Consider the following 144,179-nt stretch of genomic DNA (forward strand, 5'->3'; position numbering starts at 1 on the left):
AGCGTGTGGGTATGGGTTCACTCACTCACAAAATTTAGGTGCCCCTTAGGGCCCAAACCCAATATCATGATTTGGGCTATTTATACCTACTTAGAATCTACTCATCAAGCAATGTGGGACAACAAACATTCCCACACACTTAGCACATACACTCACACACAACAAATTTTTCATTGTAATCCTCTTTTAATTTGTTATTCTTAGCCTGAAAGAGCATAACCTGTGCGTTCAATTCTATTACTTTAGGCTAGCCTGGATTTCTCTTTGGTAGACTCTATGAGTCTCAGCTTGAGAGTTTGCAAGTTGAATACTCAATTCTGTCATCCATATTTCATTTTCTTCATTTTGTTAGAGGTTAGAATGAATTATATGTCAAATGGGGTTGGGTAGAATTCACTCATAGCTTAGAGGATGTGGGTATCCAAACCATATATAAACAACATTATAGCCTTGTAAGTTAGCAATATGAAACAAATGCAACTTTCAACACCCTTTCTCATGTGTAGCATGCAAATATATATGGGCAAGATTCAAACCCAACATTGCAAATATAAACCTGCTCTAATACCATGCCAAATAGCTAGGGTTGGGTAGAATTCACTCTTAGCTCAAAGGAGATGGGTGTCCAAACCATATATAAATAACATAACAACTTAGTAACTTGGCGATATGGAACAAATGCAACTTTCAACACTCTCATGCTAGCATGCAAATACATATGGGCAAGATCCAAACCCAACACCGCAAACAAAAGCCACATCTGATACCATGTCAAATGGGGTTGGGTAGAACTGACTCTTGAAAGCTAGCTTAGAAGAGACGGGTGTTCAAACCACATATAAACAATATAACAGCCCAATAACTTAGCGATGTGAGACAAATGCAACTTTTAAAACTGTAAGTGTTGGAGCTCAACTTTGGTTTCCAATAGTTCTTTGGTCATCTCCCCAAATTCTAATTGTTGTAGAAATATTCTTAAGTTGTCCAATTCCAATGTAGACTACGGTTTTTAGCATAGATTCCTCAACTTATTATTTTCTTCTTCGAGGCTGTTTATTTTTGCTATTAGGGAGGCTTTTTCAGATTTTCTTTCTTCTTTAATCTCATTTAATTTCTTCTAGAGATTAGCTTCTCAACCTTGAATCTCTTGTAACAATTGGTTTTGTGCCCTTTGATGTTTTGAAACTAGGTTCCCTTCATTCCTTAGAATAGTAGACAAATGGTCTCTAGTTGGTTCTCTCAGTGAGATTTTCACTGGAGTCTGAGTTAAAAGTTCTTCGAAGGCGATTTCTTTGTCCTTCAAGCATGACTATAGCTTATTTATTGTTTCTTTTGTGTCTTCCAACTGCGATTTTAGTAAGCATCTCTCTTTTTGACTTCTGCTCGAGGGGTTGGATTTTCTTGGTTTGTGATTCCATAGATCGGAGTAATTCCTTGTTATGGGAGGATAGTTGGTTCACTTATAAGTTTACTCTCTCTAAATTGTTATTAGTCTGGAAAAGTGACTTCTTTAGCTCTCCTAACTGTTTGCTATGTTCTGAGACTTGTTGACTTAGGGAATTTGATATGGATCGAGCAGCATTAGCCTATCTGGACAAGCACAATGGAAAGAAGTCGAAGATATGATCGTAATGGTTGGTGTTTGGTATTATGGACAGAAGATCCGAATACGATGTCTGTTTTCAGCCCATAATATATGTTTTTGGGGTAGCTCGATGAGCCGAATTGAACTAGCTATGTTGCTGCTACTGATGTCGTGTTTTAGCAATTTGAAATTGCCTTTTATGATTATTTGCGATTTCTTTATTTTTGTTTGGGTTATGTTTTATTTTTGAACCTATTTTGTATGGCCTAGTCTAGTTGGAGTCGGTAGCCCATTGGGGCATCATATTTAAAACACTTTTCAGTCATTGTAGGGTTTTTGGGTTACTTGTGAAATAAGAATTGTGAAATAAGAATTGAATTAATCCTGATTAATTGAGAAGGCAGGGAATGTTGTTTTGGATTTTTTTTAAATAATATTATTTTTAGCTGTTAAAAATGTATTAAAATGGGATCCAAAAGAAGATAATTACCAAACTAATTGACATTCATTTAGCCACCTCACCCTCGTGCTGGCGGGGCCACAAATAGAAAAGTTGGCTTAACAAGCATTTACGTCTACTCCTTGGAAGCGTACGTTAGTTAAATCAGCGGGCTCTTAACTAAAGTAAATGTCGCCATCTTTCAAGTTTGTGTTTTTAAACCCAAAATTCTTTTTTTACTCCCCGCCAATCTCTCTCTCCTTCCCTTTCAACGACTCTAGAGGCAGAACTCTTTTCTTACCACTCTTCCTAAACCACTCTCTTTGTTACATAACCAAAGTATTATATATATTTTGAAACATCTCCCACGTATTATTGTGCAACTTGTGTGGGGCAGTCGGTGGTCGATGGGGTTCCAAAGGCCAAAGGCCTTACTCAGCTTCTGTCTCACATGACATGACCTATCTAGTAGTGACGTACGTATCATCATCAAGCAACTTATCTCCTCTCCAGCGGCTGGCCGGATTTGGTACTCTAGCCCCCGAGTGGCGCCATGCTTTGATATGGATGGTTCTTTGTTTATTTATCTTTCTGACTGTTTGTTTCATATATCTTGTCGTTTGCTATATTGTTGTTTCATATTATCTAGAACCGTACGTAACATGCATATGCGTTCTTCATTTTTTACGTACACGCATGCTATTCGAGATTGTTGGGCCAATTTAATTATGGCCGATGCGCATGCTATTCGGGATTGTTAATAGCTGGCCCAAGGACTCATGAGTTGCTCTTGCTAGTGTTGTCCCCACTACACACGAGTTGCTGGGCATGATCCAGATCGTTAATTTGCCTTGCTAACAATACCAGCCATCCAGCACCTGCAACAAGTGTCTTCGCACATGCACGAGCACGACGAACGACGAGCAACCAGCTAGCCCAGGCTGATGTAGATTAGATGATTGGGATCGCGACAAGACATCGTTGATGACTTCGGGTGTGGCTTCCCTCTCTACATACAACACACAATCCAGCCCAAACAGACACAGTGGCTTCCCTCTCATCAGGTGTGGTAATAGCAGTGACGCAAATAAAACGGAAGGCCAACTAAGCACGAGCCGATTAGTCATCAGGTTCGGATGCGATTAATTAAAGACTAAAGAGCGCCCCACCCCTACCTCCTACTGGTGTCTCGGGTCCCAGTTGGCCACATATACTGTACACATTATTGCCGTATATTCCTGTATAATATGATCTCTTTTGTCTCATGCTCTTCTTGATGGTATCTTGTAGTTGCCCCTCTTTTTTTTATCTTGTCACTTGTAAATGCTATTGTTTATTCTTCTGATTTGAGCTAAAACCGTTGGTTGTTCTGATTTTAACTTTCATCCAACATTTTCTGAGAAGTTGGTTAAAAACGTAGTTCTATGACACCACGCTAACAATTCATTCACATGACAGTTGAAGTGCCCAAACCAATAATAATTTAGTATATAGTTTCTTTTGGATGTTATTTAGGAAAAAAAAAAAGGAAAATGCACACAAATCTCATATTGTTTAGGGTCAAAAGTTGAGATATTCCTTTCATTTAAAAATGTTTTCACACGCTCATGTAGACCAAGACACTTTATTCATCACTAACTATTAAAAAATTAAAAAAAAAAATTGTTGAGTTGAAACCCCTAGTGATTAGTTTCAAGAGCATTGTCGATGGGTGTTGTTGACTATAAGCCCATCGTCTATGGGCAATTTGTAGACAACAACCATGGAAGACGAAGAAGCAAAAGTCAAAAATCAATGGTCTTCGTCTCCCACTGATCTTAGGTGTCTGTCTTCATCTTCCTCTCGTTCCAATTGACAATGAGCCCACCATCGATGGGCTCATTGCTAAAACCCATTATTGATATTGCTAGCCATCAACAATGAGTTTTTTTTATCAGAAAGAGTCCCTAAGCAAAAAATGCATAAGCTACAAAGACTTAGAAGTATTTCCAAATAAAAAAGTGTTTCAAACAAATGAATTCACAATGATCTATCTCATCCATGCATAATATCATGAAAAATGTGTCCAAATTTAAATGACCCAAACTATAACAGATCTGGTGCAATTTACCCAAAAATAATTGTTTTAGCAAGAATTTTGTACTAAATTTTCAAGACTTTAATATGGCTTAATTAAGAAATAAGGAGAAAGCATTTTTTTTTTTTCATAAAATGGATATGCATTCAACTCCATCAGGCTTAATTTTTTTTTTTCAAAATTTTTTTTTCTTCATATTCTAATCTAATTACTACACAATATAATAAAGAAAGAACTACTGCTAATGACATCTAATCATAGAAAAATTACACATGCGTGTCAATCAAATAATCCACCATTCCTCATAAACAAATATACCAGAGCTGAATAAATTCAAATTCAAATAATTAAATATTTCATAAAAAATATAATAAAATATATACACAAATGGTCGAGTCTCACTTTTATTCAAATTAATAAGTATGTCACTATCCCAAGACCCGGACCAACTTAATCAGGTTGCTTAATCGAGATTCATAGCCATAGCTAAACAGTACGTTATGGAGACTCAATTTCCTGTTCTATTTCTGAAGCTATATCCACAGGCTACAGCCAAGGAGAAAACATGTTCTTGTGGTTGATGTATAGCAACATTCGTATATATAACAAAGACATCTTACATGTGGCAGATTTTCTTTTGCTACAACTGCTTATTCCAACTGTATATATTCTCTGTTGATTTACATTTAGTATTCAAAGTTGAAAACTCACTCGTCTTGTGGATAAGCTTCAAGAGACTGTCTTATTTGGAGCCGTTCGTGTGTTGTAAGATCCGGATCATCACTCGTCAACTTCTTCCGCAGGCCTGCTGTAATGCTATTTGGATCATCATCAGTGACCTGCACATTAAGCAAGAGACCACAAAACACAATGGCGTAAATTTTTTTCACATTATTCTTCAATATAGATTTTTCTACTGACATTATGACTTTTAAAAGTCAATTGATATTATAAAATCTCATGCCACCAACCCTAACTTGGTTTGGGATAATGTGATGATGATGATGATTGGTAAGTGACAGGAAGTAAAATTCATTGCAAGGAAAGATAAGACTAAGAGAGCCTAAAATTGAGTCGATATCAACTCACACTGTTACCCTTATGCGAGAAGCTGAATGATACCTGGACATAGTTGTTGACGTGGCCATCTTTGTTAGCGAGAGTTAGAAGCTCGTTACTGTTGTAGGTCCATTTACCGTCGACAATATACTTGTACTCGTAGTGTCCTTCCTGCAAAAATGAGGCAGTTATTCAAATCTGTTCTTTGTTTGGCGAGAGGACCGCAACTTCAAAATTATCTCAAAATGGTGACTTGTACAAGTTACAATGAAATGTCCAAATGAAGAAGAATAATGGTGGAGGGCTATTTTCATTTTTGAGTGAAGACTCTTGCAAGTCTTCCCCAAGAATCAGCATTTATCCATTTATAGGGGTCTCAGGGGGTTGTGTACATAATTAACTCTTGAATGAAGCAGATATTAATTGCACTTTCTTTGATACTAATAAGGAGTTTACTTCAAAATAGAGAACTTTTATTTCTAATAGACACGAGCAGCATTGAAACTTGCAGAAAGTTCATAATCATAATAGCCAGCATAGCAACAAGCCTCCAGTGAAATGAGAGCAGGGTCACGTGACCACCCACACCCAAATGTTCAATTATAAAAATGAGTTGCACAAATACATCTCTTTTGAGAGAAATATATTCATTAATGACAACATTAAAATAATATGATGCATTACTTGCCCATTTGCTTCAAAAACTCAGAAGCAATAGGATGATCTCTCTCTCTCTCTCTCTCTCTCTCTCTCTCTCTCAGAGTAGGTAGCAAGCTAATTAATTGAAGTACATATTGCAGTGCTCCAAATATTAGACCTCATGAAGTAACACAAATTAGGAACAGAAACTCTAGATATTTCGAATATTAAATGGTTTTAGAACCAAACAATATTTGGATGCTCTCTCAGGTAAACTTTAAAAAATTTAATCATGCACGTGTATGTCAAAGAAAAAAGAAAAAAAAAAAAAGTAAAGAAAAATGTGATTGTCATAGCCCTCAAAGAGGGTTGCAGAGTGTTGGCAAACTGATTAGCAATAAAATTGCTGAGATTGGAAGTTGAGGGAAAGTCTTCAGGCATTAAATGATGAGGAATAAAGTACATTCAACTTCTCAGGACCATAAATTTTGTAGCAGCAACAAGAAGTTCAGATACAATGAGACACACTTACTGGCAATTCCCTCTGAAGAATCCATAAACCCTGTTCCTCATCAAATTTCATAGGTATTCTCTGACAAGTGTTAGAAGAGAAATTGTTAGATAAGTTAAAGACTTGCAGAATCAAGTTAATTTTGAAGCAAGAAACCATGTGACAGATGTATGAAAATATTGGAAACTAAGTAAAATTTTGCTAAAATTTTTCATTAAAACTGACAATCAAAACTGTAAGTTCAATACAGGAATTGGTCATACAGTTGTCCCCCTTTTTTGAAATCTCTTATGCTACATTTGGAATTAGGATTTTTATGGAAGGAAAGAAAATGATGTTCTTATTTGCATTTAAAAATCATATTAATACTGTAGGAAAACTGAATAATGATCCCACAAATTATGGGATCATTTGTCAGTCAATTGAGCTGCAATTTCCTTTTCTATTTTTTCTGATTCCTTTTCTCTTGACTTTCCTTATTCTGTGAAGATTTAGTTTCCAAAGATAGGAGAATAAGTGATGGTAATTTGTGTATAAGAGATTGTAAGTTGATTAGGTGGTATAGTGAAAGAAATTATTTTTCCTTCCTCTAGTTTTATGGTATCAGAGCTGGTCTGTCCACTGGTGTGAATACCAGCAGCCACCATTACCGATCAAATGGCCAACTCCACTTCGTCCACAGTAGAATCATCCATGACTCCTTGGTCATTCTAAAAACTCCTCAATCCAAATCACCTCTAATAAATTGAATGGGAGTAATTTTAGAAAGTGATTAGGAAGAGATCTCAAGAAGTTCGTTTCTGTATGTTAATTCCTTTCCTTGATGGAGTAGAGTGCTTTCATTTGTCAGTAGCTTTTAGAACTATGGATCCAAAGTCCATTTGAATAGTATCTTAAAAATGATCTATATACCTAGGGAAGAAATAACGTATATATGTTACCATCATGTTTTTAAATAATATTAATTTATTTTTTTATAAAATTTTATCATTATAAACATATATTTAAATAAATTAAATAATATTTTTAATTATCTCTAAAATTTTACAATTTTACAATCCAATTTTATAGACTCTCATTCAATCCGACTTAAAATCTCGATTTTAACAACTTTGACGACAGCACCTCCATCAGATTCAACCATCTATAGTGTATGGGAAGCAGAGGACTCGATTGTGATGGCATGGTTGATAAACTCGATGGAGCAAAGGATTGGGTGCCTGTTCTTGTTCTACTAAACAACAAAAGAAGTGTGGGATGCAGTGAAAGAGATGTACTTGAATCTTGAGTATCATATCACAAAGTTTTGAAGTTTGCTCCAAAATTCATACATTATTTGTCACCAAGTATTTTAATATGCTCTCATAACTGTGACAGAAAATCAATTTGTTTTATAATGTTAATTGTAAGTGTCCAGATGGAGTCCTATACAACAAGATGTTAGAAAGAGATCGAATATTTGATTTTTTACAAGGCTTGAATCAATAACTTGATGACGTACGAGGATGTATACTTGGCACAAAGCCTCTACCTAAACTGAATGAGGTGTTTGCTGAAGTCTAACGTGAAGAAACGAGGAGAAAGGTGATGTCCTCTCCAATACAAAGCTCAACCACCGAGATAGCAATCCACGGATCTACTTTAGCAGCAAATCGAAATGAAAGATATAATCCAAAGGGAACTTTTGGAAAGGACAAATAGTTGTGGTGTGAGCATTATAAGAAGCCCGACCATACCAAAGGCACGTGTTGGGATATTCATGGCAAGCCCATAGATTAGAAACCACGAACTCAGAGGAGAAAGAATGCCTATGTGGTTGAGACATCAACTGGTGCTGCTTCTTCAAAAATTGATGACTTTCTCATTAGTTACAAATGCGCCAAAATCTGTTCCATCAGTCTCTACTGGCTCCGCAACCCTTACAACACATAAAGGTATTTTTTCCTTATTGCCATGTAAGAACCCACATGATATTTGGATAGTAGAGATAGGTGCTTATGACCATATGATAAGTTCCAATACAGGATCAATAACTATAAACCATGTAAGGCAAATATTGATATTACTATAGCAGATGGGTCTATGTGCACAACAACAGGGAGAGGAGATGAGGAGATATGGAACTCAATGGGTTGAAGTTGAATTCTATTCTTCATATTCCAAATCTGCAATGCAATTTACTTTCAGTGAGTAAATTAACCAGAGATTTGAATTGTTCAATAACTTTTTTCTCTTCTTACTACAAATTTTAGGATTTGTCATCAGAGAGGACGATTGAGAATGCTGAGTGAAATCTTGAATCAAATAGTCCAATTCAACTTCTTTCTAAAGCTTTTCCAGATTTCATGACTTCTAATGGTCTTTGCCCTAGAATGTTCGGTTGTGTGAGTTTTGTTTACAATCATTCACCTACTAGAGGAAAATTAGATCCTAGAGCCCTTAAATGCATTTTTGTTGGATACTCCTCTACTCAAAAGGGCTATAAATGTTTCCATCCTCCATCTAAACATTTTCTTATCTCAGCAGATGTAAGTTTTATGGAAGAAAAATCCTATTTTGGTGATTCTTATCCTCAGGGGGAGATTGCTTTCTTAGAAGAAGAAAATAGGGATTTGTCTCTTCCTATCCTTCCTTCTTCCTCAAATCATTCTCTAGCCTCTCCTTAGGATATTCCACAAATGTCACTAGAAATGATACATAGGGAAAAACAACGGTCTTCTTCGTGTCCATTAAAGGTTTATTCAAGGAGAAAGACTTCAAATCCTCAACCTACACATGCTGAATCTTTGGAACCGAGTTCAAAACCCTAGAGTTCCAATGACGAACCGGCTCAACAGGTGCAGTCCACTAACCCAGCCATGATAGAGCCTAACTCAGGTATCAAATCTCAACCTGAAACTGAGTTTAATGACTTGGACATTCCTATTGCCTATAAAAAAGGAACCTGGACATGTACCAAGCACCCTCTCCATTTGTTTATAACCTACTCCCATTTGTCTCCTAACCATAAAGCCTTCTTAACCACCATGAATGCCATACCTATTCCTTAAAATTTGTCTGAAGCTTTAAGTGATGAGAATTGGAAGGATGTCATGAAAATGGAGATGGCAACTCTTAAGAAGAATCAAACTTGGGAGTTGGTTGATTTGCCAAAAGGAAAACGGTCGGTAGGGTGTAAATGGGTATTCACGGTCAAGTACAAATCTAATGGGTCTCTAGAAAAGTATAAGGCTAGGTTGGTGACTAAGGGTTATACACAAACCTATGGGGTGGACTACTTAGAAACCTTTGCCTCTGTAGCAAAAATGAATATTGTCAGGGTACTGCTATCCTTGGCAGCTCACTATGACTGGTCATTACATCAATTTGATATAAAGAATGCTTTCTTACATGGGGAGTTAGAATAAGAAATTTATATGGAGGTCCCCCCTGGATTTGGGCTGCAAAATGAAGGAAAAATTGTTGTGTGCAGGTTGAAAAGGCCCTTTATGGGATGAAGTAGTCACTGAGGGCTTGGTTTAGGAGGTTTACCAAGGTCATGCTTGGGTTAGGCTTTGAACAAAGCCAAGGTGAACACACCTTGTTTATTCATCACTCAGTTATAGGTATGGTAACAGTTCTGCTAGTGTATGTTGACGACATTATTGTAACCAGAGATGACAAAGAAGGCATGGATCAGTTAAGAGCATGTTTGGCAAAGGAGTTTGAGATCAAGGAGCAAGATCTAAGGAGGGGATTTGTATTTCTCAGCACAAATATGCACTTGATCTATTGAAAGAAACTAGCTTGCTTGGAGGAAGGGCTGCCGATACTCCTATTGAACAAAATCATAGGATTGGTGCTGATCTTGACACATAAACAGTAGACAAGGGATCTTATCAAAGGCTGGTAGGGAGGCTTATTTACTTGACTCATACTAGGCCGGACATTGTCTATGACATGAGTGTGGCTAGCCAATTCATGCACAATCCTAGAAAATGTCATCTAAAGGCAGTGTACAGGATTCTCCACTATCTAAAAGGCACACCAGGTAAAGGAATTTTGTTTAAGAGGCAGGAAACATTATCCTTGGAAGCCTACACTGATGTAAACTATATCAGGTCTCTTGTGGATAGAAGATCCACTTCTAGTTATTGCACATTCTTAGGGGTGAATCTCATCACTTGGAGAAGTAAAAAGCAAAATGTGGTTGTAAGATCTAGTGCTGAGGCTGAGTTTAGAGCTATGGCTCTCGGTATTTGTGAATAATTGTGGTTAAAAATTGTGTTGAATGATTTGAAAGTTAGGTGGACGGCTCCTATGTAGCTTTATTGTGACAATAAGTCCGTAATAAGCATTGCCTACAACCCAATTCAACATGACTGGACCAAACATGTCGAAGTAGATCGACATTTTATCAAAGAAAAGCTTGAGAGTGGCTTAATATGTACTCCATTTGTTCCTACAGGAGAGCAGTTGGCGGATATTTTGACTAAGGAATTATCGAGTCAAGTGTATCACAAACTCTTGAGCAAGCTAGGAATGTATGACATACACTCACCAGCTTGAGGGAGAGGGAGAGTGTTAGAAATTCAAAAAGATGCCTGCATCCTACTTACTTTCCTAATTTGGTCCTTTCCTAGATTGATCTAATTGAATCGTGCATATGCCCACAAATTTGTTTGATTGATTTATTTCTGATTGTTTACTTTGTAATTGCGTAGTTGTACAATATTTTCCTTTTGTATATATTTCCTAAGGTAGTCTAGGAATCATCTAATTAGGAAAACTCCTAATTAGACTTAGGAAATTGCCTATTGTGATGGGCGTGTCTATGGCGTGTATGTAATGGCTGTTTGAGCCTTTGAATCATTGAGATTGGATTTATTTTTCTCTTCCTTTAACAACTATGAAGAGACATTTGCTCCTGTGACTAAATTAAATTCTATCAGAGTATTACTTAAGTAAGCTTTCCAAGATTTCAGGTTGTTTCAGCATCCATCAAGCAACTGGTTGAACAAATAATCACAGGCATGCCTTAAATCCCTAGCACTTTCAACTGTTATAGAGGGGAGAAACCCAATCTTATCACAATGATATCCTGACACACTGGATAAGTATTAAGATTAGAATTCAAAAATATCCACTGAGCTAATTTGTCAGAAAATTTCTTCTGAAATGTTTTAGCCTGCATATAATGTATTTCAAATACATAGAAGTAATGTCTGCAGTAACGTACACATTCTCCAGTATTTAACAGAAAAAATTAAAATAAACTGGATAACTTTCATGTTCTATTAAAGAGCTCAGGAAAAATGAGACTATTACCTGACCCCATCCGATATCAAGTCCAGAGACTTCCACAGTGGAACAATTGCCATCTTCCCATGTCAAGGTCACTTGCTTCTTTCTGAAACCTGTAAGCTTTAAACAAGAAGATTCTTAAATCAGGCTTGATGAACAATATTCTTAAACCTATTCCAGAGGTTCTCTTCCTTCTTATGGCAAAGAGAAAAATGAGATCAGAAATATGTTTAATCACCGATGCAGTGTTTCAGAAATAGCAGAATATATGACGTAAAATATCAGATGAGATGGTCAGTTTAGAAAGGAATGGATAGAATCACAACACAGAAGAAAATAGAAAAGGAATTTGATCAAAAGTCTAGTTTAAAAAAATTGGTACTTTATATTAAGGCAGAGAGTATTCATTCTCAATTTTCTTATTACACTTTAGCACCGACTTTACTCACTTCTTAACAAAAGCTAATAAAAATTTTCAGGTTGCATGTAATAACCTTGACCTGATTTCTCTACAAACTAGCCATTATAATTTGATCTCCATTTAGTTTTACGTTCAAATCCAGCAGCTTAAACAATCCATAGAAAAATGACAATGGTAGACAATGTAACACAAATTAAAGGTTATGAAGTTACCTCAATGTGGAATACAATTCATAAATCAATTTCTCATCAGTGGATCAAGATGCAGCATAAAATTCTAAAAGTTTGTTATTTATGATTTTTCATTTTGTTAATATCTTCAAAAAGATTGTCATTTTTATTTATTTATTTATTTATATCTCTAATACTGACGAAAAGAACATATGTCAATAGGATTAAATTCCAAGCTTATTGTTTTGGAAGTGGTCCACAGGCCTGCAAGGCCCCTCAAAGTTTAAAAAATTAAAATAAACAATTTTACCAAGCATCAACGACATGCAAAGCTCATTCATTAAAGGATCAAATTTTTGTTTCAATGTGCTATTCCAATTAGCTAGAAAATGACAATATTTTGTAAATGTTTAGAAAGCATGAAGCAAGCAATAAGCTAGTGTATAAATGTTAGAAAATAGAAAATATAGTTCACAAAAATGCTTAGAAAAATTCAACAAATAGATAATTGAATATATTTTGAGGTCAAGATATCTTTTAATATAAAACCTACAAGTAAACAATCCAAAAATAAATTTAGCTTCTATTAAATTAGTGCCACATAATGAATATGGGACCAGGGATTGTTGGAACAGCTGAGCTTGGATGCCAATAGTAGGCTAGATTACTCATTTAACAATTGAGTGAGAAGGTATAAGGGCAGGCTGATGATAAGAGAAAGTGGGGCGTTGAACAATAGGATACTACAAACATTACATGAGTCTCCTATAAGAGGTCATTCGGGTGTTCAAGACACTTACCATAAGGTGCAACAGGTATTCTTTTGGCCTTAGCTTAAAAAATATGTGTGGGACTATGTGTTGAGATGTGATGTGTGTAGGAGATGCAAACATGAAACAATGGCTCATCCAAGTCTTCTACAACCCTTAGCCATTCTAGACCAGGCATGGACAAACATAACTATGGATTTTATAGGACTTCTAAGGTCAGAAGGGAAGGATTGCATAATGATAGTGGTTGGCCGTTTCTCAAAGTTTAGTCATTTTATAGGCCTATCCCACCCATTCATAGCATGAGAAGTGGCGAGAATATTCATGGATAATGTGGTGAAGATGCATGGGATTCCTTAGTCTATAGTTTCAGATAGAGACAAGATATTTACCAGTTTGTTCTGGAAGGAATTGATGAAATTTCTAGGCACTAAGCTACTAATGTCTATTGTATAGTATCTGAAGATGGATGGACAATCAGAAAAGGTGAACCGGTGTCTAGAATCCTACTTAAGGTGCTTTAGTTTTTTACAGCCAAGAGGGCAGTATAAGTGGCTGGCCGTTGCTCAGCGGTGATATAATTCGAGCTTCCATAGCTCAATCAAAAGGACTCCTTTTAAGGCTCTATATGGCTATAAGCCAAAGTTGTTATTGGCCATTAGGGGACATTCTACAGTAGGGGCAGTTGAAGCATATTTTCAGCAAAGACAAGATACAATTAGGGTGGTTAAGTTGGAGTTGGCTAGAGCACAAAATAGGATGAAACAATTGGCTAACAGGAAGAGAAGTGAAAGAATATTTTCAGTAGGGGAGGATATCCATTTGAAGCTTAGCCAACAACACCTCAAGTTGTTGAGCCACCAGCCCATATCCAAATTGAGTCCCAAATACTATAGGCGATTCACTATATTGGAGAAGATAGGTGCAGTAGCCTACAGGTTGCAATTACCCGAAGGAACACATATTCATCCTGCGTTCCATGTTTCCCTCCTCAAGAAGGCCATCTGAGCGTAGAGATCATCCCCTACACAACCACCTATGGAGAGAATAGAAGAAGAAGCAATCCCTACTACTATCTTGGATAAGAAGGTGATCCACAGACATGGAGTTCCTCTCACCCAAGTCTAGTCAAGTGGTCCACACTACACAAAGATAATAATACATGGGAGTACTTGCCAGATCTTCTCCAGTAATTTCCCAACTCACATTTCTTGAGGACAAGAAATGCCTTAAGGGGAGGGGATTGTCACGTTACCAAGTTGTTGTTATGCTTGTTGTGCCTTAGTTAGGCTACTCGTTATGCACATGGGTGCGTGTGGGAGGTTACTAGCTAGAGGAATGTTCTAGCACACCTTAGTTAGGCTTGTTGTTATGCACATGGGTGTATGTGGGAGGCTGCTAACTGAAGGTATGTTCTAGCACACCTTAGTTAAGCTTGTTGTTATGCACATGGGTGCATGTGGGAGGTTGTTAGGCTATATAAGCCATAGCTGGGGTTGATAAGGATATGTTTTTGAATTGTTGAATGAATTCTCGCATTTCTCTTTTGCTCCCTCTGTTTTCCCTCTCCTTATTGTTCTATCTATAATTCTTCACCCTATTCTTGTTGCAATACTCTTCCCCTCAGTCTGATTCCTCCTCTGATTTCCCTCAATTTCCTATCTTAAACCTAGGTAAAGCCTAGGTACACGACAACAACTTCCAAGCCTAAGAAACATCACAATTCTCCCAACTCTTTTACATAAAATGCCTCAATTAATGCTTCAACTTTTCAATCTCGAGTGTTATCTCCTATGATAATTATATCATCTACATAGACTATTAGGATAATCTTTTTTCCATCAAATTCTATCTTTGTAAAGAGAGTGTGATATGTCTGCCCTTACTTGTATCCAAGCTGGTTTAGAGTGTCACTGAACCTCTTAAACCATGTGCTAGGTGATTGCTTAAGGCCATACAAAAACTTTTTCAGCCTGCATACTTTTCCTCTTGTGTCTTCTCTTTCAAAACCAAGGGGTATCCTCATGTAAATTTCTTCCTCCAGCTCACCATTCAAGAAGGCATTCGTTATGTTTAACTGATGTAATCTACAGTCCAACTTTAGTGCCAATGATAACAACACAAGTTTAGTTACTTGTGCAAATGTTTCCCCATAGTTAAGGCCTTGAGTTTGAGTAAAACATTGAGCTACAAGTCTTGCCTTGTAACTATTAATTCTTCCATCTAATTCGTACTTCACTGTGAACACCCATTTGCTACCTATTGTATTCTTTCCATATGGCAATCTCACTATCTCCCAAGTATCATTTTTCTCCGGGGCTTGCATCTCTTCCATGATTGCTGCCCTCCACTTCTCCTATAGTGCATGATAGATATCTTTAGGAATAACCACATCATCAATACTAATTGTGAATGATCTGAATTGAGGAGAAAGTTTTGAGTATCCCAGAAAATTGGAAATGGGGTGCTTAATGAAGGATCTGGCCCCTTTTCTTAGAGCAATGGGAATATCCAGATCATACGCTTCCTTCCTTCCTTTGTCTTCTTCCCTATTAGAAACCTCAACATCTCTTGTAGTTGTTCTTTCTGGACTTAACCTTGGTTCAGAAAATATGGTTAGTTAAGGGTCACAAGGTCTTCTTGAAAGGGACGGGCCCAAAAAACCAACACTTGGTGGATCAATGCAAGGGACACCGATTTTAAAACTTTTCAAAACCAAGACAAAACAGTGGAAGCAGAAAGGGCCCTTGTAAGACCTAGTATAAGTCATCCACATGAAAAACAAAAACCAACCATAGGGGAATATCAGAAATACCTCTAAGCGATATCCTTCCCCTGCCGATTGTCCCCAAAACGAGCTCCAAGCTACTCCCACAAACCTACAAGTTGGGTGACTAGCCTGCCTCCTCAAATGTGGAGGTCTTAGTCCGTCCACGCCCAAGCTGCAACCGAACCCTTCCCCGGAGCACGGCCAACACCCTCTCGAAGAAGGTGATGCAAAGCTGGAGTGGTTCCAAGAGTTGCTTCTTATCGTCCGACAACAACAAGATCCAATGGGAGAGAAAAGCTTACCAATACATGGAGCAAGAACATGCAAAGGATAACTTAGCCATGGAGAATGAAGAAGAAGCAAGAAGGAAGAAGAGAAGATGGTTAAGAGCTCTCTGGAAATTGCTCTCCTTCTTCTCCAAGCTTCAAATTGCGCAAGTGCTCACTCCACTCAACCAAACGCTACGATATAAAGCACTTCGTAAGGGGTTATGCCCGGCACTAACAGTCAACAGCTAGAATAGAACCAATCGATCAGCCCAACAGCCACGATGAAATATTGCACTTTGGCCTCTATTAACACTTAATAGCCTTTCTACTAACACTTAGTGGAACCAAGGCCCCGTTAGCTCTTAAAGGTTTGCCTCGCTAACACTTAGTGGTCTCCCATACAATTGGATATAACTAGTTAACACTTAACAACAATCGACATCATTAACTCTTTAATGAAAATGAAGACACTTACAGTAATGGATCACTAATCGGACACATCACTCTGTTTGCGTGTGACTTTCTAAGTAGCAATCAAGACATGTCAACTCCTTGACGCCGATTGAACAATTCGACCTACTAAGTGAATCTTTGCAAATCCGCATAACATCTTGAAAGATCCTGAGTATCCCCTAGTCAAGAATCAGGACGATCTTAATGACAATGAAATCTAAACTTCATATGAACCTATTAAGGTTCTTCGATTTTTGTGCATTTTAATCCTTCCACTGACTAACATCCCAACCGAGTGAGAGCTATGGGTTGATTAAACTCACAAGACTCAGTATCTATGTTGGATCCAGTACGGTGTGATCTAGGTAACATCTCAGAACTACTTCCAACATCAAAAGCACCTTTTTGATCATGCTCCCGCCCTGGTTTACTAACAACAACCGAGACCACATAAGATATTTGCCTCCATCTAATGGAGGACAATGGATCCCATCAGCAAGTATCTGCCTCCATACACCACTGCACGAAGACCACACAAAGAGCATTTCCATCTCTCACTCCGGATGATTTCGCTCAATGGTAAATCTCTAACACCAGTGCACAAGACAACTCTGTCGCCTCTGGTCAAAGGACCATATACACAATCGAGAACCAACAACAGATCATTCATCCTCAAAACCATGTGATCTATTGCAGGCGTTACATTCAGTAGATATTCATCTAATACCTACTTACATGTCTACTATCTGCATTTCATGCAAGGTTATATGTGACTCACCACCCATACTCATTAGCATCTCATGCTAAATAATGGTAGTAGCACATGTGCTGGTTCATAATGGATAAACCATATTCTCTTTCTGATAAATCTCGAGACCAGGAATATCTTTAAGAAATCCTGAACTAGATATTTGTGTCACATCATTCTTAACACCTAAGAATCATATCTCTACCAGAAAATCTAGGGACTCATTCATAAAGAACAAATAGAGAATGAATGAAGACATGACCTTATATATATATATATATATATATATGAAGAAGATTACATTATTAGTGCCATACACGTACATCACATGTAGTGTAAATCTAGCATTTAGGGCACTAACACTAACACTTCTTGAGTAAACCATCAATGGTGGTTTACTTTGAACCATAGTTACCTAGTTCGTGGAATGCGATACGGGGACGTGGTACTTTTCTTGGGACGTGGTATGTGGGGGGTAGGCTTCATCGATTAGCCACTTCTGATCATGGTATGTTTTGGTGCACTAAAGTGGAATGCCTATCAAATATATAAATTTTTGAAAAAATATTTTAGATTTTTTGACAATATAAATTAGGTAAGAAAAATATATTAAATATATTAATAATTGTTAAAAGTTGTCTTGAGTATAGGATAAGATCAGTGAAAGCAATATATTTTGAGGGCCAATGAAGCTTTAAATATAAGTTTATAACCCATGTTTTAATTAGTGATAGTTGGGGGGTTAAACTGTAAATATTTAATATTCTTCATTGGGATATCTGCCCACTATTATAAATAGAAGGCAATGAGTAGCAGAGAGAGAGAGAGAGATTTCTCATTTTCTGTTTATAACGAGTATTATTCGCTAGAGAGAAAGGCTAGAGAGATAGCTTTGTAATCTTGGGGGGGAGGGGGGGGGGGGCGAAGACCTGTTGTACTCAGGAAATGGATGGAAGGGATCTCTGTTGTGTAAACTGATCATTCTCTAAATAAAGAAGGCTGCTCGAGGGGGTGTTTGACTGCTGGATGTAGAATTGGTGTAAACTAGTTTGAACTAGGATAAAATTGGCATCTCGTGGTTTGTGTTTATCTCTTCTTATTTCTTATTTTTGTTCTAATTTGGTTGCATTTATTTTCTATTGTCTTCTGGATTGATTTCAGGTGAGGAGTTGAGAGAATTGGCATTAGGAAACATTGTTTGAGCTGTTAAAAGAGCTCCTAATCCTAACAGATTGGTATCAAAGCTAAGAACTCATTCAAGATTTGCAAAGAAATCAATAGGATTTAGAACCTAGGCTTCCGTAGCCTCTACTGCCTGGTATGACATAGAGAAGTTTGATGGAACTAATGACTTTGGGCTTTGGAGAATTAAAATAAAAGCTTTGTTGGATAATCTAGGGTTAGATGAAGCCTTAGAAACTGAAAAGAAATTGCCTGAAAACATCACTAATGACCAGGAAAAAACAAATCAGTGATCGTAGGAAAGAAATAAACAAGAAAGCTTTTAATACCCTAATCTTGAGTTTAGGAGACAAAGTCCTAAGGGAAGTGTCTAAAATGGAATCAGCAGAGGCATTATGGTTAAAGTTAGAAAGTCTTTATATGACAAAATCACTTTCAAGTAGGTTGTACTTGAAAGCTAAGTTTTTTACATTCAAAATGCAGGAAGGGAAGAAACTTCAGAGTCATATTGATGATTTTAATAAACTATGTCTTGATTTGGAAAACGTAGATATAAAATATGACGAAGAAGATAAGGCTCTTGTATTATTGCATTCCTTGCCCAAGTCATATGAAACTTTTGTGGATATCCTTAAACATGGTAGGGATACATTGTCCTTAGAGGATGTAATAGGAGCATTGAACTCAAAGGAGTTGCAGCATAAATTAGAAGGAACAGGTTCGGTCGGGGTTGTCCTAACCGCTAGGAGTAGGACTAAAAATAGAGAATTTAAATCTAAAGGGAAGTCTAGGTCCAAGTCTAGGAATGATAGGAAACCAATGAAGTGTTTTCATTGTCATGAGGAGGGCCACTTCAAGAGAAATTGCCCAAACAAGAAGAAAGAATCCCAAGAGAGAACCAGCCCCGAATGTTAAAACACCATGTGTGGTTTTGGCTATGAGAGTGCAGATATCCCATAGTTTTTCTAGGTATGCAGAAAAAGTAGCAAAGGTCCTAGGGTTAGGATGTACTTCTCATAGGAAATGGGTATTTACCCATAGAGACATGGTGAAGGGGGAAATGGTTTGTCTAGGCAACAAATTAAGGTCAAGGAAATTGGAGATGGGAGAAATTAGGATGCATGGTGGAGCTGTTCCAAAATTTTAGACGCTATAAATTTATCCCTGTTTAATCAGAAAGCCTAATTTCCCTAAGAGAATTAGATAGAAAGGGCTTCTCCTATAGAGGAGAATTGAAGTCCTAAGAAGTTGCACAAGGATCTCTTATAGAGATGGAAGCAACCCTCAAGAATGGAGGTTATGTTGTGCATGCTTGCATTTATATGTGGATAAGCTGCAGCCACTAAAGGATAGCCTATGATAAGGTTAGGCTGTGTCATTTGTTGAGGATGGCTCACAATGGTGAGCAAGGACTAAGAAAAGGTATCTGAGGCTAGAGATATTGGGGGGGGGGGGGGGGGGGGGAGTTTACAGGTATAAGGGAATAGGAACCATGTAGTTTGGTAAGGTTATCAAATGTAAAAGTCTCCAAAATCAGACCTTTTATATGTCAAAATCCCATTAGAGATCAGTTTCTAGGATCTAGGGAGACCAATCTAGGCCTTGTCTCATGGTGGATCTAGGTGAAGTGAACCTAGTGGAAATGGTGTGTCCCCAAGGAATTCCCAAGCATATATGAGCTTGCTGGAATTAAATATAATCTTGCTGGAGTTGCTTCTGGTGTGAAGGGTTAGGTGTTGTGGAGTTGTAGAATAGGTATGCCTAGGACTTCAAAAGCTAGGGTTCTTACCTATGTGGGAAAACTCTACCAATAGGACATAAAATTAGCTGATGCTAAGGGCAAGGGATGGAATCTGGAATGCTGTGTAAAGAAAAACAACAAGGAGAATCCTTTGGGAATGTCTGAAACTAGCCTATGAACCAGGGTATAGCAATAAGAAAATTTGGAAAAAAATTTGGTCATATTCATTGTGTAAACTTGGGCTGGATAGTGAGAGGGAGGAAGCCAGTGTTTAAGATAGGTTTGGCTCTTACAGTGAGGGTCCTTGTGAATAGTGAGGGGAAATGGTGTGTGCAAGTGTTATCTTGCATGGGGTAGCCATTGTTGATCAAAGTCTAGACTAAGCAGGGAAAGGGAAATAGAATCATCAACCTGATAATGAGCAAGGGCATAGAAGGTTTTAGAGTCTTGCCTAGGATGAGGAATAGATAGAACCACAAGAAAGTACCAATGAGATATGGAAAGAGTTGGGTTTAAGATACTTATGCACTAGTTTTGAGTGCTATCGAAAATAGAACCTCTTGCATAAGAAGAGGGATGCACTCTTGTCCAAATAAATGGCATGAAGCCATGTAAATTTGGGGAGAAATGAAACTTGGACTTAAATGGAAGATCCCTTAGGTTAAAGGGGTGGAGTGCTATGAAGTGTTTATTTGAGAATTAAGGAAGGTGCTGGAAATGAGGAAAAGTCTAGGAAAAGGGTAGACAAATGGCCATTGGTTAAAGCAGCACATGAAGGCTTAATTTGGGTCGAATAGGTATCTCTAATAGCCATGATCCATGTGAAAATTAAGGGGAAATTGATCTTATAGAGAAGCCCAAGGGAATAGAGGCTAGAGGGAAAGGTAAGCAAGGTTGATTGCTTAGAAGGTCTCTCTAGGAATAATAGTAATTCCCAAGGTGAAGATATAAGGAATCAGATCCTTTTAGGATAAGCCCAAGGGTTAAAATTGAGTGTATGAGGAAGCTGAGTATTCCAATAGTATGCCTAGTGAAATGTAAGGAAACTTCTCTGGAAATTTGTCCATGAGGACTCTCAAGGTGTAGCTAAGAACTTAGTTCAGTATTTGAAAGTGTAGGATAAAGGAGAAGCTGGAAATTCTAAGGCATAGAGGTTGGAATAGAAATTGACAGCTTATGATAGCCTAGGTTATCCAAACCCAAGCATATCTTGATAGGATGGCAGATAGAAGAGGCACAAGAAATTCAAGCAGTCTTGTTTTGTTTGAAGTAAACATTAGAGGGAAGTCAGTGGTAAAGCCTAAAGGCTGGTTTTAGGAGCTAGGAGTAAGTCTAGCAGTGTTAAGACAAATCCAGGTAAGGTGCACTGTTGTTGTGATGCTGTGTAAAAGTTTGGACACCTTGGGATGGAGAAATAACATTAAGTATGGATTTAGTTTATGGTGGAGTGTACTTAGATAGAAAGCTATAGGTTGCAGGTTGTATAGCTGGAACACTAAAAGAATGTCTAAGTAGAGAAAGTTGAAATAGCCAATGGGCAGTACACTTGGCTTAGATTTAGTCCCAACATGGAAAGGACCAATCATATTGATGTTAGGAAAGTTATTTATTAGCGAAATCCTTGAGAAGGAAGAATCAATCCTAATAAAAGTTGCAGGCATAGAATGCAACTGAAATGTTATCCAAGGGTGTTCCATTGTCAAAAGTTATAGCATCATTTGAAATTTTTTTCTTAAAGTTTTGCTGTGTTTTGAATGATCAAGTATGTCAAACATTCCCAGAGGTGAGCAGGTCAAGTTCATCTATTGGAAGGCCAAGGCTTGAATGAATGAAGGTTGAAGTATACTCAAGACAACGGTGGAAAATTGTTAAAAGCTGTCTCAAGTATATGATAAGATCAGTGAAAACAGTATATTTTGAGGGCCAATGAAGCTTTAAATAGAAGTTTATAACCCATGTTGTAATTAGTGATAGTTGTGGGGCTAAACTGTAAATATTTAATGTTCTTCATTGAGATATCAGCCCACTGTTATAAATAAAGGACAAGGGGTAGCAGAGGGAGAGAGAGTTCTCATTTTCTGTTTATAACGAGTATTGTTCGCTAGAGAGATAGCTTTGTAATCTTGAGGGGGCAAAGTCCTGTTGTACTCGAGAAATGGAAGGAAAGGATCTCTGTTGTGTAAACTGATCATTCTCTGAATAAAAAAGGCTGCTCGAGGGGGTGTTTGACTGCTGGATGTAGAATTGGTGTAAACTAGTTCGAATCAGGATAAAATTGGTATCTTATGGTTTGTGTTTTTCTCTTTTTGTTTCTTATTTCTGTTCTAATTTGATTGCATTTATTTTCTATTTTCTTCTCGATTGATTTCGGGTGAGGAGTTGAGAGAAATAGCATTAGGAAACATTGTTCGAGTTGTCAAAAGAGCTCATAATCCTAACAATATTGATAAAATTACCCAATAAATAGATATTAATATAATAATTATAAAATCACAAGATTCAAAAAAGTACAATGGCAACGTGGACTCCCAATAAAATGTTTCACCTGTTTAATGTTCAGTTGCCATAATTATTAGTTTTATATTTAATTGTTATACAATATTTTAAAATTATAAAATTAATTAAAAATATTTCTATATATATACACACTCCATAGAATACAAATTCTTCCCAAATAAAATGTTAATAGTTGTATATTATAAACCCAAAAGGTGAAGGCACAACTCACGAGAGGCTAGGCTATGCCTCTATGCAAACCCAATTGTTGTCTCCACCTGCTGCTGCAACTTGAAGCCTCCAAATGTGGAAGAAGGAAACAATTCAAAGTTTAAATACTTCTGCAACTTTAAGTACTCCATCAAAATTCAACCTCACGAGAAAATAGCTCATCGTTGAAGAAGCTTCTTTTCTTTATTGCTCATCCATACTCACCTCTGTTTGGAGATGAGAAGATCCAATGTTGGGGAACTTGTTATAACCTCATCTTCATCAACTTATATCAGTTATGATCCTCGTCACTACCTCACCTTCTTGACAAAGACCATAAATTGTTGCAGAGAGGAAGAAGATAGCATCAGAGATCTGGGTCTTCATTACAGGGGAGCTGGGACGCGTCCCCAGGCGTTCCAAGACACAAACACATCGCGTTCTAGTGCGCATGTACTGGAACGTGGTTCCCAGGGGGGAGGGGGGTATTAGGTAACTATGCTTTGAACTTGATCATCCTCATGATTTTGATTTTCCTTATTCTCTCCCCCTCGATGGTTTTGGACAGGAGAAATAAGTGCTTGACAACATTCAGGTATAGGTTGGGATGATTCAACATCAAGGATAGATGTAGGTAAGGAAGTGGAACAATCTGAAATAGGCATCATTGAGTCTCAATGGTGTTCTGTTTCACTGATGTTCTCTTGCTAAGAATGATCCTAAAAGAAGGGTCGATTCTCAATAAAAGAGACATCATAAGAAATAATGAACTTTCGGGTAACAGGATTGTAGCATTTATACCCTTACTAAGTAGGAGAGTAGCCCACAAAAATTGTAATACCCAGGAATGATTTGAGGTCATAAGTAATATTTGATGAAGGGTATAAGTGGAATTATCAAAAGAATAAGGCTTAAGGACACACTATTGCAGTCTTAAAAGACCGAAGTGGCTCGAGGGAGTACCCCGGACCCTAGACGAATAAGGAAAATTGTATAATATCGACGAGTGATTTAAATTATGATTTTTAGTGGTGAAAGAGATTGGATCGGGAACAGTTTTCGGTACAGCTGTCAACCAGACTGAGAAAACCGAATCAACGTAGGAGACGTCCAGAAGGTTAACGAAGTGCGTCAAGGACTAGTATTTAACGTGTAGAACAACCCTTAAGCAATTTCAGGTTGAATTAAATGGATTTAAGGTCAATTTGACCAGCCGGGGCTAAGCGCAGTTTTCTAATTTTACCCGAGGGAGGTTAAAACGGTAATTTTTCAGGAGTTTTGAGGGTCAAATGAGATGTACTAAACTTGTGGAACTTAGAGGTATATTTGGATTTATCAGGGGTGTTGTAAAAAGGGCAGAATTGTCATTTGAAGAAAACAGGGGTCAAAATGCAAAAAATGGAAAATGCATAGTGTGAACGCACAAGGCAAAAACGGTCGCCGCCTTCCGCCGCACGTGGAGGTCATTTCAGGCGATGGGACGGCCGAGGGAGGTTCGGGGAAGGTAGTATCCGGCGCTAGGAAGCTTGTAAGCCAAGCCTCGGCCGCTGATTGGCCGGAAATTGGCCGGAATTCGACTATAAATACCTAGGGTTTCGGCCGAAACTTTGCACAAAAAATAGGCCGTGATTTGGTATGAATCGAGGAGAGTGAATAGGGGGCTTTTCATCCTTGCATCAAGGCGAGCGATTCTGGAGAGTTTCGTGAGCTTTGGTGTGCATTTGGAGGCTGTTCAAAGAAGCGAGACGGTCCGCCTCGCCGGACCTGCAACTGCCAATTTGGCAGCTTTTCCGGCGTCCTTTCGGCCGGAAAATGGCACCAATGGGATCGACTCATCGAAGGCTTGAAGGGGGTATGCTCAGATCGGTCATCGGAGGGGTCGTCGTCGGCCGGTCTTGAGGAAGAAGACGACGCGCGTGGCTGCACACGCCAGCTTCCACGCGCAAACACGCGCCAGGGGCGTGAGGGCGCGTGTGATAGGGGCATTCTGGTATTTTTCTTCCAGCATTTTTATTAATTTATTTTAGGATTTATTGTATGGAAATATTTTGGAAAATAGTTGAAGAAATAATTATTTTGGAATTATCGGGGAGAAAATTGGGAGAAAATAGAGAAAATTATGAGAAATTGAGGAAAAATGGATTTTAATGCTTCCTTAATTAAATATGGTGTTTAGGAAGTATTGTGGCTCGAAGTTGAGTATAAGTTCAAGTATTTGGGATTTGGCACGCAAATCGAGGCGTTGCACAAGGATCAAGGCGATCTGAATACGTTCGAGGTGAGTGGTTTGATTCTAGCTTTACCTTGTCTTGGAAGTGTTTTTAAATGCTTGCGGTGAGTTCTAGCGAGCGGTTTCGCCCTCCTAGACTTAGGTTGTTTTACCAGGCTTTTACTTATGAACACTGTGTCGACATTTGCTACATTGCATTAACTGATTTACTTTAAAATGTTGGTGCATGGCGTGTGAATTCTCATATCGTTTGGGGTCAAGTTTCATTGCATTGTTGGGTTCATACGGGGCGGGACGGGGTCTTCTTAGGAATGGGACACGGTTAGTCCTGGTGATCGGGTGACACGGTAGGGCATCCGGGGCCAGTACTGGTGACCGGGTGACACGGTAGGGCATCCGGGACTGGTAACCGAGTGACACGGTAGGGCACCCGAGGATTAAGTATGTCAGGGAAATTTCTCAAGTTTGACGTGTCATGCATGTTGTCGTTTAGTATGCCATGCTCATGTGTCTTTCATGCATTATATAAATTGTTTCATGCCTTCACTTAGATGTTTCATCATCTAACCTGGGTTATACCCCTGGAACATTCAACGTTCCAGTTAGGGACAGCTGCGAGGTCAAGGACGAGGCCGGAGAGCCAATGGTGTTTATGTGATAGTCGTTATAACGTTTGGAGGCTTTAGTATGTATTTCAGGTTGTAAATGAACAGTTGTATATTAACAATGTTATCTTTTGATCTGTATTACGTACTTTGCTATGGAATCAATGTAAGACTATGGTGTTTTGATATTAATGTATCCGCTGCGTTGTATTAAGTCTCGTTTAGTTTAAGATTATTGATCTTAATAGTTAAACGTGCAAGGCTGGGGTTCTCGGGGTTTGTATCTGCATGTGAAGATTGTTCTTGACACACCGCGCGTAATGAGCTTGGAGGAAAAAAAAAAAAAGAAATCTCGGGGATACCCTTATAGTGACACGCCTGTATAGGGCGGGGTGTTACAAAAATGCACTTAAGAGCTTTAGGATCAAGTTTGGATTGAGTGGGTCGATTCTTGTGAACAAAAACAGTGCACCCAAACACTCTAGGGGTAAGGGAGTTTAACACTTAAGCATGATGAGGGAAAGCTTCAAGAAGAACATCTAGAAGAGCCCTCAACTTTAGAATTTTTTAGGGAAGTATATTGATGAGATAAGCAGATGTCAAAATAGCTTGTCCCCCAATAAGAATTTGGGACTAAATGAGTGAACGTTAGGGCCCTTACTGTCTCAAGTAGATGGCAATTTTTCCTTTCAGCTATCCCATTTTGTTGGGGGTTGTAAGGGCATGAGCTTTGGTGAATGATAACATGCTCAATTAAATACTTATTGAACTCATTAGAAAAATAGTGTCAACCATTGTCAGTCCTCAACATATGAATTGATATTTGAAAGACATTTTTCACCATTTGATGAAACCTTTTGAAGACAAGATAGGCTTTAGATTTGTCTTTCATTAGGAAAACCCAACTTATCCTTGTATGGTCATCTATGAAAGTGATGAACCATCGAGTATTAGTGAGATTTGGAGTTCTAGATGGCCCCCAAATATCACTATGGACCAAATGAAAATATTTTGAAGGAGTACAAATACGGTTAGGATGAGGACTCTTAGTTTGTCTTGCAAGAATACAATGTTCACAATAGAAATCTTGAATTTTATTGCTAGAAAAAGAAGAATACAAAATTCTAAGATAACCAAAACTAGGATATCCTAATCGTTGATGCCATAGCATTATTTTTTATTCTGAAACAATAGATAAAGAAGATTGATTAAGTGACCTAAATGCAGTAGAATGATCAAGTCTTGAAGTTTGATAGAGTCCTCCTTTCTCCTCAGCACTGCCAATCATCTTTCCCGATGATAGGTCCTGAAAAACACAATAGGATTGCAAGAATGTCACCAAACAACCCTTTTCCTTAGTTAGTTTGCTAACTAATAGCAGATTACACTTTAAATCAGGGACATATAGTACTAATTTAAGAGTTAATCCTGCTACACCAGTTGTTCCTTTTCCTTTTGCATAAGATATTGTACCATCAACCATAAAAACAATAATGTTTTGACCACAATGTTCATAATTGGGAAGCATATTAAGAGAACTTGTCATATGATCTGATGCTCCAATGTCTATGATCCAACAGCTTGTAGGAAATTTTTGAGACATAAGGGAGTATGTAACCTTTCTTTGCTAGGGAGACACCATCGGATTAGGGTTGCTTGGATTTTCAGATTTAATCACCTTGGTTTGGCTTAACAGTTGTTGTAAAGCCTCCAATTGATCTGTTGTTAAGGTGAAGTTTGTTGAATTCCCTTTTTCAACCTCTACCATGTACGTTGATTGTCCTCCCTTTGATTCCTTAGCTTCCAATTTGTTGGGTTTCCCTGAATTTTCCAACAAGTTTCTCTAGTGTGGTAAGGCTTATTGCAGTGGTCACACCATTGTTTCTCTTTAGGAGTCTCTCCTTTAGCTGTAATAGGTGTTTTCCCTCAGGAAATATTCAGAGTTGAGGTTGGAGTATAGGCCCCATTGTTGGAATGCCTAGAATCAGATAACATCACCATCTTCCTGCTTTCTTCTCATCTTACTTCTGCAAACACCTCTCTTATGGATGGAAAGTGTTTTGTCCCGAGTAGCCTGCCTCTTACCTCCTCTAGGTCTGAGTTTAGACCATGTAGGAAGTCAAAAACTCTCTCCTTGTCCACCATCTTGTCATATTTTCTTCCATCAGCAAAACATTCCCATGTAATCTCATAAAACAAATCCATCTCTTGCCACAATTCTATTAAGGTATTAAAGTATTCAGTGACAAAATTTGTACCTTGTCTTGTGGTTCGAATGAGTGATCGAATCTAGAAACATTGGGCTGTATTCTCTAGGTCAGAATAAATTTCTTGGATTGTCTTCCAAATCTCACAAGCTGTCTTGTAAAATAGGTAGGTCCTTCCAATCTTCGATTCCATGGAATTAACCAACTAAGCCATAACAATGGCGTTCTCGGCCTCCCATATGCCATAGGTTGTTGACTCAAGGCTTGGCTTAGAAACAACACCTGTTAAGTATCCTTCCTTCCCTTTTCCTCCTAGCAAGACTGATTGGGACCATTCTCTGAAAATTGGTTCCATTCAGCTTGTGTTGTGTGATCTGGAGAGAATGAATTTCAATGGTTGTTGGAACAATTGGAACTTGAGTATCCCTCATCGGAGGAGGATTAGTGGTAGAAGTCTCACTGGTCGATCGTTTTTCAGCCATCCCATAGACTTAAGACTCCTTCAAGTAGTAGGAAATGAGAAATTAGGTGTCACAAGAACGTGGCTCTGATACCATGAAAGAATTAGTTAGGGAAAGTTAAACTCTCTCACCCAAAGGCTACTTCATTAACTTAGGAAGACTTATATACAAGAAAACTCCTAAAAAAATTTCCCACAATCTCTCCTGTTTTATAGAAATAGATAACAACTATTAACTTATCTAATTTACAGATTTGGATTGATATGACTTGGATATCCTTAGCTGATTCCAAGATTACTTTCATCATTTTCCTTCTTTATCTAGTAGTTCAACTTGCTGTGATCCTTTCACACATCTGAGACCTTTATTCATCCGGTCTCTTCCTTATCTCTTTTATCTTCCAACAGTATGTTGACTATGTGCTCCTGCATTGTGTAATGTTGTATGTATGAAAGACATTGTGTTGTGGTTGACCTTGAGGCTGATAATACTAATAGTAATGAGGAGGAGAGGAAGCAAAAACTCCAATAGAATCTTTTATGTTGACTACTAGAAATTAAGAAAAACATAAAACTGTTTCTCCAAACGAAACTTACATCTCTGAGATGCATTTATTCATTTCCTTTTCCTTTATATTTACACAACTGATCTTAGATAAATATGTTTAGCATTTAAATAAGGCCCCCAGAAATTGAGACAGTCTGGCTCCTTTTCCTGAATTGTTTCACCTTTCTTTTTTCCTTTTCTCCCCACATTCCCCCAAACAGAAACTAGTATATTCCCAACAGAAATGCATAGGTACAGATGAAAATGGACAGAAACACATACAGCATGGGATGTGGCGATCTGGAAGCTAATGTGATATAAAAAATGGCAAAGATATGGAAAAATATAGCACCAATTCAACACCAGATATAAACAAATTCATAAATAAAAACATTATAATCTATCATTAAATTACAACTCAAAAACAGTAATCAACATCCTACATCTATATACACTGGCAAAAGTAAAAATAGTCCAGACTTTGAAGTAAACTCAATTTCAACCAAGCATTTATTATTGGACGTGTTGTGTGGTGTGTCTAGCATGTATTTGAATTTCTGATGAATCATCACTAGGGGACATATGACGTGGCGTGTTCAATATGTATATGGCATGCCTGGTGAGTAAGTGTTTCCAACATTTTCTGAATAAGGATACGGCATCTAATTTGGAGTGTCCATGCTTTAGAGAAGTAAAGTATTGTAAAATTTAAACCTAAAATCAATTATCCCGGTGAACATTGTATCATTTCCAAAAACTATGGCCAGCAAAGTCATATATGCTATAGATATATAGGATTATAGAAAGCTCCAAGGGACATCAGTTCTTGAGAATGAATTTAGAACCAACTATTATGCAGATTGTATTCGATCCTTTCTTTACAAGACAAACAATTTGAGATTAATTCTGACTGAAAACACATGAATGAAAGATCTCTATGATAATATGTTGCCAAATGTACTTGAAATTGTCCAATTGGGAACAGATGGGAAGATCTGGGCACAGGTTATATATATGCTTATATTTAAAGAAATACTCCCCCAACCCTCATGGCGTGAGACTTGTGTACTAGGAATGAGCTTTATATTTAAAGCAATACTGATTATGGATCTCTTTTTTGTTTTAAACAAAAAGGGAAAACTAATTTTGAGCTTCCAAGAGTATTGAGCACTAAGCATTGAGTTTAACACATCATAGACAGGTTTTTTGCAGGAACATTATTCAGACACTAGTAGCATGTATAGAGAGTACTATGAAGTATCATTCACCTTGTGAAATTTAGATAACAAGGGTATATAAGTTGTTTAAGTAATAACATATTAACATGCAAATGCGAAAACGAGGACTATAATGGTTGATCTTATCAATTAAATACCATTATTATATGCTATCATGAGAGAAAAGATGACTCACAATATTAGCAGTGGCACTTCTTATAGCATCCAGCTTTGGGAAGCATGAGCGCTTGCTCTGCAAGGATGAGAAGCCATCTGAGTTTTTTGATAGATATTTTAAAACTTTACTCTTTATTATAACCTCGAGTAGCAATGAACCTGTCTAGAAACAACTTCCCTAAAAAAAGGTGATATCAAAAGATCTCTGAAACGGCCAGGAAAATCTCTTGCAAAATAATTGAACAGTAAATGTCAATTCTAAGACAATAAAAGTCTAGATAATGTTTATGTAAACCCATAAGAGTATAAAAATACATAAGAACATGCATGAAGGTCCTCTTGACCTCTTGAAAGAAGTGAGATGGGGTAAGGCTTAGCTTTTTGAACTGAAAGTTTGTATACAGGCACATGCCTGCATGCTCAGATGCAGCTATATATGTAGTTGCATTACATGGTTATGTTGGCTACATCCATCCCATGCCCATGTCCATTGTTTGGAAATTCACCTGGTTAATCATCAATGTATACATGTAATGCTTTTGCACACCATGTCTGTCTGTGTAAGCATGGATGCTCCAGGTTATAGCTATCATCATCATCATCACAAGCTTTAATCCAACTAGATGAAGTTGGATATCTTAAATGTTAAAAGATCCAACAATTTTGATGTTGGTTGTATGGATGTGCAGCCATACAAGAAAATACATATCTAGAAATGAGGTTATTCATAATAGGCTAAGAGTGGCTCATATAGAAGATAAGATGCATGAGAAAATTAAAATGGTTCAACCATCTGAGAAGAAGACCAATAGAGATTCCTGTGAGTAGAGTGAAAGGAACGGAACAACTCTTTAGCAAAAAAAGGCAGAGGAAGACTAAGAAAAACATGATGGTAGATAGATGTAGAGCCAGAACTAGGAACGAAAGAACTCTTTAGCAAAAAAAGGCCAAGGAAGACTAAGAAAAACATGATGGTAGATAGATGTAGAGCCAGAACTTTGCATCTTGGTGGGAGGGGAGGGGGGGGGGGGGGGGGGGGGGGGGAAGGCAAGCTATATGCTATGTAAATATCACAATTCACAAGTTTGTTAATAAAACAACTTCATAAGAATTTCTAACTATATTATATGAAACCAAAAATTTTAAGCAAAGTCAACAATATTGAACAGAAAATATTATAAATATCCTTAAAAGAAATTAAGATAGTTAGCTCAATTGTCCTCAACAAGTCTTTATATTCTAGAATCGTTGCATAATTACCTGGTTGACAACATTGTCTAACAGATCTTTCTCAACATATGCGACCAACTTATCATTCATCCATTGAGCATTGACTCCTACAATATTTTTTTTTTAAGTTATATTTTTTTATACGTATATTAATTTTTTGATGAAATTTCAGGAGGGGTAATATCAAATAATTTTACCATTTCTATGTAATTATTAATTAAGTGTCAAAAACCTTTTTATTTATTTATTTATTTTTTTTTTTTTTTTGGGGGGGGGGGGGGGGGGGGGGGAGAGTGGGTGTTGTGGTGCAGAGGCATGTATTACTTATAAAAGTCGTACAGAAGATAAAGCCATACACAAAAAGGATTGCCAACCTAGAATCCATGTAGTCAATGCCACATAGTAGGATTAAGGCTTGATATGTTGTTTGTCAAAAACCTAACAAAACACTCCTTTATTTGGCTAGGGACTAGATGTGATAAGGAAGAATACCTTTTAACACTAGGAGAGGATTACTTAACCCACAGTAAGAGTTGTTCTAGGTCATAATTATGTCTTTCTTTTTCTCTTGAACCCTAACTGGTAAGCAAGCCTTTCTACCAAACTAAGGTTGCTCCTTTGTAACTGGTAGGTAACAAATTTGAGTTATGGAAACAATCTCTTTGCAACCAAGAATAAGGCTACGTTCCAAAACAAGCCTCAGAAAGTAGAGAGCTTCATGCAGTAGAGATACCCTTTCTTGGGTCCCAACTTATTGTGTTACTTTAAGGTCTTGTTCTCTTATTACTATGACAGGTCAACTGTCCAAGATATGTAACTTCTCAAATACAAACTCAAATAGAACAAATTCAAATTCAAGAGTTCATTTATTGGACATAGAAACATAAGTTTCAACAACTTTTTCACATTCATTCACATTTGATATTAAAATGAGCAGGTGACCAAATGATAAGTTCAAAATAAATAGCCCTGCTATACAGGTCCAAATCTTTATCCAAAATAATGAGACCCTGAATTACCAGCAGCAAATTGTGGGCTTCTCTTAGCCTGTACCCTTGAATCCAGAACATGTATGCCATCTGCGATGCATGAGAAACTTTAAGAAAATTCTTTGATAGGAGAGAAATCAATCAAACAAAACAAAAATGTATTAGGAGACTACGAAGGCAGCATATCATGTTAGCCGACTTATTCACAGAATTTGCAGGCCCTAATGATCAGTTAGCTAACTTATTCACTAAGTCACTTAGACATCCTCGTGTGAGTTACATCTGTACCAAGCTGCATATATTCAATATATATGCTCCAACTTAAGGAGGAGTATTGAGGTATATAAGTGAGGCTATTGTGATAATTCTTGTATATACCATACCACTTGTATATATGTGTTTGTGAGTGTGTGTGTTTGTGTATTATTTGTCAGTATAATAGTACAGCATCTTTTATAAAAGTCTCTCTTACAACATAGACAATTTCTGACACATTCATGGTTGAAATTGCCCAGGACTTTTACATTGCTTTTAATGAAGTTTCCATGTTTCCTAGGGTGGAATGGCGGATTGAAATAATTAACATATAGTTTCTTTTCATAGTATATGTTGAATTGCTAACCGCCATCTCATCTAAAAGCTTAAATTAATAGATAGATGGTTAACTTTATCTTTTATGTTATTATTTTACTCAATGCACCCCTCAGGTATGGCATGTGGCTAGTCTTCAATGCATAACTAATCCAAACATATGTGATAAGTGTTTTTTTATACACTTAGATTAGGCCAATGAATTTAGCATTTATTCTATTAATGAGCACGGTTTCTATTTTAGTTTGTTCAATATTTGGCCATGTAGGTATGAAGCATGTGTTGAAGATATTTGGAGCAAAAAGTGATGATGTTGTCGCATTTTTTGGAGCTAAACTAGGCATTAAAGGCAAGGTCAAAGGTCCACTCAGGGTCGAGGTTGATGAGGTTGCAAAGCATTGGAAGGAGGACGTCATTGGTGAAGTGTTGGAAATCAATGAGAAACGGCTCACGGTGCTGTCGCGCAAAGCATTGTGTTAAAGATTGTCTAGAGTTAGTGATAGGTTAAATAAGCAGTTTTGTATGCGATTTTCAATAGTTGATAGGCGGGTGGCTTTCTTGTAATAATTAGTTATTAATGGAGGGAAAAACCAGTAATATCATAACCAGCCCTAGGAAATATCACTCTATTCTCTATAAATAGGGCAAGGGGGGTGAGGGATAGAGAACCGCATGTTCTCTTCTATTTTTGCGAGAGCCTAGAGAGTGAGAAAGCTGTGAATTAGAATAGGCTTAATTCATTCTTGGAAGGCTTGTATCGTGAGAGAGAAAAGAGTGAAGTTTTGTACCGTTTTTATCAAATAAAGAAGGCTTCTTGGTGGTGGTTTCAAGGTTGGATGTAGTGCCAATTCAATTGGCATGAACCAGGATAAAAGGTTGTCTTCTTATATGGTTTAAATGTTTCTTTCTTGTTTTGTTCTTACTTAAATTCTGTTTTTTATTGACTGTTTGAGTTGTGGTGTGTTGGACAGTGAGTTGTGAGTGTTTGGAAGGGTGTTTGATCGGTTTCTTGGAGGGTTTAAAGGTTGCAAGTGCTCCCAATTTATAACACATTGCGCGGTAGGGTCGTGGTAAGAATTCCTTTATGTGGCTCGTAGTGTTATCACATAAAGCATTGCGTGGTAGGGTCGTGGGAAAAATTCATTTATGTGGCTCACAACCTTATCGCGGAAAGCATTCTGCAGTAAAGCCGTGGTTGGAAAAGTATTCTATGGCTCACAGTCCTACCGCGGAAAGCATTCTGTGGTAAGCCGCAGTAAGGTGCAAAACATCGCGAAGAGGCCATTTTAAGCCCATTTCCTTTCAAATCAAGGGGAGATGGGCTCTCTCAAGGGGCAGACTTTGAAGACCTAGAAACCATTATAAAAAGACTAGTTTGGCGAGGATTAAGGGGTTTTGACAAAGAGGAAGGCAAGTCGAGGAAGGAAGCAGGGGATTTTCCTGAAGAACTTCAGTTTTGGTTGTATTTTTTCAGTTCTTTCTTCTCTCCCACATCATGAGCTTCGTTTTTATTATTTTTTCATTGGTTGAAACTATGTTACGCTAAGTACCTTGTGGCTAGGGTAATTGATGAAACCTAGTTCAATGATGGTTTAATTAAAAGAATTCGGGTTTTATCATATTCTTGCCTTTCAGGTTGATTGTTTGTTATGCACTAATTCCGTTTTGATGCTTGGCCACCATTAGAACGTGTTTGAGATTTATATTGCTTTCGAGAGATTCAATATAGATTAACACTTGGTAATAAACGACATAAAGTTCGATAATAGGTAGAGATATCGTTATGCCTTGTGATATCTTATTTAGATGATCATTGTGGATAAATGCATGTTTGTATATTTGTAGATTAATTAGAGATGATTAATCTCATATGCAAACATAGATTCAATTGACCATCAAGAGAGGCTTTTGATTAACTTAGGATCATCGATTTTCAGCTCAAAGCAAGAATTATAAAACCTGATCACTGAAAGATTAAACGAAATTAAAGAACTACGGTGGATTCATGAACTCTAGTGCATTAGATTTCTGCATTTAAAAATCCAAGGAGTTGTTTTGCGTTTTTAGTTAGTCATTCAATTTTAATTAATATAATACCTACAGTGAGTAATTGTTTTATTGTGTGTGGTTTGTTAAAGTTAATAGCGGTTAAAGTAGGGATCAAAAGTTAATTCTCGTGGGAACGATACTTTATTCATCATTATATTACTTGTTACGATTTCATTCACTTGCGGTAAAGAATACGCGTACAATATGCAACTATTTAAATATTAGGTTAACAGTTAAGTTTAAGCCTAGGACCTTTGCTTGTTCTAATACTATGTTAAATTATTAATTGCCATCTCATTTAAAAGCTTAAATTGGTGGGTAAGGGGTAAAATATATCTTTCATATTATTATTTTTAGGCCAAATTACTAAAAAATTCTTGAACTTTGGCTCGTGTATCAATTATATAATGAACTTTAACTTTTATCAAATACATACTTTTAACTTTCATAACTGTAACAATTACATAACACTACAACAACAACATATCCAGCCTTTATCCCACTATGTGAGGTCAGCTACATAAATTCTAGACTTCCATGTATTTCTCTCTTTTGTCATATCTTCATTTAGACCCATACACTTCATATCAAACTTTAATGTCTCTGACAAAGTCTTCTAGGGTCTGCCTCTACCTCTTTTCTTGACTAGTTATGCCATTTCATCAACTCTTCTCACAGGAGAATCTCTTGATCTCCTTCTCACATGACCAAACCATCTTAGTCTAATTTCTCTCATCTTCTCCTCAATTGGCACTACTCCTACCTTATTACGAATAACCTCATTTCCAATTTTATTTTTTCTTGTATGGCCGCACATCCATCTTAGCATCCTCATCTCCGCTACGCTCGTCTTTTCCTCATACTGGTATTTGACTGCTGAACATTCTGAGCCATACAACAAGACTAGTCTTACAGCTATCCTATAGAATTTTTCTTTCAATTTTAATGGAATTTTACCATCACATAACACCCCTGATGCATTTCTCCATTTTAGCCAACTTGCCTTAATTCTATGCGTGACATCCTCGTGAATTTCTCCATCTTTTTGAATCACTGATCCCAAATATCGAATATGGTCTTTTCTTTGTAAGATTTGGTCTTCCAATTTTATTATAACATTATCCACTCTTGCATTCTTACTAAATTTACATTCCATATATTCTGTTTTTCTTCTATTTAATTTAAATCCCTTGATTCTAAGTTGTTTCTCCACAACTCAAGCTTAGTGTTCACTCCCTCTTTTGTTTCATCCATCAACACTATGTCATCTGCAAATAGCATACACCATGGCACCTCTGTCTGAATGTGTTTAGTGAGTTCATCCATTACTAAAGCAAATAAGTATAGACTTAGTACAAAACCTTGATGTAGTCCCATTGTAATTTTAAACAGTTCAGTATCCCCTCTGCATGTTCTGACCCCTGTCTCTACATCGTGATACATGTCCTTAAGAGCCTATATATAGGCTATTCGGACTCCTTTCTTTTCTAAAACCCTCCATAATACTTCTCTAAGGACTCTATCATAAGCCTTTTCCAAATCTATAAACACTATATGCAAGTCCTTCAAATGATCCCGATACCTTTCCATTAGGCACCTCGGTAGGTATATAGCTTCCATTGTTGACCTACCAAGCTTAAAACCAAATTGATTTTCCGAGACATCTGTTTTTTTTCTGAGCCTTTGCTCTATTACTCTCTCCCATAGTTTTATGGTATAGTTCATTAACTTAATTCATCTGTAATTTTCACAGTTTAAAACATCTCCTTTGTTCTTGTATATAGGAACCAAAGTACTCTTCCTCCACTCATTTGGCATCTTTTTTTATTTAAGGATCGCGTTAAATAATTTCGTTAGCAGGGAGATGCCCTCTTCTCCCATGCCTTTCAATGCTTCTATTGGTATATTATCCAGTCCCACCGCCTTATGATTTTTTATCTTTTTTAATACTTGTCTTATTTCATTTGGACTTATGCGTCGATAAAATGTATAGCTCACGTTCCCTTCAGAGTTACTAAGATGTCCCAACCTAATTCTTGTGTCCCCACCATCACTGAATAATTTTGTAAAATACTCCTTCCATCTCTCCCTAATCGCTTCCTCATTCACTAATACATTTTGGTTTTCATCTTTTATGCATTTCACTTGGTTTAGATCCCTTGTTTTTCTTTCTCTTGTTTTAACTAATTTATATATATATATCCCTTTCTCCATCTTTTGCATCAAGTCATTTACATAGATTTTCGTATGCTTTTGAGCTTACTTCACTAATAGCTCTTTTTGCTGTCTTTTTCGTTTTTTTATAATTTTTTAGATTTTCTTCATTATTGCACTGATATACAGACTTATAGCAAGTTTTCTTATTTCTAATTTTCAATTATACCTCTTCATTCCACCATCAAGACTTCTTAAGGTTTGGCGCTCTACCATTTGTCTCTCCAAGAACTACCTTTGTCGTGCTTCTCAGGGTAGTAGCCATTTCCCTCCACATTTGGTTTGCCTGTCCTTCTCCATTCCATTCCCTTCTACCCCTTAATTTTTCTTTGAAGATTAGTTGTTTCTGCCCTTTTAAATCTCACCACCTAATTTTTGTATTTTGTTTTATGTGATTTTTTCTCTTCCAATTTCTTACTTGGACGTCAAGTATCAAAAGTCTATATTAATTAGTCAAACACTCCCCCAGTATCACCTTACAATCCTTATAACATAACCGATCATCTTGTCTCATAAGGAAGTAATCTATTTGAGCACTTGATGCGACATTTTTATATGTAATTAAGTGTTCGTCCTGTTTTTTTAACCTAATATTAGTTATGATGAGCTCATATGCCATAGCAAAAATCTAGAATAGACTTACCCTCATTATTAATTTCCTCGAATCCATACCCTCCATGTACCTCTCTATAGCCGTTTCCGTCTCTACCCACGTGACCATTTAAGTCATCTCCTATAATCACTTTCTCTCCTCTTGGTATCATTTGTATGAGTCCCCTCTAAGTCCTCCCAAAATTTTGCTTTTATCTCCTCACCTAACCCCACTTATGGTGCATATGTACTAAAGATATTCATAGTAATCTTATCCCCTATTCTCTTTACATCAAGTATCTCATCTACTAAACTTTTATCCATAATAATCCTCACTCCATTTTTCGCTCGATCATTTCCTGTGTACCATATTTTATATCCAGTTTCTGATAAAGGTTTTGCTTTTTTCCCTACACATCTCGTCTCTTGAAGGCACATAATATTAACCTTTCTCCTAATCATCACATCTAATATTAATATTAAGCTTTGCCAGTTAATGTTCCTATGTTCCATGACCCAATCCTTAATCTATAATTTTGGTTTTGATTTTGAACTAGCTTCTTTACCCACATTTGTCCAAGCAAATACGAGAACCCTTGCTTATTTGACACTATATCCGGGAGCCGATACAGCGGCCCTAGTTCACTTGACACTATACCCGAGCAATGTAGTGCGTCGCTATGAAAGATTACGCCCCAACGGTTTTTCATAGTTTGTGTAAAGTTCATGTTTTGGATCCAACTAGGTTTTACGTTGGTAGTCGCCTACCTAACACAACCTTCCTCTTTTCCATCCAAAAATTAAATTTTTTATTTCACAAAAATTCATCAAAAAATCAGAAAATGAAAAAATTCAAAAATAAAAGGCAAAAGATTAAGTATTTTTTTTTTTTTTGACAAAAAAAAAAAATTGGGAAAATCATGCATAAGATGTGAAATGTGTTTTGTGAATTTGTAATGAAATGGAAATTATACAAGATGGGGAAGAGGAAATTAATCTTCCAAAAATTCATCAAAAATCAAAGAATTGAGAAAATTAAAAAAAAAAAAAGAAAAGCAAAAAGATTCAGCATCTTTTGAGAAAAATAAAAAATCAGGAAAATTAATTTCTTCTTCCCCATCTAGTATAAATTCCATTTTGTTACAAATTCACAAAACACATTTCACATCTTATGCATGATTTTTCCAATTTTTATTTTGTCAAAAAAAAAATACTGAACCTTTTCCTTTTATTTTTTAATTTTCTCATTTTTCTAATGTTTGGATGATTTTTTGTAAATATAAAAAATTTAATTTTTGGATGGACGTCTTGCGTAATTTTCATTTTATTACAAGTTTACAAAATCCATTTCACCACTTATGCATGATTTTCCAGATTTTTTATTTTTTTAAGAAAATACTGAATCTTTTGCTTTTTTTAAATTTTCTTCTTTTTCTATTTTTTGATATTTTTGTAAAAAAAAGTAATTTTTGGATAGAAAGTTGCTCTATTAATTTGAAATTAACAGTGTTATACAATTGTTACAGTTATGAAAGTTTAAATATATATTTAATAAAAGTTAAAGTTCATTATATAATTCATTTACGGGGCAAAGTCCAGGATTTTTTGGGTAATTTGGCCTTATTTTTACTCTCAATAGTATGAAAAATAAATGCAAACAAAAGGGTAATCTATGTCAATGATCTTATTCTATGTTGCTTTCATATCCTGCTAGGTTCAAATAATATTTTTTAAGTTGTTATTACAGATTTTGTTCAGATGAGGCCATAATTCTGACAAAAATTGTTCTAGACTTCCCGACTCTTAACATTCCATGAGTGTAAAGCATACCAAGATCCTGTATTTCAGTTCAAGGCTAAAAAGAGGTTGATAACAACACTTAGAAGAAAGGAAAAGGTGCTCCTAATGGTGATCCCAAGTCAATGTTGGAGAGATTACTTGAGCTTGTTCTATTAGAATACTTGAGATTGTTTTCTATTATGTATTTACTTAGTGTATCTTGTTAATATGGGGTGATGTGGTTTCTGTTATAGTGGTTAGGCACAGTTGTATATAAGCTCGATGAGCTTTCATTGTATTTGTTGTGAAAACATTTTATTCATTTTTCTGAGAAGTTAAGTTCTAAGATTGTTCTCTTCTCTCTTGTGCCCTAAATTTCTATGACCCTAATCTACTTTACATGGTATTAGAGCCTGCTACTTGTGTCAATGGCCTCGAACCTTGATCAGAATTCTTCTTCTTCAATTCCGATACCTTCTTCCACCTCACTATCCCCAGCCTCATAATCTGATTTCTCAACTGTGGCGAAGGTGTTTAGCTTTATACCGATCAAGTTAGACTCGAGTAACTACATCTTTTGGAAAGCACAGATTCTCGCTACAATTCGTGCCATCAACTTGTTGCCTTTTCTAAACAAGTCACCTCCTCCTCCTAAATATGTGTTGGATTTGACTGGTGATGGAGAAACTCTAGTGGTTAACATGGAGTATATGAATTGGATGCGATCGGACCAATTGTTGCTTGTCTTTCTACCATTAACAAGGAGGTGCTTGCGCAGGTGATTCAATGCGAATAATTTGCTGAGGTATGATCTACCCTTGAGAGCTTGTATTCTCGTCAAACCATAGCAAAATCTTTTCAATTAAAACAAGAACTAAGGTCTGTTAAAAAGGATTCAATGTCTATTAATGATTACATTCTGAAAATTAAGATAATTGGTTATTCTCTAGCTGCTATTGGTGAATCTTTGAGTGATAAAGATCTATTACTTGCAATTCTAAATGGATTAGATCATGAATATGAAACTGTTGTAAGCTTGATCACCTATCAAATGGACGAGATCAATTTAGAAAAGGTGTAGTACCTATTGTTGATGCATGAGCAGCGATTGAACTCTAGAAATACTGCACAGTCTATGGTGAATTTTGAATCTGTTATGCATGCTCTTGTTAATGTGAATATGACTTTTGTTGCATCACATAATGGTAGCAATACTAGAGGAGGTTTTGTACAAAGAGGAAGAGGATATAGAGGTGGAAGAGGTAGGGCATCAAATAGGCAAGTCTATTGTCAATTATGTGGAAAACCAGGGCACCTTGTTGATAAATGCTACCATAGGTTTGACAGAAATTTCCAAAGGAATACTAGTGGCCAGACTTTTTAAAATTCTCAGAATTTTCAGCAATTTCCCTCTACTGATTCTAGGGCATATGTAGCTACATTCACTGATTCTAATGAGCCCTACATGACTGATATAGGTTCGTCACAAGGAGTCACCTCGTATGGCCATTTTTCTCAGCCTTCAGAAAATTTATCTCCCACAACTTTGCCTGACCACTCGTGGTTTGTTAATTCTGGGGCAACAAACCATGTCACTTCAAATCTCAACAACTTGTCATTGCATGCACCATACAACGGATGTGACAAAGTCTCCGTTGGTAATGGTAAGCAATTGTTTATATCTAATGTTGGTCTTGGACAGCTATATACTCACGCTAAACCACCTTCTATTATTACCTTGTCTAGAGTTCTTCATGTTCCTCATATGAAGAAAAATTTAATCAGTGCATCACAACTTACTAATGACCATAACGTAATTGCTGAATTTCATTCAAATGTGTGTTTGATTAAGGACAAGAATATAGGGTTAGTGCTGCTTCGAGGACATCTTAGGGATGGTCTTTATCAGCTAGTTCCTACTTTTGATCAAGCTACCAACATCCCTGAGCACTCTGTCAAGTCTACTCATCCAATGTCCTTTGCTGCTACTTCATCCTCTTTGAATAAATGTACTGATTTTTCTTTTGAATGTTGTAAAAGACAGCTTCCATTTAGTCATGGAATGTCTCATAGTGTTTTTTAGCCCAGTACAATAAGACATGTCAGCAATGGCATGCTCGGTTGGGTCATCCTATATACAACGTATTGAAATTGATTCTTAATAAAATTAGAATTCCATGTTCTCCTTCAGCTCTTTCATTCTGTGATTCTTGTAAACTTGGAAAACATCATCAACTTCCATTTGTCTCTCATGATATTACAACAAAGAGACCTTTAGAGTTGATATACTCTGATGTATGGGGTTCTTCTCCTACTATTTCTGTTAAAGGATTCAGATATTATATTATCTTTGTTGATGCCTATTCAAGATTCACATGGCTATATCTATTGAAATTAAAATCAGATGCCTTACCTACCTTTATTAGTTTTTATAAACTTGCTGAAAATCAATACCAAACCAAGATTAAAGCTATCCAAATTGATAATGGGGGAGAATTTCGTGCCTTTTTACCTTATCTACAAAGTCATGGAATACAAGCCTAAGTTTTCAAGTCCTTACACTCACCAACAAAATGGTGTAGCTGAAAGAAAACATAGACATGTAGTTAAGATGGGTCTTACATCGCTTGCTCATGTTCACATGCCTTTAAGATTCTGGGAAAAGGCATTTCAAACTGCAGTTTTTGTTATTAACATGCTGCCATCCTCTTCATTACAGTTCCGTACCCCCTTTGAGCTTCTCTATGATAAAGCACCTAATTACCTATTGTTACAACTTTTTGGATGTGCTTGTTTTCCTTACTTGAGACCTTATAACAAGCACAAGTTTGACTTTCATACCCACAAGTGCATATTTCTTGGATATAGCCATACTCAAAGAGGTTACATCTGTTTGCACCCTTCTAGAAAAATTTATGTCTCCAGACATGTGAGTTTCAATCCGGATGAGTTTCCATTTCCAATTCTCCTCTTCTTTATCCTCTACTTCGTCTATGTCTATTCCAAACAGTTCTTCTACTTTGGCTTTTTAGTCTCTTCCTTCTTCTTCTTTCACCTCTTTTAGTCCTCGAGCAGTACAATCTTTTATTCCTCCTGAGTCTACACACACCGCTGCAAGTTCTGATCATTCCTCATCTCAAGCAGTCTCTTCTGCCTCATCTCTTCCGCATGTGCAGTCTTTTACTCCAAGAATGTCAGTTTCTGTTCCTAAATACAAAATTGTTCCAGATCCCTCAATTCATCCTATGATCACTACGTCCAAGACCAAAAATCATTTGACTGCCTCTTCTCAAGCCTTGGTGAGTTCCTTAGAGCCTAACACAGTTCATGAGGCCTTATTAGACTTCATTAGAAAATGGAACAAGCTCCCATGTATTATTTTTCTGCAAAGCTGAAAACTCCTCTTCCAAATTAAGTATAACTCTGATGGGACTGTTATAAAATATAAGGCTCACCTAGTTGCAAAAGGTTTTCTCCAAAATTCGAGCATTGATTATGTTGAAACATTTAACCTTGTTGTTAAAGCACCTGCTATTAGAGTGTTGTTTTCTTTAGCAGTGATTTGGATGGGATATACAACAGGTTGATGTAAATAATGCATTCCTAAATGGAGATCTTGAAGAGAAACTATTCATGGCTCAGCCTGAAGGGTTTATTAGTTCTACGCATCCTTCACATGTATGCAGGCTAAAAAAGTCCCTTTATGGACTGAAACAAGCTCCTAGAGCTTGGTACACAAAGTTAAGGAATGCTCTTCAATCTTAGGTTTCTTAAGGGCTGTCTCAGATGCTTCGTTGTTTATCAAATGCACATCTACCTTTGTCATTTTTATTTTGGTGTATGTTGATGATATATTTGTGAAAGCATGTTGTATTTGTATCAGCACTTATTTCTATTTAGTTTATTTCTCTGTTATTCTGCTGTGTTGTTTGTATTAAGTCATTAACATGTGTGTAAGTGTTATAGGTGCAAGAGGCACTTGCTGCTATATATATGCAGCAGTGCACTCTATTGTTAAGTTGATTCTCAATTTTATGAATTACGAAGTTAGTTCAATTTCCAGAATTTTCTCTCTCTGCTTCATTTGTGTTTTGCCCTAGGGTTTTCATTATACCTTTACATAGTATCAGAGCCATAGACGAAAGTCATGGCATCGAATCCTTCACATAGTACTTCTTATTCTCTTCCTCCTCCTCGATCATCCTCCTCGCTTTCTACTGCCTCGCAATCTGACTTTGGTGCAATTGCGAAGTCTTTGAACTTTGCTCCGATTAAGCTCGATTCAGGAAATTATATTTTCTAGAAAGCTCAAGTGTTAGCTACCATTCGAGCATTCAATCTACTTCCGTTCCTATAAAGACTGACTCCTCCACCTAAATATGTCGCTGATCCAGAAAGTATCAATGCTGAGGCTACGAGATTGAATGAGGAATACATGAATTGGCTAAGGTCATATCAACTTCTTCTTGGCTAGCTATTTTCAACTATTGAACGCAAGGTGTTAGCTTAGGTAATTCAATGCGAATCAACTGCTGAGGTATGGTCTACACTAGAGAATTTATATTCTAGACAAACAATTGCCAAGTCATTTCAGTTGAAACAACAGTTGCGTTCCATTAAGAAGTCTGATCTTTCTATTAATGACTATATACTGAAGATCAAGACAATAGGCCATTCTTTAGCAGCTATAGGTGAACCTTTGCAAGATAAAGAACTATTGTTAGCGATCTTAAATGGCTTAGGTCATGACTATGAAACAGTTGTCAGCCTTATAACCTATCAAATTGATGAAATAGATTTAGAGAAGGTTCAATATCTTCTCCTAATGCATGAGTAGAGATTAGCCTCGCAAAATTTGCCACTGTCATATGCCGGTTTTGATTCCTCTATGTCATCCATGTCTGTAAATGTGGTTTCATATTCTTCTCAATCTGGGAGTGGATCTGTCAACAACTCTAGAGGAGGTTACAATGCTAGAGGAGGAAATTATGGTAAGAGAGGAGGTCGAGGTAGAGGTTGATCGGGTGGAAAACGTATCTACTGTCAACTTTGTGGAAAACTAAGGCATTTTGTTGATAAATGTTATCACAGATTTGATAAAAACTTTCAGAGAAATTCTGGTCAGTCTTTTGAACGTGGTGGTTCAACTGGTTCTCATGCTTATTTAGCCTCTCATCGTGACTCTAACGAAGCCTACATGGCTGAAATAGGCTCTAATAATGGCTTTCCTTATGAACCTAATTCTCAGCCACCAGAAACCTATCAGTCTTCCCATTTACATTCACCTGTTCCTTCTGATTCTTCCTGGTTTGTGGATTCAGGTGCCACTAATCACATTACTTCAAATTTAAACAATTTCTCTCTTCATTCTCCGTATTATGGTGGTGATAAAGTGAGTATTGGTAACGGTAAGTCTTTACCTATCACCAGTGTTGGTACTACTCAATTTTCTTCACAAGTTTCATTACCTAATGTTCTTCATGTTCCTCAAATAAAGGAGAACTAATTAGTGCGTCTCAGTTAACTCATGATAACAATGTTATAACTGAGTTTGACTCAAATTCTTGTGTGGTTAAGGATAAGGACTCCAGACTGGTGCTACTTCACGGTCACCTTAAGGATAGACTATACCAGCTGGATTCCGCATTTGTTCCTGTGGCAACTAGCAATTCTATCCATCCTGTTGCGTCTACTGATTCTGTTCATCTTACTCCTTCTTTGAATGCTTGTAACAAACAGTTGAGATATACTTGTAATAAACGACACTCATTTTGTCATGAGTTGTCTAATCCTTCTGTCAATTTAGTTCTTACAGATTCTTCAGTTTGTAAACAATGGCATGCACGTTTGGGACATCCATTCTCTCATGTATTGCAACATATTATGAATAAGCTTCAAGTTCCTTGTTCATCTTCTATTATGTTTTGTGACTCTTGTAAAGTTGGAAAGTTACATCAACTTCTATTTAATGATTGTGCTATTACAGCTACAAAACCATTGGAACTTGTTTACTCAGACTTATGGGGACCTTCTCCAAGTTTGTCTATAGAGGGCTATAGATATTATATCATCTTTGTAGATGCTTATACTCGGTATACTTAGCTTTACCCCTTAAAACTTAAGTCTGATGCTCTATCTACTTTTATTACTTTCCACAAGTTTGTTGAACTTCAATACCATTCAAAACTCACAGCTTTACAAACCGATAATGGGGGAGAGTTCAAAGCCATTTTACCATATCTTAGAAGCCATGGAATTTGACCACAGTTTTCATGTCCATATACCCACCAGCAAAATGGAGTGGCTGAAAGAAAGCATCGACATATTGCTGAAATGGGCTCAACTCTTTTAGCACACTCTCAAATGCCTCTTAAATTTTGGGTAGATACCTTTCTAACTGCAGTTCATACCATTAACTTGCTGCCAGCTTCTTCTATTCAGTTTTGTACTCCATTTGAACTGTTGTATGGCAAAGCACCAAATTATTTTTTGCTACAACCTTTTGGTTGTGCTTGCTTTCCTTTCCTAAGACCATATAACAAGCATAAATTTGATTTTCACTCCACCAAGTGTGTGTTTCTTGGGTACAGTCATTCTCAAGTCGGGTATAAGTGTCTACATCAATTTATATTTCAAGGCATGTTTAGTTTAATCCAAATGAATTTCCTTTTCCATCTTTGTTTAATCTCCATTGTTCTTATTCTTCTTCACTCAATGGTTTTGGATATTCTACTTCTTATTTTCAATCACTTCCTTCACGTGTTTCTTCTCCGAGAGTAGCACAGTCCTTACATCCTTCCTTATCACTTGTTGTTTCCAGTTCTAATGTTCGTCATACTTTTGATATTGAATCTATTCTAAGGGAACCTCAGCCTATTTCTTCTTCTCCTTCACCCAATCCTACTTCTATTTCTAAGTCTAAACCTGGTTTTGCACCCTCTGTTCATCCTATGATAACAAGGTCTAAAGCTCAAAATCTTGTCACCACCTCTCCTCATGCCTTAGTAAGTAGCCTAGAGCCTTGTTCAATTCATGAGGCTTTGGTAGATTCCCGATGGTTACAGGCTATGCAGGAGGAATTCTCAGCTTTGCAACGTAATAATACGTGGGATCTTGTTCCATTTTCTAGTGAGATGAATCTTATTGGAAGCAAGTGGGTTTTTCGGGTGAAATACAAGTCAGATAGTTCAGTTCTTAAATACAAAGCTCGCTTGGTGGCTAAAGGATTTTTACAAACACCCGAAATTGATTATAGTGACACTTTTAGCCCTGTGGTGAAGGCTCCAACAATCCGGGTCCTATTTTCTCTAACTGTTACTTTTGGTTGGGACATCCAACAAGTGGATGTCAATAATGCTTTTCTGAATGGTGACTTAGATGAGGCCGTGTACATGACTCAACTAAAAGGATTTTTGAATTCTACATATCCTTCTCATGTGTGTAGACTACGCAAATCGCTGTATGGTTTAAAACAAGCATCTCGTGCTTGGTATGTGAAGTTAAAATCTGCTCTTCTTCAGTGGGGTTTTGCCAGGGCAACATCTGATGCATCTCTTTTTGTTAAAACACACTGTTGATTGTGTAATCTTTCTTTTAGTCTATGTTGATGATATTCTCATAACTGGATCTAATTCTTCAGTTGTACAAAGTGTATTAAAGATTTGGAGAGTGCTTTTGCATTGAAAACTCTAGGATCAATCAATTATTTCCTAGAGTTTGAAGCTTTTAGAGATTCCAGTGGGATTTATTTGACTCAATCTAAATATACTCTTGATCTGCTAAAGAAAGCTGATATGGCTGATTGTAAACCCTGTGCAACCCCTACCTCATATGGTTTCTGTCTCACGATGATGGTGAGGTTTTTCCTAACCCCTCATTACATCAAACTCTCATTGGATCTCTACAATACCTAGCCTACACGTGTCCGGATATAGCTTTTGTGGTAAATCGTTTAAGTCAGTTTTTAACTGCTCCTAAACTGCAACATTGGACTGCTTGTAAAAGATTACTCAGATACTTGAAAGGGACAATAGGTTATGGTCTGTTCTTTTCTCCATATCCAGGAGATTTGACACTTTCAGTATATGTAGATGCTGATCATGCTGGTTGCAAGATCACAAGAAGATCAACTAGTGGCCTTTGTGTTTATCTTGGCTCTAATTTGATTGTTTGGAGCTCTAGAAAACAATCTCTTGTAGCACGATCAGTTGAAGAGGCTGAATATAGGGCTATAGCTCCAGGTGTTACTGAGCTTCTTTGGTTGAAATCTCTGTTCACAAAGTTCGGGCATTCTTGTAGTATTTCTTCAAAGCCTATTGTATGGAGTGATAATTTGCCTGCTAAGAGTATAGCTGAAAATCCCGTGTTTCATGGTCAGACCAAGCACATTGAGCTTGATGTACATTTCATTCGAGAAAAGGTTGAAAAATGAGATATTGGAATCAGATATGTGCCCACAGAACATTCTCACGAAAGGATTATCAAAAAGTCGGTTTCAGTTTTTGTGTACCAAGCTTGGTCTACGGTTTTCTCCAGCGCACAAGATTTCTTATGCTTCTATAAATGATCAGCAATCAGAAGAGCAAGAGAGTTCTAATTGAGGGGGAATGTGAAAACATGTTATATTTGTATCAGCACTTATTTCTGTTTGGTTTATTTCTCTATTATTCTGCTATGTTGTTTGTATTAAGTCATTAATATGTGTGTAAGTGTTATAAGTGCAATATGCAACAGTGCACTCTATTGTTAAGTTGATTCTCAGTTTTATGAATTACGAAGTTAGTTCGATTTCCAGAATTCTCTCTCTGCTTCATTTGTGTTTTGCCCTAGGATTTTCATTATACCTTTACAATATTGATTACAGGCTCAGATTCTGCTGCTTTACAAGCTTGTATTCATGATCTTGACACCCATTTTGCTCTAAAGACCCTAGGTTCTGCTAATTACTTCCTAGGGTTTGAGGCATATAGAGATAGAAATGGTCTCTATCTTACTCAGTCAAAGTATGTGTTAGACCTGTTAAAGAAGGCTGCTATGTTAGATTGTAATCCATGTGACACCCCAGTTGATACTATTGTATCTTTAACTGATGAAGATGAATTGTTTGTTAATCCATCCTTGTATCGGACACTAGTTGGGTCACTGCAATATCTTATTTATACACGACCAGACATAGCCTTTGGAGTGAATAAGCTTAGTCAATTTTTGGCTAACCCTAAGCAGTAGCACTGGTTGGCTTGTAAAAGACTGTTGAGGTATCTTAAGGGTACAATCGGTCTGGGCCTCTTCTTTTCACCTTCTTCGGCAGATTTACCCCTTACTGTTTTCACAGATGTCGTTCATGTTGGTTGTAAGGTGTCTAGGTGATCAACTAGTGGGGTGTGTATTTCTTGGTGATAATCTAATCGTTTGGTCAAAGAAACAATCAGTGGTTGCTTGGTCCGTTGGGGAGGCTGAATATAGGGCTATTGCTCAAGGCGTGACAGAAGTGTTGTGGCTGAAATCCTTATTTGGTGAGCTGAGTTATTCATGTGTGCATACTCCAATCGTTTGGAGTGATCAGCCAAAAGTATTGTTGAGAACTCAGTTTTTCATGCCCGTACAAAACATATTGAGATAGATATTCATTTTGTTCGTAAGAATGTGGAGAAGAATGAAGTTGAGATCAGAATGTGTTTACTAAATGCTTACCAAGGAGCAGGTTCATGTTTTTGGTTGACAAGTTGCATATGCAGCAATTTCCCATGGTTGTCGATTCTCGAGGATTAATTGCTAGACGAATGATGAAAGAGAAGTCCACTTTGAGAGGGAATGTTGGAGAGATTACTTGAGCTTGTTCTGTTAGAATACTTGAGATTGTTTTCTGTTATGTATTTACTTAGTGTATGCTGTTAGTATGTTGATAATATGCGGTGATGTGGTTTCTGTTATAGTGGTTAGGCACGGTTGTATATAAGCTCGATGAGCTTTCATTGTATTTGTTGTGAAAACATTTTATTCATTTTTCTGAGAAGTTCAGTTCTGATATCATTCTCTTCTTCTCTCTTGTGCCCTAGATTTCTATTGCCCTAACCTACCTTACAGTCAAAATCTGCTAAATGTTGCATGAGTGATCAAAATAAGAAGAGAAAGAAAAGATGGATGAAATATCTTGCATAACCTCTATAAATACCATGGAGAAACTTAGTACTTGATCATGATTCCCATCATCTAAGTGCCACCCCCCCCCCCCCCCAAAAAAAAAAAAAAAAAGAGATAGCATCGGATAGGTATACATACAGCAACTGTAGGAGCTCTTCCAAGTCCAGCTGTACAATGTATATAAGTTATACCGCCATTTTGATTGATAGCCTTATGTAATGAGCTCACTACAGCCGGAAGCCGCATCCGCAAATCAAATGCATCAAAGTCCCTGAAACATCTGAACATTAGTTTGCGCTTACAAGAGCAAAATTGCACCAGAGAACTGTATATGCAATTATGGCAGCAAAACCAATGATTTGCATATGCTAGAAAAGATTAATCACAGATAAATTCTAACTTAATTTCTTATCGTTTTAGCTTCTTCAATACAATAGATCAAGTGAAATTGGCAGATATTATCAGTGAAAAATTTATGTGTTCACATATCCCCCATGAAAATACTTGTTCTGCCTACATTGTATTAATCTGAATGGTAATCATACATAGGTTTAGGTAGAACTTCTTGAAGATCTGTTGTTGGTTGGCTTCAGAACTAGGTCACGGTAGGCTGGCTAAATGCTGGAATGGCATAGAAAAAGAATTAGATTGACATATCTTCTATATTTTGGCTATAACTTCTTTGTTAGACATCTGTTATAGATATAATTCTTATGGCAAGGAAAAGAAAACTCAAAGAGAAGCAATAGAATTGTGTTTCACAAAGAGTTCCAAGTTCAATGTTTTGAGGGCCAAAAGTGAAGTTGAATTTGGTCCTACTATGCTGGTCCGAATCTGTCGAAGGAAGATAAAGTAACAAAATCTTGTAGCTACCATAACCTGACCATAACTGAGTGTAACCACAGTGCCGAGCAGCACAGGAATGTTCTAAAGGTCAGAATTGGCATATGAAGGGATAGGACGACCATAGCGTGGACACAGTAGAAAGGCAAAAATCCAGTAGCTGTCACCCGAAGGGAAGGTGAAACTAATAGCTTATAAGGTCAGGAGTGGTGCTTCTGCCTGATGGGAGCAATTACAACTTTCACCTACAAGGGAGAACAAGAGCAAGATTAAAAATAGCATCAGATCTGTTCATTATTATATCTCCAAGTTTCAGCAACTATCGATATGCAATGATCTAGCTCAAGGCTGTGTATAGACACTATACTTTGCACACCCTAGATCTTGTCCCACTTCCTAAGCAGCCTATAATGAATGTGGCTGTTGAATATTGGCTGAGAAAATAGCTAAAACAAATATCAACCAAGCTTAAACACCAGTGACAGAATCTAAGTATAAGGAAGCTATATACAAGCACCAACTTGAAAAGACTTTAAAGGTAGGTGAGATGGTGATGATACCTCTATAGAGGCTTCCAATTGGTGTGTACAGACACTATCCTTCCCACACGCTAGATCTTCCATATGCATGTTGCTATTTTTTCAACCAATATAGCCTAGAATGAGTGTGGTTCCTGAATATTGGTTAAGAAAATAGCAAAACACACACAAAAGTAAAACTTAAACACCAATGATAGAATTCAAGTATAAAAAAGCTGCATGCAAACACCAACTTAGAAAGACTTTCAAGGTAGGTGACATGTACCTCGGGGATTTGGCAATGGTCAGTTCAGAGCTCCTTCCGAATTGACAATGAATACCGGAAATTCGAGAGAGTTTCCCGAGAAATGAGGGCAAACAGATTGATTAGGGAAGAGAGAGATTAGAAAGATGAGAGAGAAAGAGAGAGATCAGAGAGTTTGGAGGGAAATTCAGAAAAAAAATGTGTATTCAACTTCTGGATGCTCTCCATGGGGGATGGGTTGCAATTTAAACCCATTCCCCATGTACATATGAATGTTCCTGCCAATGGCCAATTACAAACAGCCTAACTACATTCTGTTTTTCCTCTCTATTACCCTTCCACTTGCACCATTACAGTTTACCTAAGTACCCTCTTAGTACGTAACAATACCCCCCCCACCCCCCCAAGGCATTTCTTGTCCTCAAGAAATGCTCAGTAAGCTGGCTGCTCGCAGGAACTAGTTGAGCAAATCCGAAAGGTACTCCTATGTCCTATCACCCCCATGTCGATTGGACCATCTCACCAACACTTGCACGAGAGGTGCTCCTTGGCGATAGATCACCCGCCTATCCACTATAGCAGCTGGTTCCGGGGTTCCATTGGTCTCCGGCACTTCCAAAAGTAGTTGGGGACTTATTCAATAAGGACACATGGAAGATCGGGTGTATCTGAGTATCCCTGGTAGCTACAATCTATAGGCCACCTTGCCAATTTTGGCTAAAATTGGAAAGGGACCGAAATACCTTAGACTTAGCTTGGAGACAAGGCCTGTAGTTAGGGACTTTAGGTGATGCCCCCTTAGCTTTAAGTACACTTCCTCCCATACCTCAAATTCTCTCTCGCTTCTTCGCTTGTCTACCAATTGCTTTATACGGTTCTAGGCTATAGCTAGGTCCTTCTTAAGTTGTTGTAGGACCTGTTGTCACTGTTGTAGGTGCTTGTCCACTTCTACTACACTTGTGGGTCCCAAGAGGGCTAGTAGCAGGGGTGGTTTGTAGCCAAAGAGAGCCTCGAAAGGGGACCTCTAGATGGCATTGTGGTGGCTAGAATTATACCACCACTGTGCCACTGAGAGCCATTTGTGCCAACTTCCTGGATTCTCAAAACACAGACAACGAAGGTAGGTCTCCAAGCATTGGTTGAACTTTTCTGTTTGCTCATCAATTTGAGGATGATAGGCAGTGGAGAGGTTCAACTTGGACCCTAGAGATTTCCACCAGGTCTGCCACATAAGACTAGTGAATATTTTGTCCCTGTCAAATACAATCGTTTTAGGGACTCCATGCATCTTAATCACCTAATCTAGCAGAATTCGAGCCACTTCCTGGGCAGTATACGGGTGAGTGAGGCTTAAGAAGTGGCCAAACTTCGTGAATCGGTCTACCACGACAAGGATGCAGTCCTTCCCTTTTGACTTCAGCAAATCCTCTATAAAATCCATCGACACACTCTCCCATGCCTAGCTTGGGATAGGAAGTGGTTGCAGTAGCCCTGGGTAGGCCACAGTCTCGTCTTTGCACCTTTTGCACGCCTCACAAGCCAGCACTTACTGCATCACTTCCTCCTTGAGCTTTGGTCAATAAAAAAATTGTTTTACCTTATGATACGTGTTATGCACGCTTGAATGTCCCCCCCATAGGACACTCATGTAGAGCCTGGAGTATTTTCTTTTTCAATTCTTCCCTGCCCCTTATCACAAGTCTGTCCATACACCTGATCACTCCATTTTCATAAGTGTACCCCTGTTTGCTCCCTAATTCTATAATCAGTTGCTCCATGAGGCTTTTTACCCGTTCATCCTCTTCATAACTACTTACTATCTCCTGGCACCAATTAGGTATCACAACCGTAATAGAGGCTACCATCCCTTCCTCCATACATCTAGACAAGGCATCCGCTGCAACATTCTCCTTACCCTTCATGTACTAAATGACATAGTCCAAGCCCATAAGCTTGGTTATCCCCTTCTTCTGTAAATGGGTGTGGAGCTTCTGCTGCAGCAAGAATTTTAGGCTCTCATGGTTAGTTTTTATCAATGTTTTAAAAACTGGACTAGACCGGACTGGCTGGTTTGACTGGTTAAATCGGGACCCGGTCTACCATCCGGTCCGGTTATATGTATATCGTTGACTTTCATTTAAACCGGGATAACTCGGTGAATCGGATCAGAATCGGAAATTAGGTTGAACCTAATTTTTTAATTGTTACTTGGGCTAGCTAGGGCTTACTTTACCTTTCTCATTTATTTTGCTGATTTGGCCTTCCGCAGTAGTTTCTCTTAATCTTTTTCTTCTTGGTTCCATTGCTTTGGCCTTGGCGAATACGATGACAGCGACTAGAAACAGGGCAGTGGAGAGCAAGAGGGGCCAAAAATAGGCAAGAACATCGAGGAAGCACGGGGTGACGTAGATGAGGGAACCAATCGCAAGGGAGAAAGCTGAAAGCGACGGCGATCGAGATGTGGAATTTGAACTTCAAGAGCTTCTCGGAGATCTCCATGGTTGAGTTTGGGGGGAGGACTGACCAATGTGGATCGCTCTTTCCGAGTTCTTTTCCTTCTCTCTTTTGTTGTTTGGTCGTAGAAGAGAGAGATTGTTAAAAGAATTAAATAATTTTGTCTCACTATTCAGAGATTCTTCAAGGGCTGTGAAGGTGGAAATTTCCATAGTTTGGTCCCTTTTTTTAAATTTTTTATTCTAGTCATACTGTTAGTTTCCCAAAATGCCTGTGTCCTTTTTTTAAATGATGAATGCTTTGGTTCCATTTATTTATTGTAGAATATAAATTATCTTTAATAACAGTGATATTTTATATATGTCTATATATATATATATGACATTATTCGGTCGGACCATTCCGATTTAACTAGTCGGACCAACTGACCCATGACCCAATTAATAGATCGATTCGCTGTCCGGTCCGATTTTTAAAACATTGATTTTTATGATGAACCTTCTTCCCTCCAAGTAATGTCGCCACTTATCTACTGTAAATATCACTGCCAGCAACTCTTTTTCATAGATACTAAGGCCTATATGCCTTGGAGCCAAGGCCCAGCTTATGAAGGCAAGGGGTCTTCCCTCCTACATCAAGACAGCCCCTATCCCCACCCCGCTCGCATCTATTTCAACTACAAAAGTATTGTCAAAATCCGGTAAGCCTAACACAAGGGCTTCACTCATTGTTTTCTTCAACAACTCAAAACTATCCTCTGCCTCTGGACGCCATACAAAATTGTCCTTTTTCAACACATCAGTCAACGGTTTGCTAATTGTCCCATATCCCTTCACAAATCTTCTGTAGTAGCCCATCAGCCCTAGGAATCCCCTCAAGGCCTTAAGTGATGTAGGCCTTAGCCAGTTGATCATGGTTGCCACCTTGTTGGGGTCGATGCTCACTCCCTACCCAAATATCATATACCCCAAATATTCCACCTGATTTTGTGCAAATGCACATTTTGACCTCTTGATATACAACCTATTGAGTTTTAGAATCTCGAATGTAGTCCTTAGGTGCTTTAAGTGAAGGTCAAAAGTGGGACTATACACCAAAATATCATCAAAGAATACAAGTATGAAGTCTCACAGGTGGGGTTCAAAAATCTAGTTCATAAAGGATTGGAAGGTGGCTGGGGCGTTTGTTAGGCCAAAGGGCATTAAAAGAAATTCGTAGTGGCCTTGGTGGGTGCGGAAGGCAATCTTAGGTATATCAAGGGGGTTCATCTAGATTTGATGGTAACCGGATCTTAGGTCAAGCTTAGTGAAGATGGTGGCATGTCTCAATTCATCTAATAAATCCTCAGTAAGGGGGATTGGAAATTTGTCTTTGATGGTAACTTCATTCAATTGGCGGTAGTCAATGCAAAACCACCATATACCATCCTTTTTCTTTACTAGAAACACAGGGGAGGCAAAGGGGCTGTGGCTAGGTCCGATACGAGATTTTTGGAGCATTTCTTTAACCAGATTTTCTATAACTATTTTCTGGTTAGGAGGTTATCGATAGGCACGAACGTTAATTGGGTCAGTGTTGGGTTTGAGGTGGATTGTGTGGTCAATAGGTTGGGTTAGGGGTACGGCTACAAGTTCTACAAACAGATTTTCAAACTCAATAAGTAGCATATTAAGGAGGTTAGTTTGATGTACCTCTAAGTTAGCTTGAGGAAGTGTGCTAACCGTCAACATAAATTCTCCTTCCGCCTTCAACTCATCATCCCCTCTTTCCATAGCTTGGAATAAAAATAATTGGGCCACCTGGTTCAACTTCTGTGTAAGCATCTTCTGCAGCCTTCTCCCTGTTATCATCTTACAAGTCCCCCATTCCTTGCTTCCTGTTAAGGTCATCGACTTACCCTCTTTCTCATACTTCACCTCCATCTTGTTAAAATCAAAGCAGATTGGACTGACTTGTTTCATCCAATCCACACCTAACACCACGTCGCAACCTCCCAATTTTAGAAGCCTCAAATCAGCTTCAAAGCCTTCTCCTTGCATTTCCCAATAAAACCCAGCACATGCTGATTTGCTTATGACCTTGTTGCCATTTGCTACAGTCACTGACAGTGGTTACGTTGTAATCAGGGGACATTTCAATCTTCGGGCTGTAGCTTCGTCCAAAAAATTGTGGGGGCTCCCACTATCAATGAGGATCATTAGCTTACTGTCATCCACATTCCCTTCAACCTTGATGATCTTGTTGTTAATCAAGCCCTTTAGGGCATGCAAGGAGATTTCTCCCCCGCCCTCTTCCTCTTCTCCTTGTGGCAGGGGTGGTTCCTCTTCTTCCTCTGCCAACTCCTCTTCTTCTCCTTCCAGCAACAAAAGTTGTTTCCGACACTAGTGGCCAAGAAAGTACTTTTCCCCACACTTGAAGCAAAGATTGGCTTGCCTCCTCTGCTCTATGGTCCTTCCATATTGGGTAGCCGGGGACAACAACGCTAAATTCTTCATCCCCGGTGGTCCCCTGCCCAACTCCTTACCATAATTCCTTCCTGGTGGCAGGCTCCCCTAAGAAACCCCCTTAGCCACGATCCTCTGTTTCTTCATCAACACCTTCATCGTTTGCTCGTGGAGCCTAGCGCTATCAGCAGCATGTTTAAGGGTCCTAGGTCGAAGTACCTTCACCATTGGCCTCAGTTGCTCATTCAAGCCACTTAGGAAACTTGAAATGAAGTAGGCCTCCATTAGGTACAGGTTGTGATTGAGCATTAAGGCCTTGAGCTCCTCAAACTGCAATTGGTAGTCCATCACCAAACCTACCTACTTGAGTTTATTGATGTGGGGAGCCCCAACCTAGCAACCCTTAAGCTAGGGAAGTCGAGGTGGAGTCCCTAGAGAAGAAATAAAAACATACAGAAACACAGCAGAAACATAATATACATAGATAAGTTGTCAAGTACGGAGGAGACTATACACAACAAGAACCACTAGCCAGTCGCTAGGGTACTACCATACCCAACGACAAAAAGAACAAAACGGCACACAAAAACATCAACCACTCTCCCAAGGGTCTTCGGCTGGGATTGCCATATACACACTCTACCCTGTTGGATCAGACACTACCCTCAATCTTCGCTTTTCCCCTACTTGGAATGATGGAGAGCAAGAATGAGTCACAAGACTCAACAAACATAAGGAAACAAAAAGGCTACAAGGCTAGAGACTACCTTGCCCGTATACTGCACACAAACCATGCCATGAACCACAACTTAGGCTACAAAATAACACATGCAACAATGCACAAATAATGAACCAAGGGCCCACACATAAAAGACAGACCAACACCCAAGATTCCATACAAACCTGCATGCAGCCATGAACTGGCCAACATATCCTAAGCCAAATGCTCACGAGCCCAAAGCTCCCACAACAACCGAGCCGAAGCTCCCTTGGGACGATCCTCCCATCACCCGAGCTTGTGGATGTACATCCTGCGAATAAATCCGCCGCGCGCAATAATAACCATGCAATGCAACATATAAGGATGAAAGGCTATTGCAGCATTGACGATGATACACAACTCCCATAAGCCACGCATCAAGCCATGCTACGCCCACATAGGAATACGAATGCCATGCAGATACTTTCTAAACGCACACCAGCGACACACTAGCATGCTCATGCCCTTGCATATTCAACACATGAACCCCCAAATGCCAACCACCCATAACCATGTAACAATAAAATAAAGTTGTAAGCATACAAACACCACCCCCAATACCATCTAAGAACCTATCCTTGCATGGTTAGGCATCATTCAACAAAAGAATTATAGGGCGATCCAAACCCTATAAATTTAAGCAAGTGTTCAAGGATATGGATTTTTAAGTGTAAATCACAGACCGACTAAGAATCAATTGTCCGAACAATCAGAGGGTATAAGAACTCGCATGGAAAGGAGGAGAACTTGCATAAAAGGATAGAGAGCTGGACAAATGTTAAGAGGGAGATAGGAACTTACCTTAGATTTCCGCTTTTAAGCCTCTCACAATACTAGGGCTGTCGATAGCTTAGCTCAAGCCTCTTCTTAATAAAATTAAGCTTCAAAAGACAAAAGAAATATTTAAATTAAATATTACCAAGACTACCTTTTATTTAATTCTAATTAATTCTGCATTTACCTTAACCTCGTTGTTCGGATTTCCCACTAAGCTTGTTGCCTTCCTTCCCGTTCTTCAAATTCCTTCCTAGCCCCTTCATATATATATATATATATAGGTCCGGCAAAACAAGTGAGTGGCAAAATGCCACATGGCGACATGAGGTTGCACCACTTGGCACAGCAGCAAGGCCCACTTGGGCCTTGCATGGCGCGACCAGCCAAAAGTTCCACCCCGTGCACACCCTATGCTCGACCCCGCGACCCCTGCCAACCCCTCACGCATGCGTGCCACTCGATCTACCAGCTTCCTCTCTTATCAATATGCATATTTTATATTTAAGGGAATCCCACTCCCAATTTTCGAAATTACACTTAAACCCCAAAATTTTCAGATATTTGCTATTACTTCCTCACTCAAAAATACATTAAATTCTATTTACAGAAAAAAATACATTAAATTTAATATTTTTTACCTAATACCTCAAATCCATAAATTGACATTAAATTGTGGATAAATGGTTTATTAAAATTAAACTCCTCTACCACATCAAATAGGCCTCAATCCCCAAACCTCTTGCATAGCTCCTCCGCAAATTCCTCCCACCTGCACCTTCCTCTGACTTTGGACCACCCCTGGTACCATGCGTCACCAGCATCATTAAGGTACGCAGCCACCACCGCCACCGTCACCTTCTACCTCTCGACCACCCCATACCATTTAAATGCCCGTTTGCACCTCCTAATCCACCAACAAGGGTTGAGGCCATCGAATAGCGGTATTCTAACCGTGGTAGAGGCATAGCTTGTTGGTGTTGACCAGCCTGGGTCTCTGGTCGTCGTCTCCATCCCAATTCAGCACTCTCCTCATCGCCTTCAGAGGTTCCCAGTGGCCTTTAATTCATCCCCTATTCTTGCATCATTGGACCCATTCGTCCTTGTCCTGGTAGGATGGGATCCATCCTCTCCCTTAAGAGGAAAATCAGACGAGAGGTGCATCTGATTTTGCCTCGCAAGCATCAATACGAATGTCTACATTTGCTCCCGCATCTGGACTCCCAAATCATCACGGATCTGTGCGACTATTGCCTCTAACTTCCGATTAACTGCCAAAATGGCCTCGTGATTCCTGTTGGATCCCAATTCCAGCTGATCCACTCTATTCTAGAAATCGCTTGTTGTGGATCCAAACTACTGCACCTGAGTCTCCAGACTCTTCATTCTCGTTCCCTTGGCCATCATTGCTTACTTCCAACCTCCGCGACCCAAGAAATGCTCTGATACCAAACTTGTCAGATCCTCGGGGATCTAGCAATGGTCAATTCAAAGCTCCTTCCGAATTAACAATGAATACTGAAAATTCGAGAGAGTTTCCCGGGAAATGAGGCCGAACAAATTGATTAGGGAAGAGAGAGATTAGAAAGACGAGAGAGAAAGAGAGAGAACTGAGAGTTTGGAGGGAAATTCAGAAAAAAAAATGTGTATTCAACTTTTGGATGCTCTCCATGTGGGGTGGGTTGCAATTTATACCCATCGGCCATTCCCCACGTACATATGAATGTTCCCGCCAATGGCCAATTACAAACAGCCTAACTACATTCTATTATTCCTCTCTACTACTTTTCCACTTGCACCATTACAGTTTACCTAAGTACCCTCCTAGTACGTAACACTATGGAAGGAAAGGTTTGAAATTAGTCCATACTACAAGCTTAAACAGGAAGATTGGTCCCATCCTATTCAACAAGAAATCAATGATAATGCCTCTATGGTGGATCTTGCTACAAATTAAGCCATTTCAAATTTTCGATGTATAGGATTTGTTGGAGTATCATGCACTGCCAACTGTGCCTATGCTAAACATGAGGACAAGTTTTTGCAAGCACGGGAGATCAATATAGGACATACAAAAGATGAGTTTCACATGATCAAAATAAGGCCAACACAACTCAAACTGGCATCAAAGATAAAATGGTCATTTGCCAAGGGATGCGGGAAATAGGGTGAAATTTAGTGGCCCAATCGAAGATGACCAAACGAGCAAAACTAGTTTTGTTGTGATGTAAGATGATTCTTGGGTAAAATCCATTATTAACGAACAAAATAGGAATTTTAGTTTTAATTCTTGTTTTAGAGATTTCTTACCCTAAAAGACTCCTCTTTTTCCTTTCTTGTTTTCCTTGGACATCCTTCTTTTGACTATAGAATCTAGCTAATCTCAACTCAAAATCTCTAGTTTTAGTAATTATTGAAATTTTCTTGTATTTCTATCTTCACAAGGAACAATCTAGTAGTCCTACATTAAAGGATGTAAGTTTTTATATAAACATGGTGAAAAAGTAACAACATTTAGTGTTTCAATTACTCTAATTTTTTTTCTTGTGGACTCAAGATTCCTATGTCTGTAGCATGATATGTAGCCTACCTTCTACTAGAACAATATCTAATTTTTCTTACCAAAAATACTTCACATAAAAATACCCCAATTGCTAGGGAGATAAAGGTTCAGATATACAAAGGATTACAAAAACAATCACTCTCATAGTGAGCATAAATAAAAGTCGCATTACCTTAAACCATCATAAGTTTTCTTAACTAACCTTATTTCAGCACGCAAGTGCTGAATGTCGTCATATGTTTTGACATATTCACGAATAGCAGTAATATCAACACTAAAATATCTGGAAAAAAAATAGTAAAGGACTAAAGCAAAAATCAAGTTCTGGATGGAATTGGGAAATTTTTGCCTGGTGTTCTCTATTATTATGTATAACAAATAATCTCTTATAGTCCCATGCATTAGCCATAATAGAAAACAATTTTCTTTTTTGATCATGAAATAAACTGAAGCAGAAATAATTCTCTTGGATACTCAAGATCTGAATCTTGTTGCAAGCAAAATATTGTCTTCACTCCTATATTACGAAGCTTGTCAACATCCTCAGGAGTCTGCCATTTGCAAAAAATTATTTTTTGAAGAATTAATCAGGAAAGAACTGAATATATAACATTCATATAGCTAGAAGCAGAAATGAATATTACCTGTAAGCATGATCCCACAATAATGTCTGGACGAATGAAGTTGTAGTTCATTCCTAGTTCATGTCTATATGTCAAGACTGTATTAAGAGGAAAACTAAGATAAGGTTAGCCAAAAAGCTACAGTCAAGCAATTGAAACATCCTTCAGGAAGCCTTTTAACACAGATGATCCTTTTGAGACATGATAGGTGCTACTTGTTAGAATTAGGCGTACAAGGTGGCCTGCAGTGAAGCTCAACCCTAAGTATAGGAGGATACTTTGAGCCCATATAAGGAGGATAAGTTGCATTTTGGCTTATCTGTTCAGCAGATGCAGAACCACACTTTTTGTTAGTTTCAAGAGTTCTACATTCAGCTCTATAATTAATTTTCATGATGACAGACACTGAAAAAAATGTTTCATTGAATAGTTTTCTTAAAAAAAAAAAAACATGGTTCTATAATTGATTTTTGATGATAAGAAACATTGAACAAATGTTTCTCTAAATGATTTCAGGAAAAAAAAAAAAGAATAGCTTGAGCTGAAACAGTTGTGTTTCCATATACAAGTTGGTTTCATATGTGATGGAGCAAAACCATATCAATTATCTTCATTCACTGCCATCTCATGAAACTTTTTCCATATAAAGATAGTGTTGGAACTTTATTTCATCATTCCCTTACTAGAGGGTTGTGTCAAGAATGGCATCCAACGTAAAGTTTTGCCACATTATTCTTTTGCACGGGTTTGTATTGCCAATGTGACTTTAAAAAATCAATTGACATTATAAATGTCATGCTACTGACCCCAACTTGGTTAGGATAAGATGTAGTTATGATAATGATACTTAGCTTGAGCTGAAAAAGTCCATGGTTTGAAAGTCCTAATGTTATGAACTCAGGGATATTCAAAGATAAGTTCTTAATTTTTTTTATGTTTAAATGAGATTAGAAGTGAAACAAGCTAATATTTTGTCTCAAAGTTTCAAGTCGGAACCAAGAAGTTAGAGACAATTCCAGTGCATCAGGAAGATGAGAATCCTGTTCTGGGCAAATGAGTCCACACGAAGTCCTAATTTGAGTGGACACCAAATTAACATCCGCCTAAATGAGTCAATAGCAATTTAAAGTTAGAGTTGACAAGAAGTCAGAATTCAGAAAAATAAAAGGGTAACAACTAAATATAGGTTAATTTTGGCAGGAGAGAACTTTGAATAGCTGGAGAAAAAAGTTAAAACCTACATAAGAGGGGGCAAACATCATCTATGTAAGATAAATGAAGTTCTATTGATCAAATCCAAAAAGATTCAAGTTGCAAAGTATAACCTTCATCTCATTCAAAATCCTTGAGCTTCATTGGTCATATCAAACTTATCAGAAATTATTTTTCACAATTTTTGACAGGTTTTTCATTTAAATTATTTAGAAAGAGTTGGTGAGCTCCGATTTATCATCTGTGAGTGAGTTGAGAGAATCACTTGGGAGGAGTTTGTGCTCTCTTTTTTCCCAAAACAAGGTTATTTTGAGGAATCACTTGAGAGGAATTTGCACACTTTTTTAATCAACAAGTGCTGTTTTGAGGGGGATTTTGATTTTTTTTTTTTTTTGGAATAAAATCTCTTGTCATAAAAGTTGGCTAGCACCAGAATTAAGTCAATACAATACATTCGACTGATATTGGACAGATCTCAAGAAGGAGAATTGAACAAATATAATTTGTTGTTATTCTTCCCTCTCCCCACATTTCTTTATTAATTGCTTGATACATAACAAGTTTACAAGCTTTACGCTCTTGCACTTCATATTCATATGCAAGCTCTTGAATTTTTTCCTAAAAACTGTTTCGAAGGTAAAATTTTAGAATCAAGTCTATTCACCTTCCTCTAGCTTTGATACAACATGAATAACTATTTGATTTTTCTACAGGCAATGACATCACCTTTAACCATGAAGAGAAATGAGAGGAATCAATAGCAGCAAGATCCACAACAGTATGTTTCAGATCTAATTTTCTAGATCACTTATTATTCCCCTGCTATGCAAAGAAAGGCACCTCCAAATTGCCTTCCAAGACTCTATACATGCATAAACATGGGCTCGGCACGAAATAACTTACCAGCACCCATAGCTTCAGTCATATTATTACTATATATTTCGGACTTCTTCTCCTCAGCATTAGAACTGCTCATCTTGTCGCTGGATGTAGAACCAGAAACTGCCTGAAGAAAAATTAAATTTATCTCACAATTTAAATACCACAACAAAACTAAACACTAGTCTGACATACGAAATAAAGGGAGAAAATTGAATCAAATAATTAACCGAAAAGATCAAACAAAATAGCTGCCGAATTCACAAATTTACAAGATACCTTTACGATAACAAGACGCGGAAGATCAGCAGGATTCCTCACGCCCTACGAAACAAAGAACTTGAGAATGCGAATCTCCTATACATATATATCAGATAACATATATACAGAATACATTGATTGATAATTCAGTGAGAGATTGAAACTTGATGTGAGAGCTACCAGCGAAGTGAAACTAGTATATGAAGGCTTTCTTGCACAGGCATTGGATCTTTGCACTGGCAAAACAGCGGATCTGAAGATTCAAAACATCGCAAGATTCGAATGAATAGAAGAGAAAGAATGGAATTGAACAGAAGAAACAGGGAAATTAAACGCATACCTTGGAAGATTCTGGAGACAGTTCATCTTAACCAACCAAATGCACAAATCTCAACTCTATGAGGATTGAGTGAGTGCGAGTGGCCCCCGGCGAGATGCCTGTGCTGTGAGATTTCGAATGGATATTTTTGGTCAGACTTTTATACGCTGGGACTCTGTGATTGGAAAAAAAAAGAAGAAGAAGAAAGAAGAAGCTCGCCTTTTCATATATTCTCAAAAATGTCTCTGCTTTGTGACCGTCGTTTCCCGTACCTGACTGATTCCACGTTTGTCGAAAACCTAAAAAATAGTTTTCTACTTTTCTTTCAAAAGTAAAATGGAAATTCAGGGGAATAAAAAGTTAAAAACACGTAATATTAGGTCATATTTTTTTATTATTTTTAGGTTATTTTTAATTTTTGATTTTTTAAAACAGTAAAAACAAAAACATGTTTATTTTTATATTTTTAAAAATAAAAAAATTATAAAAAAAACTCAAAAGAATAAAAAATCATTTTGAATATTTTCATCACAAACACACTTTAAATTTTGAAAATATAAAAAATATTATAAATAAAAAATATATATTTTCAATAATTTCAAAACAAACACTCAAAACACAAAACTATAAATAAATTCAAAACTTAAAATTAAAAATTGAAACACGAAGAAAATAACCCTTGAAATTTATTAAATTACTATAATTTAAAATTTTATTTTAAAACTATTACGGCTTTCAAATATTTTAACAAAATACTATTGATATGACATGATACAAAATAAAAATTTAACAAATGGGTCGACTCAACAACAACGATCAAAGGCCCATGGCCCAGCTTGGACGATCGCGGGGGTGCCCCACGATCTAATAGAAAAGGCTATGAAGGGTACTCACATGACCTAGTGAAAGAGGTTGAAGCCATAAAGGCTTGCAACAAGCCTCCAAGCTCAAGAAGCATGCAGAAAGCCTTGCAACCTGTGAGAACCCACATGCCTCGCAGCCTCCAAAGCCCTATGGAGGCCTCGCAGCCACAAAAGGCTTACAGGACGCCCCGCAACCCCAAAAGGCGTGTGGGAAAGCACGCACACACCTTTATGGGGGAGTTTCCTCACTCTCCCAGGGTGGCACCACTGTTAAAATATTCCTCAAGTATCGAGAGGGGGTCTCACATATGCAAACCAAATAACTTCGACATTCGAAAGTCTTTCCAAGAAAGTGATAGACAATCATCCATAAAGAATTTTAATCCCAAAAGGGCAAGATAAATGTCATTTATAAGAATTCTAATATTAACCAAATTAGAAAAAGTCAAGATAGATGTTATCTATAAAAATCATAATTCTAGACTACTTCAAATTTTCCCATACTCCTCTATAAATAGGCATGCACTCATTCCAGAAAATGTATGTCTCTAATACTAGTGTAAATACTATTCTCTGGCTTTCAACATCTACAATCTCTGACTTAAGTATCAGAGTGTTTGCACGAGAACCTTTCTGCGCCTTCTAATTGTTTCTTTCCTCGCAAACTTAGGCAACTAGACGATGACGTTTCCCATCAAATAAATATATTATTTTATCTTGACAACAACAATTGGCGTCGTCTATGAAAAACGTACAAAAAACCCAACAAATCAATCTACAATGGCCCAAACGAAAAGCACTACTAATCAACAGAGTCAAGAATAAGAAGAGGCTCATTCTTTGAGGCATTCACTCGGGGCACAAGACGGTACCTTATGCTCCACGAGATCGTCGCTAGATAGCTCGCATTACACACTCGAGATCTTTAGCCCCAAGGCCTTCCAGGGACCTCTTTTGAGTACCAGTTGGGAATTCACCCCCAAGGCCCTACGGGGGCCTTATCCCAAGGCCAACTAAGGGCACAATCACAAGGCCAACTAAGCATTCACCCCTAAGGCTTGTTGGAAGTTCATCCCTAGGGCCAGTTGGGGGCACAACCTCAAGGCCAGCTAGGTGTTTACCCCAAAGCCCTGTTAGAAGTCCATCTCTTGGGCTAACTAGGGGAATAGCCTCAAGACCAGCCAAGTGCTCACCTCTAGGACCAGCCAAGGGATCACGCCCAGGGCTCACTGAGAGTTCATCCCCACAACTAACTAGGGGCACAAAATGATCACACTCGAGGTTGGTACAACAGCTTGCCTGAAAACTCCACATCCACTTTTGAACACCTAAAGTTCGAGTTTATCAAAGCCTTTGTTATCAATAACCAAAGGAAGACAAATTGTTAAGATGTCCGAGGGTCAATAACGTCAGCGGATGAAAGACTCACCTTGGATACAAGCAACAAAGCTACTACTAAAAAGACCATTAAGATGTTTGAGGGTTAATAACGTCAATGGATGAAGGATTGGCCTCGGACACATGCAACAAATCTATTACTAAAAAAACCATTAAGAAGTTCGAGGATCAATAACATCGATGGACAAAAAACTCACCTCGGATATACGCGACAAAGCTACTACTAAAAATATCATTAAATGTCTAAGGGTCAATAACGTTGATGGATGAAAGACTCACCTCGAACACACGCGATAAAACTATTACTAAAAAGACTGTTAAGATGTCTAAGGCTCAATAACTTTAATGGATAAAAGACTCGCTTCAGACACACATGACAAGCTATTATTGAAAGGATTGTTAAGATGTCTGAGGGTCAATAACGTTGATGGATGAAAGATTGTTAAGATATCTCAGGGTCAATACCATTGATGTACAAATAACTCGCCTCGAACACACGCGACAAAGCTACTACTGAAAGAACGGTTAAGATGTTCGGGGGTCAATAACGTCAAAGACTCACCTCAAACACACGAGGCAAAGAAACTAATGAAAAGACCGTTAAGATATTTGGAGGTCAATAACGTCAACAGATGAAAGACTCACTTTGGACACACGCGATAAAGCTACTAATGAAAAGACCCTTAAGATGTCTGGGGATCAATAACATTGATGGATGAAATACTCACTTCGGACGCATGCGACAAAGCTACTAATAGAAAGACTGTTAAGATGTTCGGGGATCAATAACATCGACGGAAGAAAGACTTGCCCTAAACAAACATGACTAGAATACTAACAAAAAGACCGTTAAGATCTTTGGGGACAAGACAGTCACCCCAAGCACATGTGACATATTAAAGAACTCATTGAGGTAAACATACATGGCTAACAGATCATTAAAGAGTATGCGGTAAAAAGTAGTGAAGGACTAGGGAGCAGAGGCGTAGCTTTCCCTAACAAATCACAAGAAATTTGTAAGGCCCCCAACAGGCCAGGGAGTGGTAACATGTTGCACCCAATAAGTCCTTTGATAGAATTAGTTCTACCAAAGAACTAGGGAGCAACTGGCATTAGATATGGAACTGGCATCAAACATGACATAAACAATGCTAACAGAGTAGTAAATGTCAAAAAGATACAATCGTCTATCTAAAAGGAAATGAAACCATACATCACCATAGCCAAAAACCAAAAGTCAAAGCACATAAAACACGAGAACGGTCCAAAAACTAAAGTGCGAATGTGTAATAAAGGTCCAAGAGTTGAAGCGTGCAAACGCAAAAACGGTTTAAAAATTAAAGCAGAAATAGGGAAAATAGTTCGAGAAATTGAAGAAAATGTAAAAATCACTAGAATGGTAAAAGGAAAACCTAGCATCAAAGGTGCAGAACGAGTGAGGTCAGATTACGAGTTGAAAACGCTAAAAGCACAAGAGTGATATGGGATAACCCAAAATCAAAGGTGATAGATACGTAAGGATGATTAAGCATAATCTAAATTCGAAAAGCACAAAATGTATGAGACTAGATTAAAACAAAAAATATAGAAGCACAAGTTCATCAAAGAACTACAAAGCAGGAAAGCAAGCTTAATGCTTGTCCTACATCCATAAAGGATTAGGGGGTAGGCGTGATCCACAATAGACTACTAATCCATATTACATCATGTCCTTACTCTAGCTGAGATACCCTCTACCTAAGTTCCATTCATTTTTAAATGATCTAGCCCTAAAAGCTCTTGCATAAAAAGTCCACCAGGGTCATTAGCTACTGTTAACTAAACATGGATTGGATTCCCCGTGGTGGATAGATTTGAGACCAACGACACAAGAGGATCCAAGCATGGGCTCTTAACTCCAACCTCAATCAGCACGCTCATCATGATTTTAAAATTCTCGTCACTTATTGTTTTGATCTTGGCTTTCCCCTACACTCAAACTGGGGAGTCGGTGATAAGAGAGATTTCATTCAATGTGATTGACCTCTATACAACAATCCATCTATAGAACCAAGGTATAGGGTTATTGAACATCGTCCTTCCATCTTAGCCCCAACCTATGTGGTTGGCAAAACCTAAGGAGAACATGTATAGATCACAAATTACAAGAGCTTACTGAAGTAGGGAATGCACGAGAGTGATCTAAAGCACATTATCAAAAGAACTAAAGCACGAAAGCATAGAAGCACAACACTAGCAAGAATGGCCTTGAAGCTTGAAATGCTTAATGCAAGAGAAGTAAAGGCATACCATAGCACAGTCTATTATTCCATATAAGAAACTCAAATGAAAAAGTAGGGAGCAATTGATATGGCATGATACAAAATAAAAATTAACAAATAGGACGAGCTAACAATAACAATCAAGGGCCCATGGCCCAGCCCAAGCACCCATGAGGACACGCGGTATAGCCAAGGTAACCATAAGGGTCAGCAGCCTAGCTTGGATGACCATGGGGGCACCCTCACGGTCTAGCGAAATAGGCCACAGGGGTACCCCCCATGGCACAGCCAAAGTGGCCGCAGAGCAAGCCCGCGTCCATAAAGGCCTACAACAAGCCCACGACCTCAAGGAGCATGCAAAAAGCCCCCCGCGCCCCATGAGAACTCGCATGTCCCATGCCCCCAGAGGGTCCATGAAAGGCTTTGCTGCCACAAGAGGCCCTGCAACCCTAAGGACCTACGAGTGGCCCTATGACCCCAAGGGCTAAATTAATGGTTCCCAACCTATCCTGACTTAATACATATTTTAACAATCAATATTATGATTTCTTTAATAAATTTGATGTTAATCAAAATGTTACTAAGAAAAGGAAAAAAGGAAATGGGTTTGTTGAACCTAGCCTAATTCATTAGCTTTGGTCCAATTTAAAGAATCTCGACATCATAAAGGGGAAACTTAACCCAATTTTAGAGACCCTTTCTTTCTTGCCCTAAAAAGAAAAAGACTAACACACACTATCTTTCTCTCTTTTCCTCTATCGCACTTTCCTTCTCTCTTTACAATCTCACCCTATCTCTATATCATAGTTTATTGCTATTTATATATTTATAAATAGAATTAGGTCAGTAGAACTTGGCCCAACATGTTGGGCTTAAACATATTTTAAGGAAAGCCCAACATGGTAAGGGGGAAACCCTTACCTGGGTTTCCCTATGTTTTAGAGTTTTCCTCACTTTCCCTTGAAAAAGCCACGATTCTCTCCCCCCCCCCCTCTCTCACAGCCACTATAGATCGTGCTCTCTCCTTGATCTCCATTTGTATCTTTCTGTCTCTCTTAGACAATTTATCTCTATTCGTAGATACATAGATATATGTGGAATAGTGGTTATTATCTTTCTTATAATTGCTTGTACAAATTGACTTTTTAATTAAGGATTTGTTTGGTGATACTTTACAAGAACCCACTTTGGGATTAACTCATTGTTTTCTAAAAGGAAACATGGATTACTCTGATCCAAATGGATTGATTAAAAGATATGAGTTGACAAGAATCTGTTTGTTTCCTTTAAGAATTAAAGATGATTAATTCATTTCTTTAATATAATTTAAAGGTAATTTTCAATCTCATACCTTTTATTTGGTTAGTTTACTTGTTTAATGGAATTATAGTTATTTGGTTCTTATAAAATCAGCTTCAAGCAGCAACGAAAAGTTATTTTTGGGTGGGGATGGATGGGATGGAATTAGTGGTTCCCATCTTGTCTTGATCGAATACATACATTAATGATCTATATTATGATTTCTTTAATGAATTTAATGTGAATTTAAATGTTACTAAGAAAAGACAACATAAATAAGTTGGTTGACCCAACCAAATTCTTTGTGCTCTAGTCTGCTTTGAAGAATCTCAAGATGACAAGGTAACTCTTGTTGGGTTTCCCTATTTTAGATACCCATTCTTTCTTTCTTTCCATTGAAAGAGAAACCCAACTCTCTCTCTCTCTCTCTATAGCGCTCTCTTTCTCTCTTTGCAATTTCCCTTTCTTGTAGTTTATCTCTATTCGTAGATATATATATATATATAAATATTTATGAAACAAGTATTATGTATTTTTCTTTTAATTGATTTTGCTGATTTATTTTTCATTAAGGATTTGCTTGGCGATAGTCTTTATAAGAACCCACTTTAGGATTAATTCATTGTTTAGTGAAATGAAGCATGGAATACTTTAATCCAAATTAGGATGGTGAAAAAATATGAGTTGACAAGAATTTGTTTTTTTCTTTAATAATTAAAGTAGATTAATTATTTTTTATTTGGTTTTTTCTTGGTTGTTGTGTCCAAGAAAGTAGACCTATACCAAAAGATATCCCAAAGTTCGAAGAAAGAGATCCAAAAATCTATCGGAAGAAGTAATTCACATAAACAACCCATAAGGATAGGAAGTCATCGAATGACTAAGACCGAAGGACACCAATCCAGGTAATCAAGAGACCTAAATGAGAGGCTTGTGGGAGACTAAAGTTGGAGACTCGCAAGAGACTTGGTTGATGGACCAGTGTGGCTGAGAGGCTGGTGAGGTCACATGAGAACTAGTATGACCGAGTGATTGAGACCAAGATCAAGTGACCTCACTCGGGAGCCTCTCTCGACACCATTGAGAAACCCTCCTGAGAATTCATGAGTCACTTGGCAATTAATATTTGGAAGACTTATGCTCTAATTTCCTCACCCACAAATTCAAAAGAGAGCACGAAATACTTGTTGAAGATTGTGGCTCTCCTTCCTATAAATAAGAAACCTCTCCTTTAGCAAAAGTATGCTCATAACTTAGCTCAAACAATAATTCTACTTGTTTTTTGCAGTTTGTACACGAGATTGACTTAAGCATTGGAAGGTTCGTGGGTGAGCTCACCTATGCCCCTAACTGGTTTCTTTCTCTACAAGTCTCATGAAAACTACATTTGAGATTCTCTCCAACACAAAGAAATTTGTTGTTGTATCTTGGAAACAACAATTGGTGCCATCTATGGGAAATGATCAAGAAGCCAACTAAAAGTCTCAAATAGTCTCCCAAAGCCAAGAGAGTTTAAATACTTTCCAAGATAGTCTCTCGAGCCTATGTACTCTCCCAGAGAGTCTCTTGAGCCTACATACTCTCCCCAAAAGTCTCTATACCCAAGAAAGTCTCTCAAGCCAGTGACACCCCCATTTAGACTCAGCATACGCATCATTAATCAAGTCAAACAACAACAATGGCTCTTACAAGGTCACAAGTAGCTAGAGAAAGCCAAGAAAGACTTGGAATTCAATCTCCCAGAAATAATTAGATGTCACAAGAGGCCCCTCCCTTGTGTGTCTTAGGGACCTCTAGGTCAACTCCTCCTACTATCCTATTTTCCACCTATGAAGCCCTCCACAAACAACATGAGGAGAGCATGCAAGCCCTTTAAGAGATGGCAAGACTACTACAAACCGTTGTACCACATGTAACACCCCGCCTCACCGGGCGTGCCACATGAGGACTAGTATGACCAAGTGATTGAGACCAAGATCAAGTGACCTCACTCGGGAGCCTCTCTCGACACCATTGAGAAACCCTCCTGAGAATTCATGAGTCACTTGGCAATTAATATTTGGAAGACTCATGCTCTAATATCCTCGCCTACAAATTCAAAGAGAGCAAGAAATATTTGTTGAAGATTGTGGCTCTCCTTCCTATAAATAAGAGACTCCTTTAGCAAAAGTATGCTCATAACTTAGCTCAAACAATAACTCTACTTGCTTTCTGCAGTTTACACACGAGACTAACTTAAGCATTGGAAGGTTCGTGGGTGAGCTCACCTATGCCCCTAACTGGTTTCTTTCTCTACAAGTCTCCTTAAAACTACATTTGAGATTCTCTCCAACACAAAGAAATTTGTTGTTGTATCTTGGAAACAACAATTGGTGCCATCTATGGGAAATGATCAAGAAGCTAACTAAAAGTCTCAAATAGTCTCCCAAAGCCAAGAGAGTTTAAATACTTTCCAAGAGAGTCTCTCGAGCCTACGTATTCTCCCAGAGAGTCTCTTGAGCCTACATACTCTCCCAAAAAGTCTCTATACCCAAAAGAGTCTCTCAAGCCAGTGACACCCCGTTTAGACTCAACATACGCATCATTAATCAAGTCAAGCAATAATAATGGCTCTTACAAGGTCACAAGTAGCTAGAGAAAGCCAAGAAAGACTTGGAATTCAATCTCCCAGAAATAATTAGATGTCACAAGAAGCCCCTCCCTTGTGTGTCTTAGGGACCTCTCGGTCAACTCCTCATACTATCCTATTTTCCACCTATGAAGCCCTCCACAAACAACATGAGGAGAGCATGCAAGCCCTTCAAGAGATGGCAAGACTACTGCAAATCGTTGTACCACATGTAACACCCCGCCTCACCGGGCGTGCCTCCCGTGGATTTTTTTTTCCTAATTATCACGCGCGATGCAATAAGAACAACTTTCAACATACCTGATACATACAACGGTCTAACAAACAATCTCACATGCTTACACAGGCTGGCACTCGCGATGGTTTCAAGAACAATCTTCACATGCAAATGAAATCCCGGAAACCCCAGTCTTGCCCATTTAGCTAACAAGATACATAGTCTCAAACTAAACGAGTCATAACATACGCAGTGAAAAATAATATCATAACATCAAATACCATGGCCTATCACAGGGTTCATACATAACAAGATATGTATTACAATGCTACAAAAGGATAATAATGCTATCATGCGCCCGTCCATACATATACTAAAAATAAATACTAATAACCCAAAAACGGTACATCAACTATCACTCCAAACTCCATTGGCCCTCAACTAGCCACATCCTTGCCCTTGTAGCAGTCCCTGGTTGGAACGTAGAATGTTCCAAGGGCATAACCCAGATTAGATAATAAAACATTTAAGTGATGGCACGATACAGTTTACTGAATGCATGAATAACACATGAACATGACATATATAGACAAATATCACATGCAACATGTCTAACCTGAGAAATCTCTCTGGTATACTCAACCTCCTGAAGAAAATCCCCACACACCATTGGGGTTGACCTTGCTGCGACATATTTAATCCCCGAGTGCCCTACCATGTCACCCCATCACTGGGATTAACCTTGCCCCATTCTCAAGAAGACCCCACCCCGATAACAATAACACAAAATCAAGACCTTGATGATATGAGAATAACACGTACCATGCATTGACTTTTTATAAATAAAACAGTTGATGCAATATTCCAAATGAACAATATGCATATGATGCCATAAGTACATAAGTAAAACACCTATACGATATATCTCAAGTTCTGAAAGGTATAATCGCTCACTTGAACTCATTACACACACATCAAGACACTTTCAAAACAACGGTAAGACTGGATTCGAACCTCTCACCTTAATTCGGAAAAAGCTAATTTTTGCCTCAAAAAGCGTGTCACACCTCGAAAATCATGTAATCCTTCCTTCTGACAGTCAAGTCATCTCCTAATTACCATTATGATTATAAAAATCAATATTTCTATTCTTCATATAATTTCCTCAATTTTCCTTATTTTTCTCTATTTTTCCAAACCTTTATTTCTTTCAGAAATTCATAATAAATACCAAACACCTAGTTTCTTCAAATATTTTTACATAAATATTCATAAAATAATTTTACCAAAAATAATAAAATTAATTTTGGATTTTTCCCGTACCTCACGCGCCAGGAGAGGGGCTGAGAGTGAAGTCCGCGCGAGAGCACACGCACCCTGTCTTCTCCAACGACGGCTACCGGCGACAACCTCCAACGGCCAAACAAGCTACAGGATCTTGAAGTACTTGAAGAGACGATCCTAGGGGTACCCTCAACAGTCGGAAAAAGCCACAAAAAAAGCCTCAAACGAGTAGTTGCAGGTCTCAGCTCAAGCGAGGCCTGATTTTCTGGCCAACTCTCAAAACCCCTTGAAACCTATACCAAATGCTCCCAAATTTTCCAGAAACATTCCCTAGCACTCGAGGAACAAAAGCCCTTTATTCCTAAGGCTCGATTCTTTCTTAAACACGACCAATCTACTTCGATTTTGTTTTAAAACCCTCGGCCATTCGACTCCTATTTATACCTGATTTCGACCAGATTTTCAACCAATCATAAGCTTTCCTACCTCATAAGCCTCGAATATGATCATTATAAGCCTCGAAATTAAGCTAAATCGCGATGAAATTGCTTCAAAATTTTAGGTCAGATTTGATTTTTCTTTAAAAATGAATTCCCATCTATATACCATAGATCTCGGCCAATGGCTTAGTTTATTCGAACCATCATGGCATGGAGCACATCTAGGTGCCCTTTGGTAGTTCCGACGATGGCCGTTGCAAAGTTGGCCGATGGTTTGCAGATTTCATACCTAACTTTCAACAATTGCACTTTCACCCCCCAAACTTTGATATTTCAAGATTCTGCCCCTTTCACTCAAACCCTTGGTTTTTCATTAAAACCATTAGACCCCTCAAGTTTAGGATGTGTGTAATAACCCATGTTTGTATAAGGTTGCCACGTAATTTTAATAAGTTTAGAATATCGAAAAATTGATTTTATAGCAATTTTAGGTACCGAATCGACTACAGGGAATGCCTCGGGGTAAAATTATCTAAGACAAATTATATGGTCTCGATGAGCGTTCTGAGATAAGATTTATGGTATCGAAAGAAATTGAATCGGGAATAGTCTTCAGTATAGCTAAAATACAGCTACTAATTAGGTTGTAAAATCGAATCGTCGTAGGAGACTCCCAAAAAATCAACAGAACCCTAGGGGGGCTCCGGTTTTGCGTAGTGAGCAACCCTTCAGTAGTTTCGGGATTAAACGATAGCCCGGTGAGGACATTGGGACAAAATTGTCATTTTTAGCTAAGATTTGGATTATTAATTATGGATTTTCAGTATTATAATGTAAATTAATTTGAGGTTTAAGGCCGTAGCTTCAATTAGAAATATGCACTAGTGTAATAAGGATGAAATTTAGGGTTTAATGTATAATTTTTAAATTAATTATGTAATTTTCTATATATATTAATGTAGTTATATATATATATAAATTGCGTGTGTGTGTGCGTGTATGGCAGCCGTCCCCTGCAACTTGCCATGCCCTGCAACGCCTCTACAAATCTCCAAGCCATGCCTTGCAAATCTAATTGCTGAAGAAATGGTGTGATTTACACGCCAAAAGGGATGGTTGAGGCAAACGAGAGTCTGTGGCGTGGGCCTATAAATAGGGAGCAATTAGAGAAGAAGAAGCATGGGAGCTTCGGCCAAGAGCTTCGAATAGAGGGGGGCCGAGTGATGCGAGAGAGAGGGAGGGATCGAGCTCGGGCTGGGCGATCTGAGAGAGAGAGAGAGAGAGAGAGAGAGAGAGAGAGAGAGCGAGCTGGAAGGGAGGTGGGCCGAAGTCGACCATGGCTGTTCGCGAAGCAAGCTCGAGCGAGGCAGCTGGAGCGATCGGAGGCGCTGGCAGCAGGTCGAGGCAGCAACTATGGGTGCGGCATCCAGCGAGGGCTAAGGCGAGCAGCAGCACCGATTAGCCTTGATTGACGCAAAGCTGCTGGTCGCGAAGCAGGTGCGGCCATGGCCGCGGGCAACGGCGGCGGCACTGGCAGCGGTGGCGGTAGCTGGTGTGTTGCAGACGTTTGAGGGGAAGCAAGGGAGGGAAGAAGAAGGAAGAGGGAGGAAGAAGAGAAAGAAAAAGAGAAAAGAAAGAAAAAGAAAAAGAAAAGAAAAGAAAAAGAAAGAAAGGAAAAGAAAATAAGAAAATAATGGCAAAAATCTTAGAAAATTTCAAAAAATAGGAAATTATGTTTCGGTAATATCCCATAGATTTTGGCAAGAAATGGGCCGGGCACGGATTTCGGGAATATGACACATATACCGAGGAAGTCGGAGATGCTAAGTTAAGGTAAGTAAAATTTTTAAAGAATTCCAGAAATTCAAGAATATTATTTTATGAATTTTCATAGTGAAATATTTGAGAAAATATTTGAAAAATATTTAGTTTGGATTTATTGAGGAAAATTAGGAAGAAATAGAAAGAAAATTAAAGAAAATGTCAGAAATTATGAAAAAATAGGTTTTAATATTTATTTAAATAACTATGGTGATTAGGATGCTTTGAGATTTAAGTTGAAGTGATTGGTGCAAATTTTGAGGTTGGTACGCAAATCGAGGCGATGCACGAGGCAAGGCACGGATATTGAGGTAGCTTGATAAGCTTGAAAAGGTAAGTGATACTCCTCAATTAAAGTTAGTTTTGTGGAAAATGCTTGGTTAGTAAGTGGTTTATGTTCCTCGAAAATGTTTTCATCATATTGACATGCCCTGATATGAATCCATCACGTAGACTGCATACATGACATGACTATGAAATGCATAAATACACGTTGATATCATTGATCACTCGCATTTGAGGCCGTAGGGAGTACGAACTGGCATCGTTGCTTTACCAAGGGTGCATCCATACACCTCGGCTTCGGAAGAGGGGACCGCAAAAATGGTAGGTAGCATGAGGGGTGTAGTTGACACCTACGATGAAAGATATTGCTTTCATGCACGAAATATGTTTTCTGTAACCTTACTTAGATGATTCATCATCTAACTTGGGCTTTGCCCCTAGAATATTCAAATGTTCCAGGTGGAGATTGTAGCAGATACGAGGATAAATGAGGCATGAAATGGCACTTAGCAGAATGCATGAGAAATGAAATGTATGTAATGTAGCCCCTGTATTTAAGTTCTGCTACTTTAGATTTTGAACGTTTTGAGGAATGTTGAGAATGTAAGAATTTATTTATGATTATTGTTAAGATATCAGGTTTCGATCATTGCTTCCGCATTTGATGTGTAAGTGATTCTCTTTCGAGATTAATGTATGGGAATTCTGGGACGGATTCGAGGAATGATGTGATTTAGGTTTAGTGCTTGAAAGAAAAAATTTATTGTCTCGGAATTGTCCCAAGATATAACGCGCTCGGGATAGCGGAGCGTTACAATGTGTCATTACACCTTTGAAAGTTTAGAAAAAACCTCATTTTGACCACCCTCCATCAATTTCTAGATTCTACACTTTGGTTCGAATGCCCCTAATCACGTAATTTCGACCCCAAACCTTTGTAAATCCCTTATTTTTGACATTCTATGACTCTTTAAACATTTTTGTTACCTTCCAAGTTTCGTCTTGGTTTGGTCACTTGCCTTTTTGTTTAAGTTTTGAATATTACACACTGGCCCAAAACTTTGATAAATTTCATTTTGACCCAATAACTTCCAGAAATACCTTTGATATTAAATACTAGGTATTACACCACATGCTTCCCTGCCACGACCTTACAAAACCTCATGCTAGCCTTAATCACCCTTCTAGGAATAAAGGAGGATACCTTTCTCTCAGAGGCAACTCATTCGAAAGAACAATGGGGACTTTCTCTTGGCCTACTTATACGCAAAAGGCTCACTTAGAAATGGTACTAGTTTGAGTGAGTAAAAAAACATGTGGTCAGCTACATACAAATAGAGAAAACTTCCAAAAATGAAAATATCTAGAAATTGTAGAAAGTACAACTAAAAAAAAAAAAGACATGTCCCCCTTAGAAGACCACCTAAGAGGGGCAGATGAAGTGAATAACCCTTTAGCACTTAGTACTCAAAAGACAACGGACATGAAAATGATGATAGAATAAATTTTATAGCAAAAACAATTAGTATTTACTTCAGAGGAATACTAGAAAAGAAAGCTATGACTCCTTAGAGATAATGGAGATAAAGGAGAAACCTCTTCCCAGGAAGTTTAAGATGCCTCAATTGGCTACATATTCGGGGAAAGGGGATCCATATGATCATGTTCAAAGCTATGACTCCTTAATGTTGCTTCATGGATGAAAGGAAACAATCATGTGTCAGGTTTTCCCTCTAACCTTAACAAATCATGCTCATGCCTAGTTTAATGGTTTTGTTGAGGGATCCATCTCCTTTGTTGACCAATTAAGGGTATAATTCATCACGGACTTCATTATTAATAGCTATAGAAAGAAGGATGACATATATTTTCTTAGTATTTGACAAAGTGGCAAAGAAACCCTTAGACAATATGTTGATCATTTTAGGAACATAACATTAGAAATACAAGACTTACAAATGGTTATGACAACAGCTATAATGCTCCAAAGGACAAAATCGATACCATTGAAAGAATCCCTAACTCTATATTAGCTTGCATCATTGGCAGACTTGCTTGCTCAAGTTAACAAGTATATTTTACAAGCTGAAGTAATGTAGAAATTTGGAGGAAGCGAAGATAGAGATAAGAAGAGAAAAGAAAAGGAAAAGACTCTGATGAAAAGACAAGCTAAAGGAAAGAGAAAGCTAAAAGATATGAGGATACTTCCCTACTTCAATTCAAGGATTATACCTCACTCACAGAGTCACATTCTACTATTTTGGTAGCTATTGACGGATTGGGCCTTATTAAATTTCATAAGAAGACCGACAAGCCTATAACACCCTGCCTTCCAGGGTATTAATATATGCTAGGATTTTTTTTTATTTTATATAAACATCAAACATAAACTGGCAATAAATCATTAACATAACTTTTATTTAATAACACTCCCAAACATAGTAAAGGAATGATACTCTTTAAACATAAGCAGAAACAAGATCAGAATCTGTAAGAAAGCTGGAAAACATAACATATGTGGGTACATACATATCGTTCACCCAACATAACATAATAAACAATACTAAAATCTAAACAATTCATCCGAATAAAATAGATGGTCCTAGTCCCACATGGGACCTACAAAATTTCCAACACGATCATGCCTCGATCACTTCCTTGCCCTTCTGGCTGCTTGCCTCGCCTAGAAAGTGGAATATTCTAGGGGACATAATCCAATATCAGAAGATGAAATCTTCTAAGTGAGGGTTAGATAAACATGAATGAATGATGCATGATGCATGAACATTTATAAACATATACCCATAATGTAACTTCCCAAGCTCACCAGTCCGACACGGAATCCTAGGCAGAATCCCGAACCTTTGCAGGATAAGCCTAACGTTGTTCCATTAATTGCCATAGGGGAATTATGGCTATACTCTTAGGGTAACATCCCAACCCCATGCACGAGTTTCAATATGACAAAAATATCGTGTCGTGCATATATCACGTTTTCCCATGCAACAACATATGAACGAAAATGATCATAACATATAAAAAATATCATGCATAGAAAGGAAATCATATCATATATGGGTTATAGGGACAAAACCACTCACCTTTTACAATTATCGGGATATATTGAAAAATGTGCAAATTGCCTCGATTTGCGTGCCAACCTTGAAATTCGCACCAAATGTTTCACCTCACTTCCCAAAGCACCCTAGGTAAGATATTTGCTTAAATAATCAATAAAACCTATTTTCTTTTAATTTTCTTGCCTTTTTCTCTATTTTTCTTCAATTTTTCCTTACTAATATTCCAAAATAAATACCTACACCTATTTTTCTCCAAATATTTTTACATAGGAAATTCTAAAATATTTTTCTAAGTAATATAAAAAAAATTGCAGAAAAAACCAAGCTCGCACGCGCTGGCGCGTGCTAAGGCGAGTGAGACTGGCGCGTGAGGCTCACACGCGGGTCATCTTCTCCGGCCACGGCTTGCCGGAAAAATGCAAAATTTATACCAAAATGAAGCTTATGCCAAGTCGATCAGAATGGTACCTGAATGGGATGGAAATGAGGTCGAAAAGCCGGTCAACGGAGAGCTTGAACTCTCGGCCAGGTGGTCCGCCTAAGGCTCCGGCGAGGCTTCGATTTGCCTTTGTTTCTGCTCCGTTGCTCACCAAATGCTCCAAATATGACCTCCAACCTATGGGCAACAAAATCCCTCTATCATTGCCTCTCAATTCACTCAAAATGGCCCTCGATTTGAAGCTCCAAGTTCTAAAATTTTCGGCTTCAAATGGCTCTATTTATAGGCGATGGGGAACCCTGCTTTGCCTTTGGCCGCATCAACCATTGGCTTAGATGTTCTACCTTGCCCTAGATCTACCTGAAACAGCTTTGAAACGACCAAAAATCTCGAGTTGCAGAGCTTGATGTCGCGACCAACTTCTTGGTCGGATTTCTCGAAAATCCGGCCACCCCAATGCCCAATGAAGGCTCATGAGTGCTTCTACGAGATCCTCGACCATCCCTTGTGCTAGCCTATTACTTGAAACGGCCGGTCGGAGACCGTGCATGCCATTGTCGGAAGCCATGGCCAAATTTTCCATTTTTTGCACTTTGGCCCTTTAGTTTCGGTTTTCCCACTTTGGCCCCTTTTTCATATACCCCTGGACTTTTGATTATTTCTATTGAGTCCCTTAAGTTCTAATCTTGCAACTTTTGAAAAGAATGTCGTTTCGACCCCTTCTTGCCTAACTTTGGAAAATTGCATTTAGGCCCACTTCTCTGTTTTGGCTTTAAACGTACTCGTTTCTTCCTGAAACTTTTGAAGGGTTGTTTTACTCGATAAACCGAAGCTTTCCATAGCTTCCATCATCATTTTGAAAGTCTCCCATGAGAATTCAATTTTGCAGCTTAAATGGCAGCTGCATTTTTACTATACCGAAAACCGGTCCTGATTCCATTTCTTTCGGTCCTAATAATCATGCCTCGAGATGCTTGTTAGAGGTGTTCCTATTTCTTTAGACATTTAAGCTTTAGGGTACTCCCTTCGGCTGATTCGATAAATTTTTTGGACTTTTCAAATACCTAATTTTCCCAAATTTCTATTTTTCCTTTAAAATAATAACCCAAAATTCTTGGGTATTACAAAGCCTATGAGGACAAAAAGGGACGCCTATAGCCAATTCCACAATACTCATGGCCACTGCATTAACAAATGTTAGGAGTTAATGAATCAAAATAGAGGCTCTGATCAGAGAAAGGGAGTTAGGAGAATTTGTGGACACAAAATCCTAGAGGGAAGACTGAAATAACTACTTTAAAGGCAAGGGGCATAACTCAATGCGAGAAGAGCAATAAGAGAATACAAGTTCTTACTGATCAAAGAAGCATGTTTCATCACTCGAAGGCCTAAAGCCCGCAAAAGAATTCAGAATCCATATGTAAGCTTCAGGAAAGTATCATAGGTACGATTAAGAGTCTTAACAAGTTATATATGTCATTCAATAATGACTGAATAAAGTGACTTTTACCTTATAGTTTGCTTTTCTTGTATTTTGTTTTTCATGACAATGAATGAAAAAAAAAGGGATAAAACTCTTGCAAACAAGCAAAACCTAGTATCGAAGCTTGGGGTACAATAAAACAATATAGGGCTCATTATTTAAAGCCTAGTATTAAAGCGTTGAATGCTTGAAAAAGATCTAGGACTCATTATCCAAAAATTTGAAGTGCAAAACTGTGAGAACAATCTAAAAATAAAAGCAAAAAAATGTGAGAATGGTCTAGAGACCAAAGCTCAAAAGTGTGAGAATGATCTAAAAATTGAAGTGCAAAAGGGTGAGAACTGTCTGAAAACCAAAATGCAAAAGCATGAGAATGGTTTAAAATCAAAGCTCATAAAGCATGAGACAAGATAAAAAATTGAAAGAATGATAGAGGAAAAACTTAGCTTCAAAAGTGCAAAATGCATGAGATTTGACTAAAATTGAAAATGCAAAAGTGCGAGAATAATCTAGCATAACCTAGAATCAAAGCGATAAATACGTAAGAATGATCTAGAATAACTTAGAATTAGAAGTACAAAAATAATAAGACAAGATTAAAATTGAAAATGCAATAGCACGAGAATGATTAGTCTATCATTCATAAAGGATTGGGGAGCAAGCATAATACCCCTCTTCTAAGAAAAAACGAAGTGTAAATGTTAAAAGTTTTGAACAATTTATGATTCAAACGATAAAAACTTTATATGCTATGAGAGTTACTAACTTGTTCTATAGAGAAACAAACACAAACCTAGAATCAAAAGCACATAAAGCGTGAGAATGGCATAGAAAGCCGAAACGCAAAAGCCCAAGAACGATCTAAGGCAAACCTAGCATCAAAAGTTAGAAAATGCACAAACTGTTAGAATGGAAGTGCTATGGCACACACCAAGATGGGGGGTGAATTGGTATATAAAAAAAAATATCTTTCCTTAAAAATTCTTTTGATAAATAAAGATGTCATCTGTGAAGACCACAACTTCGTTAAACGTCAAGACTGTTTGTTCTATATAATGGCAAATATATCCCCAAAGGGGGGTGAATTGGGATTTGGATAGATTTTTAATAACTTAAAAATTTTTGTTTGCAGGACACTATGTTTCAAAACCTGAGGGAGTCTGTTTCGAAACTAACCTTTCTATTAAGTATGTTTTGAAATATAGATAAGTATATTTCGAAATCAAGCTTACTATCAGGTATGTTTCGAAACCTACTATGGTATGTTTCGAAACCTTACTCTTTGATTGCAAATATTGAAACTCTTTTAATTTTTCAAAAACGATTCTTTTGAAAGTATGAACAAGGATAACAGGTAAGAATGAGAAATTAAGTACACACGAGATTTATAGTGGTTCGACACTCGCCCATTCCACTACCTTCAAGCTTACCCACTTGAAGGATTTGCAAACCGCAATCACTTTCACTAGCGATCAACGACACCAAGGGTTTTACCATGGTTCACCCTAAAGCCTCACACAATGAGTTTTTACGGGCTCAACTCAAACCTTACAACAAGATAAATAACACTTATCTTTTACAACCTAACAATTTAAATGTTAAATAAACACTTTACCAAATAGTTATTACAAACCTATTGGTATGAAGTGAGGAGAGCTTGGAAGGATAAAAGCTTTGGATTCAGTTTGCTTCTCCTTTTTACACCACAATGCACACTAAGGAATGATTGAAAGGATCTTCTTTGAGATCTTGTTAAAAGGGCTTCGTTTGCTTGTGCTTGTGGTAGAAATCTCTTGTAGATGTGTAAACTTATGTATGCTTGTAAGAGGTAGCTTATTGTCTTCAAAAAATGATATATATATATCAAAGAGATAGCTTTTTGGCTAATTATTACCGTTATAGACAAGATAATCAAGTAGGTTTCGAAACACATATTTTAGGTTTCGAAACAACACATTTTTACACAGATATTTCGAAACATACATCCCATGTTTCGAAACATACAGCCTTTACAGTTGGATATGCACCAAGAGATAGAATGAGTGGATGACATCTTTTAAAAACAAAATGATTTGGTTTTATTCTCCACTTATAATATATCTGAAATTTAAAACATCAGGGTATGGAGATTATTTCAAAAAATTATCTTTCCAAATAGCTTTTGAAATAAAGTGTAAAAGCATGACAGATTTTCAAATATTCTTTTGATAGAGTTAGATGTTTCGAAACATAATATGAAGGTTTCAAAACATAGTTCAAAAACATGTTAAACAAAGATTTTAAATACACTGCTATTAGAGATGATAGAGGTTTCGAAACATATTATATAGGTTTCGAAACATATGCTTAGTTTTCAAATAGGTTTCGAAATATAGCATATAAACTTAGCAAAACTTGAAACTTTATCAATATACATTTCGAAACATGTATAGAAACATGAAAACTTAGTTTCGAAACATGATGCATAAATATTGAATTTATTTCAGATATAACAAAACTATGTTTCGAAACATAAAAAGATGGTTTCGAAACATGAACATGAATTTTTTATTTTTCAAACATTTGAGCTTTCGTGCCAAAACACTAATCATGCATGTTTCAAAATATAAAAAACTTATTTCGAAATATGAGATTTTCATAAAGAATTTTCATTCTAAGGTTGGTTTTTCATCAAACATATTTTCTCATATATAAAAAAATGTGATACAACAAAGACATTGAAATAGCACGATGAGGTATCAACCTATGAAGATAATCTCGTCTTGACAATGAAGAACAAAAGAATGAAAGATATGAAATCTTTTTCAATGAGAGGTTAAATATACGAATCAAGTGAGGAATATAAAGATGCTTGAAAAGATAAATAAACAAAGAGCACAAGCAAGAGATGGACACAAGGATTTATAGTGGTTCGACCTAACCTAAGCCTAATCCACTACCTTAACTCCTCACTAAAGATTTTGCAAACCAATCCACTATAACCTACTACTTGACCCTAAGTAGGCCCTCTAGTCCAAGACTAGGAATTACAACCTCCTACTTACAAAAGTAGGCCCTCTAGCTACACAAGCTAGGAAAATAAGAACAATACAAATGAAAGAGAGAAGCTAAGAGTTAACACTCTTAGTTACAAGTTCTCTCATAATGAAAACAAGACTTTAAAAATAAATTTACAGTGATAGAACGAAGCCTTGGAGAGAAAAATATAACACTGAAAGCATAAATACTGTAAGCTCAAACAAAAAGATTCGTAATCTTTAGATCAACTCGTTCTTGTTCATTAACCTTCTCAAGTTCATCCATGACATCTACTTATAAGCATTCCAAAAGCCTTGCCCAAAACTAGCCATTTTTTGATAGTTGGAGTTTAAAAAACTAGTCGTTATGCTTTCTACGAAAGAAACTTAGTCGACAGATAAAAATGGTTAGTCGACAGAATTAAGCAAAATAACAAGATTGGTCAATAGATAAAATAGGTTGGTTGACCAAGTCATAAAAATAACATGGCACTTAGTCGACCAAGACAAAAATAAGCATGGCACTTAGTCGACCAAGGCTATCCTTTTGTCGATAGACTTAAAGAGTTAGTCGACCAAGTTATGATAAAAACACTGTTAGTTGACCAAGTCAAAAACAAACATGCTGTTGGTCAACAGAGCCTATAGCTTAGTCGACCAAGTCAATGTATCTCTTCTGTTAGTCATGATAAATGCCCTCATTTTCTTTAATTTATATTTTACCTTCCATTTACTTTAATATATAAATGTAAATAAGAAAGTACCCCTTATTTGGATTCAATAAAAATATCTAAAAAATAAAAATCCATAACCATAAGAAATTAGAATTTTGATTTTAGTACAAATTCAGGATTTAACAACTATACCACTCTCAAAATACATACATTCTATTTATTGAAAAATTCATTAAAAATCGTTTTAATAACAATGAATACTATCTATCAAAATATCGGGAGATAGTTTTTCAAAATGAAAATATTTTCTTATATGTCTCCTTATGATGCTCTAGTCTTCTAGATTTAGAAAAATTATATTAAAGGTAAAAACATCCACTATCCAATTTGATCAAAACCAATTTGATGAAATCATTTAGGAGATTCTTTTAGATCTTTAAAGCTTGTTTGTGCAAATCTCAATTTATAGAAAATTATAGATCATTTGGTTTTTCATATTCTTGACAAATCATAATCTCCAACAAATCATATTCTTGACAAATGACTTAGGGAATAAATTGATTTTGTTTTTCATCATCAAAACCAAACACAAGAGTAAAATATCACGAACATGATCTTGGAGCCATCATTATAATGACCCTTTAATGGGTCTAGAATTTTATGAGAAATATTGTTTTATTATGTGATGCATTTCAGGCATTGTCCAAATTAAATGGGTCAAAATATTTTATGTGTTTATAAAAGGCAAATTAATGGAAATGTTAATTCATGGGAAAATGAAATGTAAGTGAAAAATTAAAATGAACTATAAATTGGGTTGATCATGTTAACAAATGGGTTGGGCCAATGATTGAAAGGCCTAAATGCAATGGATTGTTGGAAGATTTAAAATAAACTCATCTCTAATGTAAAGTCTCGTTTTTCCCAAAGCATGTGTTAAGTTGAGATTTCGAGAATATATATATATATTTTTGGACACACACTCAACGTAAATTAAATTCTGACAATCCCATTCTACCTTCTCAGCATATCAAACTTAAAATGAATAAGCTAAGACAAGTACATCATCACATTAGCGGAAGCAAGATCGAAACCTCAAATTTCACATAACCAAATTCACTTTATTCTTAACGTAGAAATCGAACCATCGTTTGACATGACATATGCAAAACAAAATACATAGAGACTCATCTCTTAACAACAACTACCAAACACCACAAACATAGAGAAAATATAAGCTAAAGATCAGCAACGTAAATGACGACTACATCTTGATAACCCCATTTCCTTTAGTGCCGCTGCTTTCACCTAAAAAAATTGAATATTCTAGGTATATAGTCCAAATTAGATGCTAAATCATCTAAGTGAGAGTTCAAAAATATTTTTAGGAATATATGCAAGACCATGAAACAAAACCAACATATCCCGACATGTCCCAGCCTAAGAGAATCCCATAAGAGGATTAACATTATCCCTCGAAACCAACGTCCACCTAGGCAATAATGTTATTTTTCAAAGGAATCTGGGGTGGTGTCCACTCTCAATCCTGCCATTTGAGCCAACATCCGAGGTGGTGTCCACTCTCAGCCCCGCCACTTGAGTACCATAGGGTGAAGTCCGTCTCAGCCCCGTCCCAAGTGGGTCACATAACATTAATTCCTAGCACGCATCCCGAGTGCTATCACTCAAGTGCCACAACACAGGTTGACAACCCACATCCCACATGGATAACACATAAACATGCCAATGCTACAACACATAACACACATCATTTAAAATTAATATTTTAACGCATGAATTTATAATGCACGAAACTCAATGCACAAGTATAAAACAATTTGGGACGAACCTCCCACATGGCCAACCTATCGTAGGTTGAATTGTTCGTATAAAACCATCAAGTATAGGGTTGAACCACCCAAAATAACCAAGTTTTTAAGTAAAAACACTCACAGTAAACCAAATTTTTAATAGAACCACTCACCTCGAACGTAACTTAGAATGCCTCGAATAACGTGTCTGGCCTCAGTTTTAGTGCCAAACATCAACCTTAAGAATATCATACTAATGCTCAACCTTGCGCCTCAATGATCCCTAGACATCATATTCATTCAAAATAATATCAATATCTATTTTTCTATGATTTTCTCTATTTTCTTCCAATTTTCTCCTTGAAATTTCCAAAATAAATACCTTCCCAAGGTTTTTCCCAAATTTTTTCTCTACCATAAATCATAAAATATTTTTATAAAAATAATTGATTTTTTTTAGAAATTTCCCACCTAACATGCGCCCCCACACGCTGACCCACGTACCTGGAGAGTTAACTAGCGCGTGAAGCCCATGCGCTAGTCATCTTCCTAAATTTTCTAGTCGTTGGTGATGCTTCAATCTCAAATTTTCTTGCACCACTCGATAACCCTCTTCAAATCGGTCCTGATGGTACCCTTCTTGGCTCGAAACTACAAGTAGAGATGCCCCAAATTACCTAAAACCAGTCAGCCTCTGGCGACCCTACCAAGAATCCGGCCAAGTTTGAAACCCTTCAAAACCTACATGAAACCTCAAAAATTTTGAGAAATGATCCTCAAACCCTAAAGAACAAAAGCCCCATTATCAAGAACTCTCAATTTACTCTCTAGCTCGATAACTTTGAAGTTTAAACTTGAATGCATTCGGCCACTTCAAAACCCCTATTTATACCCATTTTTGGAGCCTTAATGAGCTATACCTAGTCTAATCAGATCCTTAAATGCTTGATACGACTTTACCTAGCCTCAAATCGTGAGGATTTGATTCGAAAACCCTTCCCCAAAAATCTGGCAACCCACTGCCATGCTCGGCCATACCCCATCAAATCACGACCATACCTCATCCAATCACAGCCATGCTCCATCCCAATCGACCCACCATGATGTGAGGCACATTTTCGTGCCCTTAGGTGGCCTTAAGGACGTCAGCCAGTGATGGAAGCAACTCGGTTGGCAGCCATGGCTGCCTTTTTGAAGTTTTGCACTTTGACCACCTTAATTTTCAAAATCTCTTTTAGGCCTTTCCATGTGGTCCATTGAGTTCCCCAAAATTCCACAATGACCCTTAGAATTTCCTTTTTCACTTTATTTTCTCAAGGATCTGTTGCCTTTTTGGAAGTCCCTTAAGATGATTCAATTTTTTTAGACTATATCGAAGCTGTACCAAAAATCGTCTCCGATCTGATTTCTTTCAGCATCATAAATCTTATCTCAAGATGCTCGTTGATGCCGTAACTTTATCTTTAGGTATCTAAGTTCTAAGACCTTCCTTGTCATTGATTCGATCATTTATTTTACCGTTAACCCAATTTTTGGTATTTAAAACTCACTTAATTTACGTGGAAACCTCATGCCAATATGGGGTATTCCATTATTGGATTGGGTTGCTAAAATTGGGTTAAGCCTAAGTGAAAATTGTGTTGTATTTTATTTAAGTTAAATGAAATGGATTGGGACCAAGTTGAAGAGTTAGCCCATTGGGCTTATAAGGTTGGGTTAGTTGAATCTAACCTTGCTTGGTGGGCTATTGTCCATTTTGAAGAAGCTTGGCCTTATAAGGGGGAAATCTTTCGATATTTTACTGACCTCCTCTTTCTTGTTACAAAGAAAACCTAACTCCCCCATTCTCTATAACATCTCAATAACTTGGGAACAAATAATAAATATTAACTTTTGTATTTGAGGTGATTATTGATTATTTGTGGTTTAAAGAGAAATATTAATTTATTTTGTATTAAAGAGATGTGGAGTGTATGTGGCAATTTCTGGAAGTTGTGGGGTCTAAATGTAATTTCTAGAAACTGTGGTGAGATTACTTTAAAATTAGATTGGTGCATATAATGGTTGAAGGTATTGGTAGCGCGGGTGGTTGTGGGATCGAGGCTTGGGGCTTGTGTGCATTGGAGGGATTTTTGCTAGAATTTTCTAGCCAAGGGAGCCCCAAAATAGCATCGTTTCATGTGAGGCAGTGGTTGCCGCTAGGTTGCCATGTGACAGCTTTTGGTGGCTCTCCTTTTGCCTTTAAATCTCTATTTTACAGCATGTTACGAGTAGTGAATTGGGTATACAGAGAAGAAAAATTGGGGAGAAGAGGAAGTCACACAGAAGCTAGGGAATGAGAAGAAAAATTCAAGAAATGTAAGAAAAATTCAGTATAATCGAGGTTTAAATATTCAGGTAAGTGGGGTAAATTATGCTAGTAAATCTGTATGGTTAGAATTTAATTTAGGGTGCGATTTTACTAATTTTGGATGAATTATATTATTTTGTAGTGTGCATTAACTTAGTGACGTGGGGGGCATAAAAACATTGAAATTTGCTAATTAAAGGCAAGCTCCTTACTCCCCTTTGCAAGTCTCCTTCGATTTATGAATTCCATCTCTTTCCTTAACCCAATTTGGTTTTAGAAATTATTTATATGCATTATGGATATTTATTGTGTAAATTAAATTAAATATGAGACTTCCATAGATTAAATTGGCTGGTGCTTACGGGGTATTATACCACCCTTATTTCCTTTGGAATGATGTCAAATCAGTTTGGGACTAGGTTCCTAGAAGGTTGGTGGGATTTAGTTGTGGTTATGATTTTCCGTGGGTGTGAGTCGTAATAATAGGGGGCATGAGCTATCGTTCGCTAAGGTGACATGCTGACCATTTGGTGACACTAGAGCGAACCGTCAACCGAGCTGAGGACGGCTGTTGACCGGTTGTTCCTAGTCACAGATTGTCAATCGGTGCCTGGTTACTGTCGATCGACTCTTCCATTATGTGACATATCGCATGGTATTGTAGTACATGAGACTAGGTTTGCATTCATTGGGGTCATGCTTGTATGTGTTGGGAGTCTGAGCATTGACATGACACAGTTGACCCATTAAGTGTTGACTTGTGTATGTTAAACGAGCATATGCATTTAGAACATTTGCTTGTGTGAATTCCTACGTGGGCGTAGCATGGTCTGATGCTTGGCTTATGGGGGCCTTGTCATCACGTTAATACTGCAAAAGCCATTGCATTTATTATTTGTTGCATTGCATGGTTACCGTGTGATATGGATTGTGGTATGGAGTTGACCCTCGATAGCTATGAGTGGGAGTTGGGCTCCAGGTAGCTATGACTTGGGAACTCCGGTATGAGGTTCTGATGGGAGCCTCGAGCTTGTGTGGATTGTGGTGTGGGAGCCTCGGACTCATGTGGATTGTGTTGTGCCTTATGCTGGCTAGTTCGTGGCTGTGACAGGTTTGTATGCTGGGACTTGGGCCACAGGTTGTGCATTTCTTATGTGGGCCCTAAGAACCATTATGTGCATTGGTATATCTATCTTTGTTGTGCATCAGACATCTTGTTGCATGGTATGGTGTGGTATTATCATTTACTGCACGACATTTGGTGGGGTGTATCCTGTGTGGGTGGTTTGTCCCCAGTCTTACCTTTATTTTTTTGCTATGCTTGCTAAGCCTTGTGACTCATCTTATTTTTAACATCATTCCAGGTGTGGGAGCTGATGTCATGGTTGGATCATTTGGCATGTTAGTCCTAGATGGCAATGTGTATAGTGTAATCCTGACCAAAAAAATCTTTGGAGTGTGAGTTGTGATCAGGGGTTCAAATAATGTATTTGTTGTATTTGATTGATGTCTAGTTATGTAAGGAAACGCCACTGAAGTGTGTATCTATAATTAATTTACTTCTACTGTTGTATAATAATGGGACAAATTTTCAGCCCATGTGTTTGAGTTATTAGGTAGTTGTAAATAAAAATTCAAGAAATTTTGAATGGTCACATTCTCTCTCTCTCTCTCTATATACATTCAAAGATACTTACATTATTTCAAGATATATGTGAAATAGGTATTATATATCCATCTTTTGATTACTAGTATTTATTGATTTTTAATTAGAGATTTGCTCAACATCATCTCAGCAAGAACCCACTTTGGGATTAAAACATTTCTTAGAGTGAGGACGCTCGGGACTACTACGATTTAACATGGGATGATGAAATGATAAGAGTTGACAAGCGTTAAGTTGTTTCTTGAAGAATTAAAGCTGATTATATAATTTGTATTGATTTTTCTTGGTTTTATTTCTTCTATCATGTGATAATTTTAACAAATTATTGATTTAGTGTTTGTGGACTTCGACTATGTATGCATGATTATATGGAGAGAAGGATTATGTCCAAATCTAATGAGATCTTCGCTAAGGAGGATGAAGTTAAGGATTCTAAGGGTAGATGACACTTCTCCTTCATTTCTTTAATTTAATTTCAAGATAATTTTAGATTTTATATGTTATATTTTGTGAAACATAAAATGAGGCCCAAGTCTGGGGGGCCTCTTGTGGCAACCTGGGCTGCCCAGCCCACTAGAGGGCCACAAGATGCAGCCAGCTTGGGCCAGCCCATTTCTCATATCCTTTGATCTCTTGTCGTTTTGTCTGCTGCTGCTCCTTTTGCACGATTTAATCCAGACCATCAACGCTGCTTTTGCTGAGGCAATCCGAGCCATTCATTTCAATTATATCTCGCCTTGAGATTGCCGTTTTCTGATTGCATTGAAGACGAGTTTGATTGAGGGGTTTGGCAGAGAGTCGGTCATTTTCTAGGGTTTCATCTTTTGCTTTCTCTCTCTCGTTCTCTCTCTGTAAATGTTGTATAGTTCGTCTTCTGTAAGCGTTCCTTGATTTTGTTTTGTGTAAAGTAAGCTCCTAATCTGTAAGTGATTTCGTGGCTTATTGTTTTAGAAAATCAGGGTTGTTTTGTTATTGTTTTTGTTGTAATCAGATTGAATCTAATTTAGTGGAAGTGAGCTCTTCTCACCGAGCTCAAGTGGACGTAGCCCTATTTTTGGGTGAATCACTATAAAATCTTGCGCCTCTTGTTTCTGGTTTATGTTTTAAATACTGTCAATATTGGCTGCGTTTAATTTTTCAGTTCGTGTGAGTTCATCTGTGTGGGATTTTGACGGTGTGTTTGTGTTTGGAGATTTTGCTATCTCTGTTTGTTTGTAACAGTGTTATCAGAGCTCTCTGGTTTATCGTATCCAACGTTTTAGGGTCAAAATCTCGACCGACTCTGTTTTTCCGAAAACCTAGGGTTTCCTTTCCTTACTGTGTCGGTGTTGTTTTTATAAGAACTCTAGGGTTTTCTGAAGAAAGCTTGTTAGCGTGAGTTTGCTGTATAGGTCTCAGTCAGTAAACTAGGGTTTTTTGTTTTGTGAAATTTTCGTGTATTACGAAAATGACAACAACCCGATTTGAAATCGGTACATTTGATGGAAAGGGGGATTTCGGTAGTTGGAAAAAGAAGATGAGGGTACTTCTCTCTCATCACAAAGTGCTTATAGCACTTGAGGGTCAGCTAAACAGCTAGCTCGAACTGATGAAATCAGAGAAGAGGCTTTTAATCTGATTTTCCTCCATCTCGGTGATTCAGTAATTCGTAAGGTTGACGGTATATCTCTACCTCTTGAACTTTGGAATAGATTAGAATCTTTATATTCTGTAATGTCTGCTCCAAATTTAGTTTATTTAAAAGGCATGTAGTTTAACTTTAAAATGAATACATCTAAGTCTATGGATGAAAACATAAATGAATTTACTAAACTCACTTTGTTATTGAGAGGTACTGATCAGGCTTTAGGAGATACTAGTGAGGCAATGATTTTGTTAAATTCCTTACCTGATGATTATGATGTAGTGAAACATGCTTTACGTTACACTGGTATAGTACCTAATATGGAACTTGTTATATCTGGTATTAAAGCTAGAGAACTAGAACTTAGTACATCTAAGAAATCTGCTAACAATTTGTTTGTTAAAGGAAATACAGATAAAAGAAATTATACTGTGAATACTGAACAACACAATGGGTCAGGGTATAAGGGAAAAAAGAAGGAAAAGAAGGGAAAACAAAAACAAAAGTGGAAATGTTACCACTGTGGGAAAGAAGGTCATATAAAGAAATACTGTTATGATTACTTGAAAAAACAAAAGCAAGGGGGAAATGTAACAGTAGCAGCTAATAGTTCTAATTGTTTGGCTGAGGTGCTTAATGTTTCCTCAAGCTCAGTTTTAAATGAATGGATTATGGACTCTGGCTGTTCTTTTCATATGTGTCCTAATATTAACTGGTTTCACAACTTTAATAACAGAGAAAGTGGAATAGTGTACATGGGAAACAACCAATCTTGTAATGTTCAGGGTAGAGGAGACATAACTCTTAAGTTGCATGACAACAAAATTAGAACTCTTACTGATGTAAGATATGTCCCTGATCTTAAAAGAAATTTAATCTCACTTGGTACACTTGATGAGTTAGGATTCTCATACAAAGCTGAAAATGATTGAATGTTTTTAAAGGAGATGAACTAATCTTAACTGGTTTAAAGAAAAATGGTTTATATGTTTTAAAGGGCTGTTTTCATTCCTCTGTTATATCAAATTCTGCATGCTATGTTAACACTGATAAGACTGATCTGTGGCACTTGAGACTTGGCCATATGAGCCTGAGAGGTATGCAGGCACTGTCAAACCAAGGATACCTTGGTCCAGTGTCTGCTGAGACCCTCGGTTTTTGTGAACCATGTGTGCTTAGCAAGCAACACAGGATGAGTTTCCATAAGGGAACTCACCTGGCGAAGGCATGCCTTGAGTACTTACATGCAGATCTGTGGGGACCCTCCCAGGTCCCCACCCATGGTGGCAACAGGTACTTCCTTTCTATCATTGATGATTATACTAGAAAGGTGTGGGTTTTTCTATTAAAATCAAAAGATCAAACATTAGAAAAATTTAAAACCTGGAAGATCTTAATAGAAAACCAAGCTGATAGGAGAATCAAAACTCTTAGAACAGACAACGATTTAGAATTCTGCAATAAAGAGTTTGATGATTTCTGTAACTCCCAAGGAATAAATAGGCATAAGACTGTTAGGAATACACCCCAACAAAATGGGGTGGCTGAAAGAATGAACCGGACCCTCCTTGAAAAAGTAAGGTGCCTTTTGTTCACATCTGGCTTGCCTAAATCCTTTTGGGGAGAGGCCTTAGCAACAGCCTCACACCTAGTAAATAGAAGCCCCTCCACAGCCCTTAATTTAAAATGCCCTGAAGAAAAGTGGATTGGAAGAAAATTAAACTTCAACTACTTAAGAACCTTTGGCTGTGAAGCCTATGCTCATCAGTCAGAAGGTAAGCTGGAACCTAGATCCACTAAGTGTGTTTTTGTTGGGTATCAGGAAGGAACTAAGGGATATAGGCTATGGGAAAGACAATCTAAGGGTGTAAAAATTATCATCAGCCGAGATGTTATATTTAATGAATCAGTCTTCCCTTGCAAATTATCTAAAACTGATGACATAGATAATTCCACCAGTTTAGGAGATACCCAAATAGAGGTGGAGCATCAAGTTATAGATAACAATCCTTCAAATGCTCCAGCTATACCAGTCCTTCAATTTGAAGGAGACCCTACATCAAACCAAGACCAGACCTCTAATCATGAATCTGATCATGAGGAACAAAATGATGAAACATAAATTGAGGTGGAGCAATTTGACACCCCTCAACATAATCTGGAAAATTATCAACTTGCTCGAGATAGAAGCAGGAGGTCTATTAGACCACCTTCAAGGTATGCTTTCTCAGATTTGGTGTTTTGTACCCTAGTGGCAGGTGTTGAGATGAGGAGCAATGAGCCTTCCTCTTATGAGGAGGCTGTCAGCTCAAAGGAAAGTAAAAAATGGCAACAAGCCATGGATGAGGAAATGGCCTCTTTGATGGCAAATGGAACTTGGGTACTTGTCCCTCGTCCAGAAAATCATAAACTGATCCAATGTAAGTGGCTGTTCAAATTAAAGGAAGGTATATCCCTAGATGACCTTATTAGATATAAAGAAAGACTAGTAGCTAAGGGGTTCACACAAAGGGAAGGGATAGATTACACTGAAATTTTTTCTCTTGTGGTCAAATTTAAGACAATTCGCATGATGCTTGCAGTAGTAGTTCAATTTGACTTAGAACTTGAACAATTGGATGTTAAAACTGCATTTTTGCATGGAGACCTAGATGAACACAATTACATGGTTCAGCCAAATGGTTATGTTGTGTCTGAAAAACCTGATCATGTTTGTTTGCTGAAAAAATCTTTGTATGGCTTAAAACAGGCCCCAAGGCAATGGTACAAAAAATTTGATAATTTTGTTCTAGGGGCCGGGTTTATTAGAAGTTAATATGACAATTGCTTCTATTTCATGCTTACAGAAATTCCTGTTTATCTACTGCTTTATGTAGATGATATCCTTCTTATTAGCAAATCTAAGTCAAAGATTAATGAGTTAAAATCTATGTTAAATTCAGTTTTTGACATGAAAGACTTAGGTCATGCTAAGAAAATACTAGGAATGAAGATTGAGAGAAATAGAAGCAACAATAGCCTTAAGATACATCAGCATGATTACTTGGTGAAAGCTGTTCACAAATTTGGAATGGGAAATTGTAAAACTGTCATAGTTCCATTGGCAGGACATTTTATTTTATCAAAATTACAATGTCCCACATCCAACTCTGAATTAATAGAAATGGAAAATGTCCCTTATGCAAATGTAATTGGAACAATTATGTACACAATGATAAGCACTAGGCCTGACCTTGCATATTCAATTTCATTACTCAGTCGATATATGTCTAACCCTGGTAAAACTCATTGGGATGCCTTACAACATTTGCTTAGGTACATAAATGGTACTGCATGCATTGGTTTAAATTTTAAGAAAAGATTTGACACTCTAAATCTTGTTGGTTATGTTGACTCTGATTTTGCTGGAGATAGAGACTCCAGAAAATCCACCACTGCTTACTATTTTACTTTGGGTGGAAATTGTATAAGATGGAAGTCTCAGTTACAGCCTCTTGTAGCTCTGTCCTCCACTGAGGCAGAGTATGTGGCTGTAACAGATGCCTTTAAGGAAGCCATATGGCTTCAAGGCATACTAAAAGAAATTCACTTGCTTCAAAGCAAAGTGATGGTTTTCTCGGATAGTCAAAGTGCCATCCACTTGTCCAAAAATCTTGTGTATCATGATAGGACCAAACATGTGGATGTGAAGTTTCACTATGTAAGAGAAATGATAGCCAATGGAACTGTGGGAATTCAGAAAGTATCTTTAGCCAACAATCCAGCTGACATGGGTACCAAGGTATTAATTGCAACTAAATTTAAGCATTGCTTAAAATTGTTGCATATTGATGATGGCTAATTTTCTGGTCATCTAGAGCTATGAAGGTGAGAATTGTAGCATGCTTTACTTATATTTTCATATCTGATTACTTAGTCATTTTATGTTTCAAGGTGGAGTTTGTTATATTTTGTGAAACATAAAATGAGGCCCAAGTCTGGGGGGCCTCTTGTGGCAACCTAGGCTGCCCTTGACCGTTAAGTGCGACTTGACCGTTCGTGAATGAGACTGTTGAGGAAAAACAAACACAAAATAAACAAGTTGATACACATTTACATGAACCAGATAAAAACCATATACTTATCTAAAATGAAACAAAAAAAAATACCAGATCTGAACAACAGCAATAGGAGACGGAGGGAAGACGACGCCGGTGAGACTTGAGATTAACGGAGTGGAAGTAACGACGGAGGCAATAGATAGAGGCGGCCAGGCGACGACGACGGAGAGAGTATGAGAGAGGGAGATGAAGGTGTTAGTATGATATATATATATATATATAGAGAGAGAGAGAGAGAGAGTGTGTGTGTGTGTGTGTGTGGAAGCAACGATAGAGGCGATGGGCTGGAGGCGGCGACGACAATTATGGTAGTATGCGGGAGGGAGATGACGAGGCGATGGGCTGGAGGCGGCGACGACAATTGTGGTAGTATGCGGGAGGGAGATGACGAGGCGATGGGCTGGAGGCGGCGACGACAACTGTGGGAGTATGCGGGAGGGAGATGGCGAGAGTATGTGAGAGAGAGAGAGAGAGAGAGAGAGGGTGCCCGAAAATGAAGAAATGAAGACAGTGGGGACTTGGGCAATGGGGATTTGGGATTTGGGCGGGATAATATAATATGTAAAATAAAATGATCGAAATGGACATATGATCAAGAAGGATGATATTAAATAAAATATGATTACTAAGGTCAATAGCGTTACATTTAAACAAATGGAAATGTAATGCCCAAACAATAATTTAATTTTGTTTGAGCATTACATTTAAACTCCCCCCCCCCCCCCAACAAAGAAAAAAATATTAAATAAAATATAATTAATAAGGTCAATATTGTTATTGGGTTTAATGTGCCATTTAAACCCTGACTGGGTTTAATTGATCATTTAAACCCAACGCAATTACATTTGCTAATTTTTGTGGCGATCTGCCAAAACAATTAACACAATTAAATTATTTAGGGTAACTAGCATTCTCAAGTTTATTAGGATAATTAAACTCTGGACAGGTTTAACTGGCCAATTAAACCCGAGAAAATGAATTAAATAAAAAATTACATCTTAGAGATTAGTAGCGTTACCGGATTTAATGTGCCAATTAAACCCGGATTTAACAGGTTTAATTGGCAATTTAAACCCGACGCAAGTAATTAAAATCGATGAGTTATATTTGTTTTTGATAACACAAATCAATCACCCGTGTGATGCACTAGTTTGCTTTGAAGTAGTTAAAATAATCGTTAAAGTGAAAGAACATAACAAGAAAATATATTCACAGGGGAGGCATTTGTTATTTTCTATTTATTATATTCTATTTATTTATAAATTTTATAAATATAAATTAAAACTCATAAATGTGAGGAATCATGAGTTTTCCTCACATATAATATAATTTATAAATATAAATTATATTATCTTCATTATACTATTTAATTTTTTTTTGAAATTTTTAATTTTTGCAACGATAACAAAACTTTAAAAGTATAAATTTTGATTTCTTCCATGATTTTGAAAATGTAATACCTTGAATATTAATTAGTATTGGAAAAACCAAGCATTTGACTCGTTATTCTAAATAACCCTACCAGAATTAATAATTACAGTTTTTTTCTTTTAATACTCAGTCTTTTATTAAAATTTTAGTTTAATTAATTATTCATTATTCAATGTTCTAATAGAGAATACCCTTAATTCAATATGTCACATTTTCTTGCTTGTCAAATTTAAAAATTTAAGATATTGCATCGCACTAATTTTAAATTTTAAAAATTTTCAATCCATTAATTTTTATTAAAATTATTCTTTTTATTTTCAAATTATTTTAAATTAATTTTTATTGTTATCTTCTGAAATGGATGTGAAATGAATTGATTTTCTTTTGAAAAATTATTGAAATTATTCTTTTTATTGAGAATCATAGAAAAACGAAACATGAGTAATCAGATTTTTTTTGAAAATCTAATTACTCATTACTAATAGCACTTAACTTTGTTCGTGATTTGCATACATCTGTTTGGTTGCCCGACTTTTGGTATGTATTATACGATACCAACTATATATATATATGGTAACATTCAATGCTCGTAACCTTCCCACCACCTTGCATTGTCAACGTACTTGGAATCTGAACTAGCAGGGAAATCACAATCTGTGAATGAACCCATTCTAGTATCCGAGAAGCATGAGAAAAGTGATGTTTTATTGCTAGCCTTGGATTGGGAAGGTTACGAGCATTGCCATAGCAGAAGAAGGTTCTCCAACAGAAGGTAAACCACCTTCTTTTATTTTTTTGGATGACCCACAATCACAAGGGTCCCTAACGCTCGGCCCCTAAAGATGTCGCTAGAGGAGGAAAATCGCAGGAGACCTTCTGGATTGACACCATCAACCCCAAATGCCCTTCCTTTTCCATCTAAGCTATGTCCCGGGGGGCATACACCTTTTCTTCTTATAAATAGTATTAATGATTTGTTATTCCAATATAATAGTTTTTTGTGAATAAATCGAAAGTTCATGTCAAGATTTTTCATTTTCTATATACGTCACAAGTAAAACTTTATGCCTACGTTGCACAGTAAACCACTATATCGGGCACATTTGTAGTCCATTGGTTAAGTATAAACGATCAAGTGTTTTATGATACTATATTACTAGAAATAATGGACATAGGACCAGGATGATGATATGAGATTTTTTATAACACAAACCAATCGACATGTACTATTCAAAAATCAAGTTGATTGCGTGCCTCTTGAGTCCTCTAGACCCCCCCCCCCCCCCAAACCCCCCACAAAAAGTTTTACAATGAAAAATAGGATTTTTTGCATCAATAGCTTTCCGAGTTTAATTGTCCAATTAAACCCGGTATTGGTAATTAAACCGATATGTTCTATTTGTTTAATGTGCCAAGTAAACCCGGACTGGGTTTCATTGGTCATTCAAACCCGACGTGTGTAATTAAAACTGGTGGAGTTATATTTGTTTACTCACCCGTGTAATTAAACCCGATGCGCTACAATTATTTTTATTGAAATTATGATTATTCATTACTAATAGTACTTAACTCTATTCGTGCATTTAATACTTATTATTCCAAAGCAATTGGAGATCTTTGATAAAATATCTTGGAACTTTTCGATATCAATTAATTAAATATTATTAATAAGAAATTTGAATAAACAATTTAAATTATTAATTATTAATTAAGTCATATATAGATATATAATTTTTCAATGTTAATTAAGCTTTCAAGAAAATTAATACATAGTGAAAGAAAAATAAGTCGAAATTCATATTTTCATAGTGAAAATATTTAAATTAGTCTTGAAGATATTTAAAATCATTTTTCAAGATATCACCATAAAATATGTAAATTAAATATTTATGGGTGAATAATTTTAAAATTAATGCGTCCATTAAAATTATTAAAATTATTCTTTTTTATCGAGAATCATAGAAAAACGAAACTTGGGAAAACACATTCGGGCGGTACATTAATTTTTATTGAAATCTGGGAAAACATATTCGGGCGATACACTAATGCATTCGTCTGTTTGGTTGCCCGACTTTTGGTATGCATTACACGGTACCAACTATATATATATGCTCGTAACCTTCCCAATCCAAGGCCAGCAAATAGATACCTTTCCTCAGGCTTATGTGATTTCTCTGTTAGTTCAAATTGTAAGTATATTGCCAATGCAAGGTGGTTTGCGTTTGTTTTGCAGTTATATAAAAGTGCAAAACAAAAGGAAAACCACCTTGCATTAGCAATATACTTACAATTTGAACTAGCAGAGAAATCACAGAGTGTGAATGAATCTGCTCCAGTATCTGAGAAGCCTGAGGAAAGTGATGTTTTATTGTTCGCCTTGGACTGTGAAGGTTATGAGCATTGCCATAGCAGAAAAGTATAGTAGAAGAGAGTCCTCCAATAGAAGGCAAACCACCTTGTTTTATTTTTTTGGATGACCCACAATCACGAGGTCCCCCAAAGCTCGGCCCCTCGAGTTCGCTGGAGGAGGAAAATTGCGGGACCTTCTGGATTGACATCATCTATCCCATATGCCCTTCATTTTCCATCCAAGATATGCCTCGGGGGGCATACACCTTTTCTTTTTATAGTATTAATGATGTGTTATTTCAGTGTAATAGTTTTTTTGTGAATAAATCGGAAGTTCATGTAAAGATTTTTCATTTTCTATACATGTTGCAAGTTAAACTTTATGCCTACGTTGCACAACAAACGATCAAGTGTTTTATGGTACTATAGTACTATAAATGGACATAGGACCAAGATGATTATATGAGATTTTTTTATAACACAAACCAATTGACATATAATGTTTAGAAATCAAGTTGATTGCATGTCTTTTTAGTTGTTGAGACACCCCCCCAAACCCCCCACAAAAAGTTTTAAATGAAAAATAGGATTTTTTGCATCAATATCTTTCCGAGTTTAATTGGACAATTAAACTCAATATGGGTAATTAAACCAGTATGTTCTATTTGTTTAATGTGCCAAGTAAACCTGGACTAGGTTTCATTGGTCATTCAAACCCGACACGTGTAATTAAAATCGGTGAGCTATATTTGTTTTTGATAACATCGTTGGTGTTCTTGAGCGACATTGATGATGTGTAACTGATAATTATTGATGTTTTTGATTGTGTGTCTCTTGAGTCGTTGGGATCCCCTAAACCCCCCCTCGGCCTATAAAATATATTTTTTAAAAATGAAAAATAGGATTATTTGGAACAATAGCATACCCGGGTTTAATTGGCCAATTAAACCCAGGAAGGGTAATTAAACCCGGTGAATCTGATGATTTGAATTTTTGGGTAAATTTTTCATATTAAATTTTACATTCAAACCTATTTTAATGTAAAATTCAACGTTACATGATTTTAATTTTTGGGTATATGGGTGACTGATGGTTGATCCTGATCGTTGGATTCCATCGTGGATGGTCACCGGCGACGTAATTTCAGAAACATGTTTTTAATTTTTTTCCATAAAATTAATTTTTAGATATAATATTCGATCTTTTTGGTTATTTTGTAGTTAGTTTGATGTTCGGTTCGGATACCACAGTTTGAGTTTTGGTTAGTTAGGTTTCGGTTAGTTAGGGTTAGTGGATGGGGTTCGTTGAGTTATTATATATGGTTTAGTTTGGTTCGGTTATAACCAATTGCACATCAGGCAGTTAATGATGCTAATGAAAGTTAAAATATAAAATTTTAAAAAATATATATATCAAACTATTAAACTATATATAATTATAACTTAATAATATGATTTAAGATATAAAAAAAGATATATTTTATTTTTTCATAAAATTGTATAATGATTATACATTTCATACATATGTTGAAAAAATAAAACTTAACATAATTAATAATTACAACGTAACCCTAATTGGAACGATAAATAAGTAACAAACAACGTAATTAACCCTAATTGTAAAGTAATTCAGTATGTATGCAATATGGAATTACCATATTTGAATTCCATTTTAAAAAAATAAATATAAATTATTTTAAAATATTGTAATTAACAAACAATAAGAAAAACATTAAACTTAAGAAAAAAATATAAAAGGTTATATTTTGTAAGTTATGATTATACCAAATATAATCATAACTAACAAATTTTAATATAACATTCATCGAATAAACTATGTATTACTCAACTGATAGATACAATTATTCGTGTATGTCTTTTTAATACTTGAGTCAAATATAATTTTACTCGAATAATATTTATTTTACAAGTACAGAAACTTGTCATTTTAATCTATTAAATGCTATATATATATATAGTTACTCAACTAATATAACATTTAATTGATTAACTATTTATTTATTCAAAAAATGTTATTCCATTATGTCGATGTTCAGAGTTGGTTGACCGTGATTCTTAGGCCCGCATAAGAGAATATTGAGCCTAAAGGCCAAGAGGAGAAACGAAATATAACAGATAATAAATCACACATAGGAAAGTTTTTACGTGGTTCGACTAGAATTAATGATGCCTAGTTCATGACTGTTTTCTGGTTATTTCGACAGAGTAACTGTAATGGCCTGCCTCCCAGAGTATCCCCGTGCACAAAGAGGATCCGTGAAAGGGTCACTACTTAAATGATATCGAACAATAACAGAAATATGAATCCACACACAACCCTTTTTTTTTAGAAATCACAACTTCTTACATCACATAACATTCATAATCATTCTTACATAAACATTCCCCTATGAGCCCACTAGGCTTACATAATACACACACATCTCAATACCATAAAAGTTTTACCCTAACCAATCACATTGACACCCAGGATCTAGTTTTTTTGGGAGAGCTCTGCACTCGCTACTATGACTGAGCGATCTGGACCCAACCCCACTGAGCGTACCTGGTATCTCAGACGGTTCCCCTACCTGGAATGATAGAAAGCAAACGTGAGTGACAAGACTCAGCAAGCTCATGAAAGAAAGACTGTAGGTTGAAGACATAACTCTTCTCATAACACCCTATGCAAATCATGTCAGTGTAACGACACACCATGCCATGCTCATTACATGCCTCAATTCCAAAATGCATAACCATAAAGTAACTACACATAAACGGTTCTTGGGGCCCACATAACACACATACTGGTGCCTAAGTCCAACATACAAACCTGTTAGCAGCCCAATATAGGCTACTTTATCATTATTCCACTGTGGGTCGTATCCCACTTCCCATAATCGCTTATACTGTGGGCCATACCCCACTTTCCATAATCACTCACATTATGGGTCGTACCCCACTTCCCATAATCACTCACACTGTGGGTCGTACCCCACTTCCCCTAACCACTTATAGCCACACATCCTCACCATACAATGCAACAAATAGGAAATGCAATGGCTTTTGTAGCATAAACGTGATGACAAGGCCCCTATAAACTAAGCATCAGACCATGCTATGCCCACATAGGAATTCACACATGCGATATGCTCTAAATGCACCGGCTCATCTAGGGTACCCAAGTTGGCTCTTGGACCAATCGGGTCATGCAAATGCTCACGCATCCCATCACACACAAAGAATGTCCCACCAGTGAATGCAACCCCATCTTATGTAGCACACTCATCATGATATGCACAAAGTCAAGGCGAGAATCTAGCAGTACCAACTCTCCTGGCCCGTCTAGCACTTATCGTAACAGTCGATGACTGGCACCCATACATCCAGCTATCAATTGTCATAACCCACAGTCAACAGTCAGTGACTTTGTACCTCATTCCCTTAGACACCCATAGAAGACATTAAATTTAGTCACTTAAGCTTATTATTTCGCACACTTTATCCATGACAACATATACACCATTATGTCATTCACATTCTCATCTCTTTTCATACACTGGAAACCATCTCCCCATTCATAGCAAATTATTAACATAACTCCATAATCTTAACCATAGCCACTTTCTAAGAACCTAGCCCCAGTGGGTTCGGCATCATTCCCAAGGAAAATGGAGCGATATGAAGCTCCGTGACGGTTGAAATGAACGACACTAAGACATCACTGCTTAGCTCATTCCTTTAACAATAAACCCAATAATAAAATATAAGTCATAGGGTGGTTACCACGCAGATTATTATTATTAATACGTGGAATCGAGTCACGGTGAGAGAGGGAATAAAATACGAGAAACCACAGAGATTTTCACAGAAAATAAAGAACCTAAAGAGAGGATTAGGAGCTTGCCTGATAGTAACCGATTTTAACGTTTTTTGCTCGCACGCCGAATAAATAATACGAGTTACCTAATAACATAATTTTTACCCAAAAATTACTAAAATCACGTCAAAAATTAAGTTCTAACCAGGTAGTATTTTTAGTAGATTTTTCTCACTTACTCGATCACTTGGAATCTTGATAAAACCCAATTTTCCTTCAAATTTATGCATTTTTTCCCCTTTTAAACTGCTGCTGGCGCGCCCACTTCCTCCCTCCAATCTTTGCTCCTATTCCTCCCACGAAAATGGCCAAAATCGGCCATTTAAATAGGCAAAGCGAGCCTTGGCCGCCAAGCCAAAAAAGGAGGGACCAGCGCGCGCCACGTGGCGCGCGGCTAGCCTCGCAGGGCGCATAGAATTAGAGCTGGCAATTTTGGACACGACCCGATTACACGACACGACACGACACGGAGTTAAGCGGGTTAGGGTTGGGGTTAATTGAGTTCGGGTCATAAACGGGTCAACCCGTTTATGACACGATTATTTTCGTGTCTTAGGCGGGTCAACCCGTCTAACCCGTTTAGACACGAAATGACACGTTTAATTAAACGTGTTAACGGGTTGACCCGAATACGTTAACACGATTATATACGAAATGACACGTTTAATTAAAAGGGTTAGTGGGTTGATCTAACACGTTAACACGATTATACACGAAATAACACGTTTAAAATTAAATAACACGTTTAACAGGTGACACAACACGACCCATTTAAATTAAACGGGTTAAACAGGTTAACAGGTGACACGACACGACACGACACGTTTAGTTAAACGGGTTAAACGGGTCGTGTCATGTTACACGTTTAATAAACGTGTCGTGTTCGGGTTTAAGGAATTTGACACGATTATTAAACGGGTCGTGTTCGGGTTAGCCTGACACGTGTTATACGTGTGTCTCGACACGACACGATTACGACCCGCCAACACGAATTGCCACCCCTACATAGAATGCGCCCCAAAACGGCGCCGTTTTGGCACCTGCCTGCTGGAAAAAATTCCCAGCTTTTCCCCCCTCCCTCAACCGTGGTTCAAACCCCTGACCTGTCGCACGCCAATCCTCGCGCACGACCGCCCGTGCTGCCACTCGCCCTCGTTATATATGTGTGCATAATTAAATTTAAAGTGACTCACGCCCTTCTTTCCTAAATTACACCAACGCCCCAGCTTTTTCGAAGACTTGCACTTACACCCCTGCATTATAAAACTGCCTATTTCACTTATTCCCACAACTTTTCAGAAATCAACCCAATGTAATTTAATTTTCACATTTGTTATTATTATCCTTGCTATTATTATTAGTTCCATCATTATTATTATTACTATCATCATCATCATCATCATCATTATTATTATTAAATGAAATGAACTAGCATTTATATTACTTATACTTCGAAACTTAACGTGTAGGAATTAATGCCAAAATGGTCGTTACAATATTAGTATATCATTATTGTTGTTCGTTCTCTTTAATTCTACAATGGTTTTTGAACCCTATTTATAGTATGGGGTGTTTACAATTTACATAAAATCCAAAAGTGTAAGGATGACATCATGGGGGACAATGCGTCCTTATCGTCTCCATAAAATCGAGAGTGGATTCCGCATTACTAGGGATCTAGTTTGCCTCAAATAAAGTAGGTGGGTCTCTGCCTTCAGTTGTTCCGTGATCTTTGTGTTATGTCAAGCTGAACAGTTTGGCCAGCGAGTTGAAAGTATCGCTTGGAACACACTTACTTCCACGGCATGAGCTCCGATTTCGGCGAGGTGCGACCTTGCTCATCTGACAACCTCAGCCTTGGGCCTATTGGGATTCGGGAGATCGGGCTGGCATGTTGGGTCGAGTCCATCCCATAAGAAAGGTGGTTTGAAAAATACTCATAACATATTATATATTCGATTAATCTCTTAAATATTTAGGTCTTACTTGAAGAAAATAAGAAATCAATCGAGTACAATACTTATTAGTTGTTACTCAATTAAACATTTCATTACAATGAAAAAACGATAATTGTTCTATTAAGCCCATACATTAGTTGATAAATTTCTATATTAGAACAAAAATTTTATATTATCAATGCTTTTATCAATGACATTATTATAATATTTTAAAATTTAATAATTTGAAGTTAAATAATATTTTTTTACAAAATAATGAATGAAATCATGAACAAGCTATTCACAATTAAGTTACTCACGAACTAATACTCAAGCCTACTAGCGACCAACTTGACAGCCTATGGTTGAGCCTACTTGTGAGTCTTTAATCAAGTTTACTCATAAGACAATAATCGATAACAAATATTTGAAGTCTAAATGCACATCATAATTTAAGAAATAATTACAAAAATTATAATTCGATCATCGATAAAGTAAAATATAAATAAAAAGTTAAAATATTGACAAATCTTAACAAAAAAAACAAATAAAAAGTTAAAATTTGTAGGTTATGATTATATCAAGTTGTTCAATCTCTTATTATGATTCTTCATAATTTATATGAATTCATTTAAGTAAATTATTTTCATGTGATTATTAAGTTTTAATTAAATTATTTTCAAAATATAATTTAATCATTAAACTTAATAATTTATAAGGTTACGCATCATGATTTAATCATTGTTATACCAATTGTTAACTTATAATAAAATATTCAATTACTTATAATCATTATTTTTGTATTAATTTTTAAACTTCAATCTTCTTAACATCCTAAATGTGTCATGACTCAACATATGCATCATCAAACCATGGTGATAAAACATTTTAAATCATTAAATGTATAATCAACATATGTATAAATATAAATATTTATACATATGTTCTAATTATATAAATATAAAATATTTTTATATAAATCTCATGAAACCATGGTGATCAAAAATCAAAATCTCATATAAAATTATAATCATATAAAACATTTTTAATTCAATTCAACATATGTATGAAATATATAATCATACAATTTTATTTAAAATTAAAATTTATCTTTTTTTAAATCTTAAATCATATTATTAAGTTCTAATTATATATAGTTTAATAATTAGATATATTATTTTTTAAATTTTATATTTTAACTGTCTCTATAACAAATTATTCATATCATCAATTAACTCCTAAAATTTATGCAAAAACTCAAATTCGACTATGAACTTTGGCGACGACTTCATTACTATTCGAGCAGGCTTCTTCAGCGATGACTTGGTGGATCGAATTGTAGGCAATTTTGTTGGGAAGTATGATCTAGGGGCTTACCTCGTCGAATCTCATCAGAGATTTCAGGGAGAATTACTGTTTCATTGAGGAAAACGAACTTGGGAGGGAAGGGAAATGGCTCACCAAGTGGAAACTTTGGAGGATTTGCAAAGAGTTGAGGAAATGAAAATAGACTCACAACTATACAATACACCAAGGGCTTGTATCATATTATTAAGTTACAAGCTCCCCCTTGAGGTATTTTCAATGTTTTTGATGTTGTATGGATGTCGGTATGAATCGATAAACCCTGGTTTAAGGGCTTCTTTCAGATTATTAAGGGTATGCCTCTTGAGTAATTCGGATCTCCTAACCCCCCCCACCAAAATAAAATATAATAATGAAACATATGATTTTCCTGATCAATATCGTTCTTGGGTTTAATTGCCCAATTAAACCCGGGACGGGTAACTAAACCCGGTGAATTATATATTTCCAAATATCATTTGCAAATAATTTTTTTTTTTTTGTAAATTTACTACTGCAAATCCTTTGTTTCCAATAGCACTTAAATGATCAAATGATCATTAACTTCTCAAAAAAACCCGGTGAATTATGTTCAATGAACATTGTATCAAGATGATATGAGAATTTTGATAACACAAACGATTGGTCGTCTAATTCTAAAAAACATATTTAATTTTGTGCCTCTCATTGTTAGTAATTAAATGTCCTTCCATTTTCTGGATATGTGACCACAATTGTATTTAAAGAATTTAAAAGAAAATGATAATAGGCTAAACTTCATCGAGACTCTCCTTAAACCCGAACTCTTGTGTCTCCACTAAGCCCAATCTCTCCTTCTATAAATCCGATCGCCGTTGTGAAGCCGTCACCACCGAATCTTACCTACGATAGTCGAAAGGTTAGATATCCTCTCATTTTGTGTGATATTTTGTTAAGGGGATGGATGTGTTTCATCGCGATGCGTTGGGCTGCCTGGCTAGAGGAAGCCACAAGGCAGGCCGATGGGCATCCTCATCAACGGGGGTTCCTTGCGCTAGGAAGCCCCATCAATGAGGGTGCCCATTGGCCTTCATGGCATGGCTCCTAGCTGGAGGAGAAGAGGAAGGCCGATGGTCACTCGATGCCTTACTGGGCTTAATTAGGCTTCAAAAGGGCATGAGAAAGGCAGATCTCCCAGGCTTCATAAGATAATTAAGCCCGGGAACATGCCTCTCGGGCTTAATCGCCTTGTGAAGCCCGGTGAAACCATTAACCCCATTTCAATGTACTATATGATCCAATGTTGTTCTTGTATGGTTTTCTATTTTCCCTACAGATGACTCACCATCAGTTTGAGGAATTTACCTACGTTCACGCTCAACGGGTAATTTCACTAGGGACACGGGTCACTACACACTGTGGAATCAACCCGCTTTTGGTAGTTCGTGATTCTATTAGATATCATGGGGGTATTGGAAAGATTTACTCAAGGCCCACTTGGACATTTCCTACATATCCCTATGTTCGATCATTTGTCTTCACCATAATTGATATATGAAGTCTTGGTGAGAGAAGTGACATTTTTAGGTGCCCGCCACAATGGGATGTGGTTCGAGATTTGTGGCATGCTATATAGGTATGGCAAGCAGGAGTTCATCCTTATCAGTGGACTCCGATTTGGGCCAATTAACAAAGAAAGATTTCAAGCTACGCCCATTGAGCTAGGTAGTTTACTGGCGCGTTTATTCCCCTAGAAACGAGTGGTGACTGTAGCCCAGATTAAAGTAGTACTTGGTAGCATGGATCTAGATGTAGAGGATGTCCTCAAGCTAGGTAATATTGCTGTGGTGAACATGATCTTGCTTGGCCACAATGAGCGTGCACTCGTGGAGGATTTCATATGGACTATGGCCGAGGACCTAGGGGCATTTGAGGCTTTCCAGTGGGGGACATGCATCTACAGCCAGAGTCTACATTACCTCCGGTTACCAGCAAGAGGAAGTTGAATGGTGAGGTGGGTAAGAAAGTCAACATTTATAGTTTTGTTTGGGCATTTCAAGTATAATTACTTACTCTTTATGTATTATATTACATCAAATTATTGTATATGATTTTGTATATACTAACTGAATGTGTTGTTTGTTTTTGTTTACTATTGTAAAATTATTTGCTATCTACAGTGGTGGTTGATTGAGACATTCCCATGGGTGGAGAATAAATGGGCCATAAGACTACCCGTCACAGTCACCATTCTAGGTGTAGAAAGTGGTTATCTAACAAAAGGCCTCACAAAATCAATTACGATGAATGCCTTAGGGATGTAAGTGTCTAACCTAACTTCAAATTTAGTTTATTTTGTTATATATGATATTTGACCAAATAATTCAATATTTTACAGGCACGAGGATCGAGCACGATGCTCGAGCCCACCGTAGCGGAGTGCAATACAGATTTTTGGTAGACCTTTAACCCTCTATACTCGGTTGGTGTCGATGTGTACAAAAATAGGGGCGGGGGGGTTGACAATGATTTGAAGGGAAGTATGTCAACTTGGGATGAGGATGAAATTAGGGGGTCCATCGAGGTGGGAGATGGGGGTAAAGAGGATGAGGAGGAGGAGGAGGTGGAAGAGGAGGACGAGGACGAGGCTGAGGCTGAGGCTCAACATAGAGAAAGGAAGTCAAAGTCTCAACAGGAGGTAGAACCCCCCTCTTAGTACCCACCTTGGACAATATGCTAGGGTATGATTTTTATTATAAAAATATTTTTTCATTTGTAATTCTTTGTAAGTGTTTGCAATTGTTTTTTTACTATTGTAAGTTTTTTTTTTCCTTTTGTAGATCACCGAGATACTAACCTTCACACTGGAGATGTTACATAGGATGGATGGAGAGATTAGGCAAATTAGCACTCGGCTGGATGGGTTTGACGGGGAAATGACTCGAATGAGCTCACGGATGACACGGGCAGAGAGGAGACTGAGGCAAGTAGGTAGGGTTTAGGCAACACTACTTACTCATTTAGGCATCCCGCCTATTAACGATTCCCAAAAACACATCCAGGATGGTGATGAGGAGCAACGATGTGCTCATCAGGTAGATCCAACTCATGATGATGTGGAGGACCGGACATCTCAATCTAGAGTAAGCTCTAACTTCACTTTTATTTACATTTCATTATGAAATACGTACTATTATGTAACAGATAGTATTTGTATAGTTTTAGGATGAAATGGTTATGGGCGGTCAACGAATTGCGAGTGACCGATTGCCATCGTAGTGTTATCGGCCACCATGCACTAAATACACTCGGCGGCGGAAGAGGAGCAAGATTGATGTCGTGGTGGACATGGCAGATGATGAAAACAAATCACCGCCAGTGGAGGGTGAGAAGACAGTGCCACCTTTGACATTAGCTTGGACAGGAGAAAATGTTCTTGTTCCTAGCTCGGACAGTGTAGGGGGGCATAGTGATGCAGATAGCGACTGAAGTAGCCGAGCATCACTTGGACTAATAGGGGGTCGATGATCTTAAGCCCCCTGAGGGCTACACTGACTACATATAATCGGAGAAAGACATCGAGTAAGTATAAAATATCAAGAAAAATTTTAATTATTGTTCTATTTACATTGGTAATATAATCTCAAGCTTATAATAATTATTGGTTATTGTAGGCGTGACACATGTTATATTGCCCATCTATTACCTAGCGACTTACGTTCAATAGAGGATGCTAAAGCCTGGATAGAGGGGACTCACATTGACAGCTACTTGTGTTGTGTCTGATAACTAAGAGATATGCAGGCTCATACAATATTTGATACGAAATACGCTATCTGCCTACTATCCGATTTGTGAGTGCTAAACACAAATCTTAGGTTAAACCTTTTTTTGTTGCATCTATATTTGGTCCACAGTAAATATAACTTTTTCCTTCTCTCCAGGCACTTTTGAACAAGTGGTGGACTAAGAAATTCACAGGCAAACGTGTTATGCTGTTTGCTAAGGCAAAGGTCCCAGACAGAATATGTGATCATATTCGTGGTGTTAGTAATGAGACTAGGCCTTGGTGGAAAATGGACTTCGTAAGTGTTCACTTATTTTTATTAATGGATTAACTCTCGACTAATGTATTCTCAAAATATGCAGGTCTTGATCCCATGCAATCTAGGGAATAATTCCCACTGGGTCATAGCCATGATTTTTCTGAAAGAGGGCAAGGTTGTTATGTACAACTTTGTGGTGACTAAAGAAGAAAGCAGGAGGGCCAAGGCCAATAGCATTAAGCCATTGGTGAAACTCCTACCCATTCTCCTGACTCATAGTTGATATTATGACCATATCTCCACAGTTGCCACTCCACACAAAGAATGGGCGTTGGAGCAACTTGATCCTAGCATAGTGAACCTGCCTCAGCAACCGGACGGGTACCGAATTAAAATAGAATATTCAATTTATTATTAAGTGAAATGTTTGTTGTTGTAATTTGAAGTTTGACAGAATTTGGTTATTTCTAATACAAGCACAGCTGCAGAGTGTACGTTATTAAGTACATCAATGACATCATGAGGCACACAGAGGATCGATGGGTGACAAATCAGAGCGAGGATGAAATGCATACCCTCTGTAATTTGTTCATATGTTTTTGTATAGGCAAAACAGTGTAGTTGGTATATGTAATTTGTTCATATGTAAAATGTATATCATGCTGATATGTAATCAAAATATATAATGAGCTCTTGTCCGAAACGCTGATTTTTGTACACATGCCCATGGATGAACTATACATATGCAAAATGATTTGTGATCTTGATTTGATTAACTTGCATTGGTGTATGACGTATTAACAAACATGAAGTTTGTTATGCATTCTAGGCCCAATTTTGTTTGTTTCGGGCTGATTTGGCAAGTTAAACCCGTTACGGGTTTAATGGGCACATTAAACCTAGAGGTATTATACTCGTAATGGGTTTAATAGGCTGTTTAAGCCCGATCAGGGTTTAACAAGCCTTTATATGCATAATATAGTATTAACCCGGTACAGGTTTATAGGCCTATTAAGCTCGGTCAGTGTTTAATCCGCCTTTATAAGTATAATATAGTATTCAATCCAGTACGGTTTAATAGGCCTATTAAGCCCGGTAAAGGTTAAACCTGCATTTATATATTATATATAATATAGTGAGCTTATATTTATTGCTAAGTGTTTTGACAAAAAATTATTCCACAAAGTGTAAACAAATTGATAATAAATTTATATATATATAGACAGATAATGCAAACTTTTGCTGTAAATTTCATTTGTTGCTAACCCTTAAATCTGTTGCATTTGATTTGAACATTATTTAAACCCACTTTTATTTATTTATTTATAATGTTTTTGGGTGGGGGAGCTCAAAATGATAATGAATTAATATTTATGCAATAATGTAAAATATTACTTAATATAATTATATTTTAAAATAAATATTAATTTGATGCAATACAGTAAAATATTTTATTATCATCATAAACTATTTAATAACTGAATTATTTTATTTTTATAAACTTATATTATTTATTAATATTATTTTCATAAATTTCTTTATTTCGATTTAACAACTAATTCGATGTTTCAACATAAAAAAAAAAAAAAATAAGACGGAAAAGTCGATAGCAAATTCAGTCCGTAATTACCGACCGATGCATTTCAGTGGCAAAGTTAGTCAGAAATCCACCAACCGAACATTCAGTCACAAAATTTATGGTTAAAATCAGTCGCACAATTAGCGATGGCCGTTTCCGTTGCTGAATCGGTTGAAAAAAAAAAATGGTCACAAATTTTGTGGTCAAAATTGGTTGCATAATTACCGACTGAAGTTTATGTCGTTGAATCGGTCGAAAAATAATCCGGTCATAAATCCGTCGCTAATTACCTATTGATTAAGTTGGTCGCAAAATATTGGTCGCTAAAACTCATTTTTCTAGTAATGATATATGTCCAGGTAGATCATACTACAACCTTAGCTAACATACAATGGCTCCTTGCAAGTTTAACAAATCGGGAGTGAACACCCAGGCAGGTCGCAGACCATGGCTTGAGCCAAGATGAAAAGACCCCAGCTAGTGAAACTCCAACTTGTATTGCCAAGTTATATGTCCAGGTGGATCATAAGCTGACCCCATCTAACACACCATGGCTTTTACAAGTTTTAAATGAGCCGAGAGGGAACCCCCAGGTAGGTCACAGACCATGACTTGAGTCAAGATGAAAGGACCCCAGTTGGTGAACCCTTAGCTTGTATAATAGAAGTGGTTGCTCAATAGGTGTCAAACCATGACATTAGGTCAAGATGAATGGTTCTCAGCTCGTAAACAACGACTTGAGGGGGGACTAAGATGAATACTCAGTTAAGCCGCAAACCATAGCACGGTGGCTAAGTTGAATGGGCCCCAGCTCACAAACCATGGTTTCTCAACTCCTCATTTTGGAGATATTCAATTGAATAAAAATAGGGTGTAATGCATGAAAATTCATAAATTGTAATTAGAATTATGAAAATTAATTGTAATAGAAATTTGGAGCATAGGTTAGAATAATTACATTGATTGGAAGTAAGGATGGAGGTGCTCCGCATTCCAAGCTCGTGAGAGAATAGCTCCATCTATATTTACCAAATGATATTCTCCGTTTCCCAAGTTTTCCTTAATGATAAAAGGGCCTTCCCAATTAGGGCCTAGTGTGATGTCACTGGCATTGCGAGCTCCAGGAAGTATCAGGCACAATACTAGATCTTTGACCTTATAGCATCGAATTCGAACTTTTTTGTTGTAATACCGCGCCACCCTTTGTTGATAGATAGCAAACCTAAAGTGAGCTATGTCTCTCGCTTCCTCAAGTAGGTCTAGGCTTGTAGCCAACAACTCATCGTTGTTATTTGGATTGAAGGTAGCCCTCCGTTGGCTGGTCACCTCATTCTCCACTGGGATCATAGCCTTGGATCCATACACCATTGAGAATGAGGTTTCCCTCGTGGTGCTTCGAGCTGTAGTTCGACAGGCTCGTAGGACCGTTTGCAGTTCGTCCACCCAAGCCCTCTTTCTGGCCTCCAACTTAGTCTTTAGGAGCTGTTTGATTATTTTGTTAAAAGATTCGACCTGTCTATTAGCTTGGGGGTTGTCCATAGCCATGAAACTCTTTTGGATCCCCAGCGATTTGTAGAACTGGATGAACTGCTCGCTGGTGAATTGGGTTCTATTGTCCATGACTATTTGCCGTGGGACTTTGAACTTGCAAATAATATTATCCCATATAAAATATTGTACCTTCGAATTGGAAATTTGTGCTAGTTCTTTGGCTTCTGCCCACTTGGTGAAGTAGTCAACTGCCACTATGGCATACTTACATCCTCCGCAGGCTTGTTGAAAGTGGCCCGATCAGATCCATATTTTCGTAAGGTTGCAACGTATTTTAAGTGAGTTTAAAATATCAAAAAATATGCTTGAAATGGCAACAAGTGACCGAATCGGTCGTAGAGAGTGCCCTGGAGCTTAGATACCTAAGGACAAAGGTATATTTTTTATGAGCGTTTCGAGGCGATATTTATGGCACTGAAAGAAATAAAATAAGAGACGGTTTTCGGTTAAGTTAAGTTATAGCCTAAAAAGACTGAATGATGGTAAGGGTTTCCCGAAAATCGTACATATCAACTAATCTTGAGTTATTAATTTTGAGATTTTAAGTATCTTAATAAATTTGATTTTTGAGGGTGTAATTGTAATTAGAGAATTATCCAAACAAAATAGGGATAAAATTAAGAGCTTATGTGGTAAAATATTAAAGTTGAGAACTTGAAATAAGGGCCAAAGTGTCATTTGGAAGAAGTTAGGGAATTATCTTGGATTTCAAAAGCCATTCAAATATATCTTTGAGTTTTTGGAGTCCATGGCTTAGATTGTGACAAGTGGCATAATGTGATTGGTTGAAGAAATCTATAAAAGGCACCATGGGTTGTTTTCAAATCATTCCAAGAAAGTTTGAGAGTTGAGGCACTCTAAGAGGAGGAGCTTGCTCTAGAGAGAGAGGAGGAAGTTCGGCAAGAAGGCGGGAAGAAATCGAAGAAGAAGCCGAGGAAGACCGAGCCTCGTCGGAGTTACGAGCCTTTGCCGAAGTTTGCCAAAATCAGTCATAAAAAAAGTGAGATAAGTCCATTTTTTTGATAATCCTTTAGAGGGGGAAGAGAGGGTCGCGTAGGTTCAAACGGGGGTCGAATCGGAGTTAAAACGAGAGAGATATGGCCGAAATACGAAAACAACGCAATGCTGTTCGAAATCTGGTAGTAGCGCGTGAGATACACGCGCCGGAAGTGGCTGCGCATGAAGGCGCGTGATCCACCTTCTAGGGGCGCGTGAGGGCGCGTGAGAGAGTCATTTTCTTTCAAATTTTCTAGTTATGCCCCTAATTTAATATCCTTCAACCCTATATAAACATATTGGAGGTTAAATTTACTGAAATACATGTTTTTTGCAGAAACCTAGGTCGTTTGCTGTGAAATTATACTGTCCAAGAGATAAACCAACAAGGTGAGACTCCTATACTCCAAATCCTATTTTTTATTCTCTTATGAGAGACTTCTATTGCATGAGACATGTTTCGTGAAGTTCTTATATGTAAACTCTTGTTATTCTCTTACGTGAAATCATGTTGCATATATGAAATGTATTTTTCTAAAAAATATATGCTATTGACTTTTTAACTGTTGCATTTATAAAATTCATGTGGCCATACTATTGTACCTATTTGTTGTTGGCCGAGGGCAAAAGTCGGATATCTCCCAAGAGGCGTTATGCATGTGCCATCGAGAAAGCTCTCGTGGGGAAGACCGTGAGTCTAAGGAACAACGGATGTGGTGCTTGCATGACTTCTATGAGGTCAAGCCGAAGTGACATGATTAGGGACCTCCCGAGAGGCACTATGCGTGCGCCATTGAGAAAGCTCTCGTTGGAGGAGGCTGACGTGTTCACGAGGCACTTCGGAGTAGTTCTCCTTGTCTTCTCATACATTTTATACCTGATCATGCATCGATATAAACTATTTTTGGAGTTTCTCACTAGAAGATTCATCTTCTAATTGGACTATATCCCTGGAATATTCAAACATTCTAGATTCGACGAGCAGCTCTAAGTGAAAGGAGATAGCTAAAGAATAAGTTTATTTTGCTGCTTGTAGCATGTTTATCATACCTATGTTTATATGCGAACCTATGTAATTTTGGATATGTTTAAGATGTTCAGTTATCACTTGATGATGTCCATGTAATATATTTTGTAGACGTCTTGAACAATTTTATGATAAATAAAGTATTATGGTTGTAAACCATATCAGGTTCGATCTAGCTTTCGCATTTGAGATTTTAACACTTGTCTTAACTATTTAATATTGGATTTGTTAAGCTGAGAAAGTGAAAATTAGGGTTTTTGGGAATTTGTGTGATGTATGGCAGTGATTGTGGTATGAAAAATTTTTATATTCCCGAAATCCTAAGTTATAACACGCTTGGAAAATTTGGGGTGTTACAATACCCCAAATAGAAAATGACCACGGGCTACTCATCTGTTGTAGGTAGGCTGGTGGAGCTCGCGGGACTTTAGCAAATCTTTGGAACTTGTCACATTTCTTAACCAGTTCTACGACATCTTTCTTTATTATGGGCTAGTAAAACCCTTGCCAAAGTGTCTTCTATGCCAATGAAAGTTCCCTAGCATGATTACCACAACAACCCACGTGAATCTCTTCTAGCACGGTTTGACAGTTAGTGCCATTGATGCACCTTAGAAGCAGGGTTGAGAACCCCTTCTTGTATAGTCTATCATCATAGACACAATAGCGAGCTACTCGAGCTCACAACTGACATGCCTCCAACTTATCTTCCGGTAGTTTCCCATTTTGCAGATAATCCAGTATGGGTTTCATCCATGAGTCTTGGGGCATATCAATCAATATCATTTTAGCTCGCTATTCTATGCTTAGGGCAGCTAAGAACTCTACTGGTATTGCCCCCCAAAATTCTACATCTTGGGCAATTGCCAGTCGGGCTAGTGTGTCCGCGTGAGAGTTTTGAGATCGGGGAATCTGACATATCTCATACCTCTCGAAGGCAGCTAGGAGTTTGCGTACCTTATGTAAGTATGTTGTCATATTTAGGCCTCTAGCTTGATATTTTCCCTGTATCTGGTTAACAACGAGCTGAGAATCGCTAAAAATTACCAGGGCCTCAGCTCGCACTTCCTTTGCTAAGTGAAGTCCTGCTAACAGTGTCTCATACTCAGCTTCATTATTGGTGGCTGGGAAGCCGAACCTCAGAGCATAGAGGATTCTATGGCCCTCGGAGCATATTAACATGACCCCAGCTCTAGTCTCCTATTCGCTTGATGATCCGTCCACATATAGTTCCTTGGACCGTCCTTCCGAGCTCTCTGCTTCCTCTTCTTATTCTAGTTGGAGCTCCCAGCCTCTTATTTTTGTCCATCGGGCTTCTTCGAGCCACAAGCCTTTTCCCACCAGATCTCTTTGGCAGTTCATTCATAAAACTCCCCCAAATATTTGACGGGGGTCCTATAGATGCTCTCATATAGCTTTCCATCCTTGTAGAGGCCTGCTGAGATCGTAGTCAGGATGCTTTCAACGGAGGGATCTTCGATATTGCTCACCTCGCACTTGAACCTGGCAATGTAGTCCTTCAAGGATTCATTTGTCCTCTAGAACACTGTGGTAAGGTGACATGGTGGGGCGTGCTGCCTTCTCGACACCCTGTATTGATTGAGAAACCGCCGTTGACACTCCTCCCAACTGCCAATGCTGCAAGGTGAAAGGCCCCTAAACTAGGTGTGGGGAATATTGCCCACGGTCGCTGGGAATACGTGACATTTGACTAGCGAGTTGGTGGTTTGCAAATCCATCTGGACATTAAACGCAACTAGGTGGTTATTGGGGTCACTATCCCCATTATACTGCAGCATGTTCGGGACTTTAAACCTACGAGGGAGAGGTTCAAGCTCTACTTCCCTAGTGAATGGCATCCTGTCCCCATAGCCATTATTCTGGCCACGAGCCCCTTGTTGCACCTCCAACTACTGAACTCTTTGACACAACTCCTCAATGGTTGAATCTGGGTCCGCAGATTGCTGGGCTTGCGATCGTCTGCTTCTCTCCTGTTCTGGGGAATGATGATTTGGGGGCGGATAGTTTTCTTCGATATCCTCCTCACCAGATGGAGGTCTCTCTTCTGGCAGCTGGCGAATTCTCTAGGGTGAAGGGATTTTTGGAGGTATCTGGAGAGCTTACGCCTGAGCTTGGGCAAGGACGCTGACGGCGTCAGCAAGCTGCATAACTATATTCTCTAACGCCTCCTGGCATTGCTGCCAGGCCTGAATTATCTCCATGCCGATGGTATGAGTGATAGGTTGGACCAGAGCCTGTGGGGGCATGCAGATGGTATTTCCAACCGGTGGTGGAAAAGGGGCACCTGCTGCAGAAACAACGGTTGATCACAGTGATTCTCTGGCAAATTGGCTACCACATCAGAGCTTCGTGCGTTCCTTCCTCTTGCCATGGCTAGCGATTAGAGTGGACCCTTCCTCTAGCACCAAAATGTCGACGTTCAGAATCAGTAGATGGTGATTCGTAGGCCCGCTATGAGTAAATAAGCTAAAATGCAAGGAGGATGAACAAAATAGAATGGACATAGGGATTTTTTACATGGTTCGACCAGAACGATACCTACTCCACGACTGTCCTCTGGTTATTTTGGCAGAGTAATAGTATAACATTTTTCTTGTTATCTCTCTCTCTCTCTCCCTTTACAATGGTGTTTTAACCCCTATTTATAGTGAGGGGTGTTTACAATTGCATAAAATACAAAAGTGTAGAGATGATATCATAGGGGATAACATGTTCTTATCATCTCCATGAAACCAAGAGTGGGTTTCGTATTACCAAGGATCTGGTTTGCCTCACAAAAGTAAGTGGGTCCCTGCCTCCAGTTTTTCAGCAATCTTGATGCTATGCGAGCTGAATAGTTTGACCGACGACCTGGAATGTTAGGCTAGCGAGTTAAAAGCATTGTTGGAAGTTAGTTGGGTATATCGCTGAGACCTCGCTGGAAGCATTGCTGGGAGCTCGCTTGGTTACGCGATCTGAGGTCAGGTTTCAATGACATATGACCTTGTTCTGATAAGCTCGGGCCTATTGGAGTTCAGGCAATTGGGTCGGCCTGCTGAGTCAAGCCCAACCCATAAGAAGTAGTGCAGGAAATACTTATAACACCTTCTACATAAAGTAGGCTCTCTAGCTCTTGCTAGAAAATACAATAAATATGAAAAGAGAGATTCTAAGAGTTTCACCTCTCAGTTATAGATTCTCTCAATAAGAGAAACAAGGCTTGAAGAGATATAACAATATAATACAAGCCTTTACAAGAGAATAAAGATTTAAGCACAACAAATATTTTCGAGCACTTGCGAGCTTGGTAGGTGAACTCTTCTAAAACCTTTGAATGATCCACCAGCCATGTATTTATAATTGTAGGTGCTAGCTTCCAAAAATTTGATCATTTGAAGTAGTTGAGAAGCACTTAATGTGTCTAAAACTAGCCGTTATGAGTTTATGTGAAAAAGACTGTTGACAGATGCAAAGCATCAATCGACAGATTAGTACATAAATTCAAAAATCGATTGATAGAAAAATAGGTTAGTCGACAGATGCAACATAGACATAGAATGGAAATGAATTGACATTCATTTTGTTAGTCGATAGATCCTAGATGATTAGTAGATAGATTAGGCAATTATTTATAGTTTAAGATCAACATGCATTCTGTCGATCGATAGATCAAGGGAGATCGGTCGACAGGCAGAGGCGAAAATGGCTTACTTGGTCGACAGATTACAAGACATCAGTTGACAGACAGAAGCCAGGATTACCCATTAGTCGACAGATTTAAGCCAATTAGTCGACATATCCTACTATTTTTGCCTTAGAATACTTTAGCTTTAATTCTCAATATTTGGAGATTTATTTGAATGTTAATACTTTGTTTTTCCAATCTCGTAAAACATGAATAACATATGTTTTGGAAAAGACTTTGACATACTTTGACCAACATCTTGAGACTTGAGAACCAATGATTTTGTCAAAACAAAAAACTTGGGAACCTGAGTGATTTGGGGAAAAGAGTGTGAATTCATTTAATTTGGCGAATTTGAAATTAATTTTTGTTTGAAAGACATTTGAAATATGATGACAAAAACCATTTTGCTCTCTTGAAAATCAATTTCAATATGGTTCTCCCATTTTTTTGTCATAAATCAAAAAAGATGTTTTAGAAATATTAAGGTTGAATACTCCCCCTGAAACTGATAATAAAAAATAAAGAGATAGGAATACTTTGACGGAAAACTCTCCCTTAACATGATGATAAGCACTTTGACAAATAACCAGATAATTAAATAGAACATTTAGGCCAAAACAACCACACATATCTTCCATGAGCAAAACCAATATCATTTAAGTTCAAGCTAAGTAATTCCAATATATCTAAGAAACCAAATCCATTACCATACAAGTTCAAAACCAAAAACAAAACTAATACCATTCTAATACAATTAAGTTCAAGCCAAATATGAACCAATACATAGCAACAAAATAAGACCTACTAAAATGTGTGATACATAAGGGAAACTAGAAATCAACAGATGTAGGCGATGATGCTGACGAATGAGCAGATAGACGTGTGAGAACCATGTTTAGAATCTCATCATGTCGGGGATGAAGCTCACTAAACTCTCCACGCACTTCTTCATGAAAACTTGAAAACTTTGATTTGAGCTTTGCTAGCCCATGAACCAAAACATCAATGCCAGGAGATGACTTGAGATGCGAGGAGGGAATAGAGGATGATGGTAGATTCATAGGTTGAGTGTCGGATGTTGGGTTGGTCTTTCTTTTTGTAACGACCCATTTATTTGTGAATTAATGTGAATTTGGGTGTGAGAAATTAATTGGAGGAAAATTAAAATTTATCAAGTGAGTTTTGGTAATTATTCGGAATTATTTGAGGTCATTATGGAATATTTGGGGATTTAAGGGGAAATAATAGTTTATGTTATTTTGAGGAAATGGGTAATTAATTATTGTAAGGCATTATGGAAATAAGGAAAGATGGAAATAAATTAATTGGGATTAATTTCTGAAAGTTATTGGTGTTAAAAAGAAATTTTGGAAATTGAAAATACCTTAAAAATAAATTTATTGCGATAAGGAGCAAGGAGGACTGTAGGAGAGATGGTTGGGGGTGCCAAGGAGAAGGGAGAGGTCGCGGGATGAAACTCATGGCCAAGCAAAATGCAAGCTGGGTTTTTTAAACCTAGAAGGGTGTGCCAGGCGCACCCATGCGCGAGTGGCCACGCGGGCCGCATGCGCGCCACGCAGGGACCTATGTGGCCCTACTATGTGCCCACGTGGCTAGCTCCTCCAGCCATGTGTCCAGCCACCCCCCTTGCTATCCAAACTCAATTTTTTTGTGCCCCACGTTACTTTACACCTCCCCTACCCCCTTGGCTTATAAATAGGCCATGTCTTGGAGTGAAATGGGAGATTTTGGGGGGAAGGTTTTGGGGAAGTTTGGAGAAATTAAGGAAAATTCTACCTATGTGAGTTTGGGCTGTGACATAAGCGACCTTGATTCATAGTAGTGGTTAAAGAAGAATATCTAAGGCAAGTTCTTCTTCCTCTTTGTTTCATTTAAGAGGCAAGATCTCAGTTTTCTTATTAAGATGCAAGTTCCAATCTCTATCCTTGTTATTGCTAGTTCTCCTATTTTACAAGTTCAATTCCTCTTTTCTCAAGTTATGTTTTAAATTATAGGTTCTATTGTCTATCTCTTGTTATTGCAAGATCCTACTTCTTAATTTTCTAAATTTCAAGTCATTTTCCTATTTTACAAGTTATTTCCCTTTGTTTGTAAATTATTCCATGATTTACATTTATATCTATTGAGTCTCAAATCAGGTTTTGTATCACCTTATCTTTCTTTGGGAATGATGTTTTATTGAGAACATGTAAGGGTTTGATGTTATCTTGCATGAATGTTATCCTATTGTGCATATTGCTTCGTTAATCCCATGTCAGTTATATATGAAAAGTTATTACAAATATGCATGTTATGTTAATGCATGAAGCGGGTGCATGAAAATGGTTTTTTTTAAAAATGTGCAAAGGCCTCATGATGTGCGCAGCGGACGAGTCTGCAGGATATATCGACAGAGAAAGTGTTGAGTTCAAAGTTAGACTTCGGTCCCATGGTTTCGAACTTTGGTCCCATGGTTTTGGACTTTGGTCCCATGTTTACGGTTTTAAAAAGATTGCATATGAGCATGGATGCATGTTTCATCATATTATCATGTGAAAGTACCTTAAATGGCATTCATGACTCTTTGCTTCTTGATACCCATGACTCTTATGCTCGCTTTCTTCCAATTATACTTGTTGGGACTTGTGGCTCATGTTTGCTTACATCATTCTAAGTAAGGGTAAAGCTAAAGTAGAGTGCAAGCCAAGTGAATCAGGATCTATGGGATAGCAGTGTGTATAGAGCTGTCTCAATCAAAGGTCTTTGGGGGTGTTTTGTGGTGTGTAATATTAAGTCATGATTGTTATGTTTTAGGTTATACTCCTGAGGGGATATGGTGGGTTTATGAACCTTGATGTGGTGTGTAATATTGAGTTACTCTTGTTTATGTGAGCATGTGGACACTATTGTGTTTTTCTATGAGTAAGAATGTACGTGTGTGGATTCCGCGTTCAATAAAAGGAGGATGTGTGTGATGTTTCTAATTGGTTTGGCATATATGTCACCTACTTGTGGGACCTTAGTTTGGGGCTCCTACACTTTTCTTGCTTTTCACCCCTCTAACTCATGTATTCTCTTAAGCTATAAAGCCTATTTTGATAGTCATTTTTGCATTAATGTGTTAAGCTAGGTTAAGATAAACTCTTCTAGTGCTACATAAGTCCCCTAGTTCTTTCACTAGAAACTCACTAAGGGTTATGCCATATGGGAGTGACCTATTCTTGCCAATGAAAGAATCAATCATTGTATGTACGATGAGATGGAAGAGATTTGGTCGTCCTTTTTCCATGATGCACTGCATTAACCATAGATCTATCCTAGTCACAATTAAGAAACTACTATTTCTAGGGACTAGCAATTGACAACAAATCAAGTGTAAGATTCTAGTGTTGAGGCTCATTCTGGCAGTGTCTAATATGTGAGAAGTAATGGTATCATCTTCATATACTTCTTGACACGCTTTGACATAATTATGTGTCCATTTAGATTATCTAATACCACTCTCAGGAATTCCAAAACTATTATGAATCATATTTGTATTCACTTCTAGGTGGGTTGAACCAACATTTGTTTTGAATCTTTCATCAGATCTTTTGTTGTTAAACATATTCCCAATGTTAGAGTAGAAGGCTCTAACCACATCTTCATATATATATATATATATATCTCTATGGATTGTTAGAAAGTTTCACCATTCAAAATCCTTAAAAGTGGTAATATATGGAAATTTTATAGATTCCATAAAATCTAGGTCGAGATACTATCCATGGAGAACCTCTAGTGACTCAAAACTACGTAAATACCTCTCATGTTGCCAGTTGTTTTCAAAGAGATGAAATCGAGGATGATGAGGAGAGGGAGGTGGAGGCGGATTGCTAGTAGATGCCTTATATTTTCCTTTACCCTTGCCCTTAGTTACATTAGGATTCTTCGTACACGCCATAGTTAATAATTTGATAGCCTTAACAAAGGTGGGTGAAGATGGGATGAGAGGAGTTGATCAATTTAGAGAAAGAGAGAGTCGAGAGTCGCGAGATTGAGAGAAATAGGGCTTTAGGAAACCAGACGGTCGCTTGATCTATTTAAAGACCGATGGAATTGATCGACAGATTTATAAGATCAGTCGACAGATAAGGTAAAAGATGTTCTGTTATTCAACAAATTGAGATGCATCAGTCGATAGATAGCCTAAGTATCACATGTTGATTTTAGCCTTGTTGAATAGTCAACATATTCGTTTACATTGGTCGACAGTTTCAAACATGTTTCAATTGGGCGACAATTTTAATAGCATTAGTCGATAGAGTGAAAGATTGGCTTTTTGAAAAAATTAACACCCAACATGCAAACTCAACCAATAGACCCATACATCATCTCATAAGACAATTCCACCCATAAAACAAGTCAAGACCTAACCATTCCTAACTCAATTCTAAAATATTCAAATTTCTCTTTGCTTAGGGGTTTCGTGAATATGTCGGCAATTTGATGGGTGTATCAACAAACTCTAATTGAATGTCCCCTTTTTTAACATGATCTCTGATAAAGTGGTGTTTCACTTCAATATGTTTAGTTCTTGCATGAAAAACAAGATTTTTAGTTAAGGCTATAACACTTGTGTTATCACACTTTATTGGAATATTTTGAAATTTTATGCCGTAGTCCTCAAGTTGATGTTTCATCCATAAAATTTGTGTATAAGAACTTCCAGTTGCAACATATTTAGCTTCAGTGGAAGAGAGTGCGATGGTGTTTTGCTTCCTACTAGACCATGATACTAGAGACTTTCTTAGAAATTGACATGAGCCACTAGTGCTCTTTCTATCAATTTTGCATCCATCATAGTCCGCATCAGTATAGGCTACAAGATCCAACTCATTTGATTTTGGATAGAATAATTCTAGATTTGATGATCCATTGATCGAGATATCTAAAGATTCTCTTAACAGCCTTAAGGTGGGATTCTTTAGGTTTGGATTGAAATCTAGCACATAGACAAACACTAAAGATAATGTTTGACCTACTAGTTGTTAAATATAACAATGATCTAAGCATACTTCTATATAACTTATTATCAACCACTTGACCTATTTCATCATTATCTAAGCTTAATGAACTACTCATAGGAGTGGCCATTGGTTTGCATTCCGCAATATTGAATTTCTTGAGAAGATTTTTGATGTATTTTTGTTGAGATATGAATATACCTTTATCTTATTGCCTTATTTGCAGTCCTAAAAAATATTTTAATTCTCCCATCATGCTTATTTCAAATTCCCCTTGATCACACAGGGATTTATTTTTAGATCCAAAAATAATGTCATCTACATAGATTTGAACTAATAAGATATCATTGCCATGAGTTCTAATGAACAATGTTGTGTCTGTTTTCCCTCTTCTAAATCATTTTTCTAACAAAAATTTACTAAGTCTTTCATACAATGCTCTAGGAGCTTGCTTAAGACCATACAATGCCTTAGTTAGTTTGAACACATAATTCCCATAATTAGAATTCTCAAACCTGGGAGGTTGTTCCACATATACTTCCTCATTAATATATCCATTTAGAAATGCACTCTTAACATTCGTTTGGTATAGCTTGAAATTTTTATGTCAAGCAAATGCCAATTCTTATAGCTTCTAATTTAGCAACTAGGGCATAAGTTTCATCATAATCAATTCCCTTTTCTTGGCTATATTCTTGAGCCACTAGCCTAGCTTTATTTCATATGATAATGCCACTTTCGTCCATTTTGTTTCTAAATATCCATTTGGTTCCTATAGTAGGATGATCATTTGGTCTTGGAACTAGTTTTCATACCTCATTTCCTTCAAATTGATTTAATTCTTCTTGCATTGTTATAATCCAATTTTCATCTTTTAAAGCTTGTTTGATATTCTTAGGTTCAATCTGAGATAAGAAGGCCGCATATTGACATTAATTTCTAATGGATGACCTAGTCCTAATTCCTTTAGATGGATCTCTTATAATCTCATTTTCTTTAACATATTTTCTTTCTCTTAGAAATGATGGTTCTTTCTCTTGATGAGATGCATTTTCTTCATTTAATACATCATTTTCCAATGAATTTGATTCTTTTTGCTCTAATAAGAGTTTTTCATATTTTGATTGAGTTCAATTTCACAATCTTGTCTAGGTTTAAGAGTTTCAACATTTATGTCATCAACTATAACTTGAGTTTCTTCTACAACAAGTGTTCTTTTATTGAATACCCTGTAACCTTTACTTTGAGAAGCATATCCTAAGAAAATGCCTTCATCACTCTCGACATCAAATTTTCCTAATGAATATTTTCCATTGTTTAGAACGTAACAAGTACTACCAAAAACATGAAAATAGCCAATGTTTGGTTTTCTACCTTTATATAGCTCATAGGGGGTCTTCTTAATCTAAAATAGGTTTTATGGAAACCCGATTTAAAGCATGGCATGTGGTATTTATAGCTTCCGTCCAAAGATATTTTGGAAGATTTTTATCACAAAGCATAGTTCTTGCTATTTCTTGCAATGAACTATTTTTCCTTTCTACTACCCCATTTTGTTAAAGGGTCCTTGCACATGAAAAATTATGATCTACACCATTCTCTTCACAAAAATGTTTGAATGAATCATTTTCAAATTCTCCTCCTTGATCACTCCTAATCTTAGAAATACAAAAACCTTTTTCTTTTTGAACTCTTTTGCAAAAAATTTCAAATGATTTAAAAGTTTCATCTTTGGATGCAAGAAAGATTGATGAGTGCATAATTCCATATATTTATTTCCCTTACATATGGTCTCTTGGGTGATATTTATGCCTTATTGTGTTGATTTATACTTATTTTTATGGTTAAAGCAATTTTAGATAGGTTAGAATAAATTGGGTTTTTACTTACAAAATTTCAGCTTTTTAATATTTTGACCTTTTGGGCTTCTTGCAGATTTTCGAACATATTAGAGTTCAAGAACATGAATAATGTCTTCAGAGATTTTGTAGAGGACTTCTTGGGATTTCCATAATGGTATGATTTGTCCAAATCAGAGTTAATTTGGGCCTCCAAATATTGCTTCAAGTTAGGGCCGAAAAGCTAGGCCAAATCCTAATTGGATTAGAATTCTGCACAAACATGGAATCTTTAAAAGGCCATAACTTGATCTTATGATGTCCAAATTGAGTGATTAAAAATTATAAATTCATCTAAACATTCTGAAATACAATTCTTAAGAAGGGGCCAAATCCCAAAACGCTCGTTATCAGACCCAAAACGGGCTTTTAAGTTACAGGAGTCTAGGAGCCCTAATTCCTTGGCTAATTTGGATTCTTTGTTGGGGGATATTTAAAGTCTTGATCCAAGCTCGAGAGGGGGGATGTCCAGGAAGAAAAAGAGGCAGAGAAGCACATACAAGAGGAGGAAGAAGCATCCTTTTCATATTTTTCTCTTCTTTTTGTGTTCTTTCTCTCATTATGTGTGGCTAAACTTTAGTTTTTCGGTAGAAGGATATTTTGAAGCCATGGTGAAGAACACTGTGAGATCTTTTTGATTTTATTTGTAATCTGATTTTCTCTTGAATATTCATGTATCTTCTGATTTTAATGTTTATGACTGTGTGTTTTGATTGCATAGACGGCCGCTATTCAATTCTTGATGCATGATCTATTGCTAGCTTGAATACCAAATCTGTAATTGTTTGGTCTTTCTTGCATAAGTAGCAACTAGGGTTGATGATTATGGATAAGTTTTCGTTCAATTCCTAGGGAGTACATGTGTTGAATTAAATAAATCGAGCTTGTGTGTTTATTATTCAGATTTGGTCTTGTTTCCACAAAGTTTAATGCTTCCATTGAATTAAATTCTATAGAGCTTGTTCTAGGGTTGTTTGAAGGTAAGGGTTAATTGAAGAACTTGTTTTAATTAATTAAGAAGTATGGGAAACATTGAATGAACATAGCTTGTTGTTCTTTCTAAGGTCAAGTATTCAAGGAAAATTAGTGACTTTGGCATCAATGATCAGTGTTATAACCATTAGTGGATCAATCCCTTCTACCGGAAGCGTTTCTATTGATTACTTTAATTTTGTTACATTCTGATTTGTATTATTAATTTAGAATAATATTTTATTTTTAATTGTTTAAATTTCAAAATACAAACCCCCCAATCGTTTCTTCTATTTATTCTAATTTTTTCAAAGGAATAGATCTAACCAATCCCTGTGGATACGACCTTGCTCATCACTATCACAATTCATATTTTTAAGAGCAAGAATTTATTATTTGTTGGATTCGACATCCATCAAAGATCACCCAAGTGAACCTAAAATAGTCATTTACAATGACCAATACATATTGTTTTCCTCCTAGACTTAATGTTCTCATTGGTCCAAATAAATCTAGATGTAGAAGTGTCAATGGCCTAGATGTAGATACTTCATTTGTAGGCTTAAACGACACACTAATTTGTTTACCTCTCATATAGGAACTACAAATGTGGTCTCTTTCATATTTTAGCTTAGGCAAATCATTAACAAAATCATATTTGACTAGTTTGTGAATTAGATTCATACTAGCATGTCCTAGTCTATTGTGCCATAGCAAAGTATTTTGTGAAACATTGGATACTAAATAGTTTTTTAATTTAAATGAAGATGATTCATGAAAAGACATATATACATTCACTTATTCTTTTACCTTTTAGTTTCACTTCATTTGTTTTACTACAAATAACTTCACAAGAGTTAGCATCAAAACAAGCTTTATGATTCATGTCACATAGTTGGCTAATGCTAATCAAATTATGTTTAGGTCTATCTACTAAAAACACATTTTCGAATAATACCCCTTATATGCCCCCCGGCTGGTCTTCTCACACACGTACTACCTAGTCTGCCTGCTCCTTCACTCTTTATATGCCCCTCATTAAACTTAAAGAAACCCCATAGCCACTCCCAAAAATTGCGCTTAAGCCTAGAATTTCCAGAAACTATTTCTCATCCCCCACTTTAATAATACCCCTTACACATTTTAATTTTCCATAATCTATCAATTAAACCCCTCTACATAAATATGATAAATTATTAAATAAAATAATTACTTATCTTAATTACCCAACTCACTACTTGGCATTCCATTTCATAAAACTACATATTGACATGCCATGTCGTCATTTTCTAGTAACCCACTAGCCCTAAAAATCCTCGATGAGCTACCAAGAATTCCTCAATTAGATTCCTTAAAACCATAAACCCTCAATAAGTTATTTTCAACACCCAAAATTACATATCATTATTTTCTCAAAATGACAGGATGTTACAGTGCTACATTCTTACTTTATTTTATTAAGTTTTAAATCTAGAGTGAGTTTAATTCACCCCCTCCCCCCTTAAGCTAACTGTTTTTCATGTACAAATTGGTTCAGAATTTCTAATCGACATTACTGGCTCCTAAACAAAAGTTAAAGATCATCTCTTAGTGAAAATCATCCAAGAATACCTTGAAAAGAGAAGACATAAGCTCTTATAACCAAACCTCTATAAAAATCTCATGTTCTTATGTTGTGGTTGTTTTTGTTTATCATGACAAATTCAAATTAATTACACATCTCAAAACAATTATCACTAAAAGTTTCCTTAAGGGAAAATTATTTTTTCTACAAGTTCAATTCACCTCCCATTTTTAAACATTTTCTAAGTAACATTAACCATGCTTTAAGTATATAGTTTTGATACATTATTATTTAAAGTATTTAGATATGAAAATGATATACTAACAAACAAATTTGACAAACAATCCTCATAAACTGACATAACACATACATATTATTGTTGCTAGACTATAACAATTAACATTTGTTTGTCTTAGGATTAACCAAAGCAAAGTCCAGGCAAAAAGGTGGAGGTTGAATACCATTGGAGAAGATAGACATCGGGGAGGGGGGGGAGGGGGGCTTGACCAGCTGGTTAGGGGAGCTGAGGGCCGGAGCCTCACAGTTAAGGGTATACAAAATAGAGGGTAGTTAGGGGGCACAAGGGGGTCTTCCCTATGTGGGCCCTCCAACTCCTAAGTCAGATACTGATATCTAGAAAATAATGTGCAGATGTAAGCAGATGTATGTATGTATGATGTGTACAATATCAACCTCTAAGAGAGTAGGATCCTGATAAGGCCGAAGGGCCTGGATGTACCCTCGGGGTGAAAGCACCCCGATGATATCCTTCGATTGGGTTTAAAGAGCTTTCAGAGCCACTGAGTGACTTGGGGTTTGAAGGCTTTGAGTAAGCCTCAGGCCTTGACATGCAAAGGGTCAACCGGATATATGTGTGGGTGCCCAGAATGGTCATCCACGGATACCTGTAAAGGAAATACTCTTGGCATGAAACGGGGCGTGACATGAAGCTGCATAGGGGCGACAAGGGCCGTGTGGGGTGCAGGAGGTATGCTGGGGTCGCTTATGGGGTGGCATGGCCATGTGTGGAATAGGTGGGCATGACATGAGCTTCTTGTGGCACACTGGGGCCGTAATTGGCAAGTTTATAAGCCACGTAGGTAAGCAAGGCAAAAGCATGGCTAGTGCACTGAGGCGCTCACAGGGCCATGCACGTGCACATGGTGCTGGCAGGCGCTACATGGCTAGGGTCGTGGGCACTTTTTGGGGCACACATCTCGAGTGGTATAAACACACTTCCTGAGGACTATGGGCACTAAAAGAATTGATGGAGACCCAAGAGAGGGTGAATTGAGTTTTGAAGAATTTTTCTTGATTTAACAAGATTTTAAGGAAAACAGTTCAGACTTTTTCAAATTAATGCTTCAAAAAAATCCTTGATGCAAACTAATAAAAGAAATATAGAATAAATATTATGCAGCAAAAATTATCCTTGTAAAGATTTATAAAGTTGTTGTTTTAAGTATTAAAACTGAAAAATAGATTAGCAAAGAAAACTGGAACTTTCTCAAAGCTAAAATGAAAGTGCTAAAACAGAAGAAATAAAAACAATGTTACACACAACAAGTTTATAGTGGTTCGACCAACTAGCCTACTCACTACAAAAAAAAATGGCATTTAGTGGCAATTTCTTTTCCATTGAGCTGCGGTTTTAACCATCGCTAAATAATTTAGCGGTGGTTTTGAAAACTACCACTAAATTAGCTATCGCGGAGCATTTAGCGATGGTTTTCGGCAATCGTTGGAGTAACCGCCTCTAAGTCATATTTTTTTGTGGCGATTTAAGAACCACAACAAAACAATTGATTTAACAACGGTTTTTAAAATATTTATCAGTGGTTTCGAAACCGCCCACAAAAATTCCAAAATATTGAATTTTAGCGATGGTTTCAGAACCACTGTAAAAATTCAAAAAATTTTGAATTTTTGGAATGCCAAGGCATGCGCGCGGATAGCTAGGCTGTGAGCCCAGCAATCGACGCCTAGCTCCGTGCGCGAGCACAGACATGCATGCACACCTAGCCCCTATGCGCCACATGGCGGTCATCCTTCCCCTTCCCCGAGTTTCGAACCCGGGACCTCCCCTATGCGTGTACACGCACGAAACCATCTGACCTACAAAGCCTCATTGTTATATATTCGAGCATATAAATTATATATTAATCCAACTACTATTTTCTAGAATTATATTTTATATTTTTTAATATAAATTAAAAATAAATTTAAAAACATAAATTAATTGATTATTTTTTAAAAGATTAATGGAATAAATTAATTGAATTAAATAAAAAAATTAATTGATTAAAAAATAAAAAGAATATTTTATATATTTTTTAAAATTTCTTTTTAAAATTATTAAAATTTTGTAAAATATCTATTTATTTTTTTAAATTAAATTTTTTAATAAATTTTGCAACAATTTTTTAAAACCACCTCAAATGTTATTTAATTTAATTTTTTAATTATTTAGTGACAGTTTTCAAAAAGTCGTCGCAAAATTAAAATTTTTAATGAATTTTGCCGCAAATGTTATTTAATTTTAATTTTTAATTATTAAATTATTTTATGAATTTAACGGCGATTTTTTGAAAACCACCACAAAATTAAATTTTTTAATGAATTTTGTGACGATTTTGAAAAACTGCCGTAAATGTTAAATTATTTTTATTTTTATTTTTTTCTAAATTTAGCAGCGATTTCTCAAAAATTGCCACAAAATTTAATTTTAAATTTTAATTATTAAATTATTTTCTAAATTTAGCAATGATTTTTGAAAACTGTCACAAAAAATCCTTTGTAAAAAATCAATTTTTTTGTAGTGACTCCACTCCCTTGGCTCCTCACCAAGGATTAACCAAATCCACTTAGTTTTTTCAAGCTCAATTATAACTTCAGTTTTTCACAGGTGCAGCTGTAACCTTTGCTTTTCACTGGTTCAGTAGTAACCGATACAATCGATTTTTTAATACTTAACCGAAACCACTATCTTTTAAATGAACAAGCATAACCTCTTTCCTTTTCAAATGATCAGGCGCAACCTTTTGTCTTTTAGGGATCAGGCATAACCATAACAAGAAACAAGAAGATTACAATTTGAAGCACTTGAGAAGCTTTTACAAAGATAGAGTACAAATGATAATATTTTCTTCTCACAAAGAAAAAAGAGAGATAGAAAGAATAAGTAGAATGTAAGCACTCCTTCTCTCTTTTTCTATTCGAAGATGTGAGCTTGAAGAAATTCTTTTGGCTCAAGTCAATTGAAAGAATTCAAGAATGACAGTCTTTATCTTCAACTTCATCTCCTTTTATAGTTGTTGTCAAAATAATGAGATATCTGCAAGGACAACCTTCTTTTTTTATAAAATAATTATTAGAATATTTAAATATCATGCTCAATTATTTATGGAATATTTAAAGCCTTTCTGGAGCCTAAATGGTCCAATATGTGCCTTTAAAGATCGTGCAACGGCTAGTTTGATGGCTATAAAATTTGAGTTTAGCAGCCATTCTGTAATGCCCCTAAATTTCTCTCAATTTCTTGCTTAGATAGGCTTTGAAAAATTATAACATCCCCATTACTTGAGACACCACATTCGAGGAATCCATGAAATGTCAGTTATAAAAGAGGGCACAAACACAAAACCCAAATAGAAGCATCAAGCATATTTCTTACTATCAACAACGGAAGCCATACTCCTACGTCATTACTCATAGACATATACACATTAGGGTTAAAATACCCACCATATCCCATCAGGGGTACTACCTAAAACATAAACAAAACGTAATTTAGTATTACACATCTCAAAATACCCCCTAAGGACCTTCCGATTGAGATAGCTCTATACACACTTCTACCCCACGACTCCAACTTCACTTGACTTGCCCACCTCTTTATCCTTACCTTTACCTGGAATGATGCAAACAAATATGAGCCACAAGGCCCAGCAAGTATAACTGAAAAAAAGTGAGCATAAGAATCATGGGTATCAAGAGGCAAACAGAATCATGAATGACATTTTAGGCACTTTCGCCACACCTCTTTACATCACTTTACATGATAACAAGATGAAACATGCATTCATGCTCGTATGCAATCTTTTAAAATCATAACCATGGGACTAAAGTCCAAAACCATGGGATTGAAGTCCATCTCTGAGCCAAACCTTTCTCTACGGATTCTGTCTATAGTGCGCATCATGAAATCTTTAGGCATTTCAAAACCATTTTCATGCACATGCTTTATGCATCATCACAACTATGCATATTATACTGACTTATCATATATAACTGATATACGATTACCCAAGGCAACATACACAGGAGAGAAAAACTCATGCAAAACAACATTAAGCCCTTGCATGTCCTCAATAAAGCATCATTCTCAAAGAAAGATAGAGTGATACAAAACCCTATTTGAGACTCAATAAGTATAAATGAAAACCATGAAAAGTTACCAGAGTAACCTCATAAGCCACATGCAAGCCGATCATTCCATAATCGAGGGTTACTTACTCCAAACTCAAGAAATCAAGCATCGTAGAAGTAATGGAAATAGAGTGTTAAAAAGCTTGCAAGATAAAGGGAACGTCACAACTCAAGCTTCTTCTTGACAAAATTAAGCCTACCCATGCTGCTAAAATCTTCCCAATCTCTCTCTGTCATTCTTTCATTTCACTCAAACCTTTACCTTATATATATAGGCTATTGCATCTTGAAGGAGAAACGTTGTAGGAGCAATGTGGCAGCAAGGAGTTAACAATTTCTGGGGAAAAACAACATAATGCGACGGGCAGCAATGGTTAACAATCGCTAAGCGTGGCGAGGCTGCACGCGCACCCTAAAATGAAGACGTTTTAGGGCCTGATGAATGCTTGCATGGCCGCGGGTTTGATCCCACGACCTTCCCCAGCCCTTCACGCACACGCGCCAACTCACCTACATGCTCCCTTAATTAATTTTGCGCATAACTTATATTTAGGGTGATTCAACCACCAATTTTTGAAATTACACTTAAATCCCAACATTTCTGAATAATTACTAATACTCCCCTGATAAAAAATACATTAATTTTAATTTTTTTTCCACTTAATTCCTTACACACAAATTTATATTAACTCATAATAAACAAGTCATTACACATTCACTCAACTAACTCAAGTTCTCACTCGACTAATGAAAATCTATACTCGATTATATAAGCTTCATACTCGAGTCTATTTTAACTGCATTCTATAATACTTTAGATACTCGATTGAACTCATCAAATACTCGAGTAAGTTTTTAACAACTTGATTTAACTTGAAAAATAGAGAGCTTACATATCATACTCTACTATCACTCATTAATAGTCGATTATTCATCAAAATACACTCGATTGCTCATAAAAATACTCGATTAAAACCTTATATGCAATCAAACTCGACTAATGCAAGGATATACTAAACTATGCATAACTCTTAGTCGATTATCAATCAACAATTTTCTCCTTGATAACAACAACTAAATGAGAAACATAAATCGTTAATATATGAAGCACAAGTTTCTCATCATCATCTAAATATCATAAACATTGAGCTTAAATACAAAACTCAATATTCTCATCATATAAATAATATAAACCTTAAGCTCAAATAAACACAAGTGATGTTTGTGAACAAACACATCCACTTGGTTACATAAAAACCCTTGGAGGAGCTAAGATAATGAGATACTTTAAAGTACATGGCTTTTGATAACAAAATGAGAATAACACATGTTACTCAAATAAAAACATCATATTTCTATATTCAAATAAAATCATTTCAACATGAAACATAAGGATTCAAAACATGTAGAAACATTCATAAGTCAAGTGACTTATATTTTACTTGACTGAAATAAATCACATAGAGAAATTCAAATATATTGAGCACAATATGTGTTACTCAACAATAAAGTACATCATTAACACAAAGATACTCTAATTTGATCATCATGAAAACTCATTTATATATCATGATGCTCTAATTTTAGAATCATGATTTATTAATCATTCATAAGAACACATATACACTTAACAAATCATACATGATTTCTTATTCTATAAGCCCTCAGCTACATATACTACTAGTGCACATATTGAGTAATTCTTGAAAGATAGAAATCTTAGAATTCTATTACTTAAATGCATTGATCCTAAACATAATCAACACTAGAAAACATTGCTTGGAAAACATACAATATTTAAATTTTAACTATATCTAGATGCTTTAAGGTAGCACAACTTAATATCATCTTCATTTTCATTCGAGTAATTAACCATTACTCGACTATAAGCTTAAAAAGATGGATTTTTAGCAGCTTAACCAAATCCTGTCTGAAATCAACAATCTTATAGATACTTGAATTATTTGCTTATCAAGCAACGTACATTCAATATTATAAGTTCTTCAAGTGTTCTTTCATTAAATTTCAGAACATTGGAAATCTTTGGAATTTGATACTAAAGATCAAACAGACAACTTGGGCTCTATGAAATAAAACTTAGGATCATAGCCTAAGCAAATGCATATACTCAAGGGCAAAGATGATTGATACTAAAACATCAACTAAAGCACATTGCTCTTAGACTGAAGTAATACTTTTCACATAATTTGAGTGCTTGAGATATTCCCCAACCTTAAGCTTACTCCAATCACCATGAGGTCAATATGACACTCATGCAATATGAATACATAAGATATCCCTTGAGATCCTAGAGCAAAACAACTTACTATCATAACAAGCATATTGATACATGAAAAACAACAACAAGATTAATCATACAAATATTAAGTTGTTAACACAACCTTATCATGAAAAATAAGACAACATAAGTCCTATAAATCAAATCTCAAGTACCCACACTTGAGTATATGATCTTTTACACAAAAGATATGATGTTGACTTGATGTTTAACACTTAAACATTAGACAACATATATGGAATACATTACTCTAAAACTTGAGTAATGCTACCACTTAAAACACCTAGCATATCATGAGCTCTATTTACCACTCAAGCATTATCTTTAGGATAACCCTGAACGTAAAAGATATATCAATAAAACATATGGCTAAATTTTTTTAGCACATATGAGAGCATTATCAAGGTTCCTTGACAAAGGCAACCTCAACATACATTCTATCAAGATATACTTAACATATCCTTAAGCACATATCAAAACATATCAATAAGCCTATAAGCTCAAAACATAAGATGACATTAAAGTTTTGGCATAAATGCAGTCATTATCAAAACATACATACAAATCATGAACTCAATAGGCATGCTTCTTGAGGACTTCTACGAGGGGAACTATCCCCAAGGCTAGGTCACATCACATATTCATAATAATTCTACACAAATTCATAATAGTCCTACCTAAAATTAATAATAAATCTACTCACTACTATGAATTATTAATAATTTTGAGTAAAATTATTATAAATTTGTGTCATGTCAATTTGTGAGGGTTGTTTATCAAACTTATTTGTGATTATAACATTTCTCATTTAGATATAGGTTCAAATACATGTATTTGAACCCAATAAATATAAGAATTTAAAATGACACCTATATTTGTTAGTTTAAAGAAAAAAATTGATGCATAAATATTCTAAAGATAATGGTTAAACAATTTTGAACTCTTGATTTTGATGCTTATTCCAAAACATATGCATCAGAATGATAAAAATACAATATGGTGAAATAAAACTGAAAATGGGATGTTAATCGAGTCATATAACTTATTTAATAGATTAATATACTTTTTACTCGAGTAAAATTTTATTTTAATTAAATAATCATCTTAAGAAATTTCAATTTTAAATAATAATTTTTAAACATTACTAGAGAAATGAATATTAATTAGTCAAGTAAAGTATATTAGGGTTTCAAGATCCAAAAAGGTTAATCCTAATAACTGGAATTAATCGAGTAACCATCTTTAATTGAGTAATAAGGAGATATTTCAATCGAGTAACAAACACTTTATTTGACTAAATTTTCTCTATAATCGAGTAAAATAAAGATCCTTAAAAGATTAATCGGCTACTCATTTACATTACTTGAATACTGATGAAGTAATGATAATCGAGTAATAAAATAATTAATCAACTAAAAGATATTTTAGTTGAGTAACATATCATTTTAATCAAGTAATTATTCTTGAACAAAAATGTACTCAAAAGATTAATCAATTAAGAGTTATTTTTAATATAGTAACATTTTGCTTGGTCGAGTAACATATTTTTTAATCGATTACTTATTCTTGAATATAAATGTACTCAAAAAATTAATCAACTAAAAATTGCTCTTTAATTGTGTAACATCTTGCCTAGTCAAGTAACATATTTTTAATCGAATAATTATTATTGAAAAGAAATATACTCAAAGAATTAATCAACTATGATTTATTATTTAATCAAGTAATATCTTGTTTTAGTCAAGTAATTTAATTCCTTAATCGAGTAATAATTCTTAGACGGAATGGTAATTAAAGTTCTAATCGACTAAGAGAATTTTTTTAATCAATTAAAGAAATTCTTTAGTTGAGTATCATAAATCACATAATCAAGTAACATATTGAAGCAACAAGGTAGTTAAAAAGTTAATCTACTAAGATATACTCTAGTCGACTATTATCCTTTTTAGTTAAGTAACAAATCTAAATAGTTGAGTAATGACTTATATATATGATAATCTTAATCGAATAAGATTATTCAGTAGTCAAGTAATACATCACTTAATCGACTAAATGTTAAAATCACTTGAGTAACCTCTTTATTTCTCTCTAATAACAGTCAATCACACTAGACTAACACTCAAAAATTTTAAAAATATAATTGTTAAGACTGTATTAACTATGACTGTTCTTCATTTTCAGACAATCAAATCTTCATTAATGTTGTTTGAACATTCTTTCATTAAAATTGTATACATTTGAGCTTCAAATTGATTACTAATCGTATGTTGACAATGACAAGAAGGAATGTTCTTTGCAGATTTCTAGATTAAAGGCTTTATCCTTTGGAGAAATTGTCAAGAGCATTGAAGAAGGAAAGCTATAAATTCCAAGAGACTCAAACACAAACAAGAGAGAATGCTCATTTAAGAAAAACAACTAAATTCTCGATTCAAAGAAACTCCTCAAGCTATATCTTTTATTTTCTCTAGAGAAGCCACATTTACTTAGAGTGCAAAATTACTTAGCTTATTGAGTATTGTATTTGAAAAGTCTATTTGCTTACTTTGTTGAAAGATTAAGGGTGCGTTCTCTTTGCTTTTCAATTTTTAATTTTGAGTTTTGAATTCATTTTCAGTTTTCTGTTTTGGTAATCTATTTTTAGAAAATTAAAAACGCGTTCTCTTTGTCATTTTGAAAAACTATTTCTCAAAACAGAAAATTAGAAAACGCGTTCTCTTTGAAATTTTAAAAATAATTTTTTAATGATATTTTATTCAATAAATTTGATTATTTAGTAAATTAAAAATATTTAATGTTTATAAGTTATTAAAAAAATTCTACATTTTAAAGTTAATGAATTTTGTAATATTTTTTTTCATTATAATAATAAAATATAAATAAATAAATAAATAAATGTGTTTTGCATTTTGAGTTTGTTTTGGACGAAAACACTCAAAACAACTTTTTGTTGTTTTGAGTTTTCTTTATAAATATGTTTTTTGTTTTCAAAAATGCATTTTTAAAAACAGTAAAGAGAACGCGTTTTCATTATTTTAGAAAATTGAAAACTAAAAATGATTTGAAAACAACAAAGAGAACGCAACCTAAATGTTTGATCCTCAAAAACACAAATTATAAAAGTTCTAGCTCTATCCTGTTAAAAGTTGTGTAAGCGTTATAGTTTACCTTGCTAAAAGCTACCTATAGTAAGTTATTTAAAAACCTTAAGAAGAAGTTAATATAGTGGAATAATCACTTGGGGCTAAATTATTATAAATCATTGTGTTCTATATTCTTATTTTATATACATTGAAGTAAGTTTTGAAATTTGGGTGAGCGTAATTCAACCCCCCAAGCTAATCATTCTTTCAAACAACAATAAATGCACTTTATTTTTTTTATAATGTATATTTATTGCATCTTAATTTTAGTTTTTAAATAATTTTATTCATTGATCAAATAATTCAACATACAATACACTTATTATTAATCAATAAAATTATTTAAAGTTAAAAAATAAAAATTTATCTAAAAATAATATACATGTAGTGTTACTTAACAATTGTTTAGTTAGCATTATCTATATTTTAAATTATAATTTAAAATTAATTATTTCAAAATTTACATTATTTAAGTAATTTTGTAGAAAAAAAATAACTCAGTGATGTAAGTTTTTGTGAATTCCAAGGGCGTTGAAAACCAAGCAGAGCAGGAGAGCAGAATGGAGACACCTCACGTGTGAAGATTCTGGTACATATTCAGTTGAGCCGTGGAATAATAATTATTTGGTAGGTTAATATTTGGTAATCCCAACCAAACACGACCTTATGTTACAGGTGCTGGTGCTGACCCTCGTTAGGTAGGTGAGGCTATTCAAGGCTCCTCCTTGGCATCCTATGCAATACTGATTGAGATGGCATTTGGATTATGTATTAATATATTACTTTCAATCTCATCCTAAATTTGAATCGTCATTCCTTCTTTTTTGTAAACTTATTATTAAAATATATTTTAGTCTCTTGATTAGGTTAAACAGCTCAGCTAATATTGATTTAAATTGCACACCTAACATTAATAAAAAAAAATCATAAATATATATAAAGAGAGTTTTTGATCTTTAATTTATTAAAATATCAATTATAATTTAAGAAACAAACATTATTTTGTCAGAGTTGGTAAAAACATATCCAAATTAATCTGACCCAAACTTTAGTGTCAAATTGACATCTTGAGCCATGTTTTTCTTTTATAATAATTAGAATCTGCAATTATTGTTATTTGAATGTTCAAGAGAACTCCTTAACTATGCCATTTTAAGCTATAGAATTACAATTCATTTAGTTCCCTAAGCTAAAGTATACATATGTTATGGAGTTTTATAAAGAGAAAAGAGAACAAAGTTACATGTATATAAGCTCAACGTGCAGCATGCCTTGTTACACTCCCCAACCCTCCCTACAAGTTAAGGCAGTGGCATCACAGAGCCAACATTTTATATTAGTGGGGTTATATATATTATATTAATGTTTAAAATATTAAATTTTTGAAAAATAATAAAAAGTCTTTCCACTCTAGGAAAAAGAAATTAAGATAAAAATAAACTAGTATTAATCTTAAATTTATATATACATTATAATATTAAAAAGTTCAAAATAAATCAATGGGTTCAATTGACTGGTCATATGATATCTCTATCCCTAAGTTGAGTTTCCTTCCACCTCCTTCCCTTCCTCCTTTTTCCCTTTTATCTCTATATTTCTCGGTTTAAATCGTTTGCTTTGGTCTCCTCTAAGTCTTGGTTTAGCATTCAACCAAAGATAAAGAGCCTCTCCCCCAACCCTAGCTTTCGGCCGCCCCTGGCTTCAATTTCTACCTCGAAACCAATGTGGTCTTTGCCTTTCTGTAGCCTCTCCATCGCCCATCTCCCCCTATTAGCGCTACCACCTCTTGTCACTTCTCTCGTGCTGCTTCTTAGGGTTGCACTGGTTGTTGCCTCTTATATTTGAGTTTGTATTTTTGTTTGAAATCTAATCTAGTTGATTGAGTTATTGCATTTGTTCGTTTGTATTTTGAACCTTAGTCAAGTCTTCATCATTTAGACATGGGATCTCAAGATAGATTTAATTTGTTGATCCCCAACTTGTTCAGTCGACATGCTCGTTAATGCAACATCATGTTCAACAATTTTAATGGTGATGACGCTTGCTTCTTGGGGGTATTTTGACCGAGTTGGTACCATCCCTTTCTTTAGCTCATCCCTATCCCTTATACCTTTGGCCTGAAAATTAAACCTTCACCGACTACATATTATTGACATCTTACAAGGAGTGCAGTGACCACCCATGCTCATTCACATTCCTATTGTTGGTCATTAAAGCTATCTAGAATAGCTCATTTTCATGGACTTCAATCCATGTTTGGACTGTTCGTCCATGGCCATTGAGACTAGTGAATGGAAGAGTTCAATTGTTATTTTTGGACATCTTTGCCTATTATGAGGATGCAGGTCACACATGTGTTGCAGTCGTCAGAGAATGTCTTATAATGCTAGTTTTGTTCATGAGAAGCAGTGTTCCAGTTGGGTTGGCTTTACTTGTTCTTGTTACCTTTTTTTTTTTTTTTTCCTATTATTTAAAGTTTTTGTTTTCATATCACTATTATGTGTTTTTGTATATTTGGATCATATCGTATGCAATCTCTTCATTCTCTATTTTGTAACGTTGCTAGCTGGCTATGGTATATGTTTTTAATATTTTACTTGGAAAAAAAAAAAAGAAAACAAAGAGAGAAAAGAATTTAAGCCTTCCCATAATTGTTTGTAATATTCATTTTTTAAAATTTTGTAATACTAAAAGGAGTAAAAGAAATAATATGTTTAAGATTTGTATTTATTTTAATATTAAGCAACATAATTGTAAAACGCGCCTGTTTAAGTTAAATTATAGGGTTCGAATTTGGGATAGTTTGACTAGAAAATTGACATTTGACACTGGCATCCAAAAAATAGCAATTCCAAGATAATTAATATAATAGTCATTTAAAATAAAATTATAAGAAAATTTAACGGGTAAGATTCGACAAAATACGAATTATACATAAATCCAATCTAAACCAACGTTAAAATTTAATCAACTTTTTTCTTTCTTTTTTTTCTATTGTATAACCTAGGTCATATTTAACTACTACGGCAAGATCGCCATCGACAGGGCTGCATTTCTCTTGTCAAATTGTGATCAAGTACACGCACTGGACATAAATGGCATTGACTTTGAGCTGGCTGTTCTAGAATAACCAGAGACTGCCAATTGGACATTGAAGCAGAGAATAATAAATAGCAAAATAGTAACACACACACACACATACATATATGTATGTATGATTTTTTTTTTTTATCTCGAGCTGTTTTATAAGAGTACTATAATAAATATATATTATTTTTAATAAAAATATATATTTATTATACATGATTTTAAGCCCTAGATGTGTGTCTGTGTGTGCATATATATATATATATTATTTGATTTTATTATATACTTTGGGTTACAATCGAACCGAGCCAAGTTTTGCTGAGCTCAAGCTTGGCTCGACGGGGCAAACTTGAAGTTAGACTCGAGCTCAATTAATTTGAATCGAGTTCGAGCTTGACACGGGCTCATGTTCGAGTTCGAGCTCTAGCTCGCTAGGTTATCCTAAACTCAAGCTCGAACTTAACAAGCCCGAGCATGGGCTCGAGCTCAAATTTTTTAGAATTATATTTAAAAAAAATTAATAATCTGATGTACAAATAATTAACAAATATAATTTTAAATCAAACATAATAATTAACAAATCCCAACAGTAAACTATGTACTAATTGATTAATCTTCAAGTCAAAATAAATCTTATTATCAACACATTTTAATGAAGAAAATATATTAAAATTTTGTATTTAATTTCTCGTTGTCAAAACATTCTCAAAATCAAACACAACAAATTTTAATGGTATTATTACAATAATTTAAAGATTAATAAATTTATGTATGAAATAATATTTTTATAAAATTATAAATAAATTTATTAAGGTATTTATAAATGAGTCTATTCATGATCTATTCTCGAACTTCTAATCGAGTTTGCTTACAAATCTCTAATCAAGATAGCTCGCGAGCTAACGACCCAATATTTACTGAGTTCAAGTTCGCACAACTTGTTTACATATCGAACTTCAAAATTATGCTCAAGCTAGACTCATTTATCTTAACGAACGAACAAATTCGAACAAATTTTTATTGAACCGATCACCGAGTTGCTCGCAAACGACTCAACTCATTTACAACCCTATACATTTTTTATTTTCAAATAATCTCATTGATTGATTAAATATTTCAAAATATCATGTATGTATTACGAATTGATAGAATTATTTGAAAATTAAAAATAAAGTACAATAAATATTTTGTCTAAAAACAAGATGTACTTAATGTACGTTAATAATTATCTTAAATTATTTTAATGCTAACTAAATGTTTAGATTTAAAAACAAAATATTAAAGTTCAAATTAGTAGCGACTTTTTAAATTGTGGTCAATTAGATTCATTTTTAATTTGTGACCTTATTAGTCCAATAGATCTATTTTGTGGCCAATTAAACCCAAAATAGCCTTCCCCCTTAGCTCGTGACATTCACTGATCAGCTGAAAGGAAAAAAATAATTTATTGCATTAAAATTTTTTATAAATG

The 144,179-nt window shown here is 36.6% G+C and overlaps 1 protein-coding gene across 3 annotated transcripts; it reads right to left on the reverse strand.

Annotated features, from left to right (window-relative positions):
* Positions 1-4,479: 4,479 nt before the first annotated feature.
* LOC127805892 (phosphoglucan phosphatase DSP4, amyloplastic) lies at positions 4,480-64,056 on the reverse strand. Of its 3 annotated transcripts, none has more exons than XM_052342720.1 (15): positions 63,984-64,056; positions 63,786-63,888; positions 63,626-63,698; positions 63,464-63,508; positions 63,209-63,311; positions 61,115-61,191; positions 60,945-61,021; positions 60,673-60,753; positions 49,988-50,120; positions 32,516-32,575; positions 30,286-30,342; positions 11,618-11,713; positions 6,332-6,391; positions 5,224-5,331; positions 4,480-4,940 (listed from the first exon to the last, which is right to left on the reverse strand). In XM_052342720.1, exons 2-15 carry the CDS (start codon positions 63,809-63,811, stop codon positions 4,809-4,811), a joined length of 1,128 nt encoding a protein of 375 aa, XP_052198680.1. In that variant the 5' UTR covers positions 63,812-63,888; positions 63,984-64,056; the 3' UTR covers positions 4,480-4,808. The 3 variants fall into 3 exon arrangements, 2 of the variants coding, with proteins under 2 accessions (XP_052198680.1, XP_052198681.1); XM_052342721.1 differs by having other exon boundaries at positions 63,786-63,883; positions 63,984-64,033; XR_008024194.1 differs by lacking the exons at positions 4,480-4,940; positions 63,984-64,056 and adding an exon at positions 26,876-26,964 and having other exon boundaries at positions 5,243-5,331; positions 11,618-11,706; positions 63,786-63,968.
* Between the last annotated feature and the right edge of the window lie 80,123 nt (positions 64,057-144,179).

Source organism: Diospyros lotus, chromosome 7 (genome assembly GCF_014633365.1).
Source record: "Diospyros lotus cultivar Yz01 chromosome 7, ASM1463336v1, whole genome shotgun sequence".
Classification (NCBI taxonomy): domain Eukaryota; kingdom Viridiplantae; phylum Streptophyta; class Magnoliopsida; order Ericales; family Ebenaceae; genus Diospyros; species Diospyros lotus.

Bases quoted from the DNA above. Each gene is read 5' to 3' on its own strand.
- LOC127805892 (XM_052342720.1), bottom strand. From the start codon at position 63,811: ATGAACTGTCTCCAGAATCTTCCAAG. The intron at 60,754-60,944 runs GTATCCAAGAGA...TTTTTTTTCCAG, and splicing joins CAACAAGATTCAGATCTTGA to ATATTTTAGTGTTGATATTA. The intron at 11,714-30,285 runs GTGAGTCATCTT...TCTTGTTTAAAG, and splicing joins GAAGTGCCACTGCTAATATT to CTTACAGGTTTCAGAAAGAA.